Source organism: Phyllopteryx taeniolatus, chromosome 16, assembly GCF_024500385.1.
Source record: "Phyllopteryx taeniolatus isolate TA_2022b chromosome 16, UOR_Ptae_1.2, whole genome shotgun sequence".
In the NCBI taxonomy this organism is placed as follows: Eukaryota; Metazoa; Chordata; class Actinopteri; order Syngnathiformes; family Syngnathidae; genus Phyllopteryx; species Phyllopteryx taeniolatus.
The window spans coordinates 20275093-20417395 of record NC_084517.1 but is presented as its reverse complement, the minus strand read 5'-3'; the positions used below and the strand labels follow the sequence as shown (position 1 = coordinate 20417395).

At 42.1% G+C, this 142303-nt stretch overlaps 8 protein-coding genes across 17 annotated transcripts; 1 reads left to right on the top strand and 7 right to left on the bottom strand.

The window, feature by feature from the left end:
- Positions 1-33299: 33299 nt before the first annotated feature.
- On the bottom strand, positions 33300-70687 carry rnf213a (ring finger protein 213a). 4 transcript variants are annotated; one of them, XM_061748361.1, is made up of 66 exons: positions 70598-70687; positions 69168-69274; positions 68472-68719; positions 68273-68394; positions 68019-68180; positions 66820-67022; positions 66453-66739; positions 66115-66374; positions 65710-65892; positions 65432-65624; positions 64597-64652; positions 64327-64489; positions 64091-64237; positions 63591-63689; positions 63380-63502; positions 63046-63229; positions 61679-61852; positions 61443-61595; positions 60749-61368; positions 60030-60189; positions 59735-59952; positions 59495-59632; positions 58879-59049; positions 57442-58630; positions 56677-56858; positions 56444-56599; positions 52788-56369; positions 52581-52705; positions 52121-52237; positions 51926-52050; positions 51722-51844; positions 51577-51644; positions 50839-50995; positions 50630-50765; positions 50367-50552; positions 48741-48871; positions 48511-48668; positions 48216-48422; positions 46949-47136; positions 46773-46881; positions 46596-46696; positions 46314-46502; positions 45612-45778; positions 44838-44940; positions 44288-44402; positions 43139-43340; positions 42871-43070; positions 42408-42530; positions 42225-42335; positions 41899-42141; positions 41718-41805; positions 41567-41601; positions 41380-41480; positions 40170-40326; positions 39908-40082; positions 39623-39705; positions 39280-39531; positions 38597-38726; positions 37820-37903; positions 37567-37747; positions 37045-37246; positions 36385-36462; positions 36110-36307; positions 35911-36000; positions 34385-34563; positions 33300-34003 (listed from the first exon to the last, which is right to left on the bottom strand). In XM_061748361.1, exons 2-66 carry the CDS (start codon positions 69265-69267, stop codon positions 33865-33867), a joined length of 14829 nt encoding a protein of 4942 aa, XP_061604345.1. In that variant the 5' UTR covers positions 69268-69274; positions 70598-70687; the 3' UTR covers positions 33300-33864. The 4 variants fall into 4 exon arrangements, with proteins under 4 accessions (XP_061604345.1, XP_061604344.1, XP_061604342.1 ...); XM_061748360.1 differs by lacking the exon at positions 70598-70687 and adding an exon at positions 70511-70569; XM_061748358.1 differs by lacking the exon at positions 70598-70687 and having other exon boundaries at positions 68019-68177.
- On the top strand, positions 70244-74588 carry LOC133465487 (neuropeptide B-like). The gene is made up of 3 exons (XM_061748363.1): positions 70244-70357; positions 72512-72747; positions 73654-74588. Exons 1-3 carry the CDS (start codon positions 70270-70272, stop codon positions 73780-73782), a joined length of 453 nt encoding a protein of 150 aa, XP_061604347.1. The 5' UTR covers positions 70244-70269; the 3' UTR covers positions 73783-74588.
- A 317-nt stretch (positions 74589-74905) lies between these two features.
- Positions 74906-83509, bottom strand: LOC133466286 (guanine nucleotide-binding protein G(o) subunit alpha-like). Its single transcript, XM_061749839.1, has 11 exons — positions 83416-83509; positions 83239-83344; positions 82600-82735; positions 82431-82522; positions 81546-81638; positions 81155-81315; positions 80029-80157; positions 77893-78022; positions 77755-77826; positions 75996-76083; positions 74906-75176 (listed from the first exon to the last, which is right to left on the bottom strand). The coding sequence occupies exons 2-11, from the start codon at positions 83275-83277 to the stop codon at positions 74989-74991; spliced, it is 1128 nt and encodes a 375-aa protein (XP_061605823.1). The 5' UTR covers positions 83278-83344; positions 83416-83509; the 3' UTR covers positions 74906-74988.
- Positions 83510-84139: 630 nt separating this feature from the next.
- Positions 84140-93133, bottom strand: LOC133466285 (ethanolamine-phosphate cytidylyltransferase-like). 3 transcript variants are annotated; one of them, XR_009784910.1, is made up of 14 exons: positions 92741-93133; positions 90298-90386; positions 89302-89463; positions 89155-89221; positions 88960-89044; positions 88848-88888; positions 87422-87570; positions 87250-87332; positions 86916-86993; positions 86776-86841; positions 86640-86705; positions 85724-85812; positions 85461-85650; positions 84140-85361 (listed from the first exon to the last, which is right to left on the bottom strand). XR_009784910.1 is itself a non-coding variant. In XM_061749838.1 (13 exons), exons 1-13 carry the CDS (start codon positions 93103-93105, stop codon positions 85560-85562), a joined length of 1416 nt encoding a protein of 471 aa, XP_061605822.1. In that variant the 5' UTR covers positions 93106-93133; the 3' UTR covers positions 84140-85559. The 3 variants fall into 3 exon arrangements, 2 of the variants coding, with proteins under 2 accessions (XP_061605822.1, XP_061605821.1); XM_061749838.1 differs by having other exon boundaries at positions 84140-85650; positions 87422-87554; positions 88847-88888; XM_061749837.1 differs by having other exon boundaries at positions 84140-85650.
- A 3588-nt stretch (positions 93134-96721) lies between these two features.
- LOC133465955 (transcription factor MafG) lies at positions 96722-119406 on the bottom strand. Of its 3 annotated transcripts, none has more exons than XM_061749158.1 (4): positions 118862-119387; positions 118268-118545; positions 105230-105302; positions 96722-104900 (listed from the first exon to the last, which is right to left on the bottom strand). In XM_061749158.1, the coding sequence occupies exons 3-4, from the start codon at positions 105263-105265 to the stop codon at positions 104448-104450; spliced, it is 489 nt and encodes a 162-aa protein (XP_061605142.1). In that variant the 5' UTR covers positions 105266-105302; positions 118268-118545; positions 118862-119387; the 3' UTR covers positions 96722-104447. The 3 variants fall into 3 exon arrangements, 2 of the variants coding, with proteins under 2 accessions (XP_061605142.1, XP_061605143.1); XR_009784788.1 differs by lacking the exons at positions 96722-104900; positions 105230-105302 and adding exons at positions 105309-117220; positions 117849-118036 and having other exon boundaries at positions 118862-119406; XM_061749159.1 differs by lacking the exon at positions 118268-118545 and having other exon boundaries at positions 118862-119389.
- A 106-nt stretch (positions 119407-119512) lies between these two features.
- Positions 119513-128552, bottom strand: LOC133466203 (pyrroline-5-carboxylate reductase 1, mitochondrial-like). Of its 3 annotated transcripts, none has more exons than XM_061749682.1 (7): positions 127914-128552; positions 123092-123163; positions 122966-123018; positions 122715-122891; positions 122360-122581; positions 121050-121213; positions 119513-120536 (listed from the first exon to the last, which is right to left on the bottom strand). In XM_061749682.1, the coding sequence occupies exons 5-7, from the start codon at positions 122537-122539 to the stop codon at positions 120365-120367; spliced, it is 516 nt and encodes a 171-aa protein (XP_061605666.1). In that variant the 5' UTR covers positions 122540-122581; positions 122715-122891; positions 122966-123018; positions 123092-123163; positions 127914-128552; the 3' UTR covers positions 119513-120364. The 3 variants fall into 3 exon arrangements, with proteins under 3 accessions (XP_061605666.1, XP_061605665.1, XP_061605664.1); XM_061749681.1 differs by lacking the exon at positions 127914-128552 and adding an exon at positions 124168-124268 and having other exon boundaries at positions 122669-122891; XM_061749680.1 differs by lacking the exon at positions 127914-128552 and adding an exon at positions 124168-124268.
- LOC133466202 (myeloid-associated differentiation marker-like protein 2) lies at positions 125453-127918 on the bottom strand. Its single transcript, XM_061749679.1, has one exon. It carries the CDS (start codon positions 127615-127617, stop codon positions 126703-126705), a length of 915 nt encoding a protein of 304 aa, XP_061605663.1. The 5' UTR covers positions 127618-127918; the 3' UTR covers positions 125453-126702.
- An 861-nt stretch (positions 128553-129413) lies between the features above and the next one.
- notum1a (notum, palmitoleoyl-protein carboxylesterase a) lies at positions 129414-138116 on the bottom strand. Its single transcript, XM_061749678.1, has 11 exons — positions 137558-138116; positions 134505-134557; positions 134319-134414; positions 132911-132971; positions 132755-132813; positions 132567-132669; positions 132298-132489; positions 131577-131674; positions 131334-131481; positions 131195-131242; positions 129414-131116 (listed from the first exon to the last, which is right to left on the bottom strand). The coding sequence occupies exons 1-11, from the start codon at positions 138004-138006 to the stop codon at positions 130813-130815; spliced, it is 1611 nt and encodes a 536-aa protein (XP_061605662.1). The 5' UTR covers positions 138007-138116; the 3' UTR covers positions 129414-130812.
- Between the last annotated feature and the right edge of the window lie 4187 nt (positions 138117-142303).

Here is a 142303-nt window from a genome sequence, read left to right as displayed (position 1 = left end):
TTGCAGCTGTTTTTTTTTTTTTTCTTGTGTTCTCAAGTTGGGCCAATTGAAATAATCAGCTATGTTATGACAAGCTGGCTAATGGGGTAAAAAGACCACTGTGGGAGGGGGTTAAAAAAAAAAAAACGAAACGTTGAATATTTACATCAGAATTAACCATTGGATGCGATATGTGACGTAATCAAGGAAATGGTGTTGGCTCGTGTTGGTCGGGAGTTTGCGGCTGCTTCGACATACTAATTGGACCGCGGCGGTCTGATCAATGTCAGCTGGCTGCATCATAATCACAGCCAGATAAGAAAAACACTGCTGCAGCGTCTCATACATATACGCATTAATATCTGGCCTCCCAAAACAGACCATGTATTTTAAACCAGTGGACTGGTTGAACGAAATGTGCAGCTTTTACTTGAAATGCTGCTGCAGCAGTGGGTCACATTAAACTGGCTGTAAATGTGCTCCACGGTGATAGTTGACCTAAAGCGATGGCGATGAATGGCGATGTTTGACTGTACCGCGAGCTCTTTTCCACTTCATATATTTGGACTGATTATGGGCCGTACAATCACAACGTTAATTTTTTTCATTCTCTCTCGAGCGTAGCACGCGCTCGTGTTGACTTTGTGGTTTTGTCCAAATTGGACCCTGGCTCCAGGTGGCTGCGTTTCCATAGTAACCTTTAGCCTTATCGGCTACAAGTGCTAACAATAAGGTCTTTCACTTTCTCAAGGCCTTTTTCCCCCTAAAAAAAAAAAGAAGACTTATACAAAAAGAATAGAGCACAAACGTTAGTCTAGACCAGTGGTTCTCAAAAAGTACCACCTCAAAAATGTACCTCAGCTGATAAATGATGTCCATTATAATTGTATCGGAATTCTAATTTTTTTAAACACAAACAATTCCTGTGTTTTGGGGGTTGCCTCCCCCCCCCCCCCCCCCCCCCCCAAAAAAAAAGAAAGAAAGAAAGGAAGAAAGAAAGAAAAGACAAAAAGAAAAATGAAAATAAGGTAAAAAAAAATTTAAAGAAAGAATTTGAATAAAATTGAAAAGAATTTGAAAAAAAAATCCGCAGATAGGTGAATGCGTATATGGGGTCCAATGTATATCATTTTGGACATTTTTGTGTAATGATGTGCTGTGATATTGATGCCGTCAAAGTAATGGACACATACATGTTCCCCAGGATACACACGCTTTCAGAAATTGCTGACTTTACAGGCATGTTGAGGATCCAAATTGAACCTTTATCCCTTGAAAAGCCTTCACTCGCATGCTTTTAAAGTAACTTCTCTGGTAAGAGACATGATTGCCTCTCCTGCGTGTCCTGTCCCCTGGCTCGCCACTCATACTGTGCAATCCGAAAAAGTAGCGGTGCTTCACGGAAAGCCTTCAAGTGGAGATGATAGACGTGACGTGTCAGCGGGCCGAGCGCCCTCGGAGAGCAATGCTGGTGGCCTTTACAAGGATGTCTTTCTTCAAATCACTCACTGGACAAATATACAAAAAGAAGTCACCACTGACTGGAAAACAGGTTTCCGTCAGGGCTCAGAGTCCCTCAGTGCCAGTCTTTTTTCTTTCTTTTTTTTAAGGCATATTAACCACACACACGAATCTACATTTGGGGTTTCTCGTCATAAAAACTTCCATCTTCATCGGGACAGTTTTAGGTAAGAGATGAATTCCCCCAAAACTCACTCAGTAAAACATTTGCCCTTTGACAGCAGTTCTGCCGATCAACACGGAATTCAGTGGCTGATGTATATCATCACAGGATGCACGAAAACGTCTCAATGACTTGCACATCAAATGAAACTCTATGTACCACCATCGTGACCAAGACTAAAATACAACAGCAACTAGTTTGTACTTAACACCGCATGTCGTGCTGCACGACATGCTCTGGCAGGCCGACAATGGCCCACGGGCCGTTGGTTCTCCACCCTTGCTTTGGTGGTGCTTACACTACAAAGGTAATTACTCCCATTCATCACTGTACTGTACTTATTAACGGCAATAGGTCTCTCCACAAGGCAAAGCTGTAAAATAACATAAACATCCGTCCGGGTATGATGCTGTAATCTCCCCTTTCTGTTCCAGTGTGTAGTTTTCAAAATGTCATACAAAGAAACACCTCAGGCGTCTTTTTCCGCGTGGGAAAGGCCACAAATCACATAATGTACACAGAGTGGAAATTAAATAAAAGCTTTGACAGTTTGACCCTGAGGGCTTTACATTATTTGCAATGATTTATTTTTATTTTTTTTTCATGTTGGACATTAGCGCTTCCACTTTAGTGCTGAATGCGTGTCAGTAGGGTCAGGTGATTAATCGATTTTAATGATTACTTTAAGTTTATGGCTCAGGATGATTTTCTTTTCATCATTTTATTTCGTTTTCAGCTCCAAGCATGTCTTCGTTGACATGCGCTACGCTAACAAAATGACTGCAGACAGAGAGGTGTTAGTTTACAAAGTCTAGTTTATAAGTCAGCGTTACCAACTTAATGATTTGGTTGCTATATTTAGCAAATTTGCCGACCACACTAGTTACTTTTTTTATTATCCCCCCCCCACCCCCAAAAAAATAGTGACTAGCAAGTTTAATTATTATTAATTATTATTATTAGGGATGCTGTTTACATGCATATTTTCTCCCCAAAAAAGTATTTGTATCATTTCTGTTAAAGTGGGGGGGGGAATAGTTTCAAAGATTGTTTGGTATCAGGGGAAATAAAGTCCCAGAAGAGAGAGAGATTTAAAAAAAAAAAAAAAAAAAAAGGACGAAACATGCCTTGAATAATATTGTCATTTGCTTTTTCTCTAGGGGTATAAAAAAAAAAAAAAAAAAAATTTTGAAAAAAAAAATTGAAATGAGTGTATAAATCTTGTTTGTGATTAAAATAAATGAATCAATAAATCAAACATTCCAAGCTTCCTCTGGGTCCGCCCTCCTCTTGACCTTGACCCCTGCTGCCCACTCGGTCAACACACTCTGGACAAAGTCAATTTCCGAGCTACACTCCCTCATCCATTGCCGCTGTTTACAAATCCCTCCTTTGCTAATTTAAAGCCGCGCTCACCTGCTGAACTTCACGTCCCGTGGACCTGGATCGGAACTGCCACGGGTCAGAGGTGACTGTCTGGCCCCTAACTTATCAAAGCTGTGTTTATTTAAAGTCTACGCGACGACAACAAACAGAAAGGCGCGCTGGCCAGGGAGTCGTTCCGAGGCAAATCCCTACTAAGGAATGGAGATTAGGCATACGTGCGTTTCACATGCTAGTACGCGTGTCGGCGTTGTCACTCTCAATCTCGCTGATGGTGGCTCGCGTTGCTCTGGAATACTGTAAGGCCAATTTTCCTCGCTACTTTGTGACGTGCAGTCAGAAGGCACAGGACTAAAGTCCTTTCTGGGAAAAGTCTGCCTTGATAGGCACTTGTTTGAGTATCCGCAGATGGTTATTTAAACGTGGCGTAATGCCTTTATTGCTAGACGTTGGCGTATCATGCTATCTGCCGACAGTTTAGCGGCCTGCTTTTTGTGAACAAAGGACTGTTTTGAATCTTGTGTGGCCGATGTGGCGCATTTGAGTCCATCTGTCTGTGCTGTTTGACAAGAAGGATCACAGAGTAAAGAAAAAAAATGTAGACTACTTGGTTAGCTTATCACGCTACACCGCCGACAGGTTAGCTTCCAGCCTTTTAGTGAACAAAGAACTTCAAATTTAGATCTTCTGTAACTGGTGTCATGATTATAGCACATCTTTTTGTGCTGTTTGACAAGAAGGATCGCTAAGCGAACACGCAGACTGCTATTTTAGCAATTCACGTTAGCATCTCAAAATGTCTAGTTAAAGTATATGCGCTTAAAATTTGAAGTCACAATAGTTCTTTATTTCATGTTAGCTATACCTATTTGAAATTATAATAGTTGTTCGTTTAATGTTATGGCTACACTGACATTGAAATTAACAGTAGTTTACTTTTAAACCAAGCAACTATTTGGCTAAGCTCGGGTAGGGCGGACGGGGGTCATAAAATCCTGGGAGTGTAAAGTCAAGTCAAGCTATAATCTCAGTTTAAAAAAAAAAAAAAAAAAGTCACACTGACACAACTTGACCCGGCTTTGTTTTCCCACCCGCCTGCCACACACATGGTGTCAAGGATGTGTTCCCCCTGGTTTATTTACGCTGCGTGTGGCCTTAGCAACATGCTAGTCTTAAGGCAAAGAGGGAACCCGGCGGAAATACTACACAATGAGTCTCGGTTTAACTCGCAACACATTCCGCTAAATATTGCTGTTTTCAAAACAGCACCACGGGAAACTTAAAAACAAAAACAAAAAAAACAAACAAACAAACAAAAAACACGTTGAAAGCAAGTCGGAATGTGACGTTTAAAACCGCCATAGAGGTGAACAGGTGTCTCCTTTATTTACTTCTCTGTGACACATTTCATCTGAGAGGAGACTGAGGATCAGCGAGAAAACAGAGGACTGCGCTGAAGGTGAAGGTCGGGGGTGATGTGATGTAGGAAAGGGTGAGAGTCAGCGGGCAGGGGGCTCGCATAAGTTCCCCTTTGTGCACACAGGAGGAGGTAAATGGCAGACTGTGTGCGGAACACGGCGTGTGGCCTCGAGGCTTTCGTGGGACGGTTGGCACGTTCGGGGCTTCGCGCACCCGTTGGCATGGAAACGCATGCGACGGACACAATCGCATCGAGTGAGATTAAAGTCCCTGTAAAGTCTAAATTAACATGTAAATGTAATGTCAATTTGACAACACAGAAAAAAAAAAAAGTGCTGGAGGGATCCTGCCAAATTTAAATGATTAGAAACAATCGCCAAAATGTGTGGTACACTTAAGTTAGATCCGGCCTATCTTCCAGCAAAGGGAGTGTTCCGGCAGCGGTACAAATCGCCAAAAGGTTACCCCCAAGAATATAGTTTGTATCATTATTAGAGAGTACTTATACACATTTACTAAATCAAGTACTCTCTGGTAGGGAGAAAACTTTATCCCTGATGATCGGTGGCAATATTCGGGATTTTAACAAATAGCAGCATCTACGTTTTTTTGGGGTTTTTTTTTTTGGGGGGGGGGGGTTAATGTAATGGCCGATAAGAGATCAATCTATACCTGGGTAAACGTCAGGAACTATTTATTTCTTTACATTTTCTGTTATAAGCGATGCTGCTGACCCTGGGAACTCCTTACACTTTTTATTTTCACTTAAAACAAAAGATAAGTGGAAAATTAACATTTCAGTTTTATTGACATTTTGGAAAACTTTATTTAGGCAGCTATTTATTTGTATACGTTTTCATTTAACTTCTTAAAACATGTTCCTGAGCCTGGGAGCACTTTATGTTAGGATTTTAAAACAAAGATGTCGGTTGTCTAAGATTTAAAAAAAAATAAAAAATAAAAAATAAAATAAACTTTTATGTTACAAATGTCAAATGCTGTTTAAAAAACATGCTTAAAGACATTTGACATTATTTAAAATGTTAATGCCACTATTTCCCTCTTACTCCAAATGAATATCGGCTCCAAATATCGGTTAGTGGCCTCATTGACAACTAATAATCGGTATCGGCCCTGGGAAAAAAAACAAAAACAAAAAAACATCGGCCTACCTCTACTCTCTGAACTTTTTTCCATAAAAATGAATGTCCCTGCGCCTTGACAGACCTTCACTGAAAGAATCCCTGAAATAAAAGCACACCAACAAACACAGAAGATATTTAAAACAATTGCCCCCGATATATATATATATATATATATATATATATATATATATATATATAGTTGTTGTTGTTTTGTTTTTTTTTTACTTATTAAAAGTATTTTACACTTATCTTTCATTACAAAATATTGTTAAATGAAGTTCCATCTGGACTATTTTCCAGTAAAATGAGTTGCATGCTCCTATAATACCTATGAAAAAGTGATAATGTAAGCTTGTCCTTCTTTTTTTTTATTGCAATTCTGTCTACCACTTTGCACTGGAACCATATGTGGAAGCTCGACACACGACTCAAATGAATTACTTAAAACAACACAAATGATACCTCGGGAAACTGCATATTTATACAAGAAACATAACATACTGTATCGCGCTTGGTTCACTTGATATTCTGGTAATTAATTCCTCCATAACTGTGAAAGAAGTGACAGAAGGGCATTTTGCTCCCCCCCCTCCTTTAACCACTGTTTGTGTTTGAAGCGGACTATGTTTTAAATCCGTAATTGTCTCGGACGTCCACTTCTTCGTATGCGTCGGAACATGTGGTCTGAATTATGTGATCCCAAAAAAAAAATTATTTTCCCCAATCCGTAATGAATGTCGGATCATAAAAAGCATAGTTTAATACATTTATTGTCAATCACCTGCTTAAAATATAAGCAGTCCGCACTTGCTTTATTAAAAGAAGGTAACACCGTCAGCTCCAATTATTAATACTGTTGCGAGTCTTTGCTCTGCTTTGCCTTCATATTTTTCATTGAAATCTGCATAATCCATTATTTAATACTTGGATTGTCAATTATTTGTTCAAAATATAATGTTCATTTTCCAAGGTTGATGTTAATACAAAGTAATGCCGGTCGGCTCCATTCTTGACACTGTTGCGAGTCCTTTGCGAGTGCCTTTGTGTCGCCTTTACATTTTGCATTGAAATCGGCATAATACAGTTAAATACCTTTATCGTCAGTCATCCGCTCAAAATATAAAGTAAAATTTCCAAGGTTGCTGTCACTTGGTTTATTATTACTAAGTAACGACTTCAGCACCATTGTTGACACCGTTGAGCCTCCGCGTCAATTAAAATGAGCCTAACTCAACAACTCGATTGTTGCAGCGAGTTTATTCACACAAAGTGACGACTTCAGCATCATTTATGACAGACTTTGAAGTGTTTGCGCTGCATTTTGCTTTGGGAAATGTTAATGTTCCAAGGTTATCCACACTTGGTTTACTAATGCAAAGTAACGTTGGTCAGCTCCATTCTTGGCGCTGTTGCGCGCCTTCACTTCGCTTTTATTTTGCGTTGAATTCAGCATTGCTTAACACCATTATTGTGAATCATCGGTTTAAAACATCACATTCATGTTCCAAGGTTGAACACAAAGGAACAACAGTAAAGCATCATTCTTGACACTGTTGTGAGTCGTCATTCTACATTGCTTTTATATTTTTGCGTTGAAATTGTTTGCGAAAGTTGTCTGCCCTTGGTTCAGGAAAATAGAAAAAATAAGATCATCATCCTTCTTGTCACTGTTGTGAGCCTTTGCATAAAATATAAGGTCAAACTTGGACAGCAATATGTTGTTGGCGTCTGAATACTATATTGCTGTACAGTATTCTACTACTTGTATGCAGCACTTTTTGTCTACGGTCTCACTGGCAAGGCCCCGAAGAGTCCCTTGCCACCCTGGTCCGGCCGGCCTTTCAGCACCTCGGAGTCGACAGAAAGGGCCTCTTTGTTCGGCCGGGGGCGCGCGTGACGTCCAGTCAAGACCGCGCTTCCATTAGCGACAGGCTGCCAAATAACCAGGGATTGTGACCCAGCCTAATACCTGCCGCCGCCGCATGTGTACTATTTACACAAGGAGGAACAGAAAATTGTCCCTCCCATCACGTCCAGACACAAGAGCACTTTTATAACTCTGCGCGGTCACACACGCTGGCTTTTTACCAGTTTGATTGACTGATGGGTTCCACTTTTCCAAATCCCCGCAAAGATTAAGATACAGTGGTACCTGGACTTACGAGTGCCCCAACTGACAAGTACTCCGAGCGACTAGCCATCGCTCGGTGAGTTTTTGGTTGTTACGAGAAGAAAATCTGACATATGCGTGAGCTTCAGTCACTCCACCACTAGATGGCAGCAACCGACTTCACCAGGTCGTAAACTCCAGGTATCGGTTACGTTTTTGCGCAGGTATTTAGCCAAATTGCTTTATTCTCACCCTGAAGCGGATATTGTTGAAGTTTCTGTAAAACTAAACATAAACAATGTATCAGTGGAGACGTAAACGAGTTCCCCGCGCGGTATCTTTTCCAACCAATAAGATTCACGTAGACTCTGGCAACACAACAGTATTTGCCTCCACCATTTTACTACAGCAGTCATATAAAACATAAAAAAATGATATGACGCATGATGACATTTCACTTGCAGCTCGCTTTTCTAACTTTAGTCTCTTTTTTTTTTTTTTTTTTTTTTTTTAGCTCACTCTACTGTTATTGCATTCCTAAGTGAAACAAACCGGAGTTCATAAAAAGAGCTGATTCTTAAGATTTCTTTTAATAGAAGGAGAAAAACCAAGGAGGCTTTTGTGTGTGTGTGTTTTTCTCTCCACGGGAAACCCTGCCTCTTCCTTACTGGAACTCCGCTAAGGTGTTTCAGGATAAGTGCGCGATGAATACTTGATTTCCTTATTTTCAGGCGACAGCGCTTTTCATTTACACAACTGCAAAGCAGTTTTCTTGGAAACGCAAGCATCTTGGTGTCAAAGTTGAACATCAGCCACAACAGGGGACCGCTATTCCAAATCTGTTTTGGTCTATATCATCGATGCTGGGCGGAATTTCAGGAAATCAAGAGGACGCCATGTTGCTTGAGTTACCAAACAGCCTCATTCAAGTTGTTATTATAGCTAATATTGCTATCAGGGCCGAGGGCCAAGAGTGATGCAATATATACAACAATGAGCTGACAAGGGGAATTTAATAGATGACCGAATTAATGAGTCGTACGTTTGTGGCTGGCCTGCACCGAAGGATGACACTGATCAGTTTTTAACAAAACAAGCTAACTCAAATGGATCCATCGAGAGTTTCTTTTTTTTTTTTTTTTTTGTACAAATTATTTTTCATTTTATTTATCTAAAATGTTGAAAATGGCTTGCTCTCTTTGACGAGGCAAGGTTATGGCTTAACAAAAGTTTTTTCCTGAGATGCAATATGCAGGACTCTTGATGTCGCAGGCAGCTAGTTTAAAGCAGTTTTCTTCTTCTCTCTTCTACTTGTATATTGCACATATGTCACTACAGTGCACAGCTAATTAGAAGTTTTTTTTCTCTTTATGCATGCATCTTGAGGTCAAAGTTGAACATTAACCGCTATGGTGGACAGATAGGGTTGAGTTTTAAAAAACATTCCAGGGGAGTTACCGAGTATGGGAAAGCTCTCCAAATAATTGATTTGGCTTAACAATAATAAGGACGAAGAAACGAAGCAATTTCACTCCATTTTATGCAAGGTACCTGAAGCTTTTGCAGCCCATAATTAGTCTTTAGGGGACTCTCAATGCCTTTTCATAGAGTCACATTAGCCCTGCAAATGCTGAACATTTCCAAAGCTCAGAAACAATCAATGCAGAGTTAATGAAGCCAGTCACAGGGGCTCCTGGAGGCCCCGATGTTCCGAGCGGAAACGCCCACTGGTAGCCAGGCCAAGTTTTTTATAGGGGTCAGAACAATCGGGAGGGAAAAATCACACCCAATTTTTTGGCCGGTCCGCCGTAAGACTGTCAACGCACCAGGGAGAGCCTCTGCCTCCCGAGGGGGGCGGTCAGTGGGGCGCGGGGCGAACGCCAGAGCCTCTCACCTTTGCCCATAAATCCTTACGAGCCACTCTCCCGCTGAATGTCACGGGAAGGTCAGGTGTTTGGGGGCTACGGCCTGCCGGCCATTAGCGAGACCGACTGCACGCGATATTGGAGAACAGTGAACAGTTTCAGTGATCACACTTGCCAAAAATGTCTTCTGTGTTTGTGTGGCTTGTTTCTGATCGAAAATCGAACAACAACGGCATTTCAATCTTGGTATTGTTTGAGTGATACGTATTGGATTGCAAAATTGTCTTTGTGTTACATAAGCAGACATCAGTAATTGTAAGCTAGGTCCCTCCTTCCCCCCTTTTGTTAATAGGAGGTTATTGGTCACTTGATATTCTGGTAATGCTCAGGGACCTTAGACAGTTGGCCCCTTCTTTGCCCCCCTACTCGATGCCCCTGAATATACATAGACTATATATAGACAGACCTAGATCAGCAACTTACAGGTGAATTGGTTGTCACCTCGTCTGGAGAGTCTCCGAGACGTCCCGGTGAGCGTGCGAGCAATGTTTTGGTCTACTGGCTCTCCGGAGTCGCGGTGACTGATCGGCCTCGGCAGTCGCGGCAACATCTCTGCCAGTGAGATAAGCCCTGAAGGGCTTTGAATGCACCGCGACTCCCCGGCGACACAGCTGGTCTCCACGAGACGTCGCAGAGATATCTCCGCAGCGAGCGGAGACTTGAGTCGCCATCAGGTGGTTAACTAGTCTCCAGGCCAGTGGGACATTACCAAAAAGCATAACTAAAGATTGATGTGCGTTTTTACCTTCCCACTTGATGCAGTCCAGAAGCCCAACTATTTGGATACACACATTAAAAAAGTCAACAAAGTTCCCAATATGTTCTCTTTAAAACATTGCCTGTAAATTGCCAATCAATGCAAGCAAAACCACAGGGACGGGCGGCGGCAAGGGGTGACGTCGCTGATGTCAGCGTCACTCGCGCGTTTTTTCGGGCCCGACACCTCTTTGGGCCGCGCCGTTGGTACAAGCCCACGATAGCAGCGCAACCACAGAGGACAAAGACGGCCTTCATACGGTGTTCATTCAGCCCCAGAGACCACTTCTGGTTTCGTGTGTCTGGAAGCGAGAAGGTGGCAGCGAGACGCCAACATGGATCACGGGAGGTTATTTACGGACTTGACGTTTACCAAATTTTACACTGTCCTTCTTTGGTTATAACCTGCGTGTCAAGGTGAATTGCAGATATCCGTACTGGGTTTCTATAACAACCGAGACAAGGCCGCAAACGAGGCAAGCAACGCCGTCTGCTGTGAGGAAACATCAGTGCCTAGATGACATGTATTTTAGTCTGGGGGCTAAGACTGGAGGCCCTACGAAAACACCGTGTGGTCTTGTCATGTTAGCGTAGGGCTGGGCGATATAGCCTTAAAATAAAGTCGGTCTTTTTTAAAAATTCGATATCTGATTGTAATCTATTTTTCCTCCTTCACTTATAGAACAAGTGTTAGCTTACATCAACTAACAACAGAAAAAAATGGAAATAAAATACTTTATAATTTACAGATTTGATGATGATGATGATTTAATTAGATGTCTTGGAAAAACATGACCGTTTTGTCAAGATATGTACACTGTCATTCAAAGGTTTGGGGTCACTTGGGGTCACAAGAAAAACTGTTTTTTTTTTTCCAATGAAGATGACATAAACATAAATTGGTTAAAAAAAAAGGTTTTTCATTCCAAAAAAAAGTGCATTTCTCAGTGAGCCCCAAATTTTTTAACAGTAGTATATGTAAACACAATGCTTAATACATTTAACAATGTAAGGAATCTGAAAAGTGAATTCAGAGATTTGTTTCCAAATACAATATACATGTTTGAGGATAATTGCTGAAAATGTGCAAGGAAAGACTGTAGAAATAGCGTTGAGTATTTTGTTTTTCACCATTTCAGTTTTCCTGATTTTTTTTTTGGGTGCGCCTAAAACAGGGGCCAGTGACGCACTTGGCATCCGGCGTGAGTCGGAACTTATATCAGAACTTCAGCGCCTTCATTCTCATCAGTTGTTATCCGACGCAACTGTAAAAATGTATCTTCTCTTCGGATAGCCCACTGGTGCGGCTGTTTTAGAGTGCCTCGTTGTCAGTTGTGAGTGTGCGCACGTCCCAGAGAGAAAAGCAGAAGAGCGAGGAGGGGGCAAAAAATATATATATATATATATATATGTCTTTGAAAGAAAATCCTCCAGAGAAATAAACTCAAATTAATCAATAAAATGGAATCAGTGCCCACCGCTACAATATGTTAGCATGTGGGGCAGGACTCGGTTTCATTCTGTTTTCATAAAAAGCTTATTTCGCTCCCTTCAATTTGTTTCTGAAACAGAGCTGTGACAGCGCCGCCACATTAGCCTCACACATACACACACACACACACACACACACACACCATCACCTTAAATTTGTCCAGGCTGATTTGAGGTCTGCTCTCGACGTGGCACTACTAATTAAGTGTAACACAAACAAAAAGCTCATGTTCGTATTTTCTCTGAAAAGTGAACCCATACAGTGGCAGATGAGGGCGAAGGGGTGGCCTCGACATTCCACTACATACTGTAATTCCTAGCACTCAGTCAGCACGCAAGAAGAACCAGACTAGTGGGCAATAGTACCGCACGAAGCTACCACAGAAGTCAACGTCTTCACTCAAGCGTGCCTTCTTGCCAACCAGCACAAACACATCCCAACACAACACTCATTCTCGACTGGAGATCCTATCTGACCAGCAAAAGCTAGCCAGCTAGCGTGAGGAGCTAATGTAGCAGTGTTATGTCATGTCAAACAGCACAAACAGATGGACTCAAATGTCACAGAAGGTTCAAATCAAAGTTCAGAAAAAAAGTTGGCTGCGAGTCTGACCAAGAAGAAAACTTCTTCAATTTAATATTTTTTAACAAACCTATACTGCTGGTCAGTCCCCACGTGGGTCTGTTATTTTTTTTACAAATAACCGACCAATTGAAAGTGTTGAAAAAGGATTCATTTCTTTGACGATGCAATGTTAAAGGCTCAACAAACACCGTTTTCTTGGTTTCCTGAAAAGTGATGGCTTTTGGGGATTTGAGGATTCGTCCCGACGCCAGCGATATGAAGGCTAGTCGACTCGTAGCTGGCACGAGACGCTAGCATAGCAGTCTAAAGCTTCACTCGGTGCTGCGTCTTGTCAAACAGAACAAACAGATGGCTTCAAATGCACGACACACGTCACAGAAGATTCCAACCGAGGTCATTTATTCACCGAAAAGTCGAAAACTGGTTGAGAGTCTGGAATGGGAAAAAACAGGAAGAACCGACCAAATCCTAGACAAAAGTACTTGATGACCGCCAGCACACCAATCGGTGATGGATATTCTTCTTCCTTTTAATAATAATCATAACTAATAATGAAATAATAATATATCTCCGGAATAGTGTTGCAAAAATCCAAATGAAAAGCAAAACAGACATCCCGAGTTAATCTGTTGATGATGGCTTCAAAATGAGGTTTATTGCGGTAGGCTGATGTCAACTTTAAATGCATATTTCCTAAAAAGAAATATTCCGCCTTTAATGAGATCAGAAGCTCGAGACCTTCCACTGTAGTGGAAATCATAACCACGGAGCTGCGGCTATCTTTGCAGCTCAAGCTCTTCCGATAGTACCCGTCCTTTTTTTTTTTCTTGATCTCCGTCCACTGGGCGATAACCTCTGTTTGTTCGGAAGTGATGCACGCCGGCGGGGGTGGAGGCTACTGGCTCAAAGCAGAAAGTAAAGTTGTTGGTGTCGACACGCTGTCTGAGTTAGTCCAGCGGGCATGAAGCTCTGGAAACTGCCCACACGCACATCCTCTGCACAGCGCGATAAGAAGCCCTGACTTACTCCATGGGACTGATATCACTCGCATAGAAATAGCTCAGCTTGGACCATTACATCATTCAAAATTCGCAATGAGCAGAGGTCCTCAAAAGGCGGACTCTGGTCCAGAACTTGACCTGGGCCATTTCCTATAGATTTTGTCTTCATTAGGGTTGAGCTGGAGCCCAGCTGACTTTGGGCAAGGTCTTACATAGGTAAACAAACATTCACACTCTCATTCAAAACCTATGGACTATTTAAGAGTATTCAATATACCCAACATGCATGTTCAGAAATCTAGAGCGCTACGGTAAGATTGAAAGCCTTAACCTCAGAATTATGAGGCAGATGTGATAAACTCCTCATTGTACCTCATTTGGGATGTTGGAGATTGCAACTCGTAACCTCCTGAAGTCGCACTTTGTTTCACTACATTCTGAGAGCTCTTAACAAAAGTGATTAATAATCAGCGGTCGACGTCGCCCTCTCAAAACCTAAGGAGCCCACGCTGTGCGCAGGGCGCCACATTTTAAGTCGCCCGTGTCATTTGACACCCTGGAGGTACAATGTCATTAAATCCCCCCGAAAAGCCATCAGGTCGCTTCCTATGAGGCCAAAGCTGACCTCTTCGATGGGATACGATGATGTCGGTTCCACATCACCCACTCCTCCAGTTGTTTGATATACAATGCTGCTGACTCGTCTTGCTGCTGTTCACACTTACTTCTTCATACACATATCGTATCTATTGAGATATTGCTAATGTTGCCGTTCACATTCAATTCTTTATATACAGAATACACTCATTCATGAACAGTTTTCCATTTCAATAATGGGGAAACCTTTCTTAAAAATCTGAACCATTCTTGACTACAGTATATTCCTTGCGACATGATGTTGAATCAGTGCTGTAGCGCTACTAACAACAGGGATGGTTGCGTGCGCATGCTTACATCTTGTTGTATCTGTGGACGCGAGGTTGGCTGTGGGGGAATTTAATACACCATCCCACTCAGGAAGAAAAGCGCACCAGATAACGCCGCAGTCGAGTGGATGTTGGTTTTAAGCCACATGCATTATGCATGTCCTGGCACTGTACAAGTGCTCACGTGTCCACAGGCTCCCATCATCATCAGTCCGCTTGACAGATCTGCTTCCAAGGTGCGGGGGTCCCTTAAGGAGACCTGTCCTCAATAGAAGCGGGGAAATGAGTCGTGACACTAATGACGCCAGAGGAGGGGAAAAAAAGCTCCAATATCCTTATATATATAAGTCAAGCTCTCGTTATTCGCAACACGCCGAGGGATTTCATAAATGTACTTAATCCGTCAAATAAGCTCTACAAAGAACACGTTTTGCTCGGAGAACTAAAACAAGAAGAGAATGTAATGTCATGTAAAACCAAAAAAAATGCATAAAAACGACAAGCGTATGGCAGCTAGCGGGAGAGGTTAACGTAGCAGTCTACCACTTGACTCAGTCACAAAGCGATGGACTCGTGTTTACGACACCAGGCATAATCAGCTCAATCAAAATCAGCTCCTTTACAGAAAGGACGTTGGATATGGCATCCAGTCCCGTCATGGACAACAACAGGAATGGGAACAATACAGGGAGCAGAAACTTAACCAAAAGGAATAAGGAACTTCTCTCTTAACTGCAGTCTGCAGTTTTGAGAGATTTGCTGAAGTCTTGAGATTTGAGGCAGTCTTCTGCGATTTTGACAAAGTCCTAACGAGATTCAACGAAATCTTACATGATTTTCTGGAGCTCTTGTGAGATTTTTAGGAACCTCGTGTAAATTTAGTGGAAATCTTAAGCGATTTGTCAGAAGTGTGGAGAGAGTTGCTAAAGTCTCGCGATTTGTGTGGAACTCTTGCGAGATATGCATAAGTCTCATGAGTCTCAAGTGATACAGCTGAGGTCTTTTGCAAGATTTGCATAAGTCTCATGTGATTTAGAAGTCATGAGAGATTTGTAGGAGTCTGGTGAAATTTGCGCAGCTCTCGTATGATTTAGTGGCAGTCTTGCATCATGTACTGGAAGTCTTGTGTGATTTAGCAATGATCTTGTGAGAGTTAATGAAAATATTGTAAGATTTTGCAGTTCTGTATTATTTACAGTCTCATGTTACAGTATAGAGCAGCAAAATTTGCAAAAGTCTCACCTGATTTAGCAGAAATCATGTGAGATTTGCGATACGTTATGTGTGACGTCATACGCGATGATGGTTTTAAGTCCCGAAATTTTGCATTGGGACATAGTTTTTAAAATACCCGTAAGTTTGGATGAACTCAAAATTGTGCGACGCTTGAGATTCATGCTAAAAAACGAAAGTTTTTATTTGCCGATGAATGCCTTGTAAAATGAAATGGCTACAACAAATAAAGCCCAACTGCATTTACTGGCGTATTAAAAAAATGACGAATGAGCCGCAAAAGAATCCAATGAATATTCAGATTGTTACACGCGAGATGTGCAGACAACGTCTTGGTGTGAGGTTAACACTTTCCCCCATTTCTATTTTAGTAGCGAGCGGGGAGGCTCGGGGGCTTGCGGCAGACAGCGCGGCGCTGCCAGTCCCGAGCAACGTTTTCAATTTTTACACCTGAATGCGAGAAGGCCCGGGGACGTCGGGGTCTCGTACGCCAGAGGACCCCCTACAGCGCCTGTCCGAGCCTCAGCTGTTCCTGCCGCCAGTGCGCCTGTCAAAACAGCCAGCTTGTTCGAGCGAGTGGAGCCTCTGACAGTGATAAATGGCCTTGTCCGTCCAGTATGAATTTTGGAACCACAAGACTTACAGTCCGTGGTGACTTTATTTGTACAGCGGCACGGATTAGACAATATAGAATCCCAAACCTTATGCACTAAAACATACTGCAAGGAAAGAATTCTCCTGGTGCTCCTGAAGGGAATAAAATGCCAACAGTCTGTTTTGGGGGGGGGGGGGCGGGTGAGGACTGTTCGCTTTCAGTTGCCTTGACAGTCACTCGACTTTACAGTGATCAAAACATATCGAGACAACCAGAGCAGTCTTTCCCATCCTTCATGAAGCGAGGCACCCATTTTGCATGAGAAAAGTCTCAAACGCATTACCGAACAAAAGTGTCACAAAAAGTTTGAATACTGAAATACTAATGATCTTGTCTCGATTTTCTCACAAATTGACTTACTCAGGATGACATGTGGGCCTGTTCAATTTAAAACAAAGCTGATTTGCTCACACCAAGCCATAAACTGCAATCTAATGGAAGAGCAGTTAAGTGTTCTGCCTGTTATTATAGGTAGATAGGGACTGACCCCTGCTGCAAATAGCAAAAATAAAAAGTAATTGAAGCACCCCGAAAAGTATATAAACAGATATAATTGCCTATAGATACCACAGGATGACAGCAAATTACTTTTTTTATGTTGTTTTGTGCACTCAAAGACTTCCGTCTTTGCAGGTTATGTGGAGAGTAAACGTTATCACTGCGTGTTTTTATACAGTACAATACTGTTGAGTGCAATTTGTCTTGTGAAAAAAACAAAAAAATTAAAAACAAATTTGGAGTGCTTTGTGGGAGTGGAACAGATTAATTGCATTTCCTTTTATTTCAATGGGGAAAGATGATTTGAGATACACAACGACTTCAGCTCATACGTCAAGGCACCACTTTTTAACTCATCTCGATGGGATAAGTGGTTTCGACGTTCGACCTTGCACCGTCACCGGCACTATCGCCAGAATGGTAATCCGTTTTCAAGGGTTCCGACAACACGCGGCAACAATTGGGGCGAGCGAGAGCACTGCAAGGTTGGCGGCGCGTCACTGGTGGGCTGCGGCGCGGTTCATTGAAGCTGCGACACACGCACGTCTTGTCAGGCTCAGGAAGAGATCATTGGGTCGATGACAAGGGAGGGGTGGTCAGAAAAACCGAAAGCCTGAGGCCCCGGCGTGCCCAGGGGGCTTCCTGTTTGGGAGGACAAAGCCACCGTGTATCACCCCGACCATCCCCGTGTCAGGCCCGTATCTCCTCCCACTGCCACCCCCGCCCTCCATCCATCCCCACCTCCGCAAGAACTTTGATTCGCGGCCAAAGCAAACAGTTCAACGACGGGGATCTGCCACAGCCCCGGTTCCCATGGCAACTGCAAACGGGGGCAGTGGATCGATGATTGGAGTAGACAAAGAGGCCGATTCAGAGACGTGGATTTGGATGGTCGGCAGAGTTTGGATGGGAAAAAAAAAAAAAAAAAACAGCAGCGAAAAACAATCGACAGCGCGCAAAAACGCATCACATCCAATCAAGCGAGTGATGTCAACGCATGCCGTCACCTGAACAGCAGCAGGACAGAAAAGCTTTTGTGTTCCAAATTGTGTGCTGAAGGGCCGCATTTCGATTTTTAAAACAGGTCATTTGTTGATGAGATTTGTATCAAATTAAAAATGTATACAGTATGTAAAATATGCAATATTTTGATCATCTAGTTGGACCGCGACCACTATGCGGATAAGCACTATTTAAAAAATATATATCTTTAAAATAGATGGAAAAAGTGCTTTCTAGTAAGGACTGGAGGGGGGAAAGAACTGAGCCAAATGTTTGTTTACTGTCTCAGTGTGTGATAGATGAAACCTAAATAAATCAAAGCCATATTTCAGTGTAAATCTGAGGCTCAGAAATTCAGCGCAGACTCACCTCTGGGACTGAGCGCGGTGTGTTATCGTTGATTAAAATGGATTAAGGCTGAGATTACGCACTGGCTCCTCGCAAAGTCCAGTTTAAACTCAGCTACTGCCAGTAGTCCCGCTCAAACTGAGAACTAAACACCATCGGGGAAAACCCGACCCCTTTATTACAACGTCTGCCAACGTTTTGTAACTAACCCTGTCGCACCCCTTTGAGAAATGGAGCGATCCCCGTTCATTTCTGGAGCAGCACTTGAGATCCATAGGTGAAAATCCACAATTTGTTTTTCTATTTGAAGCCTTCGAATACGCCTCCCACATACTGTAATCACACTGAAGCGTATTTAAACACACTTTGTAAACGGATTTCAGACATTTCAAAAATATATTTCATCGAAAAAGAATCTGATATAGCAGGAATTGAATATTAGTATATTAGCTGATTTTTGGGGGGGAAAGGTCAATTTAAAAAGCAGCCAGAAGGGTGTGCTGTGTGCTTTTGATGGACACGTTAGATGGATAGATGGATCGATACTTAGATAGACTTCCTGTAAAGCTAGCTCAAACTCTGTTTACTATTAGGTAAAGTTGCAACAAAGAGCTAGCCGCGTTAGATTAACCGACTAATTGTACCTAAATAAATGTTTAATTTTATACCTCAATAAATGTTTAAAAACAAACAGTTACTAAAGATTAAATGCAAATGTATTGAACATAAAAGGGTTATGCTAATGCTTAAAAACAAAAAACTCCAGAAAAATCAAAGAAAGCTGTTAACGCTAACGTTAGCACAGTTGTAAGGCGATAGCTTAGCCTTTCAAAGTCTTTGTTGTGTCATTATTTTTTTGAATTATTAATTTGTTAGTTACAAAAATACGTTATATTGAGAAAATGCATATCCGGTATTTCACCTTTGAGACAACCAATAAACACGTGGACATAAACAGCAGTGGTTAAGCTTGAGCCCTGTAGGTATCATGAGCGCTTTCAAGCTGTCACCAATTGTCAAAACTAATCAAGAAGAAGGCAGCATTTTCGCCATTGTACAAATGAAAATGGTCAGAGTGACATTAAAAACAAAGTTTTTCTTGACAGTGTGCGCCTTCATCGGTGAAGAGAGCTTAAAGAAAGGCGGCTGACGCTAACGTTAGCTACGGTGTCTTGTGCTCGCTGCTACGTCAACGCTTACGTGCGAAACTAAGTCTTTGTTTGCTTGGAGTGGAAAAATAGAAATGTGTGATTAAATATGTTACTTTTTCAATATTAACATGTTGACACGAGACAGTTGTTCTTACGTTATTATTAACAAGTCCACCAATGTTGTGACTGTTATTTAAAATGTTTTTTTTTTAAAAACACACTTTTTAAAAGAAATTGCAATATGAGATCCTATGTAAAATTATGATTGCAGTCATAATAATACACTTTTACCAACCGACTTGATTGCTCGCGTCTTGGCGAGAAAATTCTTGAGACTATGTCCAAAGTGTGTTTTACAAGCGGAGGGGCTTCTGTTGTCACAAGGGCCCTGTTTATTTCTGTTTTTAATTTGGCAAAATGATTCCCATCTGTTAAAAGGTTATTGTTGTGCTTGTTATAAAAACGGTTTCACCAGAACAGTTGATTAATTGAGCGTGGTTTGCGGAGCTGTGCCCCCGCTGGCCAATTATCATAATCCCAGGCTGTTTATTATTATTTTTTTACTCCGCTGCCATTCCCGACGCCTCGGCGAAACCACGGATCAGTGAGCCCAGTTAAGTAGAAATAAGGTAAGGAAAACACTGAAATAGTCCAATCACTTCACTTCTGCGTTAATTTAATGAATCAGCCAATATTTGTGTTTCTTCATTTTTGGTCGAGAGGACTCCTCATCCATCATTCACTCAGTCGGCACGCACTACTCCAATTGCTGTGACTTGAGTTTCTGATTCAGTCCTGCCTAGCTGCTCCGTCCGACTGTTCAGTCATTGGCCGGTTTTTCAGAGATCGTTGTGATGAAATTGATGTCTCACACACACACACACATACACACTCACACACACACGCACGCACACACATGCACACCAACACACTTCCTTTTCAAATACAGCAAAACACACTTCTCATTTCAGTCGCCCAACACCCTTGTGGACAACAGTAAAATGTGTGGCATAATGTTGCATGCTTTGAATGGGGGAAAATGGCGCCGCCTGATGAGCAAGTATCTGATTTTTTTTTTAAAAAAAGAATGAATGAGATTATCATTTCAGTAGAAAGGCAAGAATCAGTGAAAAGATGTGGCATTTTTCTGCATGCTTTGAATGGGGAAAAGTGGTGCCATCTGATGGAAAAACATGGACAAAACTATTTTTCTTATTAAAAACATTACAAAAAAATTGTGGGTTTTTTTTGGACGGGGACTGAAATGGATTAAAGGCATTTCCGTGGTGAAAGATGAATTGAGATGAAATGGTTTGCTTTGTTCCAAATTCGGATACGTATATCATATTTTCAAAGTAATTTTTGGGAAGGTGACCACTTTTGTGGTTAAAGACAAATGAACGAAGATATCATTGTAGTTGAAAATCACCTTTTAGAGACAACATTTACACACCACCAACGTTGTCCGATCATTTTTTTTTTGTTTTTGTTTTTTGCCTACCTGGAATTGAACAGTAGCACTGCAGGAAATTCAATTTCCTGTGGCGCTTTACATGTTGGATAATAGCCTCTCCCAGAAGCCTGCTCCCTCCTGACCTCCACTTCCACCTGTTTTGGTCACACGGCCTGCCTCGTGTCACTCACCTCGTAACGCTGACAACACTGCCGCAACGGGTGTAAATTACCGCATTCACCCGCTCGGTGTCCTGGCTAATAATCCCGGGCGACTGGCAACGCGGGCCTGCTCCGTACGTACGTCTCTGTGTCAAAGTTAATAAGAGCTCATTTTCCCAGGCTAAGTTATGCCATATTCCCCAAACCAGGCCAGGTTGCGGGATCACCGCGCGAACACAATAAATTGTTTGTTTGCAAAGGCTCGAGGACAACTCGGTGGGAAATTGAGAAGGAGGAAATCAATGCGGTCATTGTACCTCCATCATGAGAATAAACGAAAGGTCAAATGCGTGCGCAAGACCAGGACACAACACCAAATAAATCTACGAAATGCAGCGATTACGTTTTTGAGGCTATTCCTGGAGCGCTACAGAAAACAACCGCTTCTGTTCTCCGGTGTGGAAGTAGTCGTTGATTCTAAACAGATCTGAGCGGCACGCTAAACACAAGCGGCCAAATATACAACCATTACATCTATTTTTTTTTTTTAAATAACTCAAATTTGACATTTCGATTAAGAAATTATAATGTATAGTATCAAGTATTGGTACAGTGCCACCACATGGAAAAACAAGGAACGGTAACAAACTTTTGCTGATATACATACGCCGTACATAATCAGTGACCTTATGAAAATAAAATATGAGAAAAATAGAGAGAATACAAAAAAATTAATAATAATAATAATCAGTAAAAAAAAAAAGACTGTGACAAAAAAAATCTTTAAAACTTAAAATTAAAACATCAGTAGTATTAAAAAAAGAATAATCAATAAAATAAATTACACCAAAGGTAATTAACTAGATTTAAAAGCCGAGGGAGAAATATGCAAACCTCATAAAATAAAATGACAACATGAAATTAATCAGGTAACCTTGTGTAAACAAAATCTGAGAAATTAAAAGATTACAAATAAAAATAAAAATAAATCTATGACAAAAAAACATCTGTGAAAAATAAAACAGAATCTGTGGAATTTATATATATAATGACAAAATAATAAAATTGAATAAAAATCAGCGAACGAACAAAATGAAATAATAGTAATAACCTTTCCAACAAATCAGTGGAACTACAACAAATAAATGTATGAATAAATGAATAATTGAAAGAATAAATAAATCAACTGAAAAATAATCTGAGTGAAATAGAAAAATAAACAAATGCGTAAATCTTCTATATATGAATACATAACAAGCATGAAAGTCTTTAGTGTTTGTCGCCGGTGTCCACTTTGGTCTCGCTTGGACCAGCTTCCAAAGAAAGGACCTTTTCATTCATGACAGAATGAATCAAATGCGCAATTTGGAGAATGTTGCTGACAGAAAATCAGTTAGGAAAATATTTGGACTTTCATATGCTCGCCCCCTCCAAAATACAGCAAATGTCTCCCGCACATGCGTGCGAGGCACGCGGGCCGTCCCTTCGTCGTTTTCTCCCCGGGCGGCGGAAACGCTCGTCAACACCGGGAAGCGTTCGGCACGACAGACGACTTACACTAGTTAAACTGAACACGTTTAAATGAACTGTCCACTGTACACCGCTCAAATTCAACATCTTCCCAAGAATATTTGTCTTAGTTCTCCGGAATGTCTCGATAGTCTTAAGATTTCACTGCAGGCGCAGACAGTATCAGTCGATCCCTGAATTCCGCCATTTGTCAAATTTGCAATTCACCGTTAGTCACGCTGTTGTCAAAGTTCCTTGAGTAACGCATGCTAAAGAGCATTTCGCGTTTAGCGAGCTGAAAGGATGACACGGAGCCACCCGCCTGGAAAAAGAAAGCAAAATCTCACGCGTGTTGTGTTTTTCCCACTAACTACAGGAACGTTGTTTCTTTTGCACAAATGTGAAGGCAATAAAAAACGAGGTTTGCAGATAGCTATGATTTGCACACGAACAGAGGAGACGGAAGTCTGCTTTTTAGCGATGCAAAGGGGCCGCATACAATGAGGCCGCCACGGTCCATAAATGCAAATCAGCGGGGCTTCCCCGACACACAAATATGGTCTTGAAATATGAAATATGGTCTGGTTTGAGCAAAGGCCCCCGCGGGGGATTTCGCTCCGGCAGCATCTGTCAGGATGACGCAACGGGTCAGTGGTCGGACGCTGAGGGTGGGCCGCACATTATAATGCGATTCGATGGCTATTGGATTTCAAGAGAAATTGTTTAAAAAATAAAAATAAAAAAAAAACTGTTCCAATAGTTTCGGTTATGAGAAGTGATGTATCATAGCTACTGGGGCTGCAACTCAATCGGAAGCAGCAACAACAACAACAACAACAACAACAACATGACACTGACTGTTTGTCCAACAGGTTTTATGCATTTTTATTTTTTTTTCCCACCAAAATTCTGCAGGATGGAATTTCAACACCCACACTAAGCTGCTTTCCTCGATACTACGTCTTGATGTCAACAGTTGTGCATTAGTGACTACAGTAGAGAGCGGTTGAAAAGTTGTCGTCTGCTATATGCGTGAGTTCGATCAAGTTGCACATTAGTCCCGAGAGTGGACGCAAGTGTGTCATCCGCATCTTCTGTATCGCTGTCCACCGTAGTGGCTGATGCGCAACTTTGACCTCAAGACTCACGCCTATAGACGAAAACAGTTTTTGATAGCGTTGGCCGTGGGCCTTGTCGTAATTCACGCGTGGTGCCAAATCAATACGGTGACACGCTTGCGCGGCAAGGTCCGAGCAACTTGAACTGCGGGGGGAACAAAGTCTAGAAGATTGCAGCTTTCTTAACCACCTCAGCCTCGCGCAAATGGACTGCAAAGCGCTGGAGATGAATATCGCCGAGATACTCAAGACATTTTCCGAGGCCGCGGACGGGATAGCTGGCCGGACTATTAAGGGAACGAGGTGCACTTAAGTGCCATTAGGGCCATTTAATCACGCCAAGAGATGGAAACAACAAACTGGATGCAGCCGCCCTCATTTCAGTCCACGGCTTGTGGACCCGATTGTAGAATTGGATAATAAGGTGGCACGTGATGTATGAAATCTCACTCTTAGCCTATTTGATGTGCTGAATTTAACACTAAATAACGGCCACTTAGTTTGGAGCAGGCCATTTACTTTGGATTTCACAAGCGTCACTGTGTTCACAACAGTTTTTATGTACTGTACTTGTTTTTGTTTTATTGTACAGAAAGACACATCTGTGTATGGAGCAGTCCTTTGCTTATTGCGGGGGTTACATCCCAGAACCTCGCGATAAGACAAAAATCTGAAAAGTAGCAAGCCTATTATTTGTATGATTGATATATCTTTTCTATATTCATGCACAATAGCAATGCAAAACATGCATGTGGGGTGCAGGTATTATTTTTGCACACTTGGGGTCGCCATCTTCACATTCTACACCGTAGCATCTGTGGCGTTGAATGCGTGTGGCTTTAAAAGGCGGGGCCTGGCCTGTTGAGTGACATGGGAAGCAGCGAACGAGAGTGTAACGTTAGTCGTTGTCGGCTCAGGACAGCAGCAGGATGTTAAGTAGCTAACCGTTCGCCGGTCTGCGTGTTGAGCGCATCCGGGAGTCGGTTGTGTGCAGCTGGTGTACAAACGTGTTTTTTACTTGTTTGTTCGGATTCCCAAAATGTGGAACACCTTCTTCGAGTCAATCATCAAAAATCACTGAATTAAATGTTCTTCTTTTTTTTTATCCAATACAGTACATTTATTACGTAGAGTTCAGTTGTCTTAAACATTTAAGTAGCAAGTACTGTTAGTAACTTTTAAGTACATTTGTATTTAATCTGTAAGAACTGTTTGGTTTTAAATATTTATTTCGTTAGTGTTTCACTTTAATTTAAACTCTAATCCGTACAGTCCGCTCCCCTACTCTAGTACAGTACGGTCATGATGACAGTAAATATTTGTATGAAAAACACGAGTACTCCATAAATATAATGAACTATAAGTATGGCAGTAACCGAGCGTGCCTTGACGAAATCGAGGATCCGACTTTCGTTGGATGCAGGAAGCAGATGTCCTTCCTTTTGCTCTCCTTCTGGGATCCTACGAGGCCGTAAACACCTACAGTACGCTACAGTAGCAGCACGCCTCTGATTTCGCCCTCCGTGTCCCCCCCCCCTCTCCCCCGCTGCTGGATCCCGAGTCACACCGGGGCCACGTGAAGCTTTTTAGTCGTAAATTGACGAGAACGGTGTCAAAACCCCGTCGAAACCGCCTGTGTGGTTTTTGAAAGGGACCTCCTCCTCCTCCTCCTCTTCCTCCAACGCCATGTTTTCAGAATCGCTTCCAGCTGCTGCACGGCCGCTAATGGCACCTTGGGCCCGCAGTGCTGTTTTAACGCTGGCCAACTTTTAGCCTCCGCCGCACACGCTTAAGGAGGTTTTCAACTACTGTTCCACAAATGATCTTTGCTCGTATTATGAGCAATGAAACGGCCAACCCGCTGGCTGTCCTCAATCTTGTGTTCATGTACACAAGAGGAGCTTGGCAAATGTCTGAAGCTTGTAAAAATTGGAATTCTGCAGATATTATCCAGGGGAAAACATCCCTTGAATGTAGTTGTGGACGACGCAAACTTTTGCAAAAATTGTACCGGAAGTACAAGGACGGTGATGTGTATGTCACTGCTTCAAAACCTGTGAAAATACCAATTACTACTTTCCTAATAGCCATTTTTTTTTTACATTTCTGACTTAGCGATGCAGAAAAGGTTTTTATTTAAATACAAGGAGTCTACTCAGGGAGGAAAGGGGAGGGAGGAAGCTGCGGTAAGTTGGGATGGGAAAAAGAGAGATGGCTCAACTTCCCCCTGTCCAGTGAGCAACCAACCTATGCATGGGCACCAAAACTGTTATGTTCACATTTAATCTGCTTGTTTGTATGCGGGCAAGATTGTGAAACATACATTGACACATTAGCTTGCACGAAAACCTCACTGTAGTTACCCCACTTACCCCACTCAGCCCTACAATACTGTTCAAAAGTTTAGGGTCACTTTAGAAAGGTCCTTTTTATTTTTTTTCAAGTAAAGCAAAGTGTTTTGTTTTTTGTTTTCAATGAAGATTGTTACCCCCTGCAATATCGCACATTTTTTTTTTTGTTATTACAGATGTTACTCTTATTTTTTTTATACTGTTTGTACAATACTTTACTTTTGTATTACATTGAGGAGTGCATTACTGCTTTTAAAAGTATTAATATTAGACTGTTAAACTTCTGCTTAGCCTCGAATGACAGTTACAAATGTGATGCTAATTAAATGACTGCTTGTTTATTGGTTGCCTCGTATGCATCAACTCTGTGAACACTGTGCATTATTCTTTACTCGGGAAATATATGAACTTGACGACACCTCAATGACAAACATAAATACACAAAAAAATCTTCATAAACTACACAGACAGGGGGGGGGAGACTTGTGTCATGGCGGGGCAATTTGTTCTGGACTCACGTCAACATTTAAGAACCTCGGTCAGTCTTTTTCGAGGCTATCGGTGAAATCTCGAAGAACGGGAGTGCCGCCTGATAACCTTTCAACCCTCACTGGGGTCAGTCGCACAAATAGTCAAGAGAGTGTGTGTGTGTGTGTGTCCAGGGGAGTATTCATGAGTGGGGAAAAATGTAATCGTAAACGGTGTGCGTGATTATACTTTTACATAAAAAAGGTTCAATAAGAGCGTCTCTTCTTTAATGTTGCAAAAACCACACTTGGGGACAATTTCTTTTTTGGGGGGGGGGGGGGGTGAATTATGAAGGGGGTGCTCAGCGAGCAAAAAAAAAAAAACCACACAGGTTAAACTCCCGGTGTTGTCCTTGATTGCAGCAGCTTGAGAACCTTTGTTTTTTTTTAACCTGATAAGTTATAGGTAAACTGGATCGATTTTAATATAAAAGTCAATTTGTGTAAAAAAAAAAAATAAAAAAAAAAATTCATTTTATTAATTTCCCTTAATAAGCCCACATTTAAGTGCAAATGTGGAAATGTAAAATACGAGAACTCTTTCAAAATGATTATTCATAATAATAATTATTATTCATTTAAGACTTTTATAATTTGTGTAATATATGTCAAATGTATTTATCTTTTTTTTATTATTGTTTGGGGGGGATTACTGTACTTAGTGAAGCAGTCGATGTTAACTAGTCGACTTTTATAATGTCACTAATAGTACAAGTACCACACAGTTTTCAACTAGTGCACAATTTTGCCTTACTAGTAACATGCAGTTGTCTTATTAGTGTGCAAAAATTGTCTTGGCAAAGTGAGGACAACGCGCATATACGAACGAGGACATGGACCAGAAGCTGGCTATGAAGGCAATGGAATAAATGCTGACACGCGCATATGTTGGCCGTAGCTTGTGAACCATGCAGGCCCGGTCAGATGTTAATTACGGCATTGAGTGTCTAACCCACCCACCCTCACCGCCCCGCCCCGCCCCCCCCCCCCCGCCTGGATAAGAGGTGTGCTTCCATCGGCTGTTACATCTTAATGCCTTACTGTCTGCAAGTCCACCAGACTCAAGCCTGGGACTGTTTGCGGTAGATGGAGCAAGACTGCCACCAACAGACCAGTTGGGGTACTGCAGGAGAGGCAATGCAGGAAAGCAGCTGAAATCGTCCAACAGCAAGTAATTGATGAAAAAATGTTTATCGTTGCGTCTATTAATAGTTTAAACTGTTCATATACCGCAAAATATGATCCCAGAACACTTGACTTTTCAACTCATCTTGCAACACTGCCCTTAAAAATAAATGGCTTACAGATGATTTGCTATAAAAATAAAAAATAACATAAAATAAAAATGCACCGGAAGTACATGCACATATTGCAAAGACTCTCCCTAATGCCCACTAACAACCCAGGCTAAACTTGGCTCTTCCCTTGAACACACAGCCGCTTTTCTCTCCATGCAGCTACTAATGTGCCGTGTAGTTTACGTTGCCGTTACAATTTGCCTGTATTCCTTAACATTTATTGTGTGCAAATTCCCAAAATTGATTTTAATGACTTGATACCATTTGTGTAACGTGCGAGTGGCCATTTTCGTTTGCCGAGTTTGCGCTAGCTTGTTATTTAGCCTAGTACGTGAGCGAATACTATTGATGAGCTTCATGCGAATGTTTGTTTGTGTCGACTTACGCGACTACCGAATACAGTCGATTACGCAACACGGGTTCAAGATGGCGTACATGCCAGATGCACGGTGTTGATGCTTTGCCGCTCAGTGATGGGGCCCGTGGCAGTCCCTCACTGGCAGAATTGGGCCGACGTATCCGTTCCTCATACGAGGGCGCAGAGGACCCGACGAGCTGCGGCGTTGACAGACTCGTACGCAGCTTCCTCCCTCTGAGACTTATACCGTCGCCATCCGGATGCAGACACGCTGCCCACGAGCATTTCCAAGCTAACTCGGACGACTTCTCGTCAAGCCGTCGTCGCCTGTCAACGGGCAAGCAAATAGTCCGTCGACGGACCGCGTTGGTGTCGACAACCTCTTCCACGTCCCTGTCCACCGCCGCTCGTTCTGTTGTTTGTTAATAGAAGCTCGCTTACTGGAATATGAGCCACTGTAGTAAACGCGCCTGATCGACGGGAGGGTGACGACGACGTGACCGGCGCACGCGGCGTTCTCAATAGCCCCTTTCAATTCTTTCGAATTGGCGGCGCAGTGGAGCATTCGGTAGATTCGCTCGCCCGTCGCTTTTCAACAGAACTCGCAGGACATCACTTTGTGGCTTCCCGCATTGTGATAATTAGATGCGCGGCGCTGTCAGCCAGCCATCAAAGTCTGGTTTTCAATAGAAATATGGCCTTAAGGTTAAAAATTTTTTTTAAAAAAGAGCTATTTTCAATGGAACATCTTGCTAGGAACTAATGTCTTCTTTGTGTGTGTGTGTGTAACACTGCTATTTAGGCTAACTTAAAAATAAAGATGACAATTTTAGATTTTTTCTTTTATGAATATTCTCGAGCAAATTCCACCGACTTTTATTCAACACAGACAACAACAACAACAAAAAACGAATGGCTCAAATTGTCGATTGGTTGCCTCGAGCGTTAAGAATGAGGGAGTTCTTTACTGTGAGCGCGCGGCTATCAATCACTGATACGCCCTGGGAACATGGAAGCGCTATCAGATGCTTCATCAGTGTCCACTTGAGGCTTAAACCATGGAGTTACATATTTTCCGCGAGATTCCCTACAGTGCGTGTTTGACTAGATCAGCATAAGAAGGAAAAAAAAAAAAAAAGATTTAGCGCTCACCTTGGCATGAAGTCAATGTGTTTATCATGACAGAAGATCCGGCCGGAGATGGATGAGTCAAAGAGGGCATCACATGACGTAAAGCAGGCACCACATTTAACACAAAAAAATGCAAATAATATAGAATAACAAACAGTACAAGATTGATGCTCAGTTGTATGTCACCCCCGTACGAGTCAAAACTTGCAAGGGCCTTGCAAAGCTCTTTTCTTTGAATTAACTCGTCCCCAAAACCTGTTAGGTAACATTTCAACACTCAAAATGTGTCATCGAGTATAATCATAGTAAAATAGCTTAGTAAAATTTTATTTATGCCTCTTTTATTTGTTAATTATCTCATTAAATACTTGGTTGATTTAAAAAAAAAAATTATTTTATCAAACAAATTCATTAGAAATGTCAAAAAATAGTCAAATAAAGTTTTACATATATTTGTTTATTTCTTATAAAATAATTGGCGAACTAATAACAGTAAATTCATTATAAATAATAGCACAAAAATCAGAATGAATGATTATTTTATGACTAAAAAAAACATTTTACATATCTTCGCTGTTGGGCAGAAACCTCGTATATCCAAATATGGTCATTAGCACATTTTTCGCAAACGGATACTATTGTTCTGTCCCCACGCCGTCTGCTATGTTTACACATTATTAACCACTTCAAAGAGTTGAAAATACCTTGACAACAAATCTATTAACTCTCTTGAACTGTCTGAGAAGTGTCGTAAAACTCCGCCTCTTCGTTCACTCTGCGGGAGCCGTGCGGCATTACGTCGCCTCAAGATTGAAAGTCGGAATGTTTTTCTAGACAACAAGAAATGAAAATAGTTGGGTTAGATACATTTTAGTAGAAGGACACGGTCAGCCACGAAGGTTTCTGAAGTCTCGCGGATGTCCGAGATGGCAGTTTGAACTGTGGGGTTTTTGTATGGCTTTTGAGTGGGTACTTTTCCCCCACATTTTGGTTGAACTCCAAATCATACCCACTTTTAGAGCGTTTCACTTCCACCGTGTCCCACGTCATCTGTGGAAAAGTTGGATTAGAAAGCAACATCATCAATTTTAGTCGTTAGGCCCATTAATAACCGTTAATTACACGCGAAACTCCTGTTATCGCCGGCTAAATATCATGTAATTCTAGATACATGCTAATGAGCCTTTAGTTGATTACGCCAGCTTTACGTATACAGTTTGGAAACTCGTTACGACAGGCGTTGCGAGCTAGCGTAAACAGGCTATTTTTCAAAGCCAGGGGCATCACTTGAGCATATTTATAAACGCTCAGCCATTTCACACACGCCATCACAAACGAGCCGGACGAAAAATGGATGCTAGCCTGGAAATATTGCTGCTGTCTTGCTAAAGAAAATATACACGAGCATGTAAATTGAGCAGTGGAGACGCTTTTAACATTTGAACGAATTGCTGCATAAATTGGTCATAAAATGTGATCTAAAGTCACAATAATAGTCAAAAACAGTCTAAACACAACTATATGTTTTCCCGGTTTTATTGGACACGACATAATAAACATTCACAGCACAGGGTGGAAAAAGGATGTAAACCGCTAGACTAATGACTTCTCTTGGAGCTAAGCAAAGTCATGAGTCAGCCAAACTGGAGTCCAGTCAATGTGATGAAATTGGAGGAGCTGCCTAATATAATAATCCAAAAAATAAACTCACCGGTTTTGAGTTTACGATGCTAAAGAAGCATTGTTGACGCACAATAAAGAGTTGTTCAGCTGCATGAAGCTGGAAAGGGTCGCAAAAGTATCTCTAAAAGCCTTGACGTTCATCAGTCCACGCAAGTAGACTGTCTACTTATGGAGATAGCTCGGCACTTCTGTGGAAAAAAAAAAAAAGGGGCAGTAAACAACCGCAACCTTCAATTCAAATGTATTGCATATAAAAGTCAAATAAGTGGCCTACATAAATGTTTTAAAATCAAACTGTTCTCAAAGATGAAATGCAATGCGGCCTTGATACATTCCAATTTTTGGTGACATGTTATGGTGGTCAAAAAAAATAAATAATAATAATAATCATGGCTGTATTCAACATTTCAACAGTGAGCCGACCCTCATATATCCCACACAGAGGTGTACTGTGGCCCGTTTCACATTTCACCGCAAGGATAAATATACAAGCGTATGTTGCATCGGAGCTCTTAATGGCCCACGTTGCTTATTTTTGTCCCGCACCGCTCGAAGAGAATATGAATTGTCTCGGGTTCGCACAGGAACACACCTCAGCCCAAGTGGAGGCGAGGGGGCTCAAGGTCTTCCTGCCGCTCTCTCCCCCAAATCCACGCCGCAATCTGTGGAATTAAAATGGAGGATAAATATTATCAAGTGCAACCGGAGAGGGTGTTGTGTATTTGCGCTGAGGGGGGAGGTAGGAAGAGAGGCTCAGGGAATAGCGGGGTCAAATGTCAAGGTGGAGAGTGACATCGCCATCTTATAACAGGGGTTCTCAAGTGTTGGGGGTCCAAGGACCGCTTACAGGGGAGACATTTTTTCCAAGGACCCACCTCCAACACATTACTCTTAACATCAATTAAACACAACTACCATGTGTACTCCTACGCAGCATAGAATCAAAAAGTTACCCATTTTTAAGGGTAAAAAAATTATGTGATGGGATATCATTTTGAAAGTGTCTCATGAGAAAGTCATATTTCGACAAGTGAATTTAAAAAATATAATGTTATTCTTGTAATAGTAGGTACTCCATTCTGGAAAACACACCTTTATTCTTTAAAAAAATAAAAATAAAAAATACCGTCTTGAAAAAAAGTCACCTGTTATTCTGGGGGGGGAAAAGGGGCTTTATTACTTTATACACCACCTTAAAGCTGCAGTTCTCAAACTTTGAATCGAAGAAAGCCTAATGTGGGAGGGAGACATTTTTCCAAGGGCCAATTAAACATTACTACTATGGGTACCGCTAAATGTCATAAGAATGAAAAATGTAACTATTTTTCATGTTTTCTATCACATTCTATGACGCTATTTAAAAAAAAAAAAAAAAAAAAAAACTGGAAAAGTGTGGGTGTTGCTGCAGCGTTTGTGGTCAAATGTTTTACAAATAATAATATAAATTGCTTCAAGGGTTAAATACGTTTCCCATTATGTGTTAGCATTAGCATTAAACTAGTGTACTTAAAGCAATGTGTTTGACATACACAATGTGTAATTCTGCTAGTTAGCTCAAGGCATCACATTATTTTGGGAATGAAGTGGCCATTTTCGGCAATTTCTAGGGGTCCTGAAGATTTTGTACGATTGCTACCAAAACCTGAACCTTGTATACCGGACCGATGGGTGATGCTAATTTGTTCCAAACAATCCACGTCGGTGACGTTTGATGACTTTCATGACCACAACACGGGAAGTTCTCGGCTCCAGAAGGTTAATGATGGTACTGAACTTCTGCTCCCATCCATGTTGTCCACTTGATGGAATAATTTCCACGTTAACAAATAAAAATGCAGAAAAATCATTGCAAACATAGCTCTCGGGAAAATGAAGAGTTCACTGTAAAATGTTTCTAGTGGTCAGTGGGCTCCCTCGAGAGGTATGCGAAAGAATCACTCTCTCAATATAGCACAGTTGTATTTTACTTTCAAGTTCAACACGTTTACATTTAAGAACTTCTTGTTTTTAAAATATTTAAAAAGGTACCATTTTTATTTAACCTACGTGTAATACATTTCAATTGAATCACTATTTACGTAATTTATACTCTTATGTTTAAATTGCAGTGTTGATGTTTCAACTGTGAATAATGTTACAGTGGCTTACAATAATATTAAATACACTTTTTAGGGATAAAACCCTGTCTCATTTTTGAAGAACAATTAAATTTGTCATTAATAAAGTATTTGGTGTAAAATGTTTGGGGGCGGGGGGGTCATTTACAGAAAATACACTAATTTGATAATAAAGTAATAACAACAACAACCCGAAGTGTTAAAGTAAAGATTGGCCCAGACTGGCCAGGTAAGGTCTGTGGAAAAAAAATACAGCAGCATGCTGGAGTGCAACTTTAACAAATGATAAAACACAATCACGTGAACATTGAAAATACATTTTATTTGTGTAATATTGATTATGTTCCCACAAGGCAATAGTGATTGTGCAGTCTACAATGGAACCAACAGAGTCATCCTTCAATTCATTTTCTTCAACATTTCTCCATGTGAGGTGTGTGGGTGAGCTGGAACCTACCCGAGCTGACTCTGGGTGAGAGGGAGGGTACAACCTTGCCAGCCGAGCCATTCACGCACACATTCCCACCGAAGGACAATTTAGAGTCTTCAATGAACCTAACAAGTATGTTTTTTTGAATGTGGGAGGAAACTGGCCAAGAATCAAACCCAGAATTTCAGAACTGTGATGCAGACATGCAAAACACTCACTAATAACCATGCTGCTCTCCAGAGTGAAAAGTGTTACAATTTGAGTTCAACCGAAAAAAATCCACACCAATAAAACCACCATTGTGTGTTACGTCATCAAATCTGTGTTGTTTTGCTTTTTAAATTTTTGGGGGGACTTTGTTGAGGGTTGTCTGATTACAACAATGCAATATAGGATTTTATTTTTTATTTTTTTAATGGCACAAAAGGCTCCCCTGTTATACAGTTTGCCTGCGAATACGATCTCGCCTGATGCCGTTGATGAACTTCCAGGTTTCGACACAGTGAGAAAGGTGGATGTCAAGCGCGAGGCCCGGGTACTTGTCCTCCATGGAAGGGTCCAGTATCGAAATCAGGCTTTGAAGAGACAAAAACATCAAGTGATGAAGTTGGACACCACTCACGTACAAAACAACAACTTTGTGCTAGTTGTTGTAACCAAAATACAACGTTCACACCAGTGATTCCCAACCAGTGTTGACTCAGCACATTAGTGAGTCATGTGCCACGGGAAGTGATCAAAGTTTCAGGATTATAGTTGGTTTTACATTTACGGTTTTCATTATTGATATAGGGAATTCTAAACAATTTTTTGGGTGCCATTTTTGTTTGGTATTGTGTGGTGAGACTTTCCTAATAGAAAATATTTGCCTTGGCTCAATAAAGGTTGCGCAACACTGTGCACACAAACACAAATGAAAGCGCAACCTCCTGCTTTGGCATAGGTGACCGAAGTACCTCCAGTATGGCTTGAGCTCATCTGGTGCCGTGGGATTCTTAAGCTCCAACACCAGCAACTTGTGCAGCTCCAGCAGGAACGTGTCCGTGTTGCACCCGGAGTAGAAAGACGTCAGCAGGTGGCGCTCTTTCTCGCCCAGGAGCTGCTTGTACTCCTCGCAGACTTTTTCAAAAGGATCCTGTGGGGGAAGCGGTGAGGATCAAATCCAAGTGTTGTCTTGATACAGCCATATTTGGAAACCAAACAAGTGCAGTTATTAAAGGGCCGCAAAGAATCTTTTTTGTGAGCAAAGGTCCACTTATTGAGGTCTATCAGGCTTCTGAGAAAGCACTTCCTGCCACCGGAGCTGCTGAGACAGTTCTACACAGCGGTAGTCGAAGCAGTCCTGTGTTCTTCCATCACAGTCTGGTTTGGTGCTGCTACAAAAAAGGACAAACTCCGACTGCAACGGACAATCAAAACTGCTGAAAGGATTGTCGGTACCCCCCTACCCACCATTGAGGACTTGCACGCCGCCAGAACTAAGAGAAGGGCGTGCAAAATCCTCTCGGACCCTCCGCACCCCGGTCACCAGCTCTTCCAGCTCCTTCCCTCAGGTAGGCGCTACCGATCAATGCAAACTAGAACTAGTAGACATTCCAACAGCTTCTTCCCTCTTGCGATCAACTTCTTAAACACCTAACCTATAATTCCATTACAACAAGCTGGCAATTTTTTTGACTTGAGTTCGCTGTCACATTTCTGTGGGGCCAATTATGTACTACTCGTGCACTCACTGTAGTTGTCCCGCCATGCTGCACTATTTGCATATCCTGGCCACTCATGCCAGAGTAGCATCTGCTCCATTGCACACTGTTTGAGGAGTATCTGTAACATTTGCACAACCAACATTGTCCCAGATTATCGCACTACTCGTCACTTTAAACCGCATTGAAGTCTCAGCGCCCCTTGCACAATGGTCATTGCACCGGTCTATTGCAATATTAGTCATTCGAACTGCTCTAAGTGCTAGAGGACTCTGCATCTTTTTGCACAATTGTTTTTTGTCAATGTCTCTGTCTCCAAAGTGTTCTGTAAATTGACTGTCTGTTGTACTAGAGCGGCTCCAACTACCGGAGACAAATTCCTTGTGTGTTTTGGACATACTTGGCAAATAAAGATGATTCTGATTCTGATGCTATAATACGGTAATATTCAAAACCAAATGTTCTTTTCATGCATAACAACAAAAACTGAAATAAAATGTCATTTGTATTTTGACATAGACTTAAAGAAATTGTTACTTAAAACAAAATGTGACCCCCGTCATGAATCCAAAACCACGATACCACGGTGCGACCTAGCCTCGTGAGTGTCTATGAAACACAGGTTTAAACTATTTATATGGGCAATTACAATTACAAATATAATTCCTCTCGGTTTTTTGGTATTCACAGCTGGGCTCTGTCCCTATCCCCTGCAAATAGCGGGAGATCACTGCACGCTTTTGCTTTCTTAGTATATAAAAACTTGTATCAAGCATTACCCTATTAAGCATCAGCATAATTTCTGATTTCAGAGCGGTCAGCAGCTGCCACAGGACCACACAATGCTTCAAACAGCACAAACTCAGAACCTGTGGCACACAAAATGAAGACATTATTGAAAGTAAAACCGAGCTGGTGCAAATCAGTCCAGAAAGGAAGTGAGCAAACAGCCGAGAAACAATCAAAAGTAGCGGCGACCTTGAGGACAGAGTCTGATATCTGGCTTCCCATCTGCAGCACGTCCTTCAGGTAGCTGGACAGCCGCATGTGGGGGTCTCCCCCAGACATTGCCAGGAAGCCCAGGGCCACCTCCAAAGTGGACAGGGCCTCACACGCTTCGCTGTAGTCGGGCAGCGCCACGGCCACCGCCAGCATGGTCTGGGTCACCAGAGGCTCCTGTCGGCATAGGTTGTCAATGCTCGGGCACCGTTAAGACGTCTGCGTCATGCCTTCAAGATGGCAGCGCAACTCACTTGTTTGACTTTTTCTATGACGTCCTTCAGGATGATGTCATAGTTGCGGTCGGGTCTGTTCACAAGTGTCGGGATGCCCTGGAGTGAAGGGATAGAGACATGATGGAAACAATACATGTCAGTGCAATAGCACGACTGACCGCTTTTTGCGATTAAAGTATCCAATTTCGCTTGAGTCGATGTCAGCAACGTACAGTGACAGGCAGAACAATTAAATGCTCCTCTACTAGATCATCATTGTTTGAGTATGTGAGACAGTGGACCGCTGCTATTCGTGGGGAAAAGGGCCCAACCGTAAAGAGCGAAAATCCACAAATAATTGATGCTCATTATAATTGCCATTAAAAATTTTCTTTTTCAATTTCCTTTTCTCAAAAAAAAAAAAAAAAACCTATGTGAATAAACGGGGAATTTGGGGGGAAATGGCGCAAATTTATGTGTATATGGGGGATAGATTCCTCCCCAAAAAATCTGCGAATAGGTGAATCCAATTTAGAGAGCAATTTCAGTAGCATTTACTATACACATACACTGGTTTTGCGTAAAAGGCACAGGCGGATAAATACTATACCAACTGATACGGCTTTGATGCAGGCATTTTGTAGGATCTCGGCATTAAAAAAAAAAAAAAAAAAAAAAAAAAAGAGGCTCTGTTCTCACATTGAGGTGGATGATTGGCTTTCCCAGGATGAAACGAGAGTAAATCTGCTTCTGGATCCTGGGCAAATCGTATTTGTGAAGGGTCTCCTGGCCCCTCTGGATGCTGTACTGGGTGTTGGCGAGGACCAGGGGCATCAGATCCCTCTGCGGCTCGTAGTGGATCACGTGCAGGTCAGTCAAATCTACAGGGCTAACTACGTGGCTGAGAGAGGGGAAGAAGAAAATCAGTCTTCACTCCTGTCCTGGTGGGATTATTTTCTTCTCTGCATACAGAGTTGATTCACATACGTAGACATAAACTTTTTTTTTTTTTTTTTTAAATAACAAAAGAAAATTGTCAGTACACTCACCCCCCAGCTTCCAGAGTTAGTTAAGTAATTAAAGGAAAATAAAGTGCTGAAATTTCACATTACCCTCTTAGCTGATCTGATATCAAACAAAATATACACTTTTAAACATACTGTTTTGCAGAAACTAGTAAGAACATCCACACGTGCAAAAGTGAGTAAAGAGCGCCCTCACCTGGTTTTCTCTCCCGTGTGATCGTCCACACATTTGACCATGTTATTGTGCAGGCCGATGAGGTAGCTGACCAGGACGGTCGAGCACAAACCGGGTCCGTGCCGCTGCGGTAACAGAAACTTTAGGTCACTGTCGCTATCGAGGTCCCGTTGGCAGAACTCGGCCGGCACTTTGATTTCATCTGAGCGACAATTCAGCGAGAGTCAGCTCACAGTCGCAATTTTTGCGGTTACAACGAGGGTTTAGGATTTACCGTAGGTCGCCAATGATGATCTGAGTTGATTCCAGGTCATCAAGAACGTGTTGATGTGTTTCCCATACCAGGTTCTCGACGAACCTGCACAGAGAGGTCAAAGATAAAAGTGTCGTCTACGTCAGTGACTCCCAATTACTGTATTGTGAGAGAGCTTCAGGGCAGATGTGCCACAGGGAATTATCCCGTTTCACTTTATTGTTCTGAAGATTATTCATTTGCTACAAATGTGTCTTTGTACAACTGCCTAGGCAAGCAATGTATAGTGACATGCTTAACAATGACTTGATATGATCTTCCACTAGGTCGCAAAAGGTACATTACGAACCTGAATTTTCAGTTTTTTACATTTTTTGGTCGGTGGTGTACCCTGAGATTTTTTTCCTAATATCAAATATGCTCAACAAAGTTTGGGAAAGACTGGTCTACATCTGTAATAATTGGTGGGCAAAAATGTAAAAAAAAACAAAAATAAATACATAAGACAGCATGCAGCAAATCTTTTTTTTTTTTTTCCATTTTGCCTTGTGTCATTTCATTTGTGGAATGGTTGTATTGTTAACCATTCCACAAATGAAAATGTTTAAAAATTATAATAAATCACTAAAACCCAAAATATAGCCAAGGTATGAATAATATCATTGGCATAACTAACAAATGAAAACAACCAAAAGGAGCCAAATTAGCCACAAGATGAGTAAAGTCACAACTGGGATGAGCGCAGCGCAGTGTGGCAGGAGCGCTTCATCGCTGTGAGTGGAGCCGCTGTTTTAGTACCAGTCAGGCTGCTGAGGAACTCGGCGATGGTGCCGCATGAATCTTGGGTGACGTTTAAAAACTGCTTGAGGAGGCCTTTCTGGAGGCTGACAATGTCAGGGAGGTGCCTCACCAGTCGCAGCTCTGCTTCCTGACAGTGGAAATGATAAAGTGCTCACCGTCAAATCCTTCTAAAACATGTTCATATCATTCGTATTCATTGTCAAAAATTTGGAGACGGTTTCTCATTCAAGAGCATGAGATATGGATATGTAATAGTGGTTAACCCGACAAGTTGACTTTACCACTCCGCAATGACGACAGTTAGCTTGAAATCGATTAATCACTACTTGTTTTGGCTTTAACAACATGGGTGCGACGCTTAAATCTACAGGTGCTGGGTCCGCGCAGCATACTAACAGCCTCAAGTTTGTGGAAATATTTTACAAAAAATAAAACCGGTAGCACTGTCACTTGCAAAATATGCAAGTCTATCATCAAATATATCAAAAGCACAGGCATCCGCGAACACTAGCTGACAAGCAGCCTAAAACCGCATGCCAGCCATTTATTAGTGAATTCATCCCCCCAATCAAAAATTATATTATTGGACTACATTGGACACGCATCGGCCCTTCCAATTTAGACAAACGGGTAACCCTGTTTTTAGCCAAGAACAATAGGCCAGGATTCCATTTACTGACCTTGTTTAGAAATCTCCACAATACAGGCAGCGTGTCTTTGCCATCATTCAGGTCCACCATGTGGGTAAGGTGCCGCAGAGACACTTGCTCCCTGCAGCTCCACACCGCAGAATTATGGAGGTGGGAATTGGTGCGAAGAGAAGCCATTAATAAGCCAGCATTGTCACTCAGCAGCCACATGATGGGATTGTCAGAGTTTTGCGAGTCCTTCTGGATGGATGCGTTAACTTCCTTCAGCTGGTTGTCCAAGTGCTGCGGGGTAGAGAGCGGGGAGGTGGCAGAATTTCACACCGCCGCTGCTCACACTGATTACACCTCACTTAGTCATCTACACGAACTCTACCTTCAGTTTGGGTGTGATGGAGAGGCTCATTTGCATCTCCCATTCATTTCTCCTCATATTGGTTGAAAGCACCCATGAGTCAGCTGAAAGCATGGTCAGACAGAATTAAATCACATTTGGCCATGCAACCTTTCTGTCTTGGAGGACTGGATTCTAGATCGGTGGTGGAACAGAAACTTTATGCGTGTGGTGTTCTGTGTTGAAATTATCATAACACACCCCACATAGCGTGACCATTATTCAGCAGTGGACAGTGGAAAGACTCAGCAATGAGTTTTGTCTTACAGCTTCGTGGGTGCTGGGGTTCAAGGAGGCCTCTGATGAGCAGGTGAACAGCTCCGACTGTGTCATCTGTCCCTTTGCCCAGACATCTACCAAAATGCTCCTTGTCTTTTTTCAGATGAGCCAGTAGAAATGGACCTGGCTCAGTGACTGGAGAGTTGATGATTGAAGAGATATTCTGTCAATGCAAGAAACACAGAGAACATCACAATGTCATCTTCCCCGAAACAGATGCGGTCATGCTGCAAAGCTCGTGGAACGACACCTGTGAGTGGTCGGAGGCGCCGATCAGCATGGCCAAGTGTGTAAACATGCGGATGAGTGTGAAGGGAACAGGGGAAAGGTGCTTGGTGTCCAGCATGTCTGCATTGTCCCTTCGACTGGGGTCGCCCAAGATGTGGCCTGTCTGAGTGCGATCAGTCCTGAAAACAAACCGAGCGCAAAGATGAAGGATAACTGCACCGTACATGACTTCTGGTTGTCATGTTTCTTCTGTCACACCTTCCAGGATTTTTGAGATTCCCAATTCAGTGAAACACCATTGTCACAAATGATTATATACTGCCAATGAAACTCAAAGTAAAAAAAAAAAATTTTTTTTTTTTAAACAGAGAGGAAAAATATGATGATAACTTAGGGCTGGGCGATAAGGGTGACTTTTTTTTACCATCAAATATCTTATTTCTGAGTTAATCAATTTGGAAATGTTGGGGTTGGGGTTGGAAAAGTCACTAAATATAAATAAATATTGCAAAAGAGTCACTAATTTGTCAACAATGACTCTGTTCGTGTAAGCAGAGCACATCAGCAGGGACACGCTTTGAACTATGGAAGTCGCAAAAAAAATAAAAAATAAAAATTAATGAATTGGTAAAGTCAATTAATCATTCAGCTGCAGACCAAGAAACAGAACATTGTGACAGAGGAAATGGTGTGGATGCTCAGTACAATATAAACAATACTAACAAATAAAGCAGCACTAAAAACATCTGTATACAGTGAACCCCCGCATTTGGCAACCGTGGATTCACCTATTCGGGGACTTTTTTGTTCAAAATGTTTTTCTATTTTTTTTTCAATGTTTTATTTTATTAAATTTTTATTTCTTTTAGTTTTTTCTTGGGGGGAACAAATCACGAAAAAGCTTATTTGCAAAAAAAAAAAATAATACATTTTGAATAAGCTTAATCAAGAATCTTTGGGGTTTAAACATTTTTCCATGGATTTTCACTAATATTCGCTGTCCGGCCCAATCCCTATCTCTCGCGAATAGGGGGATCCACTGCAGTTAAGAAAGAAAAAAAGTAAAGTTTTTAATTATGTGAACCAATCCTTTGTTCTCATGAGTTCAAAAGACCAGTAACTTTGAACACGTTGCATTGCAAAAAATGGCGCCACAAATTAAGGCATAATCACAGCACTATCAGTCAAAATTCGAGAGGGGTGGCCTCATTGTTGAAGAGTCAGCCACTTACTGCGTCCCAAGTTGATTAAAACCCAGCACAGGGACATGACGTTCCCCACCGATGGGGGCCTTACAGTCAACGCAAAGCTTTGTTTCTGTGGGTCTGCCACACTAGTCAGAAGAGGGGAAAAAAATGTTTAATGTAAATACAAATAGAGATGCAGATACATATTTGGAAGAGAATAAAGACAACAAACCTCTCCAACCAAGCAGGGGTGACCATTTGGACACGCTAAGAAAAGAAAGTTGCGAAGACTAGTATGTTTTCATGTATTCCATCTCTTCAAACTAGAAAAACACGTTTTGTTTTGTTTTCAATCATAATGTTGTCCTTTTTATTGTACTTACTGTACCACGTGATCTTCTCTCGTGTATTGGCCAGCGCTTGCTGAGCCTCTGCTAACCTGTCTTGTGGCATGGTAGGCAAGAAGGTAGCCTAATGTGAACAGAGGAAGCTATTAATTTCCTTTCCCAAAACACTTAGTCAGTTTTTGAACACGTAAACCTTTAGTAATAGGTTTCACTGTACCTGCATGGTTGCAGGTTCCATCGCAAGATGTTGCAGAGGTGCTACAATCTTTTGGTCTGTGCAAAGCAAGACGGCAGCCAGGTGAACGGCCAACACCACGGATGCACAACAGTCCCCGGATGTTTCGGGAGTGACCGCCAAAGGACCGGGTTGGTTGGTTACCAGAACACGGGCAAAGGCCTTGACCTTCGGGTTATCAAGCACTTTGGAAGTGTTGATGAAATCCAGCAGGGTATTGAATTGCTGGAAGCGGCAAACATGGAAAGAAAAAAAAACTCACACCTGACCTCGCCAATACTTGCTTTGCTCCTTGTGTGGGAATCTACCTCTGTATTTTGATGCAAAAGTAAACTGCCGTTTCTGAAGAGGGTGGTTACTTCTCTGTGCAGTGCCAAGAGCAGGTAAACCGTTGCCCTTTGTGGTGAAGTTGTGCAGTCCTATAAGGTGAAAGTAAAAGCAGATTTAAAAGATTCAAGTGGAAACACGAAACGAAAGAGAAACAACATTACCTGACAAATCTTATCTAGGCAGTCCATTCGGCCCTCTGTGATTGCTTTAGCGAATGCATCTCTGATTTTCTTGTAGCTCTCCCCATACACAAGATACTGTTCAACTATGATGGGTTCTCCACTCTGGGTGCAATTCAAATTAAATAGAAGAATGCTTGGAAAAAGACAAAAAACAACACATACTTAGAGCAAGGGTGGGCAAATGTTTGTGCTTAGGGGCTACATTTGATTTTTGAAAAGGTACAGCTGGAACAGGCCATTTGTAGATGAGGGGAAGTAAAATGGTTTAATTTTTTACATTTAATTAACAAATATTACAGAACGCTTGATAATGCAAATACTCAGTGTGCCGGATTTCAGAACAGAGCGGGCCATATGTGGCCCCCAGGCCATACTTTGCCCACCATTGATTTAAAGGCTTTTTTGTTTTGTCGTAAAAAGTTGTCATCTCGGCAAACCAGACCTTTTTCAGAACTTCCTCGGGAAACAGCCAGTGCTTGTCATCCATTTTGAGAAGTTCAAAGGCAAACTCCACTCCACGTTGGCTGATTATTTTACGAACCAAGTAGACGCGATACCAGTTGTTGCCACTGCGGTTACACAAGTTCGCCACACTCTCCAAGAAGTCGTCGCTTTGACTCGGACCTTCTCCGTGTGGCATTTCTGTCATAATGGCATTGGTCAAACATGACACAGCATGCCGCAGCCTCTCATCGACGAGAATGGCTCACCAGTGGCAATGATGGTCGCTGCTAAATCCAGGTTCATACGCAATCTTGCCACCTGCTGGAGATGCTCCACTGTGACCACCGCTTCCTCCGCCGCCGACGGACTGAGCGAACGCAGCACCTCCATTAGGAAGGCCGTTTCGCGGCGCATGCACGCCTGCTTGTCCGTGTCCGACCTGAACTGGAAACTCTCAAACATGGAGTCCTCCATGTGAGATCAGGATTGATAAGAAATTAGCTATTTGGCAGTGTGTTGCGGAATTTGCATATACATATCAAACAAGGAAACCATGGGTTTTCTGCAAGTACTCTGGCATCCTCTGATATCCCAAAAACATGCACGTTAGGTTATTGAAAGAGAATTTGCTCATAGGTGTGAATGCTTGTTTGTCTTTATGTGCCCTGTGATTGACCGAGATTCGCAGGGGATAGTGAGCCCTGCCTTCAACAGTAGCGTAAAATGTTAATAATTTCCCACATTAATACAATAAACTTTGATTGTAACAATGCTTAATAGCACTTCAAACTCATCTTACAATTAAAAACATTTTAATTAATGGCTTACAGATTTCATCTTTTAAAAATGCAACGGAACTGTTGGAAGTGCACATCATGTACATGCAGCGAAGACTCTCCATAACTTCCACTAACAACCCAGGCAAAACTTAGATCCTCCCTTACATACGAAGCTTGTTTATCAGTTGAGATGCATCACTTCAACATACTTCTTTAACACCAACTACTGTACCACTTTCGTATTTGGACATGGCTTTAGCGGCATCTTAGGGCATTTCGAAGAAGCAGCCAAACTGTGAATAAGTGAGTTTTTAAAGAATAGCTGGGGATAGTTTCCACAGGAAAAAAAATGCAAACACTGTATGTGAAGTCGTGAACCTTATTTCCTGGGACAATGAAATTAGCTCACAAACTATAGACGCAAATAGCTCCACTCCTTTTATAATAATAATAATAATCTCCCAGTGGATAATTCTTTCCTTTTAGTGTGGCCCTATACTCCTTTGTACGTTTTTATTTTGTGGGGTAAAATAAAATAAAATTTAAATGTTGTGTTGATTATCATATCAGACCCTAATGATAATCATTTCATCTCTGTCGACAGGAAGTTAGAATTGCTACAAATAAAATGTATACCTGCAGGCACTTTAGGTAGAGGCAGTAGAGTTTGGTTTTGTCCCTTTCCTCTAAAATGTGGCACTGCTCCACAGCCAGCAGGTGGTGCTGCAGGTAATCTTTCACATCGTCGAAACTGTGAGGAATTGAAATTTACGGCATGGTTCAGTGGGGTAAATGCATACAAACTCCCCCTTCTGCTCAGAAAACAGTCATGGTCGACAATCCCAAACGTTAAACCTGTTCAATATTTCTGATCACAACTCCTTATGTCTGTGGCAACCAACGAGTTGGGCCGCGCTACGGACTCCGTGAGTGAAATGGAACGATAGCCAATTAGGAAATGACCTAAAGCTTGAAATACATATGAGGAGCAATTGGTTGGGTTAAGTGTCTCACAAGTCATTCACCACAGGGGAAAATGGCAAGGAGAAGAGTTTGCAGCTGCAATGTATTTACCAAACCAGCTAACAGTTAGCTTTGATCATTGTTATGTGTGTACCCCGCTTTAAGAACACTATTATAATGACAGATAAGAAATAAATTATGTTTTGCCATCCTGGCACCTCACCTGTACTTCAGCAAGAGTTTGAGCACAACCGATCTAACCACTGGGTTTTTATCCGCTGAGTCATCAAACGGAGAGAGCACCTTTGTCCTGATTTGTCCATCCGCTGTTAAGATATGAACATTGCCTTAAGAACTAACGTAGCAGTGAAAAAGACGGATGTGTGTATTAGGCATGGGCATTATAAATGATGGGTCAGTTTATTAATACTTGAGATTGCTGATTAATTGTACGTCGAACCAAACACGACCATGTGGATTGTGCTGGTTGGCAGGAACCTGCACAGGCGCTGGTGAGTCAGTCTCAACTGATTTGTTGTCGCTGAAAGAACAACCTGATGTTATGTGGAGAAGGCCAACAGACACGTGGCTCCTCCAGGCAGCATTCATCTGCTCCATACCACATTGGCATGGAAACAGGAGTTCAGAACATTCAGAGAGCAATTCTTCCTATTGTGGTTGAAGGTTCCATTCAGGACAAACATTTATTCTGATGTCCACCGAAACTGAATGTGTTCTTGCATCACTCAAACTTTCCTGGTAATCAGTGTTTTGACAATCATGCAAACTAAACAACAAACCAACCAACCAACGTAACTCACAATGCTTCAGATAATAATAATCAGGTCACCCACACTGTTCAATCAACTGTTCATTTTCATATATAAACCGTAGTTACAGCGTCTAACAGAGTAGGATCCACGGTTTAAGGAAATACGGTATTGGATCTAGGAAACCCCTAAAATGGATGCAAACAGTACAAGCAAGTATGTCCTACCCCTGAGAATAGGAGCGGCGCTGGCTTCCACCAATAGAAAGGAAAGCAAGTGGTGAATGACAGCTGGGCATGGAGGAGCGTTGTCCTTGAAGCACACACTAGACACCAAGTCGATGAAGAAAGCATTGCACTGATTCCTGAACAAAGCGTGCTGTTCAACTCGAATCCTGCACAGATTGTACAAGGGTGACAATGAAAGCAGGGCAGGCCCTGTACAAGTGTTTAAAAAACTTTCAGAGATTTGTTTATAAACATACATACTGTACATGTTTGAATATTATTGCTGAAAACATGTACAAAGCCTGGGAACTATGTAGTACTCTGTACTATTTTTTCACATCAGTTTTCCTGACTTTTTCTTCCAGCGCCTTCATTCACATCAGCAGTTGTCCAGCACAATTGCGAAGTAGTTGCTAGCTAACCACCTATGCCTAAACCCCGAAAATGCATCTTCCCTCTGGATAGTCCGCTGGTCTGGCTACTTTAGAGCGCCTTGTTGTTGGCCGTGAGTGTCTGCACATCATGCAGATAAAGGTGACTGAGCGAGGAGTATGGAATTTTGTTTAATTAATATATTTAGATTTTTTTTTTTTTTTTTAAGTAAGACTTCACATGCCTGCATGTAGAACTTTAAATTCCAATTCACACTGCTAAGTGAAATTAATTCATTTTTGTTTTAAGAAAAGCTCCGCCATCACCAACCTTAAGTCCTCAGAGGGAACTGGGTTAAAATCGTCAGGAACTGCCTGCTTACAGTCTGGACAGACATGCATCTGACAGGGAACCAAGCACCTTTTAATACACGAAGCACAGAAAATGTGCTCGCAGGGCAGACTGATGGGATCTTGTGGGTCTCCCTGACACAGCAAGCACCAAGGGACCGAACTGAACCTGGATGGAGTAAAAATGACAGAGCAGTCGTAGAGTAGAGCGCAGAGACAGTGGGAGGCACTCTAAATATGAACCAACATCGTTAAAATGTACCTGAAGATTCCTTTGAGAGCTTCATCTTTGCAGGTTTTTAGCAAGCGAATCATCGCTTCGAATGGCTGCTGACATTTAAGGTCAGAATTGTTCTCGAGAGCCTGAGAAAGAAAAAGGTAATTCCTTTTTTATGACGCCTGACTTTATCCATTAAATGGAGACAAATCCCTCACCAACCTGGTTGAGTAGTTGCACGTGCTTCATAATTAAAGGTGTTATCTCCCTCTGTTGTGTCTCAAAGTGCTCCACAAATAAGGACAAAGAAAATATCCGATTCCACTGATCTCTGAGAAGTAGGAGTAAAGAAATTAACGTGTTTGCTCATGAACTCCTTTCTTTTCACCTTGACTTACCGGACCCTGTTGACAATCGTCTTGCGCCTGTCTTGGTAGTGTCTCACACTGTCCTCCGAGCAGACCAGCTCAATTGGAAACTTGAGTTTGTTCACCCGCCTGACCCAGGCTTGTCTTTGGGCATCCATCTCCCAGAGTCTGGGCTCAAGATACTCCAGGCAAGCAAGAGCAGCATACACGTCAAGCACCTGGAAGATCACGGCAATTGATGTAAAACCCTGCAGATTTTTGAATCACCATTCGCAAACTCATCTACACGCAAATCTTTCAGTAAAACATTACTACAACTTTCCCCTTAAAAACACACTTATCCTTGTATTTTTGTGCACTCTCTCTATCACTGTAAGATGCCCCCCAAATGTCCTGCTCCTGAGGGTTGGACTCAACCAAGGCTGCCCTTTGCCACTGATTCTATTCATAACTTTTATGGATATAATGACTAGGCCCAGCCGAGGCATTGAATGGTCCGGTTTGGTGGCCTCAGCATCTCTGCTCTGCTTCATCAAGCCGCAATCTTCACCTCTCGCTAAAGTGGTTTGCAGCATTGTGTGAAGCTGTTGGGATTAGAAGGACGGCTGTGGATCAGTCGGTTGAGCGGGTCGCCTAGTGACCGAAGGGTCGGCGGTTCGAATACCAGCTCCACTGGAGTATGAGTGTGTGTGAGAATGTGAGTGCTCCTCCGCATTGAGAGGAGCTAGATAAGGTGGCTCAGGCATCAGTTTAGGTGTTCCAGTACATCCTACCGGGAGGAGGCCCCAGCGAAGACCCAGGACACGTTGGATAAACTATGTCTCAACACTACCCCAAAGCAAAATGCTGCCATCACTGTGCTTTACTGTATAGCGTTCGTTTGGTGGTATGCAGTGTTGTGCTTGCCCCAAACATACATTTTGGAATTATGGACAAGAAGTTCAACCTTGATTTCAACACTTTAGATTGGTCACTAATTTGTAAAAATAACACACACACACACACACACACACAGGGGGATTGACCAGTACTATAGATTTGTGAAAAAATATAAAATTGACCAAATTTGGACCCAGCGCCAGCGATTATACATTTTGTCAAACTTTTGTTTGGTAATTTAAAATATGTGCCTGGGCTCAGTCAACGTTGGGAAACACTGGTCAAGACATTGTTCATGTGATAAACCTATTAACCACTTATTAGTAACTGAACATTAATTAGGGTGGGGTGTCCAATTTCTATTCAACAATTTTTACAAGCAAGGGTTCACGCTACACAGCAATAAATATAAACTCACCAGCTCATCTCCCTCGCTGAACTGATGACGCCTTAAGAGGTCGGCGGTCACCTGCGGTTCAAGGCTGACCATTATGTAGAGGTTCTGCAGTCGGTCCTTGGACTCGTGATAGGCAGCATGGACCCACGGAAGCAACGGAACTGCATCCATGGCACCGAACTGCGAGCGCAGTTCATTGACGCAGCTGTTCAAAGCCATATCCAGGAGCTAAAGCATGCGAAGAGTATGAATGAATGAATGTATGCATGCACACAGTTGTACTAACAGATGTGATCAGTATCGTAAAGACATCAACCTGCACGTCCTCCTGACGGGTGACATTCATAGTCAAGAAGAGAAAATCCTGTAGGTAGAGCTGAAAGAACTCAGACTGCATCTCTGGGGTGTCTTTCGCGATGTACTGTCCCAGTGGTGTTTTGGAAAAGTATTCAAAGAATCTCTGTTGAGTATGACCTAACAAGACAAATCCTAGGTTAATTAAGTAAAATGACCAAGAAACATGATCTTTCTGTCGTGGGTCATTACCTTCATTTTGAAGCACATGAACCCAGAGCTCCTCTAAGTAGTCCTTGATCCTCCCACTGAAAGGCATGCTGAAGGTAAAGGCCCTGCCTTGGGCTAAGTAGTTTCGTAGGAGAATTGTTCGGGTCTTTGAGCTGTTTGAGAGAGAAAGTCACTAAGACTTGATTTGAATGTTCCAAAATGGGTCACACGTTCAAAATGAAATGTATGCAGTAAGGACAGCGGAACATTCAATTCTCGCTCTCGCAAATTTGATATTTCAATGACCAATGAACATCTGATTACTCGATGTTGCTGGGGCAGTATTTGTTTTTGGTGATGTGCCACATATACCCTCGCTGTAGTGTATGAAGTGCTGTGTCCGCGACTAAAAATGCTTTTACAGTGGTTCCTCCATTAAATTGCGGTTTATGTATCACAGTCCCACAATGTCACAAATTGTTTTGCGTAACATTATGTGCTTGTCTATCGCAGAAACCCTGCTATAAGATGTGTGTGTGTGTGGGGGGGGGGGGGCTTTTTATGTCAAAAATCATACATACTGATTAAAATAGAGTATAAGGAGTAATGAATTTAGTTGGTCTTAGTTGATATTTTCATTCGTTTAGGCTGATTGGCTACTGGTAACTTCACGCTTGGATTGAACACGGTTTTGTTTTAAGCTCTACAATCCCCCCTTAAGCATCCTGCCTCTTTGATGGCTTCTGGTAGTGAGCCTTAGTGTCCTCAGACGAAGATACTGACCATTTAGGAAAAAACTAAACTGATGGATACGCTTCAGGGAGGATGGTGTTACGCAGTCATACCTTTTGCATTACAGTGGATAGGAAAGGTGCCTGTCCATGAATAGCAAAAATCAGCAAATAATTGACACTCCCTTATAATTGATTATAATAATTATAAAGCGAATAAGCGGGTATCAGGTAAAAAAATAAATAAATAACATTTCTAAAAACACTAAAAATAAACGGGAACGGTCCCCCCGTTCCCGTTTATTATTAGTGCAAATAACGGGAACGGTCCCCCCAAAAAATTCCACATATAGGTGAATGTGTGAATACGGAATCACAAATATCTGGGGGTCCTCTATACTGCCATCTAGGAGTATTTACAACAATTACTGCATTTTCGTTTCATTTTGTGCTGGCAATTTTTTGGGTGTGGGTAAAATACTGTATGATGAGAATGTAAATTGAAAAGTGTGTTTGAATACTTTTAAATGTGTTTAACGTCTGTAGGAGAGGTGAAACTATACTAAAAGAAAAATTCTATGGTCTTTCTAAATCGTAGATTTGCACGCATTTTATGTAGGTCTGAAATGTATCCACTGTGATAACCGGGGGTTCACTGTACTGCCTTCATGGGCGCTCACCTTTTTCATTCACACGAGTCTGGCGTATTTTGAGGTAAACATGACTAAAACACTTTAAAACGGTTTCAAATTGTGAAAACTGTCTCCTTTAAATTTTCTACACATTTTCGATTTACAACAAAAAAAGCTTCTGCTTATCATTTGAATTATTGAAAATACAATTGATCTTAAGGGGAAATTTTGTTTCACCAAAGTTCAAGCACTGTTGTAACAGTCCTATTTTGGAGGTTATGGTGTCCATTATTGCTTCCACCTACTCAAGCGATGGCTGTGGAATTTCCAGGAAACTTTCATCGGCGAAGATGTGTAACCACAGCCTCTTCACAGAGGCACTACAGTCGTCTCTAATTAAGATGTCCAGGTTTCGGTCAGCATCAATGACTGAAACCATTTGAGCCAAGACAGGGGTCACCACAGCCTGAATGCGCTTCCATAAAGAGTGGCTGAAATGACCCAAAAGAAAAGGTCAAACCCTCTAGAAGCAAACACAAATATTGCATTGTGAAGGGGTGCCACTCACCAAAACGTACCCCCTTCTTGTAAGGCATCAACATTAGAAGCCACCTTGATGACCCAATCCTTTGTGGAAGATGAAAAGTTGCTTTCACTCGCTAGAATTAAGTAAAGACGCTTCTTCACAATTTGCAGGAAGTCACCTGCCAAGAGTAAGGAAGTGTAAAGGACACTGATGGCAACCAGGGAGACCATAAGAAAGTAAGTGGATAATACCTGTGACCTGGTCACTGTCACTGAGAAGCTTCAGAAGCGTCTCAAGTCTTTGAGTGCTGCGGCCACTGCAGCCTTGCTGGTCCCTGAGCATGCCGACCGCACTCTGCACACAGCTTCGCACCAGTGCTGTCGTGTCTAGGGCCGTGTCATCTTGGTACTGCATGGTGACAACATTGTGGTCAAGAAAAAGCAAAGCATACAAACTGTGCATAGCGAGCCCATTTCTTCCAGCCCGATTTTGAGTTGACGGCATTGACTGAGACATTGACTGAGCGTTGACGGCATTGACTGAGACAAACCTCTCTGCGCTGTGCACAAAGGTGTTTTCCTCTCTTCCTGGCTTTTGTCCCTCTCCACTACCACTTACTGTATCTCAACCCAACTGGTCAGGGAAGACGGCCGCCTCACACCGAGTCTCGGGTCTGTTTGCGGTTTCTTCCCTCCTTGTGCCTCGTGCTTGCTAATGTAGGGTTCAGTTGAGCTACCAATGAGGGAGTAAGTCAAATAAATAAATTGACTTGATTCGACCATTTCTGATGGGATGCCTTGGGATCTCTCACGCTAATGTGCAGTGACACAATTGCTGGGAATCACTGACCTCAGTGGTGCTTTGGCTTTTGATTGACTTAAGATACAAAACAACACTTCGGAAATTGCACAGCACACCTTATTTAACGTTAAAGCAAAGGATAAGAGTCGGTTAATGAGAGGTTTGTATTCCTAGCTCTGTATACTCACATCTTCACTTGTCTCTGCTTCCTCCTTGTTCGCGCCACATGAATCACTCTCCTCACCTGCCTCCAGAGCTGTTAAAATATTTCATTTGTTTCGCGGCGCTACATATTTGAAGTCAATAAAAGGATTACAAATAAATACCCCTGACCTTGAGGTTGGCTTCTCTCTGTTTCAAACAGCTGGCAAATTGCTGTGTTTCGCAAGGTTCTAATGCTTGTAACGATGTCCGTTGGCTGTCTGAGGTCATCTATATGCACTGAAGTCCAGGGGCCTGCCAATGTTAAGATGTCCTGAAATGACTCTTGGGCTATTTACGTCAAAAGCACTAATGTGCAAGTTGAAGTGATCATACCGCCATGAAATCCAACATAGCAAGTCCCTCCTTGAATCCTTGGAAGCCTGGTGATAAAGTAGACGAACACCCTGCAGTTCAAGCCCTCTTGAGTGATCTTGGTGATTTCATTTATGGCTGAATACCTACGATTGGGTAGCAAAGCTCAGTATTGCGCAACCACAAAAAGCATGGCAAAAAATGGTGCTTGCTTACTTTGCAGATGCAATGAGATGGGCACTATGAGTGCCCTCTTTGAATTCACTCTGAATGATCAGGACCTTGTTGTAGGGTCCGTCATGGATGACTTGTTTTTCAGCAGTGAGGTAGTTTCTACGAGAAAACAGCATTTGGACTGCCTTCATCACTTCAACAGCACGGTACAAATAGAATAAACTGATCCAGAGCCTGCAACTTATCCTCGCAACATACAATACTATAATTGTGTTGCGATTATGTTGTATTGTCAAAAATCAAGAGTTGTATAACTCACTTCAGTTATTTAGGAAATGACGCATGTATGCAATCACCTTTGTGAACAAACACTTTGAAAAATCTCGTCTATTCAAATGTCTACATAGAATTTAACACAGCAGTATGTATTTGTGGTTACTGTGTGCATCAAATATCGCTAAACTGTGTTCATATTAGCTTGTTAGCCCTTTTATCCACAAACCTAATTTCCTTCAAGAAGAACTGTTCCATGTCAAACTGCTGGAGTGAGAGAAGCTCGACACTTTGCAACATTTGCTCCAATGGCTCTAAGTCTGGTGCAGTGAGAAGTCTGGAGAATGTTGTAACCTGTGGTTTAGAAAGCAAGTCGGTTAGACTTATGAAGATTAAAAGCTGTGTGAGTTATCAGGAGCTGGGATGGTAACATTACCTCTGTGAAGGAGGAAACGCTATGGACTTCCTGTCTTGTATGAGCAACTATGAAGTCAGCCAGGCAGCTGTTGTTCTGATCTTCAAAATAGACATTTGCAAGATCTTCACTATCCCCACTGGGAAGGTCTGTTAAGTCCAACCGCACCACTGAATCTGGTGTGGCACACTTGAGCAGTACAAGTTTAGCTTTGTGGAGAACTCGTTGCTCGGCATCTGAGATTTCAATACCATCCTTACTCTTCTCGATCACTCGATGGATCACAGAAGCACAAGCGTCTGCATGGTAGCCAATGAAGACGTCTGAAGGACGGTACTTGTACCTCTGAGTCATGTCAACAGAAACAAAGCGCCTGACCCATTCCGTTAATTTCTCGACCATCCTCTCCTGCGCAGTTGTCAGGACAGTATTGAAGTCCAGGTAGTGTTTCTCCAGTCTATTGATGAGAGGTATTGGGAACTGTTTGTAAACCACCCCACTTTCCTCGATGACAATAAGTCGGAAGTTGTTGTGCACCCTACACTTGACACGATGGGTTCCGAGGCCAAGGTCCACATATTTCTGTCCTCCCAAGTAGACATAATATTGGTTGAGGGCATCATAGAGACTTTCATAGAGGTTATGTAAGTTCAGAAGCACAACAGTTTGACCTGTCTCCATGCAGATCTTGATTCTGTTGATGCTGCGGCAGACTTGAGTGTACTCCTGATCTTTTGGAAAGCTGGATCCAAAGATGATTTCGGGCTGACCAATCTCTGAAAAAAACGTTTGCTGCAAAATCTGGAGCGCGGCATAATTTCCGGTTAGTACCAGCAAGTAGCGACATTCTTCCTCCTGTCCAACTGTCTGTATGTTTTCTCTCACAAACTCAACGGCACTGATGTTCTCCGGGTCAAATGCAATGCGAAAATCTTCATTGAAAATAGATATTGCATCCACATCATTTTTGCCGCTGAAATTCCTCAAAATGGCTTTCGTGACCTCCTCATTGGTGGGCTTTCGTTGGAATGTTTTGGCCACTGCATAAACCATCTTAATCAAGCTGTAATAGTCACGCAGGCCGAAAAATCCTTTGCCTTGGTTCTGGACAATTTTTATGTAGGCTACTGCAAAATAGGGGAAGAATTCCCTCACCTTCTCCAAAACCATCACATCACATGAGCATATACCTTCTGCACTTTTAATCAGTTCTTCTTCATTAGGGTCGCCTCGAGAAACAAATATGCCTCTGTTCATCTTTGCGGGGTCTAACGCCCAGTTGGAAATGCCAATGAATCCAACTTTTTTATGTTGCAGTGGCTTATCATCAATGCAACCGTCTTCCAACAATGGGTGAAGGGTTTTAAGTGGCATCTTTGGGGAGTCTTCAGCCAGCCCAATCTCATCAAGGACAACGACTGAAATGTACTCATCAAGATCTTTTCCTTCCTGAAAGCGTCCGCATTGCCTGAATATATTAATGATGCCTTCTGGTTTAGAGTGGGGGCTACACTGGAAGGACACCAAATGAATCTGCTTAAACATCTTGTAGAGGTCAGAGTGTGCGGCCTGGCCTTGCATTGCATCGGCCACCAGGGTTTTAGACAGAGATTTTGAAGTACCAGGTTTTCCAACTAAGAAGAGAGGGATCCTCAGCTCAATGCAAATAACCATCATAAAAACATTCTCTTTGAGGGCGGCATTTCTTGCAATTGTATCGGCCATTGGTACACCACTTAGGAGTAAATCCTGCATAACTGTAATTTCCTCCCTTATTTTTGCTGGACTGTACTCTGGTGGTAGACTTTGGCTGACACACCGTCTGTAATTAACCTTTTGTTCAAGGCAAGCATGGTAGCACACACCTAAGGCCATGATTAGAGACCACATTACAGGATCTCGCTCCTTAGGGCCGTTTTGAGCGCATTGTTTTTTTCTGTTTTGAACACTGTCAAATTCCTCAAGCTCTGCAAAGAAACGAGAGCGGTTGTCGTAAAACCAAACAAAAGCTTGCATACAACGTTCGACATCTCTCAGGCTGACAAAGCTACATTCATCAGTCCTTCCCCGCATGTACTTCTGTGAGGCAGAAAGAGCCAGAGTAATCCATTTGAAGTAGTTCTGGGCAATGTTTTGGTTTTCCACAACTCTCTTTACGATCTGCTCAATGTATATTTCCTCTGTCTTATCATTTAACTGGCCAAAGTCCCACACCAAAGGGATCATGCTTGGTGGCAACGCTTGAACTCTGTACACAAGCTGACGGAGAGGAATTGAGCCTAGTTTTTCATCCGTTTCCTCAGCCCGGACTCTGTACCCAAGACCGGCAGATTCCAGCCTTTTGATCATCTTATCGGTGTGCTTTCGATAAGGGTTACATGCTGCAATGATCTGCAGTCCAGTGTCAGCTAACAAACTTTCCCCCTTGACTGTCTTGTCACATAGGACCTCTTTGATACTACTTATGTCCTCTGTGGTGTTCGCCTCATCTAAGAAGAGAATAGAGTCGAATCCGTGGTCTCGTTTGTTCATGGAAGCAATAGCTTCTGCTTCTCTTACTTTGACGTAAATCATTTCTGACGATGTTCCTCCATGCACTTTGACCAGTTTCATGTTTTCAGCATCAACGCCGCTCCTGCGCAACTCACAAAGATATTTGATGAGTCTTGTCTTCCCGCATCCTGTCTCTCCCATGATGATGATAGGGATGCCACACCTGAAACGCATGTGAATTGCCAGCATCTTCAGTAAGTTGTCAGTCGTAAGCTCATATGTTTCATCTGGGTCAAGAGGCTTTTTGATTCCAAGAACATTGCACAGTTGCTGTATTTTCTCACTTCTGGGTAGGCTATCGAAGTCAATGTTAAAAGGAACGCCCTGATGTTGCAGGCCATTAAACAATGCCTTTGACATAACATTTGTTTTAATAACGTTTCCAGATCTCGAATCAACTGCATCAAATGCATTCTGTGAATTGGGCCGAATATTAAACCCAATGAAGGTCATGGAAGAGTGGTCCTCATTAAAGAAGATGTAGGGATGTGGTTCCGTTTCCCATCTCTTTCTGATCAAAAAAGGAGCTAAGTCCTTGCCTTGGACAGCCTGGACTGTTTGTAGACTGCCGGGGCTCTGGTCAGAGATACCTAGCGATTGTGTTGCAAAGTCCCTCGCCATGATAATCATAAAATCCACCACAAATGTTTTAAATCCATTGAGGATGTCTCCCGTTAAATCGGAATTACAGAAAACAGATGTCTCGCAGTCTTTTAGCTGCAGGTTTAGAAACCAAGTAAAGTTTCTAAGTTCCGCCCAGGATGGGTCCACAATGCCACAGTAAATGAGAAGCATCTGAAGACATTCCACATGCGACCCTTCGGCAACCTTGTCCGTATAACTGAACCGATCAAGACTAATGTTGTTATGGAATCTTTTGAGATACTGGTATGGTCGCTGGAAGGCTGCACTCTTGAACACTTTGTCATCCATCAGTGGGTTGTCATTGGGATCTTCTTCGTTCTTCACTGTGAGCATCAGCACGTCTTTCGGTGCCCGGCAAATAATATTTGGGAACACGTCTGTGATTGAGCTGATTGAGGTATTAGTCTAAGACAACAGAAGAGCCTAAGGTAAGCAAAGTTTTACAGTCAGATGACCGTGCAAGTTGTCAAACCTCTTACCTGCGCTGAAACATTTTTGCTTGGCTTGACAGTTTCTTCTAAAAACTCCATGACATACAGATCCTTATCATTGCACTTCCAGGTGTTACCCTCAGAGTCCATTAGGTAACGCAGAATCAACAACTTGAATAGAAATTCGTGGATGCCTTTCTTTACCTTTTAAAACAGCAGAAATATCCATTAACACAATACTATCAGCATGGATAAAATGTAACAAAATGCATAACAATTACCGATGAAGTAATGTCGAAATGGAACACAGTGAGTTTTTTCTTTTTTGTGGCGTTCAAAAGAGTCTGAAGGATGGCATCCTCGTCGACACTGGGTTCAATCAAGCGAATGCATTGCATCCTTGGTCGTTCCTCAACTGAGTGGTTCAGTTTTTTGTAAAGCCTCTGGATATAAAGTGATTTACCTGAAATTTTGAAAACCATCATGATCAGAAGGATACTTTTTCACCATGTGGCAATTCCATACAAAGAAATATCAAGGTATTGTATTTTGTTCACACATGCAGTTTGGTGCTCTTCTCTGGACCATTTGTAAAGATACGCTGAGCACATTTGGTGTTGTTCACTTAGTGGCCACGCTGGCGTTTTAATCAATGAGATGAAAGGCAGCGTAGTTAAAAAAAAGATGGTGTCAGGAAAGTATTTGCATTTCTGCTGGGTTGAATAACATTCTTATTTTATTTAAATGTTTCTACTCAAACCAGCGGAAATCAGGGAAAAGCTTCCGCAACATTCAGCCTCACAGACTGTGGCAAGCGGCAGCGAGACAGCCCTGATCATACTTCGTACTATTAAATATTAGCAATTTCTCTCGACTTTTAGCTGTCATTTCAACGCTGCAATCACCAGAGTTCGCCCCATGTGGATGGAGACCCACCTCTTTTAGTGGTCTCAGTCAGCTTGTTTGGGTTCGGATGATAGTTTTCACATGCAAAAGTTTGTTTAAACAGAATCAAACATGAAGTGTGAACACAAGCTTACACTCACCAACACCAGCCCTTTCAGATGAGACAGTGCCAACGCAGAGGCGATCTTTGAATACAGCTGCTGCACTGTATTGATCTGGTGGGACAACATAATGCTGGTGGAGGAACCTTTGGATGTCGGCCAGTGACGTTTGAGGAACAATTTGCAACCGGTACTGACTGAAAGCTGATGGAAGATAGGTTTCTTCTCTTTCTGAGCTACAGAGAATAACAAGCCTGTAATCTGTCGAGCTCTGTACTTTCATGCGCTGAAAAAATTTCACAACTTTACAGCTAACATCATACATAAGCAGCTCCCCGTACAGGAGGCAGTATATCTTCTTCCCTTTGCAACCTGGCCTGAGGCAACGTCTGAGGAAGAGCTCCACCTCCTCGTAAGTTGTGGAGGAGTTGCACAGCAGGACCTCGTCGTAAGTTGGCAGCGGCTGATCTTTGCTGGTCATATAAATGGAGATGCAAGAAGTTAAGACTGCCGTGTGAGGGCAAACAATGAGGTTTGGATTTCCAGCTTTTATGCTTTTCGGGAGCTCTCTTTCAACTTTCTCTTCAGAAACATCGTCCTTCTCAACCAGCATTTCAAGCAGTCTTCCGAGACTTTGTATGTCAAGAATGTGGGGAACAACATCCTCCGGGTCTTTCATGTAATTATTCCATATCAGATCAAACCTTTGAAATCCATTTGCTTGTTCCTCAGGATCCAGTTCCATACTTGGGTCTGACATCAACTGGAACTCAAGTTCTTCAATTTGTTCTTTTGGTTTGGTGAGGATTTCATTTTGAAGTTCATGCCAGACACCCGATACATCTGAGGCAGTGCAGTGTGGCTTAATAAAGGACAGCATCATGAGAACTTGATCAGCCACATGTTTAACGTGTTCTTCTGACAGATTGCTGCATAGGTAGAAAATCTGTTCTGCTGTGAAGTAGTTCAAAAAGTGATGCTGGGATCTCTGTTTGTCCAAATAATCCAACCAAAAGTGCAGGATGTTCTCCATTTTCATGCAAAGGTCAGGAAGGCGCTCCTCAATGGTGACAAGATTAAAATTCTCCCCCAGGTTGAAGTCCATCACAATGCTGAGTTTCTCACTGGAGCAACACTGGATTTGAGCTTCCCAGTGTCTGAACAGAGGGTTTCCAGCAGCATAGAGAGCAATGAAAGCCTCCGCTAGTCTTTGAACACCAGCAAAGACCTGAAATGAAACATTTGAACAGGTAAAGCTTAGATTGATACAGCTACTATAAAGTCACAATTTTATTTGAGTGAAGAATTTTTCTTTTTTTACTGAATCACATAAAATGTCAGTTGTAAGAAAAAATGCAATTCAAAAGCACTTTGGGCTTTGAGAGACTACTGCAGTTTTCATTTTATGGAGCTTATTTAAGTTGTTGGTGCCCTACCATCGTGTTCATGTGCCCCCAGTTAGAAATACAGTCGTACCTCTGTGAAGTAATTCATTTCCTTCTGTCCCTGATCGCCTTTCCCAGACATGAGCATCAGTTTGTTCTGCAGCTCCCGCACATCTTCCAGAGAATAGTAGCGCGTCTCGCACTCTTCCTTATCCTCCTTGTCCTCCAGAATCTCAAGTTTCAAAGTGGTGTCGAGACTCACCTGTGAGTTACAAAAAGCACATTTCATACATACATACATTCCAGACCCACCCGCAATAGGTGAAAATCTGCAATTTAAAGACCATACGGTGTTAAAAATATTTATGTCACACTTAAAAACACACTTTTTAAACACGATAAATTGCAAAGTATGCATTTCACGAGTTTCTGTGCGAGTGTCTGTGGTCGACCGAACTCTTGCTTATTGTGCTCATTGTGTTTATGTTTTTCATTGTTCTCCCAACGTTAAACGGCTGACGAGTGCATGGGCAACTGTGACTTTCTAACATGCATGGGTATTACAGTGAGGCAGTAAATACACATCAAAACAATTGCTATAAACTGTGGAATAATGCGATATAGTGGGAATTCCAGCGATAGGCTAAATAGCGGTGGAACACTGTACAGCCATGCGGTGGAATCAGCAATGGAGTTTGTTAATTTACCTTTTTTCCACTCTGTGCACTGATCCAGTAGATGCCCTTACTGTTGATGGCTGACGCCAGAGACATAGAAGACAGCTCCACTGAGCCATGACTATCCTTTACTGTCTTCAGCCATTCCAAATGGCGGCCACTGTCACGCTGAAAAAGAACTCGTTTTATTATTATTGTCTCATTGAATAACCACTTGGCTACATCTTATTGCGTAATAGTAAATCTCTCTTTTTTTTTTTTTCCTTTTACCATTTTTTTGGGAAGGTTGTTGTCTTTGTCTAATGCTCTCCAGAGTTTCTTCAAAACGTTTTTGAAGGCCAGAAAACCTGAGTCTGGATGAAGCTCATACAGGACAGGAGAGTAGCCGAGAATGGCGTCATGAAAGCAAGCCACGCGATCCACCTCCATGTCATTCTCTCCCGCAGAGATGGAAGCCAGTTCGACAAACACCTTCAACTCTTTGAGATCTGAAAGTAGTCAGCATTTTTCAAACGGCCTGGCCTTGATGAGCTTTGAGATATTTCCTGGAACTCATGGTTGTTACCTTTCAGTGCATCTTTTACCCATTTTATAAAATGGCCTCTGCGTGTCAGCTCTTTTAAACAAAGTCTACGAGGCTCAGTGATGTCCGCCAGATCCCTCTTGGCCCCTATCAAGTCATTGTCAATGCACTGAAGCTCCGACACTTCAAAGTCTGCATGACTCTGAAAGAAGAACACCATGAAGCAAACAATGTTCAGGAAAGCTTGAGGAAAACCTTCATTGAGTTGTTGAGAATACACTGGAACATCAGGTGTGATTGGAAATGTTATAACGAGTGGAGAATTAGAACTGGAAGTAACTGCCAAGTGAGAAAGCGGAACACACATTGGCTGCTCAGTCCAAGAAATATTTTCAAAGAGAAGCGTTATTGGGATAAATTAAAGATATTTCTAGATAAATAGTGTTTTGAAAATAACAATAAATGAACTGAATTTGAATTCGTTATTGGGCTTTTAAAACACATGAACACAGTTAATAGCAGTTTGGTGAAAGAGCTCTTTATATATTGTTTAATATCTTCTAAAAACACAAAAACTGACCCACAACCTGCTTAAAAGATCTACAGTTGAGGAAATAAACATCCCGTGTTACTAAACAAGGAAATTGCTCAATGTATTGGTAATTCCATAGCCATTATTTGCAATGGAAGATTCTAATTCTAGTCGGATTGTGTTTGACCTTGAAGGTTCCACTGTAATAGCAAATAGATATAACACTTACAACTTTCAACAATGTCTCCAGCACGCTGAAATCTCCTTCAAGACAGAGGGTCCCTTTGACCGCCATAATGACCTCAGCTGAATCCACGGCAAGATGGAGCTCGTGATATTGCTCAATCTGTTGAAGCCTGGTGTGGATCCACTGCTTATCTGTCGACATGTCAATTCTACACATGATGTCCAGATCTCGTGCGAGCTGTGCGTACTTGCCCCTGTAATTGGTGAAAAGCCGCTGCACCTCCTTCAGCTTTATACTGCCATTCTTCAAATGTGTGTAAATATCTGTGTAAGCGGCAACGCAAGGCTTAAAAATATCGGCATGAATCTCATTAAGTGTCAGTGTTGCGCGTGGTACGTCTTCCTCAACGGGATTGTCCTGCATGACGTCTTCCCTGCCCAGGAGTTTGCCTTGTTCCTTCCAGCACAATATAAATATGTGGCTATCGTTTAACTTGTACAAGACATCTGACATTTGTCTGATTTCGTCATTTATTTTGAAGTAAGTGACAACACCGGCCGTAGCAGAGGGAAGTTGGTCAAACGGGTGAACCTCCATGAAAAGGTCTAGGGCCATCATCTCTATGTTGACACGGCATCTCTCTTCCATGTCACGGACGTCAACTGAAATAAAAAGGGATAAAACAAACATTACATTCACTGCAAATGCTTGATCACGTTCAACTTGGTCTTCGTACCCGCCATGTCCTCGTCAAGGTGACGGATCATTGTGAGCAAGGAGTCCACTTGCTCCTTCTGAGTATATACCGCTTGAACTTCACTTTCTCTGCACTTCAGAAGCCTTGTCATTTTACCAGTGTCCCTGTGTTGCTCATTCTCGGACAGACAATCTAGTGATGACAGGGTTCACGAAACACGTTATGTCTTTTATCATGTCTCCAGCAGTCTTTCATGAAAAGCAGACGACCATTACCGATCTTCAGCAGTTCTAAGAGGGCCTCTCGACTTGCCAAAAGGATTCTGAGCAGCTTCACTGTAATGTTACCCTTAATAAGCTGATTTTTGATGTTTCTCAATGTTGACACGGCAAAAGTGATTCTGTCTCTGGCATCATCAGTGAGTTTGTCAAAAAGGTTTTCCTCTGCACCTGAAAAGGCGAGAAATTGAACATTAGTAGCCCCTTTAAAACTGCCTCTCAACCTACTGACAAGTTTTAGCATGTCAAACTCAAGGGCCAGCGAGACATGATCCGACGCCACCACGTCATTTTACGTGGCCCACGAAAGCAAATCCTGTCCATCAACTTCCATGATTTTTCAAATTGTCGTATGTAATAAATAATGTTAAAATATTGAAAGCCTATTTTGTTACCGATCCTCCTTGTTCTAGGAACTGAAAAACCTACAGTGTTATCCTTGACTTCTGATTTCAAACTTGGTTATCCATGACTTTGTTGTGTATATGCGATAAACATGAGGCGATTTACCATTTATATACTTTCACAGTCATAATGGCCCTCTGAGGAGAACTACAGCGTGGCCCGCGACAGAAATGAGTTTGACACCCCTGAGTTAAGAGTCTTTAATAATCCTAACATGCATGTTTTTTAAATGTCGGAGAAAACCAGAGTACCCAGAGAAAACGCACACAGGCACGGGGAGAACATGCAAACTCCACACAGGAATGCAGAGCCCAGATTTGAACCCTTTTGAACTGTGAAGCGGTTCTGCTGACCAGTATCCACCTTGATGTTTATTCACACAGATATTTGAGAATTTACAAATTTTTAAAATACTTTGTAAAAGTTTTTTTTATTACATAATGGTGGACATGGGAATTAACAGTTGCATATTTCACAAAGATGCAACTTAAACAACTATAAAACTTGTCATGTGGTACTGAAGTGCAGTTATATTGTTTTAAAAAAATAAAAAATAAAAAAATAAATAAAATAAAAAAAATCACAGCTTATCATGGAATGAAACAAATTGCAGTTTCTCTTCCCTTTTCTCTCAGCCGAGTAGCGAGATACAATCTCCGCGCACAAAAAGGTTAACGCATCAGTTAAATATTGGCCAATGTCTATTTATTGGTGATGCGCTATAATCGGCCCGATTTAAGCTTATTAATCAGTTGGGCTGTAGTTTGAACGCTCCTCCCCTAGAGATTTGATTCATCGATTAACACGAATTTGCAATTTGTGTGTGCAGCTAAAGCAAAATGGAGTCCCCTACTTCTTTCAAAACTGGAGTCAATTAAAAAAAAGAATAAATCAACCCATCTCACATATATAACAGTAGATTTTCCTCAAACCTGATCAATGAAAAAATGAGGGATTACCATATAGCTGAAAAATTTGTCCGGCAGCAGTCCAGGAGAGAAGGTACTGAAGGACCGTCTCTTTTTTTTCTTCATAATTTCCTTGGTGGTCCCTTGGCCAGGAATTTGTGACAATGGCTGAGACAAGTTTCACGAACTTGCCGTTCATCTTGAAATTCTTCAACAGTTGGCCCACTGAATTGGTCTGGATAAGGAGGACATTGTGTCGACATACAGTGTCGACACAATGAATTAGAGGAATTTAGCATTTTCACCTCCAGGCTACGTTCTCATATTGGCGACTTGGGGCAAACACTTTGAACATGAATAAGTCGTGAAGAGAGTATACAAATACCTGGCATACAGATGGAACAGCCTCGAGCGCACACATCTCAATAGTAGGCCCGACATGTCGAAAAGACTCATCGAGCTCCTCTATTTTTGAGCAATAAAAATGAATTTGATCCACTGGATTTGCCTTAAACCAAAAACATATCAGACATTCCACTGAATATGTAGTCAAGAAAGTATCTGAATGATGTACAACTAGGCTGTATATACTCTACCTTTTTGTACTTGCCCTCAAAATCCAAAGATAATTTCAGTCTCCACAATTCCTGACACTCATTATCAATGAAGCGGATGCCAAGTATGCGGTTCCACACCTGCAAAAACCAAGAAAAGGAAGCTTTCCCTCGCACTCGACACATTATCAATGTAACTTAAGAATGGAAAAAAGTAGGCATAAATGGGGGGAAAAAAAAAAGTGAAATAAAAAAAATATACACTTTGATATATTACCATAAAAAGATTAATTGACTCATGGTCGCTCTTTGTTAATACAAAGCGAACAGAGCAGTGAGTAGGAGGGCAGACAAATCATAATAAAATCACGATCTATTCAGAACCATTCAGTGGTTCTTTCACATCACATTACCCTTTGACATCAGACAGTGACAGTTTCAATATCTGATGCTTTTGTACCATGAGTGATAATAATGTTATATCCATTTACATATCAATATTTTGTTCAAGCGATTTCATTTCAAAACATCACAATGCTCACTTCCATCGCCTCCGTAGCCACGACCTCGTGAAGTTGCCTCCTGGATAGCAAATCTTCCTTGAAATGCGAACTCATCCAGCCTCTCATGATGCGAATCGCCTTTGCAATCTCTCCTGCTTGTGGCTGCTGTCCGTCTCCACGAGCCTCCTAAAAGGGAATCATTTTTCAGTTTCGATTGGCAACCCACCTCTGTTGAAGGGTGCACCACTGGCTTCATAAGAGTTCACTTTGCATACCTGTTGCATGTGTGGAATGACCAAGTCAAACACGGACGCAACCACGCTCATGCATGCTAGAGGAATATTGTTGCAGTATAATGACTTGGTTCCGTTGCAAATCTTCTCAAAGAGGTTTCCCACCGCAATCAGGCACAATCTTCCATAATCCTTGGAGATGCAACTAGCAAGGATTCAGTTGCGATAATAGTTTAACATGCAAATTGAAGAACACAAGAAAACAATGGGAGGGATAAAATATTGCCATGTTTAAATAAAAATCTAATTTACCTGTATTTTGTCTCAAGGAGATTCTTTTGGATGTGTGAGAGAATGTCAGATAGATCCTGAAATGAAAACCAGCATCAACGATTAATTTTTTACTCCAGAATATACTCTGTGTTTGTCCCGAAGAACTACTTAGAATTTTGCAACAGGCTTAATTTTCAATGGTTTAGAGCAGGGATTCCCAAAATGTGTTGACAGGTAGGCCTGTCACGATAATTACTATATCGACTTATCATTTGATAACTAAAATGGACACGATAGTTTTTTTCCGGACTTGATAAATTGTCATTGTTGTTTTGAGCCAGCGTGTGCATCACACAGTGAGTTGAATGGCTGTGTCATTCACCACTCGTGGCCTCAAAGAACGGTAGACTGCCGGTGTTTGCTCCGTCCGATACTTCGTAGCCTTGCTCCATGTGCAGCGCTTAGATTCATGCAACAGAGACACTTAAGGGAAAGTTAACTGTTTATTGTGTTCGCTAGCCAACGAGCTAAAGAGCTAGCGCGCGAGCAAATGAGCTTCCAAGTTAAGGAACTAAACTGCTCACTCTCCCGCGGCGAACTCGCTTAAAACATCGACGCCTCTCTCCAGAGTTGTTGTGTGTGTTTGTTTTAATGCTTTTTCTTGGTCTCATTTTTTTTTTTTTTTTTTTTAGATACAAACCTGGCATTTGAACAGGAACGTGTAGACTTTTTATGCACACTATACATGGTTTCAGTCCGTGTTCTACTTGTTTCATATGTGACCCCTTAATCACTGGTAATAAGTGATTGCTTGTCAAGGAGTCCACACTCTTCTGCTACAGTTTAGTTTCGTTTTTTTTTAATCGTGACATACCTGGACGTTATTGAGGTTGATGTCCCTTGGTGCCTTTAAGGCGAGAACACGAAGAATGTCCAAAAGCTGGATGTTCATGATGATGCTGTAATCCTTCATTTCACAGAGAGACATGAGGTAAAAACCAGATCGAGCTGAAAGTGGATCCACCACCATCAAGTGATGATGTTTTTTAATCATGTTGAGCAGGTCCCTGGCAAGCGGAAGATGATGAGACATTTATGAATTTGGGAATAGATCCAAGGTTAGATGTGTTCATATAGTTGGAGTGTTCTTACTTCCTTTGACCACTGTTCAAGTCACCCACTTCAAGATCTTGCAGACCATGTCCAGATGTCAGCACCTGAAAGGGCTCTGCAGCAATGCCTTCAAGGAGGTGAAAGAGCGGTAATGCCACAATCCAGTGGGGGTTCCCAAGTTGTTTCACAGTTTTGATGAGAGATGACAAGCAGCTTGGCAGGCTACAATATAGACCAGTAAAATCCATTACAAACAAAATGAATATAGCAGAAACAATATGCCTTTCGATGTGTGCCTTAAAACGGCCAAGCAACCAAAGGATTCGTGCTAATGTTTATTTTGCTTTTCGGGATACTTTTTCCCAAAAGTTGTTTTGAAGGTCAAGCAAATCAAAGCGTGACGATTCGCATTATGGTCAGCCCTCAAGATGCCACTGTACTTACCTTGGAAGAAGACGAACATCCCGTGAAAAATCTTGCCAGTACTGGAGGAAGGCGCTTTTGTCTAGTTTGGGTAAAGACAGCTGAGTGCACAGGTGGAGGCGGTGGACAGGATCCAGGTTGATACGGTACTGTTCGCACAGGTGGAGCATGATCACAGCCGCTCGAAGAGGATCTTGAATATACAAACTCTTTGCATTTTCATCCCCATTTACTCGAGGAGACACCTTTGTCAACATGAAGTCCTTCATCAAAGTCCGTAACTGGGAAAGGCAAAGTGGTGGATTTAGGAGGATTTGGCTACAACTGGACTGATTTACGACAAAACTGAGAGAACTTACATTGTTCTCGTTGTAGTTAAAGTAGTTCCATTTCTTACGTATTCCTTCGTAAATAGATGGGTTTGCATAAATCTGAAAGAACTGATTCAGCTGTTTTAGAAAATTTTTCAAATTGGTGTCAGTCCAGGTCCTGAGAAGATCAAATATTCTGTCCATCATTATTTTCCCTGCAATATCTCGGCCTTCAATCAATTGTTTCCCCTGGTTAGACCAAAAGCTTGTGAAGTGTTGTGTAAAGGTCTTTTTTGGCTTAACACACACGATGTCATCATATTGATGCCAGTCCCCTTTAATAAAAACAACAACACATTATTGATGAGCACAGAAGTCTACATAGCAGGCTAGCGTTAGTTAGTGTTGTTCATACCGTTTTCAATGAGGAGGCGAGGTTCGACAAACAAGCATCTGCTGGTTTTGGCCTGATCACAATCCTGTTTGTAGATGTACTCAAACTTGTAATTTTTTTTCGCCTTCTTGAATACAACATATTTGTAAGGTATTGACACAGACATCATCTCTTTGTTTGTCTCCAGACTGCCTTCGACCAAAAACCCATGCTCGCTGAGATCCCTGCACAAAAAGGAGACAAATGTCAACACATCCGAGCGAGCTGGAGCCTATCCCAGCTGACTCTGGGCAAGAGGCGGGGTACAAGCTGAACTGGTCGCCAGCCAATCGCAAGGTCCAAATAAACAAACAACCATCCGCACTCACATTCGCACCTAGGGGCAATGTAGAGTTTCCAATTAACCTACCATGCATGTTTTTGGGAAGTGGGAGGAAATCAGAGCACCTGGAGAAAAACCCACGCAGGCACGGGTAGAACATGCAAACTCCACACAGACGAGGCCGTAGTTGAACTCGCCAGCTCAGAATTGAATCCGCCGTGCTGCCCCATGGGGTCCCCCTACATACAGGAGCCAGATGAGGTGGCTCGGGCATCTGGTTAGGATGCCTCCCCAGGGAGCGCTTTCAGACATGTCATTATTGCCTTCACTCTCTTTTTGAATCTTCACTGGCAAGTACACAGACTTTGAAATTAGTTACTGGGTGTTTGTATATACAAGGTGTTTAAAGAATATGGGAGTCCGATTTCACAAACCCGCTGCAGTTTTTAGAAACCCGCGAAAAATGGGAGATTACTGTAATACCGACTGGTTACCTTCTGCTTATGCTTGAATGACAATTAAGAAGTAGTAATTAATTATCCATCAATTTTCAAGACCGCTTGTCCTCACTAGGGTTGTAACTGGAGCCAACTTCGGTGCGAGAGGTTGGGTACATCCTTGAGTGGTCGGCAGTCAATCTCATGGCAAAGACAAGCAACCGTTCACACTCACATTCTCAGTCTTCAATTAACCGAACAGGCTTTAACTTTGATCAGTGAGTGGAAGTTTTGACGCAGGCAACTTGGATTCGCCATGGTGGAGGATGTGGGCAAAATTTGCTTCACCACATCCTCTTTCAATGAGGCATTGGCGATGTGGCGGACGGGCATCGCGAAACCTGATCAAATCATTTTGAAAGGATCAATAATATTCAAGATCATGCTACATCCAGAAGTACCTGGTCACATTTAGCTGCAATGCATGGAATTTCCATTCTGATAGAGGAGGTCCAGCGTTGATGAAGATGGAATCTTCATTGCAGTCAAATTTGAAATCGTTTGAGAGGATGGCATGGAAGTAAACAGTGAGTCTGTTTTGGGAAGCTATGTTCCTGCTCCTGCTTGAAATGCAAAGCCAAAAAGGAAAAGCAGACCATTAAACACGTTACTATTATTAATGTCCTCAACAGAAAACCATCTGAAAGAGATAGACCTTATGGGTGTTGGTTGGGGTGGAGTATCGTATTGTGCATGATAGTCTGCATCGGACTTTTGTGTCTGCATGTCTTCCACTGCATCGGAGTCCACACTGGAGCCTTGATCAGGAAAAAGCATCTGCAAGGATACAAATACTCCTCTAGGAACAGGAATGCAATGTTTCATCCAAGCTGTTCATTTGCATAAAGTGTTACCCCAGATGGCGTTTGAGGGCAAAAGATTCTTCTTTGGTCTGCAGTGCCAGACTGCTTCTGTTCCTTCTCATGTTTCTCTTGCTGTTCCTGATCCACATTGGCGTTCTGGTCCCGTAGAGGGTGCTCACAAGTGGCTTGTTCATCCTCACTCTTTGACTTTTTAGACTCTGTGTTGCCGTTTTTGTCATCGGCGGAAATAATGCGCTTCTGTGTTGTAGCAGTAGAGTCTGTCAAATCTGGTTGATTTCCTTCATGCAGGTTAAAGAAGACAGCTTTTACATGAAAATAATCAATGCAGCAAAAATAATGACAGGATTTTTGAATGGGTGACCAATACATTAGTTACATTATAAAAACCTCTTCACATTTGCCAACCCTTTTTCTGCCAAGTGACAGAACAAGAACATTCAGCAACAACATTCATCAACAAGTCACTGAGTTACACCTGTGTGCAAATCCTCGTATGCGGCGTATGCAGCGAACACAAACAAAAATATTCTCCCCATAATTGTTTTTATTTATTTTTTTTAATACTATTTTGGAATTGTAAGGTTGGCAAGTATGAAGCTTTTCTGGCATTAATTCAGGCCAGCATTTTATTTTCATATGAATATTCCAAGCATGGTAGGTGCATTGACATGATGGCCATCGTTCTCAAATTGTGCATATGCTGTCCGATTAGCAAATCTCCTTCACCTTGGCTGTTGGCAGACTGGACCAGCAACTTGGCGCCACACTCGCTGCAGAACTTGGCTTTCTTGTTCAAAGGAAGGTAGCCACAGTCGGAGCACTGCATCGTCACACTGTTCAGGGTTATCCGCAGGGGGAGATAAAAATCATTAATTAATTGACGTTGCAAGCGGGGACGAAAAGGTCCTCGCACCCCCGTTTTCACAGCAAATATTCAAAATGTTTATCGATCATTGACACCACCACCACCGTCAGCCCACATCAGCAGCTTGGCAATTTAGAGAAGTGTGGCAAACAGGCTCGCTCTTGTGGTATGCAAAGGAATCACTGAATTAAACACAAATTCAAACTAGAAAGGAAGGTGACAGACCGAGGTAGGGTGTGGCCTTAATCTTCGATGACTGACATATGGACCCGCCGAGGCATGCAATTTGACACTTATTTTATTCGGTAAAATTTCAGTTTATTACGGCTCAAGTTTGCATACGTTTTGACAGAAGGCACGTTTTGCCAAGAGCAAGTGTTTATATTTACGTCATCCGTCAAGAAGAAAATATTTACTTCTATTATTTCTGAAAGTTGATGCAAGTTAAAGATGGGGTGGCTGTTTCAAAGCTTTTTTGGTAGCAGGAGAACTAAAGACTAAAGTCATTGTCATATGCTTTTTGTATAAGTGAAGGGGGGGGGGGGGGGAAATCTATTTAAAAAATAGGATTTTGGGGGCTTTGGGGGTTAAAGACTACACACGCCTGCCAAAATTGGTGAGTTTCAGGACCACGAAAAAGGAGATTAATTATTTTGGAAAAATCATCAGAAATGCAACATGGAATGGCGACAGCCTGTCTCGCTCAGAGAGAGGGCTCGTTTTCACTTTCGTTTTGAACAATGGAAAATTAGTCCACAAAAAAACAAAATCGTATTGAAAAGAGCTTAAAACATGGAGGCCACAATCAATAAATTTGACTCGTAATAAACATTATCAGAACATCCGCAGCTCAAACTCCAGTCAGGGCAAAGTGGCCAAAATCGGGGACCAGATTTCAAGCACCGTAGTGCTACATCGCTTCGAAGAATACGATCATTAGCAGCGGCGACGAACAGCCAGGAAATGGAAATCCATCCTTCCATCCCTTTTCTGAGCCGCTTCTCCTCACGCGGGTCGCGGGCGTGCCTATCCCAGCTATCGTCGGCAGGAGGTGGGTTACACCCTGAACTGCTTGCCTGCCATTGCTGCTCATTTCAAAATGTAACAACAACAAAAATAACAGTCACTCTACGTAATACAGCAAACATCTCTAAGAGTCCCGTTCCAAGTTTCGCTACGCGGCACAATTTGCTCGACGACGTACTCGTTTTGGGGAGCGCAGCGAAAATGACATAAACCGACGTTCATTGCAAAATGAAGTTGAAATTCTGTCGTAGTGTGGTGTTCCTACCCAGCTAGGCAAAGGACTGAGACGTCCTCTGCCCTCCGCCGCTTGCAGTGGAATAAGACACGCCCGAGGACGACTTGGCAATTTTATGTTTATCGTTTCACTTTCATTTTCTCAGAAATTGGCTTTTTGCTTATAACTCACCATGGGGGTGTGATGCTGTAGTAAAAAGGCAAGCACCGTGTCACCAAATACTGAATTAAAGGACAGGTACTTGAAAATGTATAGCATAATTCAGACTGCAAATAGCTATTACAGTTACTTTGGTCTGCAGCCTTCATTTCCGAAAAAGAAACATTGTTGATGTTGCACTTTTCAAAAAAAAAAAAAGAAAAGATCAGTGCAAAGATATAACATCTTGTACATGCAGTTATGTTCATCCTCAGTTTCTCAACACAAGTCGTGATGTTGAAAAATATATTCGTGTTTTCAACGGCTATTTTTTAACAATACATGCTCTGTAATGTTCCTAAGTTGTGTAATAGGGGAGGCTCAGAACCAATAATAACAAATGTAATCACTTTTTTCACCTTACTCTTATTGACCACTACTGATGACGCAAACACATTTCCTAGTTTTATCCAACGACTTTGAAATTTCCCTATCGACCAAAAACCCGCATTACAAATCTCAAACGCTCCTCTAAAACAAAGGTAATTATTCCAATATTTACAGGTATAAGAATGTAAATATATTTTTTTTCTGTGATGCGGCCAAATGTGATGTAAATTGATGGATTCACACACATTGTGCTGCCCTTTGAATGTGTTGTGCGTCCAAGCGTTAACGCTAATTTCATGAATTTTATCAACTACAAATCCTCAGCACTGTGATATAATTATTCCTTACATGTATTTTAACAACTCATAATTTCCTAATTTCTTTTTTTGTTTTTCTATGCATGTGTTTCTAGTGCCAGATTTTCTAACTTTGGAAAAATCTAATTAAAAACTTTTTTTATGGCGCCTGTTTGTGTTTAGCAACCTTTCAAAATTTACCAACGTTTTGATTAGAGGATAAAGATTAATTTATGGGCGTTTGAAACTCAGATTTAACAAAAAAAAAAAAAACGTCACAACTAAAGTCTTGATCGCCATTGTCTTAAACGTTGGCCGATGCATTTTCACCAGTTTTAAACTTTTTTGTTTTTTTCCCCCAACTTTCTAAATGTTATTGCAGGAAACTGATAATTATATTACTGGAGTTGTCTTTAAAACCGCTCTGATAAAACTGGTCTCATGGAAAATAATAGAAATGTTACACACACACTGCATACATCATGAGAATTTGAACACAGATTTTATATCTAACCTTTTTCACCTTTTGGCATATATTACAATAGTTTGCCTTAAAGTTAAAAAAAAACACATTTTCATATTAAATATATCAAAGTTTACGCCTGTGCGAGAAGCAAACGGTTTTAAAAAAAATTATTTAACACAAACCCTCCCTTTGCCTCCTCCTCTGCTCACACAGCTAATGCTAATAATGCGCTAGCTAGCGCCCAGAAAGCTAACATTAGCCTCCTGGCAAATTAGTACGACCTAATATTTATGACCATTTAAGCAACAACACCTCATCATGTACTCTGGATTTTTACTGTCATTACATTACCTGTTTCTGTATATTAAAACTTGAATGAGACAAATTATTGTACACCGAGTGACAACACAACTGGAAAACAGGCGGGGTGCGACAGCGGTGTCAACGCAGTGCATTCACGGACTGGTAGCAGTCGTCGTCGCACGGTCACCGCCAGTTAAGATTGGTTTGGGGGGGGGGTCTAAATAAATGCACTTACGTCACATAAGAACGATTATCGAGTGTCTATAAGAACTGAGAAAACTGGTGAAAGGTGCACACAATCGCTGACGACGAGGTCCGCTCCATTGTTTTAAACCTCCACGTTCAACACAGACATGCCGGCTAAACTGCTGCTGCCCATCGCGGTGCTCTCCGCTCTGGTGCTCTGCATCCCCACCGAGGCGTGGTACAAGCAGGCGGCCGGTCCAAGCTACCACTCGGTGGGCAGGGCGTCCGGCTTGCTGTCGGGTATCCGGGGGTCACCATACGTCCGGAGAGGAGTTGACGCGGAGCCGTCACAAAGTTTGTTTCCTGCAACGGAAGCGCTGCGTTTTAGCCTGAAGACAATGGTCAGTGTTTTATTGACGTTTATGAAACAAAGAAAATGGTGTGTGTGTGTACAATCGTTCAATTAATCGATCAGTCTGATTAAAAAGCAGGATATTATTTCAGATCGACAGTGCAGGAAATGCACAAATTGATGATTCAGCTTTGGGCCGTAATGTGTCACAAAACGGGCAAAAGTGTTGAGCAGTTTTCCCAAAGTAAAAGCAGATGTTTACAAATGTCTCAATTTGACTAAATACAAAGATCATCAGTCTGCGTTCATGGAGGACGACAGAAAATGTGAGAATATTTGGTCTTGAGAAGCTGACATTCTGAGGATTTGGACAATTTTAAGTTCATGTCTCTAAACGATTATCCAAATGCGAAATAAATTGATAGATTAGTTGTTGATTAATTAAGCACCTCTAATATACATATATATTTATACACACAACACAGTGATGCATTTTGTTCAGCACAGACACTAATGATGAACTTGGTGTTTAACAAAGCCTTTGATAATAAAACTAGCGTTTTGTGAGATAATCTCATTTGTGAATTAAGGTTTTGTGCTCAACTCAAGTTTGCACATTCTCCCCTGGCTTGCTTCAGCTTCCTGCCGCATTGCAAAAATAACATTAAGCTCATTGATATGCTTGGCAAATAAAGAGGATTCTGTTTCAAATTGAAGACTAAATTCTCCGTAGGTGTTTTATGATTGACCAACGACCAATCCAGGGCGTACCTCGCCTCTCACCCAAAGTCAGCCGGGATTTAACGCATTTACACGGCATCTTTTATGGTGATTGCATTTTTAAAGTTTGTAGGAATGATTTGGTAAAAATCATAGCGCCGAGATACAATGTAGTACACTATCCATGCAACAGATCTTTACTGTATCCACTAAAATGCATTATTCTGTTCTACAGCCCACCTGTATAAAACACATTGCACCAAACCCATTGAGTTGTCAACTCTTCCCCGGCGACAAGACGACGTTCAAGTGCAAAGCGGACGTTTTCCTCACTCTGGACTTGGCAGACTGTGTGGAGGACTGAGCTGCTGAGCTCAGATTTTCTGGCTCAATTTTATGCTTTAGAAATGTATTTGTGTGTGTACATATTTGTTTTAATGAGTAAACTGTATAATCCATGTTCTGTCTTAAAAGAAAAATTCCCCCGAGCAGAAATTTGGTTTACCATCTTAAACTGTTGCCACTATAAAACCTTATATTCCTAAATTACAGCCAAAGCAAAATCCTCTCGGACCCTCCCCACCCTGGTCACCAGCTCTTCCAGCTCCTTCCCTCAGGTAGGCGCTACCGATCAATGCAAACTAGAACTAGTAGACATTCCAACAGCTTCTTCCCTCTTGCAATCAACTTCTTGAACAGCTAACTTACAATTCCATTACAACAAGCTGGCAATTTTTTGACTTGAGTTCGTTGTCACATTTCTGTATTATGTATTACTTGTGCACTCACTGTAGTTGTCTCGCCGTGCTGCACTATTTGCATATAGTGGCCACTCATGCCAGAGTAGTATCTGCTCCATTTGCACACTGATTGAGGAGTATCTGTAACATTTGCACAACCATTGTCCCAGATTATCGCAGTACTCGTCACTTTAAACCGCATACACTCCTTGAAGTCTCAGTGCCCTTTGCACAATGGTCATTGCACCGGACTATTGCGATATTAGCCATTCGAACTGAGGACTCTGCATCTTTTTGCACAATTGTTGTTTGTTGTTGTTTTCTGTTAATGTCTTTATGTCTCCAAAGTGTTCTGTAAATTGACTGTCTGTTGTACTAGAGCGGCTCCAACTACCGGAGACAAATTCCTTGTGTGTTTTGGACATACTTGGCAAATAAAGATGATTCTGATTCTGATTCTGATTCTGCTAAAGTAAAACTACTCTCCTCCTTTCACCTCGTGGTATTTTATAGGCGTCAATGGGCTAGAGCAGCCAAGTGTCGTACTCGTACCGCTAGTGGTAAGCGAAAATCATTGCCTGTGAACAGCGTGATGATTCACAAAATTCATTCAACCTGTGCCCCAATAAAAACAGACAATTTCGGGGGGGATCCCTGCTTTAGATGCACACTGAGGTTAAGGCTCGAGATTTGCTAATGAAGGGGTTTGACTTTTGAGGTATGCATTCAACTTTCAGCGAATGGGGGAAAAGGTCTTAACAAATATTTTATTTAAAATGATATACAAATAAGTGCAGTGTAAACAAGTGTAATTTAAAATACTTCAGCGGTTAGAGGAGCTGAGCGTTTGTGAGGTTCTGCTTCATAATCTGCTCCATGGCAACCTGAAAGACCACCCGGACGTTGGCGGTGTCCGTGGCTGTGGTGAAATGGTGAAATAGGGGCCGATCGCCCCCGCCGCACGTCGAGAACATGGCGGTGATGTGGCGAGCTGCGGCGTCCACGTCGGCGTCCGCTCCTGGAGGGAGGCGAAGACAGAAGAAAGAAGCAGTGGAATTGAACAACTCAACAAACAGGGTAAGACATCAAATAAACAAAAAGTCTATTAATCATGGTCATGTTTTTTTATTATCTCAAAAACCTGGCCTTTAAACAGGGGTGTCTTGAGTTTTTATATCCACTGTACATCCCAAGAGCTCAGTTTAGCCAGCTTCTGCACATGGCTTTTTGCAACACTTATTACAAAAGAAAGAGTAGACTCGTCAACAGTGGCAAGAAGAACATGAGAGGAAGGGGAATATGGTTAAATTAATCAAGTGCCATTAATTTCCCCTCTGGGCTCTGATGGGTGAAACACTTTCATGTCAAAAACAAAAAGGTACACAGTGCTGCAATGTCAGTTAAGAATGTGAAAATCTTACTTCCAACTTTACGTGTACAGTTGAAAAGGTTATAAGGTGTCAGTCGGACCCTTGAACAGATCATTTCCCATTTCAATTATTTCGAGTGGGGGGGGGGGGGGACACGGTATAAAAAAATCCCAGTACAGGAAGTCCTTGAGTTACGACGGACTCGAAAGTACGACGTCGCGACTTTACGACGCCCGTGCCTCGTCCGCCATTTTATCCCCAGCACCATAGTGGCCAGTTGAACCTGCGCATGCAGAAGCCCAAGAATCAAAAAGAAACGCATGATTGTAGACGCCCACGTTGTATTCCACCGGCTGTGACTTACGCATTTTTTGGGATGGATTTAAACAGCACGACAATGTTTTGCAAAATAGGACAATTATTTAATTCCCTCCTGGGAATAGATCAGACAGCCTCTTGAAGCATACCTTTAAAAGTGGAAACGTACAATCTCAGATGTCTTCCGGAGTGGAGGATCTTCTCCTGGAAAAGGTCAGTTTTGTTCATGAACAGAATCTGTAAGATGAAAGGTGGAAAGGGTTCAACTTAAACACAATGGTACATATTCACTGGTGTCTCCAGAATGCAAACATATTAGCTCGCCAACTTTGCCAGCCTGGTGACCGCCACTCCATGCAAAAAGATAGTGATACCACTCGAAATGACTTGGATCTCTTTATCTTAATTTTGCACATTTTAGTTCTACTGCAGCACACTGAGGCAAAAAAAAAAAAAAAAGTGGAATGTTTCCATTGCTTCAATAGATTTTGAAAAAGTAACTGTCGTTTTATATATCATAAATAGACCAAAATACATTAGCACAATGAGAGTAATGGCTTTCAAAAAAAAAAAAAAAAAAAGAAACTTTTGTTTTCTATTTCTAATTTGGGTGTTGAGTTGAAGAGGTTTTCCAAAGTAAGGGCAAACAAGTGCAAGTAGGAAGATTACTCAAGAAAAGGAAATGGAAATAACAGGGAAAAAAATTCTACAACGAGCAATCAAATTTGTTACCATTTCACTGGTGTAAATTGTCGAGGCCAATGTTATATAGGGGTAATCGTCAGCAAAACTCATCATAGCGCTGAAAATCACCTGCTCTACTTTGCAATGAGGCATGTCAGAGCCAATCACGGCACAAATGAGAAACCAACAAGCCACGCTTGAGCGTAACGGTCAAAGGCGTACAATGGAACCTCTAAAGTGGAACACCCCAAAAGTGGCACACTCCAGAGAATATATGTCAAACTCAGGCCCTGGGGCCAAATTTGGCCCACGATGTAATTCTATTTGGCCCGTAAGACCATATCAAATGTGTAATAGATCTGGCCCGCCAGTATATAGCACATGCGCCACTAATATTACAAATCCCAGAATGCTTTGCTAGTGTGTTGGCCCATCAGTGTAGACCGGCGAGCGCCCCTTCCCTTTCTGTTGCAGTCGTTAGCAACTATGCTACCGGTCTCCTCGAGCAAATTTACACTTCCCCTTCCCAAAAATGGCCAAACGAAAGCTGGAAACCGGTTAACTTCCAAGACAGGTGGGAGGCAGATTATCTGTTCACGAAAGTAAAAGACAGACCTGTTTGTCGTGTGCGGAGCAACATGGCTGCAACAAAGAATATAACAATTGAATTAATGTTTTTTTTTAATGCCCTTTATCAACTCCTAGGAAGGGACCGTTAATAGTTTTAGATTTGAATTTTTATTGAAATAAATTTGTTGGGTTGTTTTGTTGGCCTTTGAAAAAAGATTTACATCAAAAAGAAAGGTAGTTGGAGATAGATAAATACAATATAGAGAAACAGAAGAATTCATGTTATCTATTTCAATACAAAAACAACAAACAAATACCACTGATGTCTTATTGCAAATTTGATTTCTCGTGTTTATAATATTCAAATTTGTTTATTCCAGATTCAGTGTTTAAGCAAAACGTATGTTTTTTGTCATGTGATAAACTTTGACACTGCATTTCTGCAGAAAAGGGAAACATATATATCATATATAACATACACATTTATAATGCACGATACTATAGAGTGCTATTTTTCCTAAAAATCTTACATTTTGTGTTGCATTTTGAGATGGGCCCAGAACGAATGGGGAAAGCTGATTTGAGATACGAGTGTGGTCATGGAACTAATTCAACTCGTCAGTCAAGGCACTGTACGCTTAAAAGCCAACCTACCACTGAGGTGCTCTTGAAGATCGAGTTGGTGCAGATCGACGCGAAAAGTTCACGACTTTCCTGCAGCCGATTCTAGAGAGTTTCCAGACATGGAAGTCAGTTAGCGCTGCTCAACATTCAGCTCACATCGTAACATACCACTTTTGGGTCTTCGGGGAGCGACATATCGTAACTGCTCAGAGCCACAACGAACAACAAGGCTTGGATGCCGTCAAAACAGCGCAGCCATTTCCTTCGCTCGCTCCGCTGGCCGCCGACGTCGTACAACCTGTCGACAGGCAAACGTGATTATACCGCAGAAATGGCAATTGCTCGGAATTCATTCGGAGTCCTGAATGACAGAAATTGAAAACACGACAATGGACTGACATAAAATGTTCCAATAATCCACTGAAACTTTGGATGTCCAGTCAAAGAAGTTCACTTGGTTAACGATCATGAACATTTGAAATACAAAATATAAAAATTACAGCAGAAGTTCCAAAGTCAAAAACAAGAAGTCCAGCCTATATATTATTGTCAATATGTTAAGAGTAAAGAGTGGCGTCTTGTCTTTTATTCTTTTTCATAAACCTGTCTATTAAATGTTTGAACTCAGACGTGTACTATGCCTGTATTGAGAATTACTGTAAACTGTTGTGCTAAAAAAAAAAAACATGTCCCAAGAATCATTGAACTCATAACGCAGACCTTGCCGTAAAACTTCAAGATGTCTCAAAGTAGGCCAAGTCCGGCTCCTTTTGGGTGGGCTACGCAACGGAAAGGAATTCGGGCGGACTTGCATAGCAGGTTGCCGCATTAGATAAGAGTCAAATCAGCCTGTGTGGTTATAAATAGTTACAGGGCAACAATTGTTCAGGAAACTGAAGGGGCGAGTCAGAGGACTGGTTTTAAGAGGATGTGATTTGAACACACAACATGACACCAGCAGTGTACATAAACTTCACTTCGATAACTGGTCATAATGATGACACAATTGTGAATTACTACTGAATAGTCAAATAAGGTAAAGGGGACTGTCCAAAAAGACATCATACTGTGTACATAAACTCATGCTTGCTCACTCAGGTTCATCTTAGCCATTCCCCCCCCCCCCCAACAGCAAAGGACTATGAGACTGGAGAACTTTTCTGTACGAGAAAACTTTGAAAACTCCTGGTACTGGAAGACATACAATTTTCTGGCACCAGAAAACGTGGCCTATTTTTAATTGGGCTGAAAGTCTCGTGCAAAGATGTTGGTGATTGGGGCAGAGCGGGACTGATTCAAGCTGGACCCTCACTCAGTCATGTTACGCCTCAACTTTACCAACCCTGAAAAACTCACTCCATTCAAATTCCACAAAGAGACTGTCGTAATAGTTCATGAAACCTCCATTTGTCTTGCTTGTGTCACCCACGTTTGAGGCAGGACTTGCTCTTCTCTGGCAATGTGGCTGTGTAATCGATATCGAAGTGCGGCCAAAAAGGAAAATCATTTCAAATACGATGTAGCACTTAGCGGCACCGAGGGCCTTGGTGACACAGGTAATGAGTTTCCGTCGGGGTCAGAGCGTGTTTGTGATTGCGCCGACGCGTTTATCGAGCGTCAGCTCCGATAAGCGGAGAGACAAATGATGAGTCTCGACGATGACATGTGACAGCAGCGGAAAGGAGGAGGACCACTCGTGAGAGAGATCAGTCGGTCAGAAGAACGCAATGTTCATTGTTGTCAATGCACCACAAAGTACATGGGGCAAATTGAGAGTGAAAGGTGTATTAAAGTGAGAACCTGAACAATAATGTTGGTTCAGTTTATCTGAGTGTTAGTGGAAGTTAAGTAGAGTCTTCGCCACATGTGGATGTACACGCACACATCAGAAGCATTTTTTTTTTTCTTTTTTTCGGTAAGCCATTAAGATGAGTTTGAAATTATACTTAAGTGTTTTGGGTGATAGTAGTATATTTATGGTTACGTGTTAATATTTATTATAAATATTTGGGGGCGGAGTCAACTACTCCGCAAGGCTTGGTCCCTATTCCCTGCCAACAGACGCATATGGTTTCAGTAGAGGTCCAGGGTGTACATCGCCACTCTAGAAAAATGGATGAAGGGATGAAATAAAATGCAAATATTTCCACTGTGGTTTGAATGTGCATAAAGTTTTCAATACCATTATGTGTAATAAGGAATAATTCCAATCGTGAGTCATGTTGAAATTGCCAGCGGTTGTTGTTTGCACGTCGTCTTCAAACCAACAATGGAGCGGTATATTGTACATTGCAGAGGTCTTACCGGAACATCATGTCATCCAGTTGGAACTGCGTCTCGATGATTCCGCAAGTCCTCACTCTCACTCGGAGAACATCTCGCTCAGTGGGGGCGTAATTGGGGGCGATGATCCGACCCATGTTCTCGAAGAAACTGAAGCGGGAAAGCATCATGATCACATTTTGTGATTCATGTCATGTTCAAGAAGGTCATTGGGGGACGTTTTCATTGCTTGTACACAGCGCCTGCCTACCCAGTTGTGAAATTGTACACCCAAGTCAAGTTTTTGTGAATGATTTTTTTGGGGTCCCTTATTTGGCCCTATTGTTAAGTCACAGTCGGGGTAGTACACGTGCCAAAGCCGTACACGTATTGGCACACCCTGCAGTGGAAGCGGGCAGGGTGAGCAGCGGCTCATTTGCATGGGCAAAAACGAAACAATCCCCAAAAGCGGCTGCCCAGAGAGACTGATCAAGTGTGCCTGGGATTTGTGGCTGAAGACGCAGAGGAACTGTTTGAATTTGTGGCAAAATGGCATGTCAACGTGTACGCTGTCATTCAAGTAGAACAAAAAATATCACTGCATCTGTTTTTTTTAGAACCTCATGGGTCCCCAGTTAATGAAGGTCCCAACGTACAAGGTCTTGAGTGCAAAGCAGGTAAGAAATAAGTTGCTTTGTACAAACCACATTAAACAGCCATTCCATTAGGATGAGGGTCCAACAAGTGTCTGCCTTATTCAAGATCATGACAAAGCATCATCTACAACCACTTTTTGGATTTTCTCATGCTTTCACATAACGTTAACCTAATAGCGTAATGAATTAAAATCTAAAAAAAAAAAAATGAAAGTTTGAGATTCAACCTATAGCGCAGAAACAAAATGCAGACAGTTAAATGATCAATTTCCCGCTGTGGATGATTGTAGAAGTAAAACTAGAGACCTAAACTCCACTTGAGACAATAAACCAGGTTGTTGTAACAGTCGTTTGGGCGATGTAGTTCTCTTACTGCGCGTCACCTACAAGCAATGAGCACATCTGGTGGAGCCATTTAAAATAGTTCCTCTTTGGTCAATCACCTCACCCAGTAACGTTAAGTAACGTGTGTTTTTTTGTTTTTAATCAATAAACCACGCCACTGTACTCACTAGAGGGCAGAGTCGTTGAGCTCAAACTCGTAACCTCTGACTGCGGCAGCTCGCACCCCCTGGTCGGCCCACAGCGCACAGAAAGCATGAGCCACAAAGGGAAGCAGCTCCTGGTCGTCCCCCAAACAGCGGCCGCACGACAGGATGGCGCGGGCGTGAATCTAAATCAGATGACCCACTTCAGACTTGTTTATGATCCGTGAGATGATCGAAAGCTACGCCAGATAAACTCTGGCATCTAGTGTTAAAAGAAAGGAATGCAAGCAAACAGCACCTTTGTTTGACTTTTGACGCATACTTGTTCCAGAATACTTTTGGTGAACTCCAAGTTGCTTGACTTTTTTGGGGGCGTTCAACTTTTCATTTGACAAAATAAGATCAAAATACACACCTTGTTCTTCTTGTTGGCCAGGTTTATCCTCAGCATCCCCATTCCTCGGAGGACAAACTTCATGGAAGTGAGGAGGTTGTCGAGGACTGCAGGCTTCAACGGCACACAACGACATCATTATTCAAAGAAGAAAAAGCAGCGATGAACGGGCCCCCTTCAGACGCCAACTTCCGACTGGGGCTCATTTGGCCGAATTGAAAAGTAGGAGTTCGTCAAAGTACGGCCCTGGAATTCCTGAAACGGCTGCTTCAAACCAAAATGGCCAACTCCCTGTTCAATTTAAGGCATGCGTCCCGGAGACTTTTGAGTGCGCCCTGTTATAATAGACTAAATCCAACTAATGAAAGTGTCAAAAACGACCCGCTAGGGTCTTCTACCCAGCCTGCAGGATAAATTTGAAGGTGAAAAAATATGTAGGACATAATAAAAACCTACTGTATATATTTTTTTAAATGCAAGTTTGTTATAAAGCTCACGGTCTTCAACATTTAAAATAGTCAGGTACGTTAGGTTTTGAGAATTACTATGCATATAAAACCAAAATAATTCCTAGAGCTTCATAGGTTGATTTAATTTTTAAAGCGAAATGGCACTAATAAAGCTCAACTTATATCATTTAGTTCCAAATACCTGCAACTTAAAGTTTTGTGCCTTCACATACGATCACTGCGATCAGCTGTAATCAATAATGCTAATCAATAAACTGAAGCAAATTGCATGTTTATACACTGAAACAAAGGAGGGAAACACCAACTTCTTGTTATTGATATGAATGATGCACAAAATTCTACTCAAGACCAAATTCGGATTCATGTGACACCTGAACTACAAGGAGTCTGACACCCCGTGTACTGCTAACGGCATTACAATAGGATTTGCCGGCACCTTGAAGCTGGTGAGCTCTTGTTTGGAGAAGCCATGACTGTGGATGATCTTGATCTGCTTGATCAGAGTGCTCTTTCCACTCTCCGCAGGTCCTAAAACACAAGGAAGTACTGAAAAACTGTCCACCACATCATGTCATATTTCCACAAACGTCACACCACGATCTTACCAAGCATGAGGACCTTGACCACGTTGATCTCATTCCGGGTCTGCTCGGACAGGTCTTGCTCTATTTTGGAGTTCTGCAGTTTGGCCTTTTTGCTTTCCTCGGTGACATCTTGGCGAAGGCATACTCCCATGCACATCTCAGGAGATATTTATCATGTTTTCATGAATCAAACACAGAGGACTGCTAGACTAAAAAAACTCAATTGTAGTTCTCAGGGGTAAAAGACTGTGAATAGCCAGGTCAGATTTCAGTTACCACGAATTATTAAATAGCAACCTGCAGTTACTTTTAATCATTTGTCACACTGGAGTTCCATTGGATCGCCATCCTATTTGAGTCACTTTTAGAGTTTTACATCGAATGTTCTTGGCAGCCATTTTGTTCCTCCGTATGACACATTTAGGTTTTATTTTGCCTCAGTTGTTTGATTCATTTGGCTTCTATACGAGTTTGTCTACTAAAAAAAAAAAAAAAAAAAAAAAAAAACGTTTTTGCCAACTAACCCAAACAATTTGCTGCAGACGTATTTGGGGTTTGCTTGTTTGTTTGTTTATTTGTGTGGAGGTGTTGCTTACCCGAAAGCGGCATTTCGGGAGATTTACATCAAAAGAAAGCACATACTTGAATTTTTTGGAGTACCTGCAGCGGGGCTGGCAGAATATTCACACAACAAAACATGGCTTAAGGGCTCCGGGCGCTCCGTCGTGTTCTTGAATCTTGAATTTACGGTCCAAAAACCGCAAACCTGTAACAAAGTGTTTTGTTTTTTTCCACCCTTGTAAAAAAAAACAACCAAAAACTAAAACGATGACGTACCAGCTAATTTGGTATAAATGGAGGCACAGCTGTGCGCGGGACCGTAATTGCCGTAAAGCTGAATGTTATGTTGCAAAACATAACTAAACTATATATAGAGATTTTTTCATTATTATTGTTATTATTGAACTGTTGTGGATAATATATGCAATGCTTCAAATGCTTTTACTCTAACTAATTTTTGGTTTTTTAAATCTTCCAAAAGGTCATAAAATGTTTCAACTTCTGAGTGCGTGTTGTGCTGCAAATATATATATATTTTTAAAGGTGTTTTAGGAGTAATTGTATTGTACCAACATTATGAAATAATAAAATTAAATAAGCGAGGGTGTACCTTTCACCAGGAAAAAAAAAAAGCAAAGGTGTTCCTTTCACCAGGAAAAGTGTGGGTGCTGAAACATCCACATCTCCTGCGGGCACTTTTTTCCCCCCAAATAAAACCTTTCAATAGTAGCAACATTATTAAATGAAAAAAATCTTCACACCGTTTTTTTTGATGAAATCATGTTATAATTGTCAACAGTACATCTTATATTGAGGTCAAGTTTGCACAGTATTTGCATAACACCTCGTGGGCTACACGTCCCAAATCGACATACAGGCATTTTATTATTATTAAGCACATATGAACCTATATTTAAATAAATAATAACTCTATATACTGTATACATACATGCAATGGCTGGCCACAACATTATGAACACTCAACTAAACAACACTGCAGTGTAATTTAACAGTATGCTTTATATTGTGCTTGCAGTTTACAACGGTGTAGAATTGCACCGGCTCATACTGAGAGCTGTTTTACTATTTTGTATTGTATTAAATTCTGTTTTGATTTTTTTTTAAACTTTTATTAATTATATGATAACTACAGTCTATTGTTTTTCTTTTGAATATCATTAAATAAATAAAAAATATATCCTATGACTGTGAAGTAACCATAAATGAGTTAACCAAAATATAAGAAACCACAAACTTCATCCCCAGTGATAGACATTGTCAAATAAATATCATTATGACCACATTTTCCTTGTCCGAGTGGCCATTATGCTGTGGCTGCTCACTGCACATACACACACATGAAGCATTGCAAGATAAAGAGTTCAAATATACTACCAAAAATATAATGTGCACTCCCAATTGATGTTGAGGTGAACTCTCCTGCTATGTTAGTTTCTCACAAACAGCAATAATGCACCTGGGCCAATTTGACCCATGCATGTTTCACTAACCAAATGTGTCCTAAACAAAAGTAAAAATCCCAATAAACATTGTTTATCTTTCATTAGTTACTCAATTTAATCCATTTAATACAGAAAATAAAACCACTATTTTATTCCGTAGTTTTAACTTGAAATGGGTCATTTTGACCCGCAACATAACAGGAGGGTTAAACTGTGCACTGCTGAGGTTGACAACAGCGAGCATCTGGCGAGTCAGTTGCAGGAAATGTCCGAGTCCTTGTGAGCTATCAACGTGCAATATTAACCAAAGACAGTCAAAAGTCTCCACAGTGGGGGTCGCAGTTCGTGCTGGTTTTCGAGGGACGCGACGTGGCGAAAAGTCAGCGCAGTCCGGTACACAGGAGGATCCGAGCGCCCTGAAAAGAACACACACACATCCGCCCAGAGGCCGAGCAAGCTGTGCAAAAGGTGGAGTGGAAATTTCCCACTTGCTGAGCATTCCAATGAAGTTCAAGGGTTTATTTTTGATGGCAAAGCAAGTGCTCCTATCTTGTTGTGAAAAAAACAGTGGGAAAAGTGTGGGTGTTGAAACATCCGCACCCCTCGTGGATTTGACGAAATGTGAAGTCGTTCACATCTTTCACCCGGTGAAGCGTGGGAATGAAAACCTTCCACCAGGATTCGTGGGTGTTGGAACACCCACATCCCGCGCGGTTGGTTACTTGGCCCCTGTATCCACGATAAAGCTTCTCACTTGCCCTGTGCGAGTCCAAATAAAATCCACGTTTTTCAGGTAAGTAAGTATAAGTTATCATATTTGTTTTGCTTGTCCATGAATGAGCTACAGACACAACCAACCGAAAGCAGGCATCCTGGTTGGAAACGTGGCCGACATGTTGTGCGAGGATTCATGACTTTGGCTTGATTCAGTGTCCACCGGCGCCGCCTGGCGTTCCATCACTGGTCCGCTACTTGGTGTGGCTGCATGGCCTGGATTATGGCGATCTCCGTCGCCTCTTTCTTCTGGTTCCTGTCCTGAAAAAGCAGCCTGAATCCCAAAAATGAAAAATGGTTATGTTTTCAGCTTAAATTGAACGTGTGAAGGGCGGCCGGTAGACCACCTGTTTTTGGTTATCCTCTGCACAATGGCGTCTGTGGTGAGGTTGTTCCCGCTGTCGACGGTGCGCAGGATTCCTTGCTTCCTGGACACCTGACATGTAAAAGGGGACGGGCCAGGGGAGGGGCAAGGGAGGAAGTAGCATCATAGTGAACATTAGAAATTTCAAGTCTTATGCCCCCCCACACAAAAAAATAAATAAAATAAAATGCCCGGAACAATACCAGCTGCTTGTCTTTAGACTTGATGAAGCAGCATGTGACTCATTGTCAGAGATTATTTTTGTACATTCTCTGGCTCTAACTGTAAACAATTAGATGCAACGATCACAAGGGGAAAAAAATGATTAGTACATTTTTGGATTGTGTATTGTGGATCTCTTTTTTGGATCTCAGTTCTTTTAATTTGTAAAAAAAACAAAAAACGGTTGAATCATTTTCTTCTCATTTTTGGATTGTGTTCTGTTTTTCTTTAATTAAAAATAAATCTGATTAATGTAATAATAATAGTAATAATATAATGATGATGTTTTTGCACATTTTCTCTTTGCCTTCCCAGGGCTTTGTTATTTTTATATAAAAAAGAGGATTTATTTAAATAAAAAAATATGGTTAATAATTTTTACATTTAAAAAAAAAAGAGTCATTAATTCTCAGATTTTGTATTGTAGATTGGATTTTCAGATCGCAGAGCTTTTTTTAAATGAAAGAAAAAGTCAGATGAATCCAGTTGTTTTTATTTTAGGTTGTGTTCTTTTTTTGTAATTAAAAAATATTATTTTATTATTTTTTTATAGAAATAAGAAAAAAAGAAGATTTATGCAAATGTTAGTTTTTTTTTTTCATAATAATAATAATATCATGTCATGTTGCATAGTGTCTCCGGCATTCACACCGATGAAAATTCCAGAGGAGACTTACAGCATATGGGTCGGATCCGTCCTTCTTCGGGTATATTTGTGTCTTTCCGTGGCATACGAGGTCCACCTGCAGAGGACGCCGCATGGTGGCTTAAATCATTTGAGGTGTGTAGAACATCACTGAATGTGGATCTTACCTTCAAATGATCCAGCAGATCTTTGGTGACTGCAAACGGCGCGCCAATCACCACCTCCGACACGTACTGCAACCGAAATAAGAGCACTTATATCGTGGGAATGAGCTGGGAAAGGGCGGGGAGCGGAAATGGGAACGCACCCGGCAAGCCAGGACGCTGAGCGTTCTCTCGTGGACATTCATGATGGGGTAGTTCTTCCCTTTGTAGCGGTTCACTTCCTGTAACAAAAGACATAATAATAATAATAATAAAATAATACAAAAACATAACGCTAAAAACACGTGTGGACAAGTTGTGTAGTTTTGGGTACATTTTGTGGCTTAATAGACAAATGTTAATCTGTTCAAGCCTACTGATATGGCTTGAGAGTTGGTATGTTAACATCGAGCAAGATAGCGACCTGGGAGCAAAAGACGCTAGGGCAGATGGATAATGATTTTACCTCATTTGTGCTGGCCCATCATAAACACTCACTTGGTCAAAGTGCAGCCCCACAATGATGTATGGCTTGTCCGCCATCTTATGCGCCGCCCGCAGGAAGTCCACGTGGCCAATGTCTGACAGGGGTCAAGGATATTACCTCCTCCAAGGTCGAGTCCCATTCTAGCGCTGGATGATAGGTGCCCCCCCCTCGAGAAAAAGATACGGAAGAGGTCGAAGGCCCCGGCCACGTAGATAATTGTGTCGCCGGGCTGCGGCTCCTGGCCCGAAGCAAACTGGATGATCTTCTGGGAAGTCTGCAGGAACTGGGACACTCCCGTCCAGGGACTGTGGTTGTTCTGACCATTGGAGTCCCGTAATCCAAATACACACATAAACATGCACATAAGACATAAGCAACTCCGACCACCACAACAAGAACATCGTTTTGGGGGGGGGGACCAACCTGCTAACTGACAAATGGCCGAGCTTGCAAAGCTGACAAAATGATCTGTTCTGCTCCAAAATGTAATGATCTTATTTTCCGTTGTTACCTCAATGCTGCATATTGAAAGATGCCCAACTGATTTTCATTGTTCTTGTGACCGTGACAATAAATTTGGTTTCTATTCTATTCACCCTCCATCAAAATTCACAGAAATCAGTTACATTATTTTTGGCATAATCCTGTTAACTGGCAAACTGACAAACATCCTCTCGCATGGCATCGCATTATTAAAAATAAATACGGCCGAAAACAAAGGCTTTTTCTTCTGTTTTGCAAAAATCATTTAGGATTTTTTTAGGAGGGTGTGAACCTGCTGACTAAAGGGTTGACTAAAAAATAGGCTAGCTCGCAATGCGAAAACATTTGATCTGACCCAAAATTTGCAAGAAATGTGTTATTCTTTTTGTTTTCTTTTTTTAAGAATAAAGCTGCTAACTGGTTAACGCCGTAATGCACCCGGATTTGGAAAATTTGCGGAAATGGTTCATGTTTTTTTTTTCATAAACTGGCTAACAAACAAATGCCCTACATCGCAATGCCACCAAACTTATCCAGAGCAGTTGAGAAAAAAGTTTCATAAAAATCTTTACTTTTTTTGTGTAAATATGCTAACTAACCAGCTAACAAACAAACACCCTAGCTTGCAACAATAATAACATGATCCGTCTCCACCACAAAATGGAATAGGTTCTTTTTTATACTGCACTAAGTTTGGCGGATATCGGTTTCTTTGTGTGTGTGTGTGTGTGTGTGTGTGTGAGTGTGTGTGTGTGTAAACCTGCTAACTTGCTAATTAAGTAGCTAACGAACAAGTGCCCTAGCTGGCAATGCTAACAAAATGATCCAAACGTGTGCCTAAATGTTATGGAAGTTGGTTAATGTGGCGCTAACTAACCAAGTGAACTAAAATGCTAACAAATTGCTGTCTAGTCCCCCCAAAATGCTGAGATTCTTCTTAACCCTTTTTGGGCGTCAAAAACTAATTGCGCACAAATCAACAAACAGTTGCTACAGGCACAGGAACAGAAGGGGTATTTAGTGTTTGCTGGAAAAAGGCCTTGGTTATAAAACCAAGTTAAGGAGAAGCTATCTTTTGAAGAAAACATCTTCCAGCTAACATCAAGACCGCGATTCGGTACCGACCTTTCCAAAGTTGTCCGTGTGCTGCTGGTAGTCTGAAGCGTCCTGTGAGAGGTAAGAGGAGATAGTCACATCCGTACTCTGGCTTGAACGGAGTCAATGAGAAATGGACTCACTATGTTGCTGTGATGCGCTTTGGTCATGAGAAGCATCCTACCAACCAGGTCGGTGGTTGAAACTCCCTGCGTTCTCTTACATTCTCTGGAAGAAGACCAGTGACCAATTCAGATGGAAATAGAATGTTTATTCATGTTTCTGTTTTGAAAGGGTGGCAGTTATCATTAATAACAGTCGAGAGAGGCGAGTCGTACCTGTAGCGTCCCGACTTCTTCACTTCCTCGTACGTGTCCTTGCCGTCGACCGTCAGCGTTAAGTCGTCTGCAAAAACAAACGGCAAATGACGCTCCTCCGGAATGTTTTAGTTTTGTTTAGAGATACCAAATGAGAGGGATGCGTACCGCCGTGCACGCAGAAGTCGCAGTTGTACTTGTCGAGGGTCTCCAGGGCGGTGACGTAAGGTGCGCCCTCCACCACCTCGTCCACCCATTTGATGGCCCGCACCATCTTATAGCGCTCTTCCTGAGTGAAAACCGGCGGGCCCTTGTGCTTTGAGATCTCGCCTGGAAATATTAAACAAGGGGGAAAAAAATAACCTCCGAACAAAGAGATTCCTCCGATGCGGTATCTTGGAACCTCCGTGGATAATAGGCTTGTGCTATAAGATGTGACTACAAAGATGATGGGAAAAGCCTACTAGAACATCTGAATGTTAAATGGGGTCAAACAGAGGCACTTTCAATGTTGTCGGATGTGTGCTGACTCCAATTTAACATGAACCTGAATGTGATTGGTTCATTCTGAACACAGCCACATCTTCAGCTATGAGGGTGTGAAAACTGTACAATAGTTTTTATGAGGACAACTCCGACTTCAACTCACTGTTTGCTGGGAGCATGATTTTGATTTATTATATATATATATATATATATATATTCTATATATTATTATACCAAATTTAAAGTGCCCACCCGTCTGTGAAAAAGAGAGCATAAAAAGGCTAAACTAAACAAAAACAAAGAACAAATATAGTGCCTAAAGAACCCAAAAGGCACAAAACCATACATTTGTCTGTTATGCAATTCCATGGAGCCTTAAAGTAGTATGGCGCAATAGCAGCCATTAACAGTAAGGCTTTTTTTCCAGTGTTTAAGCTATTTGCCCGAGTTTTAATGGCCCTATATCAGGTTCAAAGAGGGGTGGGAGGTGTCCTTAACAATGTTAGCTTTCATCTGTGCAGTTCTTCCATTTTATACCTATTTTCTTTTTTTTTTTTTATAAACCTGCAAACTAACAAATGCCTGTTTTCAGCCAAGCTAACAAAATGATCTGGTGAATGGCAGAAATCGGGTTACGATTCAATTAGTGTGCGAAACCAAGCGACGACTGAGCCTTACTGTCCGTGTGCACGCCCACAATGAGGTAGTCGCCCATGGCCTTGGCCTGCCGCAGCTGGTTGGAGTGGCCGTAGTGGACCATGTCGTAGCTGAAAGACAACAGAAGAGAAACATAAGTGGGTTTTCCTCGTGTGGATTGTGCTTTGATACCTTCGTATCAGTTTATGTTCAATTTAAGTTAATATAACCTGGAACCAGTGACGTGGCTATGTTTAGCATGAACCAATCACATTCAAGCATGTCAAATGGGTGTCAGCACACAAACCTGCCAGGCTGCCACCATTTAAAGTGCCTCTGCTTAACAACAAATAAAATAAAATAAACAAATAAACAAACAACCCTTCTCCTGACCGATACCGTCGAACAATGAAATCCCTCTGATGCTGTGGAACCTCACTGCGTGCGGACCAAGGCTTGTGCTGTGAGATGTGGCTACAAAGATGTCAGGAAAAGCCGACGAGAACATCAGAACTTTACTTTTCATTCCCCTCTTTAATTTTTTTTTTTTTTCCAATTGAGTTTTGTAGTTTATGTCACATTGTCGGTGGGAAAAGGTATGAAATGATTCACCTTAGTTGTTTTTTTTAAACCTGCCATTTGAACAGGGGTGTGTAGACTTTTTATATCCACTCCTGTATATCAAACTGGATTGGAAACGCTGCTGGTGGAAAAAGTTTTGAAATGATCTATCTCGGTTTCTTATTTTTTTTTCTCCCTAGTATTTGAACAGGGGTGTGTCGACGTTTATATCCACTATATCAACATGGATTGGAAACAGTAGATTTAATCAGCGCAATAGCAAGCCATTCATGACTTTCTGTCCGCCTCTGCAGATGACAACGTGGAGGCGGAATTTAGTCGTCCTTGCCGATGCTTCGGTGACACGGCCGACCAATGAGAGCGGAGCGAGTCGAGGGGGCAGCGTCCGCAACGCCGACAACACATGACACACGATTGTGCTGCGCTCTCCTCGGAATGCTCCCGACTGCACCGGCGATTCCCGCAACGTGGCTCGGCGACTGCGCGTGGCCCGAGAGCTCGTGTTGACGTTGGCACTCTTTAGCGCTCTCAGTCCGCCGGTTGTAACAGTTATGGCATCCCAAACATTCGGAAACATTCCTGGGGGAGGCGAGCACACAGTCCAAAGCCGCGTGCGCATAACCCGAATTCTACGGGGAGAAAGGCGCCGTAATCCGGGGCCCGGACATGAAAACCATCCTTTTTGTTGCTGCACCACAGCGCAGGAAAAGTCAGGACGAGTGTGACGAGATCCACAGAGTTGCAGGTGAGCTGGAACCCATCCCAGGCTCATTGAAGAAATTCTCCATCGGTGTGAATGTCAGTGTGGATGCTTGTTTGTCTAAATGTGCCCCGCAATTGACTGGCCAACAGTCTAGGTTGTCGTCGCCCAAAGTCAGCTGAGCTAGGCTCCAAGTCACCTACCACCCTAATGAGGACAAGCACAATTTACATTACGTCAGTCAGATTTTTCTGCATTTTTTTTTTTCCCTTCCCAGCAGTTAATGTCTCTTTAAACGTATTCCAGTTTTCCCTCGCTATATCACGGTTCACCTATTGCGGATTCGGTACATTGCAGATATTTTTCTTCATATTCATATTGCGTACAATTCGCCATATTGCGAGATTTTGAGCCTAGGCCGTAATTTGTGTGTGTGTGGTAAAATAAAACGCTTCTCAGCCTAAACCAATAAAAGTGTTTAAAAAAAAAAAAAAAACACCAAAAGAAAAATTCATTAAAAGACATTAAAAGGAATAATACAGTACTACTGCACATTACTTTATATTGCAGAGTTTAAAATGTATTTAAGTGTCTAGAAAGTGTTTATAAGATATGCTTATAGGAGTGTGGATAAAATTTATCTCAGCAGGGGTTCATACATCTTTAAAATATATTTAAATAATCCTAAAAATATGTGGTTGCGACTTTGTGGATTTCACCGAGGGGTGGTCTGGAACTTAACCCCTGCAATAAACGAGGAATTACTGTATTATTATTTTTTTCGTACTACAACTCTCTTACAAAGGGATTTGGTAACCATTTTGCGGAATTTTAGGGCATTTCAGAAGACCATAAAATTGGTGAGTTTTTCCAAATAAGTGCGGTTAAAATAGGTGATTTCGCGAGTATCGAACCGCAAACGGGCGGGGGTGTCGGGCACTGTCCTGTAGTTTGCATTGTCAAGACTGAGAGGTGTCCCTAATATTCTGTCCGCCTGACTTTTAGCTCCAGGGCAGGGACAGAACATTAGGAACAGCTATCCCACACAAGCACAATAAACACACATTTGTACTCAAATAAGTTGGGCTGATTATTGATACGACTCTCGTACTGAACTCTGCAGGTGTACCTAATGGAGTGGCCCAATTAGTAGACTGCAGCAAGCCCCGAGACCCCCCCCCCCCCCACCCGCACAATACTTACCATCCATCGCACCATACGCGGACCCTTCGCCTCCTCTTCTCGGGGCTGCCCGTCGGAGCTCCGGGTGTCGAGCCGGGGCCCGCGTCCTTGCCCACCTGGTGTGGGGGGAGCCGGTGGTGATGGTGGTGGTGTCCGTTTTTGAGCATGTTTAAATGCCCCGGGCGGGGAGTGTTTTCCACGTTACCCGCGACTGCTACCTCCAGTTCGGCTGAAGCGGGGGGGTGGTCGTGACGGTGGACTGGCGAGAAGTTCCGCTGCGTCAACACCGCCTCCTTCCAACCACCACCCCGATAGCTGCGCCCGCTTTGGGTCAATTGGCGTCCGACAATGGACAGGAAATAGCGCACTTGCAATAAAGATCGCATCTGGCTTCTCCTACGTTGGTGCTTTTGTTTTGAAAGCGCGTTGACCGGAAGTGCAAGGTTTTAAGCAGTCAACTTGACGTCGATCGGAATCACGCGACGAGTTCGCGTTACGTAATGACGCGTGCTTTGCGCCGGTCACGTGACACAACCTTCGTTTTAAACAAATTTGAAAACTAATTAAACATTATACCGTGATATTAACGGTATGAATATTTACATTTATAATTTTGAAAATGATATAATAGAGGAGCTGCCTTCGATACCGTAAGTAATGAGTCAGAGGTAGGATAATAACAAGACAATAACGAGTCCCTCAAAAATGGCTCCGTTTGTGTTGACTAAAATAATAATAATAATAATTTCGACAGAAACGATAGGGACCTCGTAGATACAAAATAGAACGGATACAATATAAGCATTTGAAACTGCTTTAAGGTCTGTAAACGAAAAAACTTATAACGTAGTATTTGCACTTTATTGCCAGCAGATGGCAGAAAAGACTCATAATGCCGTCTTTCAGCGAGCAGTTTGAATTGAATCAGTGAACCTTTATTAACAAATCAATTAAAAAACAAACCATTTTTATGACATTGCCTACACAGACGAACATTTTTGCATTTAGTTGGATATTCATTAAACGTGCTATGCTTTTTATTATACCGTATTATAATGTGGTTGTAGCAGTCATAATTTTGTTTGCTTGTTTTTTTTCCAAATTTGTTGGCAGCTAGCTAGCTACAGCGCTGGTGTTAAAGCTAATCTCAGTCTATCGCGAATGAACCAGTCTAGGGGTGGGCAAAACATCCGGGCCGTTGATCATTTCAATCTGGCCTGCCAAAGATTGCTACAGAATCGCTCAAATCATATCAAATTCATGATTACATTCATTTGACATTGTCCTGTAATGCTGAGTGGTTCCACCAGGTTGTGCTGTAGGTACAGTGATACATTAACTTGACTTTGGCTATTCTGTTTTTACTCTGCTATTGCTCTGAACCCTTCTTCAACCATGAGTGGGCCAAAGAAAAGAAAATTCGACAGTGAGTGGCGAGTGTTTAATATAGAATGGATTACTAAATACTTTTACACTGAAGTCCGGTCAAAGGCTGTATGTCTAATTTGTTAAGAAACCGTTGCGGTTTTAGGAGAATATAACATCAGCCGTCACTTCTCTACCAAGCATGCTGATTATGTTAACAGCCAATCAACGCAGGAACTGATAGCTACGGCTCAGCAAAACACCTTTATCTGACAAACTGCCATCCAAGATTCAGTCACACAAGACTCTGAAACAGCACCACGGGAGCTGCAGATGGAACTGATTGATCTCCAATGTGATACTGTCTTAAAAGAGAAGTTCAACTCTCAAACTGGATGAGTTTTATGCTTCATTAAGAGCAGACACATTTCCAAAAATCCAGAAGATGGCACAGAGGACGCTGGTGGTGTTTGGCTCTACATGTGTGTGTGAACAGACTTTTAGTCACCAACAAAACATCCTACAGCTCCCAGTTGAGGGATGAACACCTCAAATGTATTCTGAGAATTGCCACAACAAAACTACAAGCAACACCAGACTTTGATACACTGGGGAAAAAAAAGAAAAGGTGATCAACAAAACAACACTGTTCCCATTAAAAGTAAATCTAAGTATTAACACTACAATTCGAGGCGGGGTACACCCTGAATCGGTCTCCAGCCAATCGCAGGGCACATAGAAACAAACAACCATTTGCACTCACATTCACACCTACGGCCAATTTAGAGTCTCCAATCAACCTACCACGCATGTTCTTGGGATGTGGGAGGAAACCGGAGTGCCTGGAGAAAAACCACCCAGGCACGGCGAGAACATGCAAACTCCACACAGGCGGGGCCGGGATTTGAACCCCGGTCCCCAGAACTGTGAGGCAGACGGGCTAACCAGTGGCCCATTCATGGACTTATTTAGGATCATTTTATTTTTGGGGGGTTTGCTAAATTACCATGACAGCCTAAAAACCAGCAGCTTCTGGCCTTCAAAATCTATCCATTTATTATTAGGCCCAGTACACACAAAGATAAAACGGGGGAACACAATTTTTGTTGAGTTACGTCTTACAGCTGTTTATAACTTATTTTTGGGTACACAACCCAAAACTGATCTCACTTTTTCCTCTATCACGTCACGTTTTTTAACTATAGATCCCCGTTTCTTAAAAAATATGAAAACTCATGCACTTAATAGATATGTCCTTGTTTTATAAAACTTTTCAAATATGAAAAAAAAAACCAGGCATGACTGCAATGTTTATTTAACACTATTATGTTTTACAAAGGATATGACACAAATCATCTTAATGCCTACTATGCTAGCTTTCTGTTTGCAGATATTGATAGTACTGACCTATTAGAAGCTGCGGTCTCAATTGTGACTGCACAAACAAGTTGCCACGTAGCTGTAGATGAGTCCTATAGTAATCAGCTGGCAAGTCTTACTACAGCTAATCAGTGGAATTTTGCTTATGCGGAGGGTAAACTGTGGAGAAAAAAAACTTAACGTGCTAGAAAAAAAAACTGCAATATTGGAATCAGCGATCCAATTTTAGTTTTAATCAGCATAAAAATCTAACAACAGATTTTTTAAAAAATTGTTCCCCAGTGTACTCAGGCTGTTTTTGCCCCCTTCCCAACTGTGTTTAATAAGATTATCCAATAAGATTATTCTGTGGTCTGAGCTGCGTTGAGTGAATTTGTCACAATTATAGGGTCAGAAACAGGTCCGGGCCAACAATCTTAAATATTGAACTTGATCAATATTTATGACCAGAAATCTTCACGTGTGGGGAAAGCAGATTCCTCCCGAGTGATGACTTTGTGAATCTTGACGCGAAACGGGATGTAGCCAGTCAAGAAGCGACCCGACCGACGAACAAAAAGCAAGCACGTCCTACCCGATATCGCATTTTTCAGAGAAGCGGGCCAGGCAGCCAGACACCTAGCGGCAGAAAGCGGGTGAAGATGAACAATGTGCTCCTATGTGGCCCGCAGCTGTCACCTTGACACAGCGTGAACGCATCGATCAACTCGTCGCAGGCCATCTGCCCCACCTCCTCGCGGGGGTGCCCCCCAGGCTTCTTTTGACGACGCAGGTCAGATCAGCCAGGACCATTTCTTTCCTGCAGTATTTTGCCTTTAACTCATTTTTTTTTGTATATATATATATATATATATATATATATATATACATACACACACACACACACACACATACATACACCCGCCCGGAGGACAATACGTCCACGCGGGTGCACGCTTGTACGAGCCTCAAGGGGGCACGCAGGAATGACTAACTCACCAGCACACCTAATCTAGGGCAAGCACACCTAGACATCCTTCATGACTCGCGTTTTCGTCGCCAGAAACACGTCCGCGGAGGTTAGCTGAAGTGGGTCGCCCGGTGGCTTTTTTTGGATCACGGAATTAAAAAAAAAAAAAAAAAAAAAAAAACACACACACACACACACACATTTAAAATGATGCCATGGAAAATGATGGCGCCATCCTAAAAATCTCCCCAACCGCAATCCAAGTGGGTCACCGAGTATGACAAAAGCTGCACGAGAAGCTATTTTCTTTTTCCTTAAACATTTTATTGATCTTATAGAAAATAAAGGAAGCTGTATCAACAAACATACAATATATACATCAATAACTTAAGACACCTCACATTTTAATCCACACTGTATATATCAGTACATACGGGACTTATCTACAGATTGCAAAAACGTACAATAATAATTTAATTTATAAATAGTTACAATTCACTGTTCTCATACAAAGTACTGCGGCATTTTATTACAACCCATACAGAAAAAAAAGGATTTATTACCTTTGTATTACTTGCTTTCGTGAAGCTTTGAAACAGAGACGGGTTGCATGAAGTAAAAAATAAATAATTGCAGTCGATTGTGTGGAAAGTTTACGAAAAAAAAGATGCACAAGTGCTGCTGTATATGCTCTCTGATGATGATGATGATTATTTTTTGAAAGTGCAAAATCAAAATAAAAGCTCATCAGACAGTGTTAAAACATGTTGCAACATAAAAACAAAAGTAGAAAATATTGTGGCGGGTCTTACCGACGCGGTGTCGCAGCAATGGAACCTTGCTCATACAAAATCACACAACACATTAATGCACAAAAATACACAACAACAAAATATTGCAAGTGGCCCGTGAGATATTTTAGGCATACTGTAACAGAGATTCCCAATTGTGGCTACTCCCTCTAGTGGTGTGCAAAAGAATCATTGCCTAAGTACAGTTCAGTTGTATTTAACTTTAATGTTCAAAACATTTGCATTCAATCTTTAAAAATGGTTTGATTTTAAACATTTAGGTATTTCCTTAACCTTTAAATCCCATACATTTTAATTGAATCATTAAGTACTGGGTTTTATTTCACTATATTCAAGTGCAGTATTAATGTTCAACCTGTGCATAATGTTACAGTGGCTTACAATAATATTAAATATACTTTTTATTAGGAATAAAACATCCGTTTTGGGCATACAACACGACTGTAGAGTATTTTCATGTTGTCATTATGGTGGTACCGGTTCTTTGAGCCAAGTCATTTTTTCAGGTGGTACTTGGTGTAAAAACATTTGACAACCACTTCTTTACTGTATGCCAGAGGAATAGGAGCACAAGGAAAACAAAAAAAACTAACAAAAAAAAAAAAAAAAAAGACGAGCATTGTAATGAAGAAAGTTGTATTTTGAGGGAGAAAAAACGTCATTAAGTCTTAATATCATGAGAATGAAGTTGAATTTTTTTGAATAAAAAGTCATATTTATGAAATAGAGTTGCAATATTAGGGGGTCAATTTGTAATGTTATGAGAATGAAGTTTTTTTAGTTTTTTTTTTTTTTTATCAAATTTGTAATACCACAGAAATAAAGTGGTAATACAAGATAAAGGTGTAAGTTTAGGAGTAAAATTTGTACGACCTTTTTTCCTCAAATATTTTTTCCCCTCCAATGTGTCCGTAATACTCTTTCATATCAAAGTCCCCGAGACATGAAATAATACAAATACAGTGGTGCCTTGAGATACGGGTGTTTTGAGATACGACGCTTGGCCGATTTTTTTTTTTCTCTTAAAATAGGAGCAAAAATTTGAGATACAGTGCGCTTCAGGCCCCCACCACAAGATGGCGCCAGCAAATTTCACATCATCAATTCACATTGGTTTGCTTGCAGTGAAAGGACAAAATGAGTTGGTGGCGCTGATGCAGCATTATGGGAAAAAAAAAAGCAACAAAAAATGAAATTTTCCACATGAAACACACAATTCTTGCCTTTATCAGAGCGATACAATTGTTTTCCTCAAAGTTAACAACATTTTTCTTGGAATATATAATTTCTTGGTAAATTAGTTTTTCAGCATTTTTTCCCATATTACAATTGTTTTTCTTCCTGCAAAATTCCTTCCCCGTGACCTTCCAAAGATATTATTGTAAAAAACAAAACAAAAAAAAATCAAAACAAAAAATATATATATATTTTTTTTACTTTTTCACAAATTATATATTTTTAAGTTATTATAGCAATACATCTTTTTTGTCAATATTTTATTTTACCTGAAAATCCCTTTTTTATATAAATATTAAGAACACGTTAAAAACATTTTTTTTTTTTTTATTGTTTTTTAAGGCGGGCTGGAACAGATTAATTGGACGTCCACTAATTTAATTGGAGGAAGATGATTTAACATGAGAGTGTTTTTAAGATACGATATGTGGTCACAACGACAACAAATTCAACTTGTATGTCAAGGCATCACTGTACTGATAACAAAAAGCCAGTACAGTACTGATGTTTTGGTAGCTTTTGGACTTTGGTGTCGCTTTAGTACACTTGCCAAATCTTACGGCAACCATATGAATAACAGCAAATTATGCAAACGAAAAAGACACACACCAAAAGACAACACACCACCACAATGTGGTCACACCAACAACATTGACTGACTATTCCATTCACACATTTCCACTGAGTTGCTGATTAAGGGTCACTCCCCCCCACCCCTCACTCCACATTATCAACGCCTACTGTAGCTACATACTGTTCATCTGTGTACACCCACACAGTCGCTTCATTAGGTACACCTACACAGTTGAATAATCCCGAAAGATGGGGGACACTGCCGATTTATCCCTTTGTGGCTGTTAGGCGGTGGTACTGGCTCAAGAAAAGCCATCAAATATCCGGGCAAAAGCCGTAACATTACAAGAATAAACTTGTCCCCCTTATTTGAGAGAATCGTCACACATCGGGTCGATAAGCAGTATCGATAAAGGAATCGGAACCGGTAAATTTGTATCAATTCCCGTCATAATTACGACTCCATCCTCCAGGTGGTAGCTGCAAATATGTTATAGATATTTCCCATCATACAGCTCGTTTTGCTTGTGCAGGTGTACCTTATGTTGTGTCTGGTGAGTATACATACACAATATATTTATCTTTACATATATACACACACACACGTTTGTGTGAGAGTGATAAAGCGAGGCAACGTCTGTATAGAAGATTGCGAAGACAGTTTGAAGACACTTGACACACACGCGTACACACAAATAAAAAGATGCAGACTCCACAACACAGCCACAGTAATACAGACGCATCAACAACAACAGCGGGCTACATCCAATACACACGTTGTGTATCGTTATTGTTGCGTTCCCCACTCAACTTACGCCAAGCAACACCTCGCTTGACCAGCATGAGACGAGGCGTGCAAATTATTAAGAGGAACCGATTGTAAAGACGTGGTCACGCTGTGGATTGGAGCCCTTTATGATAAGATTATTCTTATGAAAAATAAATACTCAATAAAATAGGGAACAAGAGCTGCCTCATTGCTTCTCTCCAGATTTTCCTGTGTTCGACTTTATCGTGATCTGTTTTGTCCTGAGCAAAACAAGCGTAGTGGCACACAAACAGTTAGCCCCGAATAAATAAATAAATTAATTAATTAATTAATTAAACCCTGAAAAGTATATATAGACCCTTTTTTTTAATTGACAGGCCACAGTCTTCGTTGTGTCGTAATAAAACGCTATTCGGAAGGTCTATGGCTCCATAATGTAGGCCCCTCACGTGTCCGGAGTAGGGTTGCAAAATTACAGAAAGTTTCCCAAGCTGTAAATTTGTAGGTTGGGTCCAGTGGTTATTAGTGTGGTACCCCGGCTCCCTCTAGAGGTACAGAAAAGAATGACTGAATTAAATGTTCAAACTGTGCATAACGTTACAGTGGCTTACAATATTATTAAAACTGCTTTTAGGGAATACAGTGTTCCCTCGTTTAGGTGAAATCCACAAAGTAGAAAAGTTTATTTTTTACAATTATTATGAGTTTTAAGTTTTTATTTGTCTCTTGTTTAAAGACGCTCAAAGCTCAAACCTCTAAGAAAAATTAGTACATTATTATTATTATTTTCGTTGTTGTACTTATTATTGTTGTTAATATTATTATTATTAAAACCTGTTTTAAGGCCCAAACATTTGTTTAGGAAATAAAAATGTAAACATTTTCTGACAATTAATGACGACAATTTTGTAGAAATAACGAATTGAATTTTAATGAACAACGTATGAGGTTGGAACCATAAGAAATTATTAATTGTGACTCGCGCGTATTTCACGCTTCCTCTGACGCCGCTCCGCTGTCTTTTCCGAGAGAAGAACATAGTTATAGGTAATTGTTGCCGCTTTTTATTCTTCTGGCCGAGAAGATTCTTACAAGCAGACGTGCCACCTTCGATAGTTAGCACCTTCCTTTGCCTTTTGGGTGCGACCGCAGGTGCCCTTTGTCGGTGCGGCACGTTTCGTCGACATTGTTGGTTATGTCTGGGAGAAAACTCGCAGACAGGAGGCACTTTAGAGTCACACTGCTAGCAATCGAACACTAACTTCAATTTAGCAAGCCGAACGCATACTGTGCTGTACAGTAGACGTGGCACGGAGGAGATTGATTCAAATTGGTCGACGGTACCGTAGCCAATCAGGACGCAGAATACAATGCGGGTTTGCACGCTGTAAAAAACAGCAAGCAGAATTGCACTGTAAAAAAAAATCTGCAAAGTCGTGAATCCGCGATAGTCGCAACGCGAAGTAGCGAGGGTTCACTGTAAAACATCCGCGTCGTTTTTGACCATTTTGATATGCTACCGTATTTTAATTTTGGTCATGATGGTGGTACTTAAGAGTGGCAAGTATTTCTTTGAGGTGGTACTTGGTGTAAAAAGTTAGAGAAACACTGGGTTAGTCAATATCTGTTTTTTTTTTTTGTTTTTTTTTTAAAAAATTGGTTGAAAATTTGATATTGCAAAATAATGCCATTTTTAGGAGCAATGAGTTGTATAATGTTACGACTATGCTCAAATTAGGAAATGAAAAATTATGCAATTTGGGGGGAAATTGTATATTAAAAGGAATCTTTGACAGGGCTTTTTCAAATCACCGTTCGAAAGTAAAATACTGCATAAAAATCAGGTCATTTTCGGAAGAAGAAAAAAAAATTCTGTATTATGATTACGAGACCTTTTATCGGGTACGCCAGATGAGTACCATAAATAATGCGGCTTCCTGTGAATCGGAAGCTGGATATTGAGAGGAATTAAATTAGTAGTTTAGTAAAAGTGACTAAAATATTGTTAAAAAATATGATATTGCAAAATAGTCTGGTCATTTTTGGGAGAAAGGAGTGTAATAGAAGAAGTAGTATATTATTATATTTCTATCGCAAGATTGCGACTATCCATCCATCCATTTTCTACAGTGCTTAACTTATGATCATTGCAAAGCAAAGCAAATTTATTTATATAGCGGATTTCAGACACAAAGTAACACTGGAGCCGATGTTGGAAACAGTTTGCATATTTTAGGTCATTTCATATTTCAATGAATATGTTTGTAGGTGAAAACTACTATTTCTAGGTCTTTCCAATTCAGTCGCATTAAGTCCCATGGAAAAGTTCCAGAACTGATACGGAAATCGTCCGTCCCTTTGCAACCCGAGTCCGGAACAATAGTAAGTCTCCAATCAAGAAGTGCGGTTATTCAAAAAGAACAAAATAGGTGCCCTTAATCTGTGCTGTCCGGTGAAAAGCGGGATTGGCATTTGGCTAAACTTGATTGTGTTCAGAAGTAATTATCTTTCTTTTTTTTTTTTAAATCCCATACATTTTTCATTGGACAGCGACGAACAGCAGCATCGCTCTGAACGTCTGGGAGCAAAAATCATGACCCGGCTTTGGAACTCAACACCACGGAGGAGGAGGAAGAAGAAGAAGAAGAAGAAGAAGAAGAAGCAGCAGCAAGAGGAGGATAGCACAGATGCCACGACGACAAGCTGACCTTGTTTACACCACCTAAGTTTAGCTCTACAGACTGGCTTCAAAAATAGCACGGCATTGACATCTATACAGTGAACGACACTGCCAAAAACTTGTCACTTAAAGAACACGTCACGTCACGCGCTACCTCACAGTACGCGCCTAGAGTCACTAGAAAACAAAGCTATCAGACTTCAATAGTAAGCCACTTTTGGTACGATTGCAAAAGAAAATGGAAAAAAGTCAAGTCACAGATTTTTTTTCTCCTACGCATTATTTTTTTTCCCACCTTGTATTTCTATAAACAACATAAGGTATTTTACCTGGTAATAAAAAAACACATTAAGACAGTGGGGGAGCTTCCAAAAGCTATTATTATACATTAACAGCATTTTGTTAACCTAATACCATAATTGCTTGTTTTTTTTTTTTTTTTTTTTTTTTTTTTTTTTTTTTTTTTTACTTTTTTAACTTAATGTCACAATATCAATAAAAAACACTAATACACTTGCTAAAAATAGTGTTTTTTTCTTTATGGATGTGTAGATTCTCAGTCACCCAGGTCATGGGAATCCACAAATGTTAACTCGAGGAGACTGTTGAATTTGTCGTGCTTTTTTGTTTTTCCGACTTAGGCAACCAAGCTATTAGGCTAATGATTCATGGGTTCAATGCTTTTGGTATTTTGGGGGTTTTAGGTTCCCCCACCCATGCTGTAAGTCACATGAAGACAAAATAATTCCACATCTTAACCATTAAAACAGTAAAGCTTGTGTGAGATTTCTTTTTTGTTTTTAAAAATCAAAAAAATGTAAAAATAAAAACATCTGATGGCCGTGTGAACAAAAACAACCAAAAACTCCACCATATATTCTCCAAGTAGATTAAACGTTAAGAACATTCAAAGTTTGCATCGCATATTTTTTTCCTCTCTTTTTTCTTTGTATTTTCAGTGCATACACGTATTATTGCATCTACCGGTCATATCGGCCATGACTAGTTCTGTTAAATGCTGTCGCAGGGCGAGGAGCGGAAAAGAATGCTAAAATTTGAGGTGCAATAATTCATACTTGTGATTTTTGAGTTGTTTCTTTAAAAGGGAAGGTACATATTACGGAAAATTGACTTTTTGATTGTATACAAAGAGAGTGCTTACCCCATCCATCAAAAGGTAAAATTTAACCAAGTGCGTTTTTTGTTAACTGCCTATTTCGGAAAATGTGTCTCTGAGCAAGCTGTTCTAAATTTCCACCCCAGTTATGTAATAGCGGGTAATTTACATAACCACCCACGCATCCACGGGTTTCCGAACTTGATTGAGTTAGCCTCCGATAAGCGGCAGCTACTCGATCGGTCAGTCGGATCCGCGCACGAATTGATAAGCGGATGAGTGTAAATGCTTCGTTGTCTTTATGAGCAATCGTGATGTTCCTCACACTCTGGGCTCTCATCTTGCGCAAGCACAAGTTGCTCACTTAGTCGCAACGCCCTACCTCCACCCCCATTCGGACTTGCCATTGGTCCAGCAGTAAATGGGGCCGGGTTTACAGTCCCCCCCCCTCACAACAGGCTATTTTCGGAAATAGTGTGTGCAGTGTAAAGTGTGCTATGATTCTTGATCCTTGGGGTATTTCGACTAAAGCATGTCACAGACATGTTATTAAGACACCTGGGAAATGTTTGAAATTGTGAAAAGAAATGCATAATATGTCTCTCTTAATCTACTCGAGTCAGTCAGTGCATGATAACAATCGCAGGGCTTTGAATGCTTCATGTCTAGATGGAAATAAACCTTTCCCCATGATCACGATAGGATTGTACTGGCTGTGAAGTGCTGAGAGACAAAAAGAGCGATCAGGTCTTCGCAAACAACGATAGCTGCACCAGTTGTCGAAAAACAATATTGCCATTGGAATGCCGTGTTACAATGCACTGACTATTTTTGGGTCTTTCCGCTACTACGACCTAGCCTCCGTTTTGGATTTGACGATGGTGATGACGCTGGTGGCGGCCACTTTACCGGGGATGAAGGGCCCGATGACCGAGGCCACGGGCCCGCGGGCCGAGGCGACAGGATTGCGCGCCACAGTCCTGGCGAAGCTCTGCAGCGCCTCGTACTTGGAGCGCAGCGCGTCCAGCTCTACCTTCATGCTGGCGTTCTCCGTGGCCAGCTTGTCCACTTCCTGCTGCAGCTGAGCCTTCTGCTTCTCCAGCTCCTCCTTCTGCGTGACACGCTTCACCCGGCAGCTGGCGGCGTAGCCCCGGTTCTTTAGCGTGCGCCGCCGCTGCTTCAGCTGCAGGATCTCCTCCTTGGTCAGGCCGCGTAGGTGCTGGTTCAGCTCGCGCACCGACATGCTCACCAGCTCGTCGTCAGTCAGGCTGGTGCCATTTTCTCCCGGCTCCCGCTTCACCTGGGGGATAGGGGATTTGTCAGTGCAGGAGGAGTGAGGGGGGAGTTCTTGTGGAACGAAAAATTTTGATGGAGCTTTGGAAAATGGTGTTTTTTGTTTTTTTTCCCTCAATGCAATAATAATGTGCATCAATTATCCACAGATTTTCACTATTCGCGATCCGGCCCCCTGCGGCTAGTGGAGGTTCCCTGTACTTCACCACGCCCAGAGTTGGCATACACGCAAAAAAAATAAAAAAGTTACTTCATAACAGTGGAAGCACCTCAAGAACCTGCTGGGTCCAGGAGAGGAGGATTGTAAATGTCGCTTGTTAAAACGCTGCCTGTTACCTTTAAGGCCTTGTTTCCCTTGTTTGGAGTCGTCATGCCCCGAGAATCGCGTCCACCTGTGCTGCTGGCTCGTCTGTGCAAAGATATCAAACCCAAGTGATTAAAACTGTGTCAGAAAAGTTCAAATCAAAATGTGATGATTACGCACAACATATAGATGAATGCAAATGGTTGTGGAGAAGGAAGCGTTTATCGTGTTCAAGCTTTTTTGCGGAATTCTCACACACAGGGCTCGTCTTGCCTCTGTTACGGCTCGGACACTTCCTCGAAAGGTGGAAAACGTCTGGGTCCATTTGGCTTCCTGCCCACTCCAATCCGTGATGGTTCATACAAAGCAGCAAAACTTGACGGGGAAACGCTGGCTCAAGTGAGCGTCAGGTAGTAAAATTTCTGACATTGCCTAATTCTCCCGTCCTGGCGTTGTCCTGCCTCCTTTCATACTACCTCAAAAAAAAAAAATGCTAAGTCAGGTTCGACCCCTCGCCTCATTCCATGTTGTGACAATTGCTTTCAACACAACAGGACAGGAGAAGCAAGTGTCAGGTATTCAACTTCACACCCCCATTTGTGAAATTGCAGAATTCTTTCAAACTGGCATTGTCCTTGTCAAAGTTACAGCTTTGTTACTACCTCAAAAGGTGGGAAAATGCTGGGTCAATTTTCACCACCTGCACCATCTGTGTCACGTCAGTTGCTTTCAACACAACAGGGTGGGAGAAGTGTCAGATATTAAACTTAACACCCCATTTCTGACGCTGTAGGATTCTCTCCTACTGGCGTTATGCTGTCTCCTTTAGGGCGTTGAAACAACCTCAGAAGGTGGAAAACTGCCGGGTCGATTCCGTCCAAATTCCATGTTGCGACAATAGCTTCCAATAACAGGGCGGTGAAAGGTGAGTGCCGAAGATGGGACATTGCCAGGTCGTCAGTGGGGCTCAGGATAAATTTAAGACAGATAGGAAGCTGGGAGTTCTCCAGTGTGTTCGCGCTGATCCACACGCATACACATTTACAGCCGTGTGGCCGTAGGTGCTCCACTGCACCCCGCTAAATGCTGCGTCAGCGACACGGGCGCCTATCGCTGTGAGCCCAGCTAGCACATTGCCTCAGTAAGCTGATTTACACCTGGTGGCATGTTTGCAACTAAGCACACGAACAAATGCATGTTGGGGGGCGGGTCTTGATGTTTTATTGAAGAATCTAAAAACAACAAAAGGAACCCCCAAAGACAGGAGGCACGTGCTGGCGGATTAGTCATGTGCAGACATGCACCTCAACAAGTGAAGGACACACAGAGAAAAGACTGCCTGCCTATTTCCATGGCAACAAAAGAAAGGGTGCTACAGGTGGGCTGCTCGGATGAGCCAAACACAGAGAGAGACAGACGCTTGTTAAAACTGACCCGAATACGACACCATCACACAGGCTGGGGACGTAACAGGAGGTCGCGTTGTGACTTGCATTCCTGATGCCGTCTACTGAGGGGAAAAAAAAGTCCTCTGGCTTTGCCTCATAAAAGTGCAATGTTGCCCGTATAAAAAGCCTTTCACATTCTGCAGAGGGTTAGCTGCACCTATCGCTCAATGGTCTTGTGGTGACTCATTTCCAGTAAGCATTTGGACCGCAGACGCAAAATACAATGGGATAATGGTCTGCCTGATGAGGCACAGATAATGGAACAATAGATTGAAAAGTACTCTGCTAATACCGATTGGAAACAACGGGGAACAAAATCGGCCCAGTTCTTGGAATGCCGTGCCAGGGAGGTGTTTTTTTATTAGAGCAGCACAACACTGAGGGTGGGAAGGCAAAGTGACCGTCCGTGTATACAAGGATAGCGGCCAGGCTGCGAGCCTCCAGCACGATGACAAGAGTGTGGCAGCACAGCCCAAGCCCAGCTGCTCCCTTCCACCGCCAGACAAGCGGGGTCTCATTCGCATATCGTCGGGCGGAAGCCTCACGTCTCTAAAATAACAAAAATCAGGCTCGAGTTACCAAACACCGCATAGTTCAAGTTGGCATTGCATACTTTATATGTTGCTATTATATACCGATGTGCACTAACTTCAACACAACATCACCCCAAAATCCTGTTCAATCGTGAATTCGTTCATTCATTCATTCATCTTCCGTCCCGGGATCGCCAATTCAATACACGAAAAAAGCATACATTTATTACAATGCCACATCACCAGCGCCAGGCACATCAAAGTCTGCGCTCCCGCCGACCCCTCGGCCAGACTAAAACGCCTTTAATACTTTAAAAAGCAAATGACATTTGTTACACTATCTTCCCAAACCTTTTTCACAAAACTGTCATAAATACAAGGGACCAGTTCCATTGGCAGACATACATGCCCATGACACTACCACCACCATGCTTCACTGATGATGCGATATGTTTTGGATCATGAGCAGCGCCTTTCATTCTCCATACTCTTCTCTTTCCAAAACTCTGGCACAAATCGATCTCAATTCTCATCTGTCCATAGGATGCTGTTCCAAAACTCCAAAGGCTTTTTTAGATGTTGTCTGGAAAAGTGTGATCGGGCCTTGCTGCTTTTGAGTGAAGCAGGGTGTGGTGGTTAAGTGTCACGGCGTGGGCATTTATGGCTGCCAATGGAACTGGTTCTCTTGCATTTATTGAGGATGTGACTGCTGACAAAGGCATCAGGATGTATTCTGAAGTGTTTCGGGCAATGTTACCTGCTCATATTCAGCCAAACGCTTTCAAACTCATTGGACGGCGCTTCACAGTATAGCTGGATAATGATCAGAGTTTTGTAAGGCAAAGAAGTGGAATGTTAGGCAATGGCCAAGGGAATCACCTGACCCGAATCCAAATGAGCATGCATTTCACTCGCTGAAGACAAAACTGAATGGAAAATGCCCCAAGAACAAGCAGGTTCTGACAGCAGTTGCAGTAGAGGCCTGACAGAGCATCACCAGCGATGAAATCCAGCATCTGGTGATGTCACTGATGCATTCCAGACTTCGGGCTCTAATTGCCTGAAAAAAATCCTTTTTTAATGAAGTATTAAAAAGCGAAAGTTTGATTTAGGATTGTTACCTTAAAAGTGGGAGGCATACAGTTCCTACACCGTTCACCTGATGCAGTTGTAAATACTCTCAAATTAAAGCACATATTGATCATTTCATTTCAAACCCCATTGTGGTGGTGTTTAGAGCCAAAAAGACGAGAACTGTGTCAATGTCCCAATATTTATGGACCTGACTGTATAGAGTACAGAGTGAGTACTTCTGCTCTCCCGCCTCTGATACTGCTCTGAGACTACCTCCAAATCAGAAAACTGCAAGGTTGACAAAGACTGAAGACAGAAAGAATGCAACTAGTACATTCATAATTGAGGACATGGAGCCCACCGTAGAGCCCAGGGGTTGTGGCGAAAGGGACGCGGAAGGCTTTTTTTTTTGTAGGCACTTGCTGAATTTTTATGAATCGCCTGGAAGAATGCTGACAAATCAGCGCTGATTGCTGGTAGGGGAGAGACGTATCACACCCACAGGAGATGAAAAAATGCTGAGTGTGGCCACCCAGGTAAAAAAGGAAGAAGGGGATGTGATGGAGAAGGAGGCGTGCATGGTGGAGGGGAAAGCGCACACTCAACACATTTTGGAGGAACTTGGGAGGAACGGGCAGAAGGAAGAAAAAGCACTGATCTCAGCAATGAGACACACACACAATTTTTTATTTTTTTATTTATTTTTAAATCAAAAAAGCCCTAACCCTAAAATCAGAAGTGCCAATTAGGAAATTGTATTGAAGTGACGGGACGAGACAACCTTCGAAATGCATGGAGAGCTCATGGAGGAAGGTGGAAGCTCAATGGGGGCGGGAGGGGCACTGATGGGAAATGCCAAGTCCGGTCTTGAGCCCGATGTCATGCTTTAATGATCTCATCCCAGCCGCGGGACCTCTCCAAGGATGGCCGCCATTAGCTGGGGGACACTTTGTTGCCACGAGTCGCACCGCATGATGAATATTTATCACCTTCAATTCTTTCTTCAAGTGTGTGTGTGTGTGGGGCGGGGGGATAAAAACGCTCAGGAGGTGATTCTTCAAGGATACAAGCAAGGGGAATCTTCCATCAACAGCTGTCTCAAAATGGCAGTAGTGGTGGGATGTTGTGAGAGGGTGGCGGTGGATTTCTGAAGGTGTCACGCATGGCCACTCAGGGGGCTGCAGGGGGAGCTATCACCACTTTGACAGCCGTCTTAACAGGATTATTCGGGGCCAAAAGAACAAAAACAAAAAACAAACAAAAAAAAAACCTACATCTCACATCCAGATTACGACGCAGCCCTCTTCTGAATGCTCAGCGTGAGATGCAAAGGGGGCTTGCGTATCATCATAATTCGGCGCAGAGGCGAGCGGACCTCGCACGTTAAGGAATTGGGCATCTCACCATCGATCCCTGAAAAGCACGAGTCCCGAGCGCTCACTCGGCCGGCTAATGACGCGAATGAATAGCAAACAGCAGCAGGGCACGCTGCTCAAAAACGTGTTTGGACAGCCGCTCGGCCTGACAGCTACAAAACTGGCACAAGCCAGCTCTGGCCAAAACGCACACTATGATAAAGCAATTGAAACGTCGTGGATTCGTAGGTAGGGTCAAATTTGCGGCTTAAGGGTAAGGTGTTAGGTTAACGGTTAGATTTAGAGCTAGGTTTATGGTTAAAGGTTAAGGTATTTACTGTCAAATATTGTGTTATGGCTTAAATATCATAACTAGACGGTACCTCACAAATACTACTTCTCTTCATATGCGGTCTCAAATAACAGATCTGGCTATTCAGATCCTTATCATTCATCGTTTCCGCAGAGTGCAGTCAATTATCAGGCATGTCGCAGGGCGTTTAGCAGCAAATTAAAAATGAGATGCCTACGATAGCTCCGGAAGAGGAAGGACTGGGATAAAGTTGCAGACAACAGAGCGGGAGAGCAAAACGAGAGAGAGAGAAGGGCTTTGCAAAGGGGGAGGGAAGCTATTAACTACTAACTATTCAGAGCGTGAAATAAGGGTGACAGAAAGAGGCAAAGGGGAAATCATTCAACTTTCAGATGGAAGTGGAACACTCCAGGGGCGCATGGGAAACACCTTTGACCAGCCCAAATTTCATTGGACTGGAAATACGAAATGGTTCGATCCAGAGTCCAAATTGTCGCCAACACAAAACCTGTCTTTACAACATCTACCAGTTACGTAATATGAAATGTACAAACATAACACACTCAAGTAACACTCGAACTTTTGATCACAAGTAACGACGATAAGGCAGTTAGCCAGCTACCCTGTTGGCGGCTTGCGTGAGAAGCTAAATTATACAGTCTACATTTTCACTCAGTGCTCTATAATGTCAAAAAGCACAAACGGTGCTCGCTCACACACTCGAACACATGACGCCCAACAAAGAAGCTCCCGATTAAAGTCCTCAGCTCACAAAAAGCTGGTCGATACCTGCGCCGCCTGAGAGTTCAATTAAGCCAAAATGAATGGAACAAAAACCAAGTAAAAACTCACCAAAATAAAAGCAGTTAAGTGGAAAAAAGGGCTTGCAACACATCAGTCAAAGAATCTAAGGGAAAAGCTGAGTCAGGAATGGAACAAAAAATACGAAATAGAAACCAAATAAAATAAAAGTGGTAACAGTGATAACGACACAAGGCTTGTCACTCGCGACAAGCATAGGGCAGTTAACCAAACGCCAGCCAGCGTGAGAAGCTAACGTAGCAGTCAACAGTCAGTCAGTGTTCCTTCGAGTCAAACAGAGGGACTCCAATGTGCGACACCAGTCACAGAAGATCGCGTTAACCCTTTTATGCTGGCTGACATGAGATGTCGTGATGTGCTCAGACAGCTTGTGCGATTCATATTCATACGTATTTTTCAGAGCAATTTTGATTCCAACTCCATCGGACTGGACTCTTCAGAAACAAGCAATGAGCAATCTGCTCCTCAGTGACTCTTGATGTGTGCCATTTATCCTCCGAAATGAAGGCTGGAATCAGGGAGTTATTGCCACATGCTGCATAATGTCACACAGGGGGAAACACTTGTGATTAGACTCATTTATCAGTGCTGATACTGGGCCACTGGCATCTGTAGCCTACATTTGGTTTGCCAAAGAGGACTGCAACTAAACTCTCCATAGCAGATTACTCTATTAATTGTAGTGTTACCTGTGTCACAGGGTTTCGATTTCTAGAGACCATAGTCTGCAGAGATACAGTAGTTTCTTAAAGGGGACATATTACGGAAATACTTTTTTGATTTGTGTGTATTCAAATAGTTGGCTCTCTGGAGTGCCTGCCCACCCCTTCAAGTGTGAAATTAAACACTCAAGAAAAGCTTTTGCCATCTGCCTATTTCTGGAAAAAAAAAAAAAAGAGTCTGTGGGCAAGCCGTTCAGATTTTGCTGATTTGTGACATAACAGTGGGGCTCATTTACATAATACAATACTGCCAACACAACAGAGTTTCCAAGGCCGTGACTTTGAAGCTAGTCTGGGGACGATTTGCCATTGTCAAGCAACCGTCAAAGTACCCTTTCTGTAACACAATCATGTCAAAGGTAAGCAGTGCTGCATTGAGTCTTGTTGGATGCACAGACTGGCTTCTGATAAGGGGCACATAAGGTGAAGGGTGTGCTATAATTCTTGGTGGGTCGCCTTTTCAGGGTTTTTTTTTGTTTTGTTTGAGAAATGGAACTTCCTTTGAGAATTCTGTAGTTTGCTACCAAAAGAGAACGGACATGACACCGGTTTACGGTGGCACTTATTCAAAACATGGCACTATCAGGTATCTTCAGAGAAGAATCATCAGGCCTCTTCCAAACATGGATACAAAAAAAAACAGTTACGAGTTGGGTATGTGCCAATGCAGGGTAACTACGTACATCAGATATACCCCGTCAATGCCAGCTTGACGTCATCAAAATACAGTAGACCGATTGGTGACGTATACACACCTGCTGCGTCTGCCCAGCCAATACAAATAAACAGATTAAAACACCTATATAAAACTAAACTAAAGCGAAAGCAAAGGTAAATAGAGTCTAAATATGCTAAATTAGAGGTTTGTAGATCACTAAATAAGTCAAATACTCTCATGACAACAATACCATCATTTAAATAAACAGGAGGGGAAGAGTCAGCCTCGGCCAAATAATTGCTATTTACCGTTTAATATTTGCATTTATATCATTAGTTTGATATGTGGGATATTGTTAGCGCTAGTGCTACACTAACATAGCGTCCGAGACAGTAAGATGACAGCAGTCACTTTTCGAAGACCTCGTTCTTGTGACTCACTCGTCAAGCAGGACCAATCAACCCACGCTTAATTGTAAGCGTAAAAAAGAGTGAGTTTATTGCCGAGGTATTGGATCAGGACTCAGTATGAGCAGATACTCAAAATCAAGTAACTTAGACTCCGGTACAAAAAGAAAAAAGAAAATTCAATCACTATTTGTAACTATTTATGTATGAAGGTTCACTTCCATGTTGTTGCTGCCCAGTATTGACACTTAGGGAGTTATTTACGTGGAATTTGAATTTCTTCACAGGTTGTCTCAATGTAAACACAGTCGTATCGACTGTACTGTATATGTCACTGGAAATAGACAAGAAAAGAAAATACATTTCCAAAATAGGCATTAAATCCAAATTGGGCACTTAGACCGGCCATGGAAATATAATCTTATACCGACATATTGCTGGTTTTAAGTAGCAGATTGTCGATTCAGTATTCCTGCAAGCATGTGACTGCTCATGTGGAACATTTATGTCTGGAATATGTATCAGGTTCATTTGGTTTTTGAACTAAAAAAAAAAAGTGACTCATCGCCCTCGAGGGACGACACCAGTCAGTGATAATGTGAGTCTTATTTAAAGGGACTCAGGTACGACAGATTCGCATCCGCTGATGTTACACCGCAAAATGATGATGTTCTTCGCCCTGTAGCTCAGCAGCTGCTGTTTCTGTTTGCCAGCCGGCGATGCTCTGTTAGTGTAAGCAGGCGGAGAGACTTCATCGGCCCACATCCGTATGGGCCTGGAGGACTCGATTAAACAAGAAGAGTAAAGCTCGGGCTACTCTGGGCCTTTGCACTGCCAGAGGAAAGGGGGTCACTGGCCAAAAAAAAAAAAAAACAGCCACAAGCTCCACAGTAGTGGTGCTTGCGTACGCATGAAGCAGCGCCAGGTGTGGTGACCTAGAGCCCCACTACAGCTGTTTACAGCCATTTTCATGTCAATCAAAGTGAATTAATTGGATATGTACTAACCAACCAAAAGCATCCATTGCTATTGTGCGCTAAAGCAAATATTTTTCTTAATAAGATGCATTCAGCTTGTATGTATTGGCTTTTTGGGGGGCATTTATTCCCCTAAACTTTGGACTGCGTATGCAGCTCCTATATTATTGGCGCGCAAAGACATATCAAAGGCAAGATCGTGGACGTCAATCGCTCATGTATTATCAAAGCATCCAATCACAGTGCCTATTTTTTTCACGAAGAGTGTTAAAAACTTCAAATATATTATTGCAACCACGAGGGATAAGGTCTGCCTACAGGCTACGGGAGATTACTCTTTGTGACAACCGGCTGAATAAATACAAAAAGAAGTAAATGACAAAAGCGTATATAATCTCAAAGAGGCGGTGTAAAGGGTGTCCCACAGGAGCCATTCCCCCCACAGAGGACTCGTCATGATTCTTTTCTGCAGCGAGACACAGAAGCCCCCCTGCAGTCTTCCCACGTTCGTTAAAATGCAAAAGTAAACTACAAATAAAATTTAAAAAAAGGTTGCCACTTATTTTTGTCACGCTGCGCTTTTCTTTCATGTGTCTCAACTGATCATTTTCTGCATATTTTAAATCGAGAGGCAAAAAAATGGAACTCCTTTTCCACTTGGGTTATAGAACAAGATGTCAGTAGTTGAAAACGTGAACGGGACAACAATCAAGTTGTAAGGTTACGAGAAAAAAGTTGTCATGTTGCGAGTGTAAAGTCAAATTTTTGGGGGGGAGAAAAATGAAATAAGAATATAAAGCTACGAGGCGAAATTCATAATATTACAAGAAAACAGTTGTAATTTTATGATAAAGTGGAATTTTTGTCATTTTTTTTTATTTTACATGAACAGTTGCATTTTTCTAGAAAAAAAAAAAAGTCACATCGTTATGAGAATACAAATGCGGTTCAGTTCGTAGCCGGTCGTCGAGTGACTGAAGGGTCGACGGTTCGAATCCCGGACCCGACTGTCTGCTGTCGAAGTGTCCTTGGGCAAGACACTGAACCCCAAATTGATAAATTATATAAATATTATACACATACTCGTCTGCGCTCAAACCATCGTCGCAAGTTCTATGTGCCCCGACACTGAAGAACACGCAGTCTCATTCGAGTTATAGGCGCAAAGTCGTCAAAGACGCTGCAGTTGAGAGAATCTGCGGCGGGCATATCGCAACGCTTAGCAATCACCCTTGCAAGAGGTTGCATCACCGCCCCATTGCAAGGGATGGAAAAAAAAAAAATATATATATATATATATATAATAATATATTGATCGTGTTTCCATGCGTTCCCATTTTCCCTCTGCAGCTTAAGCAGCACTTTTGTGGATAAATCCCACGTTTGTGTTCCTTCCTAGAGGCTATTAATTGTCCTGAATAGGCGTAACCGCTCCCGAGGCACAGCTGCGTGTCGGCCATACAAGAGGCATTATGATGCCAAGTCTTGTTCGGGGTTTCATCAAATCTTCCATCCAATTCTCTCCTTCAGCAAGTATACAGCAGGGCAGGGCAGTTTGGCCTTAAAATAAACATTAAAGATTTGTTAACAAAAATACAATCCTAATCGATTTTTATCCTCTTTGCTTACGGAGAATGCGAATGACAATGCAAGATCGCTTTTTGATTTGATTTCCTTTGTAGGATTTGCTTTAGTCCTCCTGATAACCAACAAGCATGGAAACTAAAAATACGGTAATCATATATTATTATTATGTGAAAACACATAAGTTAGTGACAAATCTTACTGCTTATTGTTTGCCTAGCCAGTTATTCTCCAAGTGACTAACTTACTGTCACAATATAAAAAAAAACATTTTTTTTCTTTGCTTGGGTAAATGGACTCTTTTTTAATTTGTCGGGTTCTTTCTTGTTTTTTGAACACTTGGAAATATGACTTCAGCAATTATGCTTTTAGGCTAACCGTATTTTTTTTTTAAAAAAGCCTAAAAAGCTTGACGCTCGCTAAACTGAGGTCTAGCGCTAAATGCAAAAGTCAAGCGTGGCTCGAAATTCAAAGTTTTCTACGACTTTAGAAGTGTTCTTAACTTTCGAAAATGTTTTTTAACTTTCTAAAATGTCAGTGTAAAAATAAGTTAACCACTGTCATCCAAAAATAAAACACTCCACCATGGGCTGAGCAATATGGCCTACAAATTAAACTCTGAGGGAAGAAAGAAAAATCACAAAAATCTACGTTCTGATTTTTATAAATCTTTTGCAAACAACAAAGACATTGTTCAAAACAAGTTTTACTCCGTTTTTTTCCCCCTTCTGGGACTTTATTGAGTCTCGTGAAACCAAACACACTTTGAAATAAGTTTTTTCTCCAACATGTTCTCATCGTTGTTGGGCAGAAAATGATTGCACTCACATTGATTCTTAGCAGGAATTGCAGTTGCATTAAAGTTGCTAAAGAGGGTTGGAAAAGTCGCAACATATTGAAACTAAATCGCTAAGTTGGCAGAACTGACTCTGCTTATGTAAATAAACCGCTTTTGCAGCCGTGTTGTTAGTGGAAGCAGTGCACATTAGCGAAGACCTGCTTTGAACTACACAAAGCGCTTAAAAATAAATAAATAAAATATCCTGATGAATAAATTTGAATTAAATGATAATATCAAAACCCTACTTGATTGACTCAGTTTAAGAGCTAAGATATTTCTGAGCCGATCTCCACATCGTTTCGGAACCACCAGGCTCCTACACGGGCCCTCATTTATTCTCGTTACCTGGAAGGCGGCGACTGGGAGGTTTATTGCAAAGCCGAGCACCTGCCTTCTAAAACGCATTTAAATGCATCGCACACGCGTGGACACACACACACACACACACACACACGATGATGAAATAAGTCGGCTAGGCGAGCAAGAACGAGGAGGGAAACTTCAATCTGCCCATAAATGCTCAACAGTTTCCAAGGTGACTTTAAGAGAAACAGCGGCAGATAATTCATTACCTAGCCTCCATGCAGGCTAATGGGCTGAAAATGTCATCCCGCCACTCGCGAGGGGGAAACAAGAGCATCTGCCCCATCAAAATAAGAGAAATGAACAGTTAAATTGTGTCAAATGCTGTCACCAGAGAGCTAGCGCTTACCTGGATCGGAATACAAACAAAATAATGCAACACACAAAGGAACGTTAGGGGGTTAAAAAAATAAAATAAAAGGGGTAATTAAGTTGTAATACTATTCTAAGTTTTAAAACAAAGATTCATGTTGCAAGGAGAAAGTTGCTGTATTAAGAAAGGTATAATACTATATGAGTAAAGCATTTAGCCCCAAGATTTATCACAGTAAACTAGTATTACAAGACACACCTTTTTCATTTATTTTTTATTAATATTTTTTTTGCTTTTTACAAGGCGGACGACTGGTTAGCACATCTGCCTCATAGTTCTGAGGACCCGGGTTCAAATCCCTGCCCCGCCTGTGTGGAGTTTGCATGTTCTCCCCGTGCGTGGGTGGCTTTTCTCCGGGTTCTCCGGTTTCCTCCCACATCCCAAAAACATGCATGCTCGGATGATTGAATACTCTAAATTGCCCATAGGTGTGAATGTGAGTGCGAATGGTCGTTTGTTTCTCTGTGCCCTGCGATTGGCTGGCGACCGGTTCGGGGTGTACCCCGCCTCTTGCCCGAAGATAGCTGGGATAGGCTCCAGCACGCCCGCGACCCTAGTGGCGAGAAGCGGTACAGAAAATGGATGGATGAATGGATGCTTTTTACAACGAATTACATTTACCTCTTTTTTGCAGTGCAACAAAAAACAGGTGTGACATGAAGGCAGTCAGAAAACTAGGTTTATGCAAAAGAAGAAAGCCTGTAAGGATGAATAAATAAAAAAAAGTGTGATGGTAGCTAGGTAGGAAGGAAGGGTAAAAGGAAGGCAGGAGGGAAGTAGGAATGAAGGAAGGAATGCACAAAGGTGTTTCAATGGAGGAATGATGGAGGTAAGAATGCAAGAATAAAAAGCAACTGATGGAAGCAAGGAGGTAAGAAAGGAAGGAGGAGTTCATATAGGAATGAGGGAAGGAGGTTAGTTAGGAACAAAGGAATGAAGGGAGAAAAGCGGATTTCGGTGAAGGAAGGAAGGACGTAAGGTGACATGGATGAAAACAGTTTGGTAGGAAGGAAAGTAGGAAAACAGGAAGGTAGGTTTCTGTAAAGGACAGATAAAAGTAAGGATGCAAAAATGAAAAGCAACTCCAAGGAAAGGAAGGAGGTCAGGAAAGAAAACATGCCCGGCAGAAAAACCTGGAAATGTAATCAAATAAAATAAAATTGAAAAAAGTGTATACCCACTTTTGGCCCAGCGTGTAAATTGCTTCGCATCCGTTTTCTAAATGGATGTGACAGCTTGACACCTATTTGGCACTTGCAGTCTGAAGCCTTTCAAGACAAAGACACATTCCCATAGGATGCTCATCCTTTGGTGCTCATCTCGACCCACCTCGGCCGAAAGACCCCCTTTATCCTGTCTCCAAACGATCCTTTGTGATGATTCGACATATTGAAATAACAATAACGATGCTCCACACAAAACAAAAGACGTTTGCTTTTTGCTTCGCCGTCGTTCCAATTTGGCGGTACGCGACGGCAGATTCGTCACACACACAACAAAAAAGATGATTAGAAACAAAATAAAATCAAATTACAGTAAGACGTGATAACGGTTTAGATATAACACAGCGTTGTGAAGGAGAGGGATAAAGTCGACCAACCTGGCTTCGCTTTGTGAATGTTCAGCTTCGGTTGCTCCCCCTTTGACGGTGAGGTGATGAAGCAGCAGCAGGTTCGCATGAGTTGATGCTAGCCGAACACTTTGGACATTCCACGACCCCCGCCGCGCGTCAAAGTGTCAAACAACTCCCTTGCCTTCAAATAAACAAGCGGGGCACAAGAGAAGGAGACCCCCCCCCCCACCGCCCCCCGGCTTACATTCGGAAGGTAACCAACGCTTCCCACTGTCGCGTCCCTCCCGGTGCCGACGAGCCTCAACCTTAAAAAAATAAATAAATAATCAGACATTTTTCTACATGAAATTAGCGCTCCTTTTTGCGCCTTCACAAGGCACAACACAAAACACTTCCGCTTTATAATATAATAAAACAACAGGTCAGGGGAAACGTGTGCCGCCTGCCCAGAGAAACTGACGCTTTTACTTTGAAAGTCAACCCCCGCTGTATAATCACGTTAGCTTGATGTTGCTGAGCTAGGTGGCTAATGCGCGAGGCTAACCGATTGCAGGATGCCCCCCCCCCAAATAAATAAATAAATACTCTCAGCACACTCAGCACAAACAACGGCACACCCACCTGACTTGCGAGAGACGTTTCCTCCGAGATGTAAGCCGTCAGTAGCTTCTTCTCGAAGCGGGTAGACTTCACATTTGAGAGGTCTGTCGTTCGTGTTTGGAAGGGGGAAAAAAAAGACACGCTTGTTGATTGTTGTACCCGGGTGGACGTCATCGTGTTTGGTCACGTGACTTCATTCATGGAGCCTGCCCCCAAAAAGAAACGCTCTTCTATTAATAAAAAATAATACATAGAGTAGTCCAACTTTTGTGCTCAACGGTCACATTTGATTGTCATATGTAAACAAATTCAATCTGTGTAAATAATTCAGGCATCTTAATTGTATTATTTCAAATTAATTTATAACTAACCAATTATTTAATAAATGAAATTATGAAACAATTAAAAGTTGTTTTAAAATGTTTTTTTTTTACAATAAATCACAAGACACGATAAATTAACAAATTATTTAGTGAGATGAAAATGAATAAACCCATAAAAATATGGGGGGCGAGTGTGTGCTAAGTGAGTGATTAAGCGGCATGGCTCCTGCAGGTCGGGCCATTTAGGCCAGACAACCACTGAAGAAGAGGGCCATCCCGCCCAGACCCGCAGCACCAACCACGCCCCACGCCCCACGCCCCCCCCCCCCAGTTTTTGTATAACCGAAGACCAAAAGCATTGAATTGGTGTACATTCCCATATAGTATGAAAATACGTGTCCGGGGTATTTTTGGTGCATTGCACACATATATTAGATGGAGAGAAACCCATTTTATGCATAGTGTACTGCCTGTTTTCTCTGGAGCACTTTATATTGTATAAACTGTAGATTTGTGTTTTTTGTCATTCTAAACGTATTGTTACAAATATTTATCCAGTAGCTACGGTCAGCAGACATGGAGAGATCTTCTTCCCATTTGGTGATTGGTAAGTGCATTGATTTAGTACATGAAATTAATTTATAAACTTTTGAGAGATTTCATTTACTTTGCGGGAGAAGCTTCATTATTTGCTTGACAAACTCCGGCAGTTAAAGGGTGCTCTGGAGTGTTGGTATTCTTTTTTTTTATTATTGCTGCTTTTAATTTATTGTATTGAAGAAAGTTTCAGGCTGTTATTTGGAATTCTTGGAACGGTTCATCGCGTGTCCTAAAAACATTATTGTTAAATAGTTGTTGTAGGTGGTTAATTACATGTTGTTCCCATGTGCTAAAATGAAGGGTTATATTATTAATTTCGAAATCTGGATTATGACAGATTGGGGAGAGTATACTGGGAGCTAATTGAGATCCTGTCGATACTGAACTTGGCCACCAAGCCGTTAAGGTGGATGCGATTATTGGATTCTTGAAACATTTATAGCGTTTAAGACTAGTAGAAATAAATGGGAGTCTTGGTAGTTTGATGTTGTTGCAGTCTGTTTGTTCCTATTCTAGCCAAGAATCACACTCCTCACTGTGGTGCAACCATTTGATGAGGTATTGTAATTGGTTAGCTAAATAATAGTGTCTTAGTTCTTGATCAATTATTCTTTGTTTTCCGATTGTTGCAGTTGTTGAAGATGCTGATCCCGTGTGATCGTACGCCCACGGCCTTCACGGTCACCCCTGGCTGCTGCATCACTTTGTCCAGGGTCGTCTTCTTGATGGCAGCCGTGGAGATTCTCTCCTGGCCTGCCAACGATTGAAGTTCCCTTAAAAAAAAAAAAAGTCATAGACATATGGCTGCTAACTATCGAGCGTAATAACAGCGCTAAACACTTATGCTCAACTACAATGAAGAATATGGAAGCTAGCAACTAGTGTGAGAAGCTTATGTAGCATTCTTCAGTTTTACTCAGTGCTCCTCCTTGTCAAACAACACAAACAAGTGGACATCACAGTTCTAAATCAAAGACCTTTGTTCACAAAAATCTGGCTGAGAATCCGGCCAAGCTAACGGGAATAGTGAGGGGGAAAAAAACAGAAGTAGAAACCCACCAATCTAAAACTGCGCTAAACATGGCTGAACAGAAGCAATACTTCTGCTCAACTACCATGACACTGAAACAATAGGGAAGCTAGTGCCTAGTGTGACACACTAACTTAGCAAATCAAAGTCCTTGGTTCACAAAAAGCTAACCGAGAGAGTGACTAAGCCAACGTCGAACGTCACAATCAGATGGACATCCTGCATTGACAACGTACAGTCATTTTGTCGCGGTTACCTTGTCCAAACGCAAGAGGCCTCGACGGCGTTGATGAGGAGGCTGCGGAAGCCGGCGCGCTCCATGACGTGGAGGGCATGGATGATGGTGCCCACCGGCCAGCAAACGTTGTCCTTGAGCTGCCCGGGGTGTTGCTCCGAGTCTAATACCATCCGAGCGCCGTCCTTTCAAGAACAAGAAGATTAAGATGTTATCGGCCAAGCGCTAATTGTGTCATTGATGACCGCTTACTCTTCTCTGCTGGATTCCGGGACAGTGTCCGGACAAAGAAGTATCTATTCAAGGAAAGATGTCTATTCGTTCAAGTGGAAGATGACAAAGTGAGACACGGTGTCACTGTGTATAGCTAACGTAAACATGTCTGCCCATAAGTCACATTATGAAGGGATAGAGTAAATGCAGTAATTGTTTCCCGTTCACAGATGCATTCGTATCTCAGATGTAAAGCCATTAATTTTGCTGTCTGCTATTGTGTGAATGCAAAATCACTGCCTCATCCTGGGAGTTCAGCTCACAGATCCCTCTGGTGTATTGCAACAACATAATGAGGCTCTCACCAGTGAAATTAACTGTAAAGACAGCTTGAGTCACAAAGACAGACTTTGTAAAAGAACCCCAAAACGTACTACAATGACGCATTTGCGTTTGTTTTGAAGAAAAGGGCATATTAAAGCTATAATCCGCGATTTCTGGCGCCCACGAATCGTCATTTCCGCTACGTCATTTTAGCGCACCACCAAGTGATCCAGCGTGGGAATGTATAGGATAGTCACTGAATATTAAAAAATAAATGTTGAAAAATAGAGCAAGATGTGTCACAAGCTGACACTGCTTAATCAGCATTCTGTCATCTACTCTTGTAGTGGCTTGGGTGAAAATGACTTCTTTTAACAAAAAATTGTTGTGGATTATAGCTTTAAGCAATAGGTGAAAAATCCTCTATATCCCAAAATGTCATGAGCATCTTCAGAAAACATGTTGCTAATCATGAAACTTGATTTGGGACACACAACGGTACGGACATTTTGAAATTAAAAGTTTGAAAAATATTACTTTCAAATATTTTGTTTTCATTAGAAACAATTATTACCATTTGAATGACAACATGCTAGTAATTCAAATACTGTTTTCAAATGGAAATTCAGTGGGGTATGTCTTTACCATTATTGATCAAATTACATGAAAATGACCCATCACATAATGCGAACATCTGTCAGCCCATTCACACACACACACACACACACACACACACACACACACACACACACACAATGTAAACATCAGTCTTCAGCACGAGTAAAGTGACTCACGTAAGCAGGTCCGCTTCCACTCAGGCCTGTAACGGCATCAATGAGGTCCTCCTCCACCTCAGTGCAGTATGCCACGCTGGCTATCAGCTGCTCCAGTAGCTTTCCGTCCTCCACGTCGGCATGGGTGCCCGTGACGTACACAGTAGCCCCTTCACGCACAACCACGGGAGTGTTGGTCATGCAACGTATTACCTTGGGGGCAGCGCGATACTGGAGCAGCTTCTACAAAGGCAGAGACTGGTTACGATTCCATTATGTGTTGTGCAATTGGCTGTCACCCTAAGTCAGCCGAGATAGGCTGCAGCTCACCCGTGACCCTAATGAGGACAAGCGCGATAGAAAATGGATGGCTCGCCTTGTCTATTGGAGCTGACGGTGACACCTGCAGCACAGGACACGATAAGATGGCGCTCTTCGATGTTCGGTCCAATCTCGTCCAGCACAAAGGGAATGGTGTGGGGCTTAACAGCTAGGAAGAGGACGTCACTCTTGTTCACTGTCTCTTTGTTGCTCGTCGTGAAACCCTTAATTTCTGGACATACAGTATATTGTCATTGGCTCACAAGCCGCACACACACAAAAAAGGCATCTTTTTCAAACTTGTACCTTGAGATCTGTGTCTGGGGAGCTGGCTGTGATTCTTTGAGCTGCAATTACATCTGGGCATGTACACAGATCAGTTCACGGTGCGATCAACAACACGAATGAGTTAGGGTCGGAAGCCACACATACCCGCCGCCGTGAAGCCTCGCACCAGTGCGTGAGCCACCTGGCCCGCTCCTATGAAGCCCACGCTCATCCTACCTGCCAATGGACACCATTTGAAATTAGCAAGTCGACTTGAGATGTGAATAATTTGGCCAACGATTGTAAATGAACCACTACAGTGGACCCGTATTGGGAGTGGTGGAAGTTAAAGGCTAATCACCTGACTCGCTGCTCAACGTAAAGCACCGAGTGCCAAACTAACCATAAAGAGTCGTTTGCAATACATGTGTTTAAAATGGCAAATAGATAAGTAGTAATCAGCCATTTTTACAGGTTACGAAGCAATGACGTATACTGTACAACGGCATCCTGGCACTGCATTTTTCGAAAGATCAAAATTAAATCTATTATTAGATTATATTCACCAACACTTGCTATCCAATACGGTATTAATGTATGCTTATTTTATCCACTGCAGCTAAACTGAATGAATGCAGACCGACCGCGTGCATTGTAAGGTTCCACTTGACGTGTCTCGGCCAACCGCATCGTTGAATTCTGAGCAGCTTTACAGGTGGAGTGAGCAGGTGTGTTCGAGGTGGGCAAGTGGTGTTCAAATTGAGGGAAATGTTGTTGTTTTTTTGTTTTTTTTAAATTGTACTAAATGTCACGTCCTTGTCAGTATAATATTCTAATGCCTCTCCAAAAAACAATTGGCTCAATTATGGTTTATAAAAGTAAACTTACAAGAACATAGATGTAAATATGATTGTATATTACAAATATAATGGAAAGTATATGATATTTATATATTAAAGGCAAGAAATAGTCATACACAAAATATTAAAAAGTATTTAAAAAATAAAAAAGTATGTTAAATAATATATTTATATTCCAAGTAGGCCATAAACTACATAAGTATCATATAAATTATAGATCTCTTATCAGTTATAAGTATACATAATAATACTTAATACTGTACTGGTTAGCTTTTTTTCTAAATAATAACAATGTTATCTAAGCTAATCTTTCTTAAACATGTCTGTAGCAGCCATATAACCGAATACCGAAAGACACTCATAAAAGAGACAGAAACTTACCGATATAAAGACGAAATGTTTCACGAAGTACTAGTTTCAACGTCGTTCTCGCCTTGTGAAAAGTACCCGAGGGCGAAACTTTTGACGGACGGGTACGAGAGCCAATGCCCGCGCGCGCTTCTTTAACGTAAACATAAACGACCAACGACGTCGTCGCAAATGACAAATTGAGGGCGGGCTATTTTGAAGGCACAACCGATTGCATCAGTTTGTGCAAATGTGCAAGTTTGTGTAAAAGGCAGCTGTATTGTGGGAATTCTGCTTTACAAAGCAAATATGAAAGTTAATAAATAGTAATAATTTTAAATTAAGTAATAATTATGAGCCTATATTGAATTCGTTATAGGCACGTCAGAATGGGCTAACAAATTGGGCGATAATTAGTGTTAGCAAAGTTCAGTGTCGCTAACTATCCTCTTAATAAGTGCTCATTGTTGTATTTTAATGGAAAGAAACTATTCAAAATGTCCAGAAAGTATCCAAATTTGGCATTTTTGCCGTTTATGCTTTTGAATCACCCCTGACATGATCTGAACACGCCCAGATAGGCGTTTAGTTTTTCAATTGTTTTGGGTCTGACCATTGACCTTTTCACCTGACCTCACATACTTCCAGGTGGCAAAAACTGTGATGGCACGATTAGTAAACAAATCATTCCGTCATTTGACCAAGGCGGAGTGATTGAGAAAACACTTTAACTGGCTTGAATTATTATTTTAGCCTTCGTCCCTGCCGCCATAGTTTAAATGTGTGAAGTGTCAGTTGGTAAAGATGTTACATGAGGTCAGCTGCTTGAAAGGACGACGGAATGCCGGCTGTAATTTACATTTCAACAGGAAAGTTGATTCAAAAATAGACGTGGTGGAAATTTAGACATAGTTAACATGATCACTGAGTGACTAGCCAATTAATTGACTTTTCTGTTGGTTGGATTAATGGCACACATGTAAGTAGCATGCTTTAAGGCTGACCTTAGCAAGCAGGCTAGCCATTATGTGTGACTAAATTACTCAAAGACACTTCAACAAAACATTTTATACATGCCTGAGAGACATTTTTTTCCACAAACCCGATTATGGAGGTTTAGTTCCCAGTCTGTCCCTTCTTAAGTGGCTTCCTGATGTTATGTTAATAACTATAGAACCCAAAGTAGAATTTATTGCAACATAATACAGGGTCTGGCTTGTTAGTACAATATGAGAAATATAAATTGCACCAACGTATTAGTTTAAATAATATAAATACACTTATTATACACTAACCAAACAATGAGTGATTCCAGAAATACTTAGAGAACCATCTTTATTTAAAACACCTTTCCATGTTTTGTATGGCCTCTTCAAAAAATGAGTAGTTTTACTTTTTATTTTGGTTGTGTTTACTTTTACAGCAGGTAACTTCCTTTCACACACAGCAGAGTTCATATAGGTTTTAAGACAGACTTCTTCAAAATCAGATAAATTTAGGCTGTTTATCAATGTTGGCGACCTGCCCTCTAAAAAGTGTGAAAATCTACTTTAGTAATTTATTGGTATTTAAAATGGTCCAACAGAGAAGGAAATTGTTATATAAATATGGTTATATAAGTAAACAAATTAATACTGGAGACAAACTATTGCATTCAAAAATACATAACATTCAGTGGATAATAGAAAAATTATGCTAATATGAACATTTGGCAGGAGGACAACAGAAAAATAACCGGGGAGCTAAAAGTCAAAGGCTATGCTCAGTGCAAACTGTCAATTCAATATATGTGTATCAGTATGAGATATGCGCTCAACAGTTAGATACATAGTGCATAGATCAATTTGTTTAGGATATGGCATAATACTGATATTGTAATCATTACCAAGAAAAAAATAAGTGGGGTACACACGTACTGATTTTTAATATTAACCAATTTTTACAATGGTAGAGACCCCAAGTGCCCACCTGGTGTGTGCTTACCGCTCCTATAGTGTGTGGTGTACACAAGATGGCCAACACCAAGTTAAAGTAGAAAAAAGCTAGGCTAACTGTGACGTGTGAGACATTTTACAAACACTCAACATAACCAGTTGCTCCTCCATTTGAGTACAGCATTCTGTTTCATGTCACAGTCGGAGAGTCTTTGCCTCAGCCCAACTCCGTGTTGACCACACACGAGGATTTGCCACCCTAAATATTAAACAGGTTTATCATTGACAATGATCAGCCCTCACTGTTTTCTGAGCATATTGGGGAGGAAAAATCACTCTTAACACACCCCACACCACTGGATAATAACTCAGGATCATTTTTCAGAGACATCTGAGAATCTGGCCTTTGCTAGCGAGGGCGGAAAATTTTTCAAATTAGGTCCAATTGTCAGTATGTATTTGCCCGGCTTTAGTCACGTCCCTGTTTTTGGTGCTGGGTATAGTCAGCCGATGACTCAGTCTTGTAAATCTCTTGCAGTTTTAGCTGAAGTTCTCGAGGTTGATGTAATGCTTAGTTCTGCGGAGCCCAGTCTTTATTCAAAGAATGATCCTAGCAAAGGTCTAACATGGAAATTCAGACGGCAGCGTTTGTGACAAAGCGAATCCTCTGTGAGTAGATCAGGTCAACAAAGTAAAGAATCAGGTTGACGTTGGTGAACACGGCCACCACCAGCTTGCTTTCCCACGGGCATTCTCCACGTGGACAGTTCTCCGGGCGAGTCGTCGAGCTGTACTTCTTGTCAAAGCTGAAGATGGGCCACACCAGTGCGGTGCTGAGGTAGAGGATCACAGACATAAAGGTGTAGATGACCACGAACCGGTCAAAAGGGAAGCCCAGGGAAGATGTCCTCCCAGATATTGTCAGTATGACCACCAGCACAGTGATAGTGAAGCAAAGGCTGTACACTACCACGCAGTACTCAGTGGCTATGTAGTTGTCATACTCGCTGTAATTATCAAGAGCTCCAAAAATAATGCAGGCCACAAATCCCTGGACCACCTTGAGTAGACCAGACACGGTTGCCATGTACCCAACCACAGCGCCCGGTTTGGCCCGAGTTATGAACACTTCGGTGGCGTAAGGGAAGACGCAGACACTGGAGATCACAGTCACAGCGATGCGGTAGGCTTGCTCATCGCAGCCCTCGTTGGGGCAGTCCATTTCCAGGAAGTAGACGGGGTACACCACGGAGGCGGTGATGTACATGAGTGTCGCCAGCATGGCGAAAGCCACCGTTAGGTTGTCCCACGAGATGGGTATGCAGACGTGGAGTCGTGTTATGTCCAGGCTGAACACCACCAGCGTCACAGCAAAGCAGAAGCACCACGTGAACATGCAGAAGTACCCATAGGTGGCGCTGTAGCCTGCACTGTGCGACACTAAGGCGATGATGGTGGAGCCGAAGAGCAGCTGGCACATTCGGGCTGCACCTAAAGGTGACAACACGGCTTCTTTGTTGAGGTAGTGTCCACCGCGAGCATCCATCATGTATAAGTGTTAACCACTCGTAACAACTGTTGAAATTCTTATCGAAACAGTCTCAGCCCCTTTCTTGGTTGCTTTTTAAAGGGAGTCCTTAATTACAAGGGTCTGTACTTCGTTTCCTCCAGAGCTGGCATTACAGCTTCTCTCTTATAAACCCTTTACAGTAGATTCTACTACTTAAAGCAAGCAGAGTAAGTCATGACAATAAGTTACTCTCGATTAGTATTAGTCTTTTCTGTACATGACTGTAAGCAATAAAATAGACGTATCAGTCCTGTTACAAAAAAGCAGTCAAATACCGTTGAGAATCGTGGCAGCCTGTCAATGAAATCTTTCTTTGCTTGCGCTCTTAAAAAGTTCTCCAGTGTATTACAAGGTCGGTCCTGTTCCATAAGCCTTCCTCAGGTCATATCCAGGGATCGTTCATCCAACAATAGCCCTCAGTGGCCAACAGGTGCGCTTGTTTGTGCTCCTGTCAGTCAAGTTCTTTGGCGTCTTCATTGTAGCCCTCCATCGAAAAACTGTCAAAATTTGGTCGTCCTCCCTTGTCCCCGTGTTTCTTGTGTCTGACCGGGTGTCGTGGTGGATTGTTCGAGACGGCTGTTTAAATGAAAGTTTGCCATGTACAGGGTTACAGGCCCCTGGCTAACGCTATAAATAGGGTCTCTATATTCCACAGCAGTGTGGGAGGCTACATGTGGTGGGCAGTAGAGGAGTCGTCTTTCTTGGGAGGCTGAGTCAGAGCTCCTGCCATAAGAAACCGGCATTTATACACCGTGTAATGACAGGGCGGAATGCTGACACGCCCATTAGAGACAGCAATTATACACTATCCAACAGGAAAATTATACAGAAGCAATGGTAGATTTGAGCTAGGAAGTGAACATGAATTAGTAGTTACCGAAAATACTTACCGTACTGATACTTGTATGCTCGGATGTTGAATAGACAGTGTACCTGGGATTCCTGATGATGATATTTTGGCCTAGCTACGGCTTTTGTAAATATGTGCGGATGAGAAACTTGGAGATGTGCGTACTGTATTTCCCTGCATAGAAAATATGGATAGAAATGTGTTAATAAAACAAAGCTCCAAACGTGCACTTAAGAGAATACATTTCATTTATTAACGTACCTCTCTCTAGTTCTGAGAAAACCCTTTATATTTTGGAATTAACTTAAATGTGTTTTGCTAGCATGCTAACTGCTAACACACAGCACCAGCACTATAGCACTAACAGCTTGTTAGCTAGTGTGCTACCTGATAGCCATTCTTTAAAAAAAAAAAAAACACACCAACGGCTTCACACTTGGGCTACAAGTACACTTGAGTTAACAGCTCATTAGCAACTGTGCTAGCCCGCAGAAACTAATATATGAGCCGCAAAACATTCAGGCTAATAATCTAACAGCTCAAAAATTGGGAACTCGAGAGTAGCTTATTCAATTAGGACCTTAGAACATGGGCCAAATCCCTAAAAAAAATTGAACCTTCAAACCAAAATGACTCACCAACTGCATTTAGAGTGGCGGTCCTTTGGTGATTTTTGTACGCCCGGTCTTGATGTAGATGCATGCTGGATTTCATGTCAATCAGATGCACCTACCTACCTTGTCATTTACTTATTTTAAGTTTGTCAGACCTGGAAAAAAAAATGCTATAATGCATGTAATAAATTGGAAGGTGATTGTGATCATCAAAAAAATAACGAAGAGAACATTTTTTTTTCCCTTTGTACGTATGTAATGTGTCTTTTCTTTCAGGTCTGATACAAAGACATGCAGTCAACACAAAGAGGGAAAAAACACATCCATGTATTTACAATTTTTCAAAGAATCACTTCTCTGCGAAAAAAATAGCACTTATAAATATGATTTACATAACAAAATAAATATGTAAATAACCGATGTAGTTCGAGTTTCTCCTGTTAAAAATATGTTACAGAATAAAATTACAATTAGTAATACAGTTCCTTCTGTGGTTGGTGTGAGGAAAGAGGTCCTTAGAAAGACACCAGTCCATACAGCATTGCCATTAGATTAAAAGGTGATCTCTAATATGAAATATAAGCATGGAGTTGACATTGAAAGAACCTATACAAATACTCTACATATACAATAGACAATATTTGTCCCCTTTTAGATGCTCATTGCATTGATCTGAGGATTGGGAACACTAGCGCGGAGCCTAATTTACAGTATGTTCTTTGGATCTTGAATGATCCACTTGCAAGAGGTCCACTTTAGATTCAATGGCACTATGGTGTGTGTGTGTGTGTGTATGTGGCTCAACATAATGACTGTAAAACGCCTCCGGGTCCACTAACTAGCAGAGCTTCGATTTCAATTCAATCTATGAGGAAGGCTGCTGATCAGTAACTGGATTACAAGTTTGAGTAGTTGTCTTTACAGCATGTGGCCCCCATCATTTGTGAGCAGTAGTGAGTCGTTCGGGAGGGACTATGGGACAAGTATACTGTATTTCCTCAACTAGTGGCCATCCCTGTAATTGACACCTCACCCCACTTAGATGGCATTATCCACCTCAAATAAAGTCCAATAGACGCCAGTGAAGATTCCCAGTTCATAAATGCTTTAAACTCAACTAATGCAGGAGTTCACCAAAATAGCAGCACTGAAGCACAGAGAACATTATCACATTTAAATGAGTTCCCCGCGCAGTATTAATGATTATCTTCCGTTATCTGGAGACATTGATTAGCAGTTGACTCCAGGAAAGTCTTGACATGTGGTTGCTCCACAATATTATGTGCGTCCATCTGGGGAGCTACTCGACTTATTACCTCCTGCCTTGGTTATTTGCCTTTCGCTGCATTTCTCGATAATAGTCCTTTTGTTTTTAAGCGCAATATACAAATAATATGGTTTCATATTATTCCAAAAATGTATTTGTACAAATAAATGCATAATAGCGTTTGAGTAAATAAACTTCCCCCGCCACTATATGCGGAAATACGGTGAGCGTTTTGTTGTTGTTTTTTTTGGTTTGTTTTTTGTTTTGAGGTGCAACATTAAGCAGGGTGTCACAAGGGGGGAGAGTAAGGTAGAGAGATTGGTTGGAGGTATCAGGTATTGACACTGGCCAGAGAGACCAGCCACAACCCTACTTGGGCTTTAGCTTGAAGATACTGTTAAGTGTGTTTTTTTTTTTTGGTTTGTTTGTTTGTACGAGTCCCCTTAGCTGCCACTGCTAAGCATGCCCAGTAGCTTGCTGGGGTCCATTCCCTGCTGCTGGGCCATCTTCTGCACGTCGAAGCCCATGTGCATGAGGAACTGGATGACGTTCATCTCTTGGCCCGTAAACTGGTCTCGGATGGTGGGGCAGGTGGGGTTGCAGTGCGGCCACGGGCAGCTGTCGATCAAATGCACGGGGCAGCCTTTGGGCGGGGCTTTGTTGTTCCTGTTGTCGTGGAGACTGCGGTCCCAGCAGTGCAGTGCCCGGGGCAAGGAAGTACCTTTGACCTGCACGTCCGTCCAGTAGCTGTAAGACGACACAAGAGGGCGCTGTTAACTCAAAAGTATGCCCACCAAATGATAGACAGCGGCGCTTCAAACTCACTTTCTTGTGATGACTTCATGAGAGAGGCATGCTGGGGCGAACATAGCCCTAAAATGGACGACATTTTCAGTCAGGCGCCGTGTTAAAAATCCAACAACTTTGTTCTCCTTTCCCCCCTAAATACATGAGGTTAACTTACGGTACATCTTTTAGGGTGTTCCTTAGCTCAATGCCCAGATTTTGGATGTAACGCCACTGGCCTTCCTGCACTGGCTGGCCTGTCAACTGAATATTGTCCACTGTCAACTGGGCCTCGTCGAACAGCCACTGGACCACAAAGACTGGGCCTACGAGTCGGTATAATAGGGGCAGATTTAAACCAAACGGATCATGTATGCTTCTGTCGATAACAGAATGCGGTTTCTGTGGTGCCAAAGCATACTTTTTATGGAGGGGAAGACTCGGTAGCCAAAGAAACAATTCCACTCCTCTCCTTCATGGGCTTGTTTGCATTTCTCTGGTACCACTCCTCCCCAGTACCTGTTTGATAAGGTCAAATAAAATGATCAGTGCCATTTTACGGGGGCCAAGTGGGGCAGTGCCCCACTTGACCCAGCAGGTGGCGTACTAGCATAAGAAAAAAAGCTGGTGACTAGTTTACACCCTGAATAGGGACAGTATAGCTACCAGGTCCTTCAGTATTTTCTGCTAAGTTATGCAGTTGTCAAGGAAGCTACATATTGATGTTGACAAGTTTTTTTTGAACTACATTGATCATGTCAATCTTGCTTTGGGGTGTCAATGATTGTCCCTTTGGAAGCCTGGATCCTAATGTGTCCCGTGACCAGGAAACAGCCTTTTCCCTCACTTTTGTTTAGCCCCTGGCTATGGAGCACATGCGTCAAGCCGCAGAAGCAAGCGCTTGCAATCTCACCAGTGATTGGCAAATTAGTATCCGGGTGGCTTCCTGCTCGGTTCACAATAGCTGGAGAACGGATGAAGGTCAAAACATGAGCACTTCAAGTGCAACTACACGTATATTGTGAGGGATACTGTTACGTTCCAGAAAATGAGCACTGCTGCGTGTCACTTTGTATCGGATCTAGTTGCTGTAAGATGACAGCCGTGTATAGCCTCTGGATTCTGAGTGCCAAGTTGCCTACTTGATGCCTCTCTTGATGGTCTCGGTGGGGGCACAGCTGACCGCGTCCAAGCAGTCTGTAAAATCATATTGCTTGTTGTCCAGGAACCAACCGGAGTCCGCCAGGCCGCGCACTTGTATGCCAGTGTGTCCCAGACCCTCCAGCAGCTCTGACACACGGTCCACATTCAGCAACACCCCCGTCCCACCAGCACTGCACGCAAATGTGACATAGATTGGCAATTGCAGCACCGATTTGAATGTTTTTTTTTTTTTTACTTGTGAACATACCTGCTCCCAGCCAGCAGCAGAACCTTGGCGTTGTCCAGACCCTTTTTAAGCAAGGCTTTCACAACCTCTTGAATGATCAGCGAGCCCATAAATGCATAGCCATCTGCTCACCACACAGAGGGAACACGTGGAATTTGGAGTTTGCTTCCCTTCCATGCTATGATTTAGACGATCCAGCAATGACTTACTGTGCTCTGTTTTGGCGGTGGCGCCGCTCCAAGCATCACTGGAACAGTACGGGATGTACCTGTTACGAACAATATTCAAGTCATTGGATGTTCAAGTGGAACCCTGTCATTTGAAAGAATTGTACAAAACAAAAAAACAAACACGAGTCAACCTACACCATGTTGGCATTCCACCAGTGAGGGTTTTCCTCCGGCAGCGGAGACAGAATCCCAGTGCCTGTGCAGACAGATCACCGTGTGTATGTGTTCACTGTGATGGGTTAAATGCAGAGAACAAATTTCGTGTGCATGCATGCATGTTCATGACAATAAAAGGTGATTCTTCTTCTTCTTCATGTATCATTAGCCATTCCGGCACTCCCAGACACATCCTCTTCCTCCTCATCATCATTACCACATGGATTATAGTTATTACACCGCAACGAAAGGCGGAAGCATCCATGTTCTTGGAGCAGCGGGCGCCAGGTCGACTTACGCCGCAGACGCAAGCGATTGGCTCACAGTCACGACAGCAGAGCGAGGCCAATGTTTACATCGACAGTGAGCAGGTTTACACAAAACCTATTTGACCTGGACAATGGTCTGGGAGAAGAATGGTCATGCAAAAAAAATAATACTCAAACCATACCCTAACTATACCCAAAGGAAAGTGAAGTTAAAGAGGCAGATCCGCATCATAGCGCTTTCTTCGCCAAATTCTACATAAATAATGCCTGAATCTTAATTCTGGTATAATTCTGGTTATTGCAGTTAGTGCTGTATGTGAAGGCTCTTGTATGCCAATGGGGCTTTCAGGGGATACATAAGATTCATGGTCTGATTCTTTTTTGTGTGCGCAGAGCACAGCTCATGGTTCTCTTGGATCACATTTGTCGTAGCAGCACTTGAGATGGCAACACGGGCCCGACAAATTTATATCTCTGTCTTCAGCATAGATTTAACGCCATTCAACAGACAGTTTAATTTGGGCTGGAGCCGTATTGTTTTGTCGTTCCTTTGGGACATACCATCTGGGAACTAGTGGTGGTAAAAGTGGACTACGCTGCGTGACCAAAGGGATCCAGGTCACTTGGGCTAGTGTTGTTGGCCTGTAACTGGAGTCAATGGCCCGATACGACCGAATCATCTGAATCCACTGTGCTGCTGGTGAGTCTGCCAACTCGAGTCCATGAACTGATAGACTTAAGTCAGCCATGTGTCAGATGGGTCTGCCACCTCAAATCAGTGAACCAATACAAGCGACTCTTCGGAGTCTGCAGTGTTTCCAGCGAGTCTTCTGTGTTTCTGTGAGTTTGCTAACTCGCCTTATGTAGCTACTTGGCAGGAGCCAGCCAGAGGACTTATAGAGGCCGGAGACCTTGGACTTGTGATTCCTGAGTCATTGCGAACATTTGAGTCTTTAACCCGAGGGATTCAGGATCGGACGAGCTCTTGTAGAAACCATTGCGGCCATTGAGATGAGGTGTTGTTCATTTTGTGAGACTTTGAGATCAAGTGGTATTAGTTTGGCAGTGATTCCAGGCCGATGATCTTATACACAGCAGACACGTGAGGTGACGCCGACCTGTTTTTGTTTGAGGCCACTTGGACGAGCTCATCAGCCTCCTCATGGTCTCGTATCGGCTGTCGCAGTTCTCTTTGTTGAAGCAGTACCAGCCGCCTGCACGGAGCGCGCACAAAGAGTCCGTTTAGAGTTATTCAAATGAAAAACATTTGGAAGAGCGATATACTGTACATTCTTTGTACTTACCTTCCAGGAATATCAACCAGCGTCTGCTTCCTCTGGATTCTTTCAGGTAATACCTAAGGGACATCCAAGAATACGCCATTGCGTCATGTACAATCTCCAGTTTACACGATACCTTTTAGTTTTCGACCAGCGTGACAATATATTTTAAACAGACACATTCCAGGGTTGATATGGTGGACTTTCCAATTCTTCGGGGGAGATAACTAACTGCGGTAATACCTTCACCGTTTCTGTTGTCAGGCAGTCGGACTCTTATCCTGAATGTTAGCATCCTGCTGCTTTGTTGATTGCGATCTTCCCAAAAAAGGTGACAACAGGCTGCAGCAATGGCAAAAAGGTAACTGCATTGGAAGATCACTGATGCTGCTTATCTCAAGCTCCCCTATGCTGCTTAGAGTACAAATAGCAGTCCGCGAACTGGGATGTTTCTTTGAGCTCATCATTCTTCGGTAGTGATCTCACGACAACGCCAATGACCAAATCGATTGCTATTTTAGATTGCGTTAATCGCACGATAGCTCACATTGCACATCGCAACAAATTCCAGGGCCAAGCAGACGAATAATCACGGGTGTGTCAATGAGGCAGCGGCAGGCAACTACTCGTGACTAAACTCCAGCGACAGCCAAACACGTTTCAGTGACTGCATACAAATCTCTTTGCTCGGATGCTGAGTCATACTTTGGCTGTGTTTAATGACTTTACACTATTATAGTAAGCCGCAGTCAGTGCTGTTGACTTCCAAGCACTTTATGCCACTAAACAAGTGGAAGATCAAACTTAAGTCGAATCCGACATTCTCACACATACTAAATGATTTTATTTGTCAGCAAATGTGAGCTGATGGATTTAGCATCTTAACGGAGAACCACCACAGTGCTGAATGCAAAAAAAGACCATCTGCCAGTGAACTGTCTCCCTGCACTGTTACTCCCGCTGTGTCTCTAAAGAGCTTAGCATTACCGCACTCCTGGTAAACGAGTAATTACGTAGAATTATTAGTGTTAAATCCACGAGTAGATAACGTAGCATCACCTCTTTTTAGTCACGTCTGCACATCTCTATTCTGGTCCAGTATATATCACAGTGATGATAACGTTGGTGGATCTCCAAACAACAAAAAAGTCCATGATGAGGAGCACAGCTAGCTACAATTTTCTATATATTTGAGCGTTGACAAAAGGGAAGTAAAATTTCCTCGGTTATGATTATGGTGGGGAATGAGAACATCTGACCTGGCCTGCCGTGCAATTCTAAGAAGAAAAAAACACTTTTTTTCAAGCCCAAATAACATTTAACCCAGCAATGCTCATCGTATATAATCATTTTCCTACATTTTGTATGGCACTTAAAATGTTTTATAAAAACCAAGTGGCCCCTGATAGGACAAAAGGTTCCCCACTCATGCTCAAGACAGAACGCAATAACTTTAAAAAGCTTTTTACGTGTGACATCATCATGCATTGAGTTCTGTGGCTTAACCGTTTTTAGCATTGAAATGTACTATTTACTGGATTTACTATTGCCGCATGTATTTCTGTGTAAAAAAGCAGCATGAAATAGACAAGTAGTGAATCTCTGGCATGAGCCTGATTCGATACATATCTCGATACAAAGGTTACGATTCGATTCAAAAAGGGCGGAACGATGCAATGCGGTTCAGTATGGGAGCGATACGATTATTCGATATGATTCGATTTGGTGCGGAAACAATGCGATAGTTAACATTTGCTGATGTTGACGTTAATCATAAAGAACTTTGATTTGACTTGCCTTAACCCAATTGTATAAAATCACATTTGTCTGACCCTTTTTTCAAACATGTAAAAGACTACTTGTTTCTAAGAATGGTTGCTTTATGGCACTGTTAAATAAATAAACAACAAAATATATATCTCAATTTTCAAACATCAAATTAATTATTTCAACAGACCCCAAAAATGTATTTTGTGAAGAAAATAATCTGCATAAACAAGGAGACGAGGGTGGTCCAGCACCGCGAAAACCATGCGAGCGAGAGCGCCACTGCGTAACGTTAAGTTGCATTCAATGTTTACAACTGCCGGGGGAAATGTAGCATCTGTGCACGCTATTTTGCTATCGCTGTGACCACTAACTGCTACTAATGAAAAGCTATTTGATGTTGAAATAGTGACGCTAAGGAGAACCAGTAGTGTCGGTCGTGCCCACCACTTTTGGGTTGTAAGCATAACATTACGTCAACGGCACACCGTGCGAGAGCTCTCGCGCTTGTTTTAAGAGATGAAAACTGTAAAGCCACAGCACAGGCAACCGATCCCGAGACTCGCGATATCTGGTCCACAGGCCTACAACCAAAGTATCTAAGGATTCCTGGCGGATTTTGTATCGATTACGGAGTCTGCTACCGATACAGTCGTATCTCTCGCCTTTGTCCGGTCGCATCGGTTTATCGTTCCCGACACTAGAATTTACACGCGCTAATGATCAAGAACACGGCAGACATTACATCCAGAATTAAGAACAACAGACGTTGCTCAAAAAGGCCTTTGCCAATCAATAAATAAACCTAATGATGAGCAACATACAGGATGTTACAGAATTTATAACAGACGTGGATAAAGAAAAGATCTTTGCCAATTACTAAACTAGCTTGCGACATTTTACAATGCAACCGAATAAAAATTGAAGCGGACCAATTTTGGTATTTAAGGGTCATAAACTTAATGCGAGGCAACACAAAAGGTGTTTCAGAATTTATAATAGCAGACATCAAATGTAAATTTGCCAATCACTCAAATACATTTGACTTTGACAATGTGAATCGATAAAGTGAAACAGGACCCATTTTTGGCCGCAGTCCACAGTTTGGGAAAGGCTTGTTTCTATAGTAGGGTATAAGGCGCCAAACACTGGAAACCTCATGCTTAGTGACATCATTTCTCAGAAAAAATGACATTTTGGGAGCCGCAGTCTGGAAATCGTGTCCTATAAAGGATCGTTTTGCCTGCAGCTTCTGTCGGCGGTTGAGCAGTGACCACACGCGCGTTTTGCAAACTTGAACTTTTACGTACCCGGCGTGGCTCCCGTCGTTGCAGGTGACCGAGGCGTTCTCCAGAAAGTGCAGCCTCATGTCGTGGTCGAGCTTCTGCGCCGAGCACGGGTACAGCGACTGCGCCAGGTTCTTCACCTGCGTCATGAAGTTATCCATGTTCTCCTCCACGGCGGTGAAATCCAGTGGGAAGCTCTCGGTGGCGTCACCCCGGTTGCCGCTCGCCGCCCGGTATGTGGGAGGCGGCGGCGCGCGTCGCGGTTGCGGGTTGCGGCCGCCGCGGAACCTCCGCGCGCCCAGTCCGGCTCCGGACTGCATCACTACCAGGAGGAGCGGAACCAACAGCGGCAGCAACGATGAGGCTGTCATCTTCATCCTCGGATAGTTACCGCGAGTGTCCCCTTTTTTTTTTGGCAATTTGACTTTGAAGTCCTGTTGGATCACAGACGCTCCACTCCACACTGGTGCCATCCTCTTGTATTTTATTCAAACTTTCCCCCCTCGGGTGCGCGTCCAGCCAATCAGCAGCGGCGGGGCAGGACTCGGGGCACGATCAAGCGTGGCAGAACAACACCCACCCACCTACCCACCCACACCACCACAACCCTTCTCTCTCTTTTTTTTTTTTTTTTTTTTTTAAACACATGCTTCTTTTGATCCACGATGTTCTTATTTGATGTGGTGACTTTTATTGGCCTTGAAATGTCCATTTCCCCATTGCAACACCAATTTATTATGACGTGACAATAAACTTCTTGTTTGTCATATGCACATTCACATTACGCTAAAGTAAGATTAATTTTGACGCGGGACACACACACACACACACACACACACACACACCATCTCATGGTTTGTGACTTTTAGCCTAGACAGAAATGACGATTTTCCTGTTGCAACATCGATTTATTTAAGTGACAATAGTAAATGGACGACTTAGTTCGTATCACACAAAAGTAAGATTAGTCATTTAAAGGGCGAGGTAACTATCTTGGATACTTTTTTTTTTTTCTTTCTTTTTTTAATCAGACAAAGTGCCCATTTCCCCATTGCCACATGAATTTATGAAGTGACAATACACACACTGTTTGTCACATCCACGACTGGCAGGCCACGAGTCCGGGATGTACCCTTCCCCTCGTTGTGTGACTTTGCATACTTTTGTTCTTTAAAAAAAGAAAAAAAAAAAAATCCAGACAAAAATGTCCATTTTCCCCTTACAACATGAATTTATGAAGCAACAATTCTCCTCTTGTTGGCCAAATGCAGATTCATAGCAACATAAACGTAAGATTCATTTGCAAATTTAAAGAGGGGGTGAACTGTGATGGTAGTGACTTGGATACTTGTTTGTTTCTTTTTTTGATCCAGACAGGGCCTCCGAAGATCAAAGCAGCCATCACTCTTTCTCCCCCTCCTCCCTCCCACATCAGTCTCTCCCGCTCTGTCTCCCTCCAAACCTCGCCGGGTGACGTATATTCCAAGCTGAGCAGGAAAACGCGGGAATGTGTTGTTGCGCACCTCCAGGCGGGTCCGCTTACCCCAGCGACCTTTCGTTTTGAGGACACTTTTTGACCGGGATGCAAACGTTTGCAAACTGATGGAAATTTGACCCAACATTTTTTTGTATGATTATCCCTGACACACTTTGGGGGGGGCACCTCTTTTTCCAGCCCTGTCCACCCCAGGGGCTTGTTTACAGTCCTAAAGCTAGTTTAGCATTGCTAGCACTGATATTTTGGTGATGATGGATATGGAGATGGGGAAAAATATCAGTCAGAACAGTGGAAGCAGGATTTATTCAAAAGTCCCTTTCAGGCAGAACTTGCCGAAGCAGCTGATGGTCAGTTTTCGGCAATCTACAATGGTCCATAAACATGAATGCCACCCTGGGTGACTGCCCCTGTTTCCTATATGAAAAAGCCCCCCCTGCCTGTAGTTCACCGTGTTTGTTGGCAAGTAAGCCCCAAGTACAGAGAACAGAGAGGTGGGTGCATGATATCACGGTTTCCCCAAATTAGCATATTGGGTGTCTACATGGAGATGCACTGTAGCCATTTGGGGAAGCATCCACTCTGGGAACAGTTTTGAAAATTTGCCGATTTCGGGCTAAAACAAAACGCTGTCTGCTGAAACACGAAAATTTGCAATTCTTGAGAAAATTCTTGACTGTGCACCTAATTGCGTTTGGCCTCTCTGGCTCCTGTAATTCTCTTGTAATTCTCCCCCCCCAGCCCCCCTGCCCGTTTTCTGGTTCTACCGCGGACACAAATGTAACCTTACAAGTCGGCAGGGATTAATCCTGGAATTAGGTCATTTGAAAATGACCCAGCTGTTCTGATTGCAGTGCCTTAGAAGTGCCCCCGTGCCCTCTCCCACCGCCCCCCCCCTGCTGAGCCCCCGGCCCCAACGCCAGGCCTCCTGTGAAAATCAAAGCCACGACTCTTTCATCTCCGATCAGTTGCATGTGCCCCTCGCAGATCCGCAGGTTTTACTGCTTAAGACCGCGCTGGCAGCGGTGATCATGCGACCAATGCCTGTTGCCCCCAACCCCCCACCACCCCCGACGCACCGTAGCCCGCCGGTTCCGCTCGCACACCTCCATCATCCGTCTCGGCACGCCTGTTAGCGTTGATGCGCACATGCTGTTGTCATCGAGGGTCCGTCCAGCGCGGGCCGTCGAGTGCGGCGAGTTGGAACTGTTAGGTCAGGTTACATCAAAGAGATCAGGAGGGATCAGCTTCTTGAAAGGGACAGGCTCTGGCTCAAATCATCAGAAACAGGTGGAGGTCCTCAATTGGAGAACAAAGCGGAGATCACCATCCATAAAGCATGTACGGTTCATGGAGGAGTTTCAATTGAGAGCGCAAACGACGCAAAATAAGAATGGAACAAAATGGCTCGGGGATTCTGGTAATCTGCCATTTTGGTTCATCCCAATGCAAAACCATTTTTCAGTCCAAGATGGAAGATATAATGTCATAAAAAGCAAATATGACACATGGTGAATTTGAGCTTTAAAAGCTTCTTTACAAATGATCAGTTGATAACTTCTGAAGTCCGTCAAGATTTCAACTGTTGATTCTGCATGGATTGCTGACCGCTGAAACTGCAATGAAGAATCCCAATGCAAGACAATTATTCAGTCCGAGATCTAAGATATCATGCCCGTAGGAAGCAAGCAGGTATGATGAGTGCATGATGCATATTGTCCTTGGAAGGTTCTTCAGAAATCATCAGTTCATATCATCGGTCATTCAAAAAAATTGTCTCGGAAGTTTGAACTGACGATTCTTCAGCGCTTCCCGACCTTTATTGAGCCAAAGGACATCTTGCATTAGAAAAATCTCACAGTGCAACACCAAACAAAAATGTCACCAAAAATGATATACACTGAAATAACGATGATGATCCTATCTCAGTTCATTCCCAAATGTAGTTTGCGTCAAATCCGAGCCTCTTTAGTTGAACACTGGCTATTATTCTGTTGTATGAATGGCAACAGGTGCATACACAGGTTCACTGTACCTTCTCCCATCTAGTGGAAGAGCATTTCATTGTTCTGCCTGTCACTATATGTTGCTGATATAAATAGGTGAACAAAGATACATTATTTGCAGTAAATAAATACATTAATCCTTCCCCGCAGCGTATCAATCATATATCTAAATAACAGGACCTGGGCTGAGCCCCGAGTCTAAAAAAAGTGAGTGCAAACCGTGACACGCACGTGAGCCCCTGATGAAAAAACAGACATTTCCGCAGTGTCATCTTTTCTTCCTCTGAATTAGTACATGTCGGTTAGTGTGCGGATCAGTGCATGTCGCGAAAAGAGGAATTTGCAAATGCCAAAGTGGGACTATGCTCGGGTTCACTGTAGTCCAGCGACTGGACTCTGACCGGTGCTTGAAAATGGCAGCTTGTCGCACGGCAAAGCTGCCAACGACGGGATTATGTAAATTTGCCTCACTGTTGCATCACAAGTCGTCCAAATTCAGAACAGCTCAATACCAGACACGTTTTCAGAAATAGGCAGAAAAGATTTACTGAGTTGTCTAATTTTCACATTTGATGGGTAGGGAGGCCCTCTGGAGACGTAACTATTTGTATACAAACAATTAAAAAGTCATTTTCCATAATGTGTCCCCTTTTAGAATACAGAATAAATTAATTTACTACAACAAACGTGAATGGAAAAAGCCCTTTGGCAAGAAAGTATGAGTCCAGCTTGACAATAAAATTAAATGGCTTACGGCATTTTGGGCCCTCACCCACAGTTTTGGAAACGCTGAGCTCGTTTTCTTAATATTGTCCTTTAGGAAGACATTGATCTATTGCTAATGCTCCAGCACTTAAAAGCCATCCGCTCTTGGGAACACTTTGAGCTTCTGTTCGACGTCACCTAGGGGCTGAACTCCGGATGCGGGTCGCCTTAATTTCACGTTGAAGCTGTTGTCAAAAGCCACCCAAAACAAACAAGCACAGAGATTCCCGGCGTTAACGCACCGTAGAACTCCTTTCATGTGCCCTCGCCACATGTCCCTGACATTAGCCAGAGAGTCTCTGGATGACCTTGATCCCGATATTAAATCAAGAGGTGCCATCTAAGATGTGCATGCAAATGGGGAGCACGAGAGAATAAGTGAGGCAGGAGACATCTGTCGAGCAGGCTCTCATTTCGTAAGACGGGGCCATCTATTTGTTGCAGATGATGCACCCCCCCCTCCACCCCCCCCTACCCCGGCTCCTCCGCTTGATAGGAACCAAC

Coding starts and splice junctions, on each gene's coding strand:
- LOC133465487 (XM_061748363.1), top strand. CDS start 70,270: ATGGAAATCCATCCTTCCATCCCTTTTCTGAGCCGCTTCTCCTCACGC. Junction 70,358..72,511: donor CCAGCTATCGTCGGCAGGAG/GTGGGTTACACC, acceptor CGTTCAACACAG/ACATGCCGGCTAAACTGCTG. Junction 72,748..73,653: donor GTTTTAGCCTGAAGACAATG/GTCAGTGTTTTA, acceptor TCTGTTCTACAG/CCCACCTGTATAAAACACAT.
- rnf213a (XM_061748360.1), bottom strand. CDS start 70,554: ATGAACGTCGGTTTATGTCATTTTCGCTGCGCTCCCCAAAACGA. Junction 61,596..61,678: donor CTTAGAACTGCTGAAGATCG/GTAATGGTCGTC, acceptor TGTCATCACTAG/ATTGTCTGTCCGAGAATGAG. Junction 43,071..43,138: donor AGCGACCATCATTGCCACTG/GTGAGCCATTCT, acceptor CCATTATGACAG/AAATGCCACACGGAGAAGGT.
- LOC133466286 (XM_061749839.1), bottom strand. CDS start 83,277: ATGTTTTGTTGTGTGAATATTCTGCCAGCCCCGCTGCAG. Junction 81,316..81,545: donor TGGCCAACAAGAAGAACAAG/GTGTGTATTTTG, acceptor CATCTGATTTAG/ATTCACGCCCGCGCCATCCT. Junction 78,023..80,028: donor CTGGATGACATGATGTTCCG/GTAAGACCTCTG, acceptor GCCTGTCGACAG/GTTGTACGACGTCGGCGGCC.
- LOC133466285 (XM_061749837.1), bottom strand. CDS start 93,105: ATGCGATCTTTATTGCAAGTGCGCTATTTCCTGTCCATTGTCGGACGC. Junction 87,333..87,421: donor CGGGGCCTTCGACCTCTTCC/GTATCTTTTTCT, acceptor GACCCCTGTCAG/ACATTGGCCACGTGGACTTC. Junction 86,842..86,915: donor TCAGCGTCCTGGCTTGCCGG/GTGCGTTCCCAT, acceptor TTTCGGTTGCAG/TACGTGTCGGAGGTGGTGAT.
- LOC133465955 (XM_061749159.1), bottom strand. CDS start 105,265: ATGACGACTCCAAACAAGGGAAACAAGGCCTTAAAG. Junction 104,901..105,229: donor AGGGAAACAAGGCCTTAAAG/GTAACAGGCAGC, acceptor CCTATCCCCCAG/GTGAAGCGGGAGCCGGGAGA.
- LOC133466203 (XM_061749682.1), bottom strand. CDS start 122,539: ATGACCAACACTCCCGTGGTTGTGCGTGAAGGGGCTACTGTGTACGTC. Junction 121,214..122,359: donor GTGGAAGCGGACCTGCTTAC/GTGAGTCACTTT, acceptor TGTTCTTGAAAG/GACGGCGCTCGGATGGTATT. Junction 120,537..121,049: donor GCCTCTTGCGTTTGGACAAG/GTAACCGCGACA, acceptor TTTTTTTTTAAG/GGAACTTCAATCGTTGGCAG.
- LOC133466202 (XM_061749679.1), bottom strand. CDS start 127,617: ATGATGGATGCTCGCGGTGGACACTACCTCAACAAAGAAGCCGTGTTG.
- notum1a (XM_061749678.1), bottom strand. CDS start 138,006: ATGGCACCAGTGTGGAGTGGAGCGTCTGTGATCCAACAGGACTTCAAA. Junction 134,415..134,504: donor CTGGTTGATATTCCTGGAAG/GTAAGTACAAAG, acceptor CGCTCCGTGCAG/GCGGCTGGTACTGCTTCAAC. Junction 131,482..131,576: donor AGTCTTCCCCTCCATAAAAA/GTATGCTTTGGC, acceptor ACCGACTCGTAG/GCCCAGTCTTTGTGGTCCAG.